This window comes from Nesoenas mayeri (assembly GCF_963082525.1).
Source record: "Nesoenas mayeri genome assembly, chromosome: 11".
Classification (NCBI taxonomy): domain Eukaryota; kingdom Metazoa; phylum Chordata; class Aves; order Columbiformes; family Columbidae; genus Nesoenas; species Nesoenas mayeri.
Window position 1 is genome coordinate 2,483,031 of NC_137563.1, and position 104,460 is coordinate 2,587,490.

General features: G+C 39.6%; 2 protein-coding genes across 5 annotated transcripts; one reads left to right on the forward strand and one right to left on the reverse strand.

Moving 5' to 3' along the window:
• Positions 1–6,051: 6,051 nt before the first annotated feature.
• COPS2 (COP9 signalosome subunit 2) lies at positions 6,052–27,455 on the reverse strand. Of its 2 annotated transcripts, none has more exons than XM_080351430.1 (13): positions 27,216–27,455; positions 17,476–17,589; positions 16,370–16,447; positions 15,640–15,765; positions 13,600–13,710; positions 13,406–13,483; positions 12,490–12,664; positions 11,279–11,457; positions 11,097–11,149; positions 10,064–10,161; positions 8,331–8,413; positions 7,558–7,616; positions 6,052–6,811 (listed from the first exon to the last, which is right to left on the reverse strand). In XM_080351430.1, the coding sequence occupies exons 1-13, from the start codon at positions 27,267–27,269 to the stop codon at positions 6,667–6,669; spliced, it is 1,353 nt and encodes a 450-aa protein (XP_080207556.1). In that variant the 5' UTR covers positions 27,270–27,455; the 3' UTR covers positions 6,052–6,666. The 2 variants fall into 2 exon arrangements, with proteins under 2 accessions (XP_080207556.1, XP_080207557.1); XM_080351431.1 differs by having other exon boundaries at positions 13,600–13,689; positions 27,216–27,453.
• Positions 27,456–27,605: 150 nt separating this feature from the next.
• On the forward strand, positions 27,606–73,671 carry GALK2 (galactokinase 2). Of its 3 annotated transcripts, none has more exons than XM_080350875.1 (10): positions 27,606–28,014; positions 31,140–31,228; positions 32,189–32,312; positions 35,211–35,301; positions 38,115–38,261; positions 50,915–51,013; positions 53,696–53,848; positions 58,802–59,012; positions 67,130–67,331; positions 73,437–73,671. In XM_080350875.1, exons 2-10 carry the CDS (start codon positions 31,159–31,161, stop codon positions 73,642–73,644), a joined length of 1,305 nt encoding a protein of 434 aa, XP_080207001.1. In that variant the 5' UTR covers positions 27,606–28,014; positions 31,140–31,158; the 3' UTR covers positions 73,645–73,671. The 3 variants fall into 3 exon arrangements, with proteins under 3 accessions (XP_080207001.1, XP_080207000.1, XP_080207002.1); XM_080350874.1 differs by lacking the exon at positions 27,606–28,014 and adding an exon at positions 28,539–29,074; XM_080350876.1 differs by lacking the exons at positions 27,606–28,014; positions 53,696–53,848 and adding an exon at positions 28,539–29,074.
• Positions 73,672–104,460: the final 30,789 nt, after the last annotated feature.

Consider the following 104,460-nt stretch of genomic DNA (forward strand, 5'->3'; position numbering starts at 1 on the left):
ACAAAAGCAGGTTTCTGCTTGATAGGGGTTCTTGTGAGAAATAAATAGCTGAGGTAAAGGAAAAAGGCTATATCTGAATTTGCCAGAGATAAAACTACTAAAAAATGTCTCTATAGAGCTATATTGCCAGAAATTGCTATATTTAACCTTTATAATTACTTAATCTTTGCAGATTCGTGTTCATTATGCTACATATTTGTTCTACTTTATATAAAAAAAAAAATTCTTGGATTAATTGACATAATCCCTTTGCATTTTCTTAAGAGTTGTTCTTCACCATTAAAACTTCATATGTAACACATGGTATTATGAAGATGGCTATTACATTGCACAGTAAGATCTCATCTTGCAGAGAGATGACACAAATTGTGCAGACTGTCACTGCCTTCTGTCCTATTCCATCCACATCAGCAGGATCACCATACAAGTGTAACTTTTGCCTAGATGACTGCAACATTACTTAAGTTCTGTGACTTGACATTTTCATGGGGCTGCAGCCAACAGAGTTATAGGTCCCATGGATCATATGGGAAAGGGAGAAGGTGAAGTTGTAATCCAAATTAAATTTAACTACAGAACTTCTGGTAACTTGTGTGAGGAGTGTTTTTACAAATAAGAAGAGGAAGGCTGCTGCAGCACCCTAATTGATACAGAACTTCATCTTAACTAGAGAAGCTACAGCAGTTGTACACTTTATATGTACTTCTGTATCTTAGCACTTTTCTTGATAAGATTAATGGTCGTCAGAACTAACCCAAGTGCTCATAACCCTAGGAAGCCATTTCAAGGTAGTAACAGATTAATTTCAAGGTATGATGTTACATTCCCAGGGTCTTTTACACAATGACATTGGTTATTTCAACACAATAAGCCATGAAAGCAAAACTGGGGATTAAGCTCATCATATCAAGAGCTTTCAGTAGCTGCAATAGAACAGTATTTCATCAGTCATTGATGAACTTAAATATGAGATGTAAATCTACAGATAAATGGTTATGAAACATAAAATAAGACACCTAAACTTAATCTCCATAAATGAAACAGCAAATCCCTACTGAGTGAAATATATTTTATTCCCCATAGTTGAATGTGTTATGCTTATTTGTGCAAAACCTAGTCACTTTGCATCTCCCAAGTAATGTGGGAGAACTTGCCTGACTGTACAGAAAACAGTGCAAAAAAAATCCCACTGAAACAGCTATAGAACAATTGTCTTCTTGTATTAGCATACCAGCATTTTAGTGTGGAATGCAGCTTAATTTGTCCAAATTGTTGCTGACCACAGAATATATATTATGACATTTGCTTAAGATAGTTGCTGTATTTTTAAAAAATAATGACTCATTATGGCAAGGCTGTTCATTATGAAATCCTTCTTTTGTTCCCAAGATACATACCAACAGAAAGGTCAATTTGAAAGGGCTGTTATGCATACTTAAACAACAATAAGAAGTTCTAAGATCTAAATTGGGCAGTGATTAAATAGACATCAGATCTACATAAATCTATACAATATACATATACAGAAAGTCGTGCTGTGTGACCTGAGAGGCCATTCAAGAGAAGAGACCTCAAATCTCCCATAAAATTTTGCTTTGTATTACCACCAAAAAGGAAAACATACCAAAGCACTCAGAACCAGTTATGTTAGATCCCCTATCCACAGCTATCACAACTATGCCAGGGGATCTGGTTACATCATCGTCATCAAGTGTTGTGTAAGAGAACTCAGTGTTACAGTCCTTAAGGAAGCCATAAAAAAACCAAACCAAACCAAACAAAAAAAAAACCTGTTCATTTTAAACACACTGGTAATTGCATTAGCTGGGTTTGAATATTCAGTGTCAGTTCTCAAACCTGGCAGTTAGTAAACAATTATTGCTACTATTTTATTGTAACACGGAGTAAATGAGTGAATAGTTGGGAAGCAAAAACTATGCTTGAACATAGCGGGTGCTGACTGCAGTTTTGCTAATAAGTTGTTTGTTTTATTGCTACATCTGCTGGATAGAGGAGATATTCTTCCTGAAGACAATGGAGGACAGCGACCAAATGAAGAAAATCTAGGTCAAACCAAAAATAAAAACCGGAGTCTAAACCAAAATATCTCAGCAGTACGGAAAGGCACTTGGTAATGACTATTCAGAATTAAAATCAAGATTACAAGCAAATCTAACAGCATACATGTGGCTACTCACGCTCTCTATTTACATAGGCTCGATTTACGTTAGCGGGTAAAAAGTCCTACAAAACACAGAAGGATGTGATTGCACGTCTCACTGAAATCAAGGCAGGTTCTTATACTGAAAGCTGAACTTGTATATAAGCTTCATTGCACTGGCATGGAACTGTGAAATAACACCCCCCTGCACCTGCGAGATCTGGGCAGAGTGAGACTGAGCCCCATGGCAGCACCACCTGAACCTGGACCACAGCAGCACTAACATGTTTGGAGGCTGCTGCAGTGAGCAAAGAGGCAGAGGCAGCAGGTATGCAGCTGACTCCCAGATGACAGCTGCACTGGGGCTAAAATCATCAGCATAACTCTAGAAAAATACAAGTACAAAAAGCAAAGTATTTCTTGGCAAATAAACATTTGCATCTGGTGTGGCGACATAAGATGTGACATCCTGCACAGACAGCTAAGGGCAGACGCAACAGGGAACTTAGTGCAACCAGAGTGGGAAGGCGACCTGGGAACTAGCTCGCAAAGCTGAGAATCACAATTCTGAGAGCAACATGCGATTGCTACCTGACAGCAGCCAGAGCCAGCCCAGCACTCCCACACACAGCAGCTGCAAAGTGCCCTCAAAGCCAACCGAGACAGGTCCTGCCTTGCAACTCTGTAATATGGCCAGGAAGGGATTAGCCTTTACTCTTGCTGTAATGCTTACAGTTATTGCATCTAAAATTTAGTGCTAAATATGCAATTAATATAACACAGAGGCAGTTTGCATTCTACCTTTCCACGGATTTAAAAGCATTTAAGGCAGAGATAATATTTTCTGTCAGTATCTTGATTAACATTTAACTATGACTATCTGTAATATAGTATTTTATCTAGTTCTCTAATCTGGTTCTAAAACATATTTTTAGCACTTTGAAAATAACAAAGTGATAGCTAAACTTTGATTTTTAAAGTCAGTATTAACATCTATATGGAGAAATTTAGTTCAAATAACTGCTGTATTTTTGGGAAACCTAGAGGTACTGTCCAGAGTGATGTCATTTTACTCTTAATCCATATACACACAGTTCCTGCTCAAGTAAATTAATTCACCACTCTTCAAAAAAAAAGTAAATGTGAGAATACAGTCTTCAAATACAGACATGTTTTACAGCTGACAACTTCTGCGTAATTACAAAAGTCACAGTGTTTATTAACAGACTACAATTCAAATACCTTCATTATGTTATTCTGCCAGGTGCATTGCAGCTGCCTTGCCCTTTGTCTTTTTTTTGGTCGTTCTTCAATGTATTTCTAAGCATACTTAAAGGAAAAATGAAATGAAAATGAAATCCTCGCTACATCATGGTTTCAGATCCAATCTACTAGAGAAGGGCTTCGATATGAGAAAAGAACGCATTCCTCCAAAGTATGTTTGATAAATAATAATAAAATCTAAAATGCATGCAGACATAGCACCCAGATCCTGCCAGATTTCATTTGCATGACGTTCAGTTTTAATGAGTAAGCTACCAGAAACTTAAAAGAGGGGTTTATATATACACAGCTTAATCATTATTGCCATCTTACATGAGATTACAATAGCTGTTAAAATGTTCTTTTGCAAACAGTGGTGTTGGTACTAGCTAAGGTGCCAGTTCTACCAGCAGCAACAAAAGGTTTATAGAAACATCCAACAAGTTGTGAAAAGCATGGCTTGACAATTAATGACAATTGCAGCAATTTAATGATTGGAACCGAGACTGGAGAATGCAGTGAGACTGCTTTGCGCTTCTTGAACAACCTGCAGTGCAATAATATTCTTTGAAAAAAAATAAATAAATTCACATTCACGCTCTTCCTTCAACTGCTTGTTCGCTTTTCCTGAGGGGGCAGAAATGACCTCAGAGCTACATCTACCAGGGAATAAGCGGGCTATAGCAACTGTTAGCAAGTTCTGATGCAGCTGTGTGACAACACAGCTCCTCTCTATTTCCCAGCAGACAATTCTCATCTTCCAGGCTAAGAATTACGAGAACTCAGAAAAAGGAGTAGAATCCCTTAGGGACTATGTAAATCTTCATTATGTGCCTAGAGCACAGATGCTAAGGCACTGTATGCATGAGTAAAAACTAAAGTATGCCAAAACACACAACAGTTTATTAGAGGTAGACTGACAAGAACTGAAGTATGCCAAAACACACAACAATTTATTGGAGGTAGACTGACATTTTTTTAATCTAAAACCACATTGCTAGCCCTCACTATTCAAACTAATAGCGCTTCACTAGTTGTGCTAGGCCTACTACAATTAGTACTTCACAACAAAAAAATAAAACAAGGGTACTAGCTGGATAGGACAAGATCTACTACAGCATTCCCATTTCCTTTTTGATAAATCCAAACACGCCTCCCAGCAGACATAGTTGGGATGGGAAGAATCAGTTACAACCAACAAAATCAAGACCTTTTTTTTTTAAGTGACACTAAGTTTACACGCGGTTCTTTTTCTCTCTCCTCTACAAGACAGTAGTTGTTCATTCTCACAGCAAGGATGGCAGGAAATGGCAGTGAAAGGAAACAACTGGAATAGCTGTCACTATCCTCTGTGCCCATGGGAAGGAGAACCTTGAAATAGTTGTCACAGTCCCCTGTCCCCATGGGAAGGAGAACCTTGCAAAATTTGCTATCCAAATTCAAGTCTCTGGATCTGTAGATAACAGTCCCAATTAGTGTGTAGTATTATTAAGTTCAGTTTCATATCATCAGATCCTAGTGGGGTTTTCAAAGTAAAACCAATGTTATGCATCACAGCACTGTCAGGAAACAAAATATGAACACTGTGCTTTAGTGAGTGTTATCTACTGATTTTATGAGGGGAAAAAACTTTGCTTAAAAACTAAGTTCAATTTATATTCATATTTTACTATCAAGTAAGTGGATAAGTTAGAAACACCCAGTGGTAAAAAAATAATGTATCACTGAAGGAGAAATGCTCACCCAACATACAGCATCATGCTACTCACGCAACACATCAAGTTTACTGTGTAAACACCAGGAAAAAAAAAAAATCACTTGCTTTGACAACTGTTGAGCAAAATAATTTTCCAAGGGACATAACTATTCTTCAGATGAAAGTTAATTTTATCCTATTTAATGACACACTGTTACCAATTTAAATCCTGTCCTCTAACAGTGAGTTTACCACGCTGCCTTGCACACATGTGATGGAGATGTGTCCTTTCCTTATTTTTGAGGTGGTGTTAATTGTTCTACATATGTATTTTTCCTTCTTCTGTAACAATGGCCGTGTGTGGCACAGCTTCATGCACCACTACACCACACCCTCAGGTTTCAAATGGAGTATTTGCAGTTACGGAAGAAGTGATTTCTACATTTTTGAGACCTGCAAGAGAATTTTTCCGTCAGCTCCCAACAAGCTGCTACAGGAAAAAAAGCTGCTGTGCTTAACATAGATCTGCTGATCCCAAAATCTTAGGACATGGAAGGCATGTGCCTACTATGTGGTAGGACTTCAGGATTTAAAGAGCAGCTATGAAGGGACTTACAGTACAATCAAGCATATTCCTGAGAAATGCCAAATACCCACCAACATCAACTAGACACGACTCATAATAGTTTGGTATCTTGCAAGATAAAAGTCAGTTAGCAAGATTGCTACATGTCAGCTTTTAAACTCTCCAGTATTTACTTTTAACTATGTCAAGGGAAAAAAAGAAAATCAACAGCACGCACACAAATGTTTAGACTTAAAATCTCCATATTGTCCTTCATAAGTGAAGTGAGGATGAAGTAATACCTATTTTCTTTTAAAAATACCAGAAGTAAAAATCAAGTATAACGAAAGCACAGCAAGAAACAAACTGTACAATTTCTGAACCGCACTGTTTATTTTGCTGCTTGAAACCTAAGTGACAGTATGCCACTATAATTATGGGGTTTCTTCTAAACCTTTACTACACTGCAGGTACAGAAATATATGGACACATTTTTTGGAGAATTGACATTTTGCAAAATGCAGCAAACATTTCAATTTATACATGAGAAAAGGAAGTGTTCAAAAGGGTATGCATTTCAAGTTATTGCAGGTTATTTTTGTGAGAGAATTTCTGCAGGTAAAACATGTTTAAATTTAACCAACAGTAACGTGTCAGTGTATTCAAAATCATGACAAAAATCTTCTCTCTGGTCATTAACTGCCCTTTGACAAATTACTAGGATGTTGTATGTTTAGGGCAAGATGTCAATACAGCATAAATCCCGTGGCATTTTGGTTTTCTTCTGGAGATTAAAGCTGTTTTTTTCTTGGGATAAATGCAGCAGCAAAACACAAACCAGCTGATCAAAAAAGCACTTCTGCCATAACTCCAATAATTTCAGGGCACACCAACCGACAGTAGTTTTGCCATTCCCAGTTCTTTTAATGTTTACATGACTCCACTGTTGCCTTAAGTATGTTTGTAAAAGCTTGTTTTCTGTTAGGCCAGCTTGCTGACTACAGCCTGGTTGAGAGAATTTAGTTGGTTGGTCCATTTATCTAACGCAGTATACCGTGCACCACCTCTCTTCTGGTGATCCAGTTCTAGCAGCTGGTTGACTTGATCAATTCGGCCGTGTATAGTGCTAGAAGTAAATAAATACATAACTATAAATTGCTAATGCACATGGAAATAAGAGCTAACAATAAATCAGAGGTAAAATAAGAGGTCCTCTTATACTAGAGACACATGAACTCTACTTCAGAATCCAGCAATTTATAATATATTGTCCTGAGCAGTACTGCCAATTTAGTTGTTGTCATGATTGGAAATAAAATCAACTAATTCATTGGGCAATATGTATATTATCTCCCTAGCTATGACCCACATACAAGTCTGCAACAATATGAGGTAAACAGTTATTGAAAAGCAAAGAATCATTTAATATGGAGATCTATGTAAAAATAAATTAAAATATAAACCTACATATGGATTATATTTCCCTAGGAGATAGAACAAGTTACCCACCAAAAAAAGATTTTACAAATTGTAGTCATGTTTTTCCAGTCAAGGAGAGCAGACTACTAGTCAACTTGAAAATGTGCTCAAAAATATACATCGGCATAAGCACCAATTACTAAGAATAAATAATTCAACTAATTTATCACATAATTAAAGTAAAAACATGCCACTCAATCTCTTTCTATAATTTTCTTGGCTCACATCTTACAAATATATCTTACTGCTCATAAGCCAAGCAAATCCAAACAAAGTCAGCACTTTCAGGTCTAGAGTCAACCAATATTGTCACAATGCACAAAAACACTGTTTTGTTACTTCTTGTATACTTTATAGTAATCAAAGATCAGTAATCAAGAATAAAGCACATACTTATCCAATATGCACTGCACAAGCAAGCTTTCCACATCAGCTACATCTATGTTTAACTCCTAAAAGAAAAAGAAAACGCATTATGCTGCTGCTCTGTTTTGCAACATCCTTCCAATCTTTATTTTCACATGAAGAATTTGGTTTCATTTCAATTTTTTACTGTTCAAAAGTATCAAGTCAATAATGGTCTATCAAATAAAAGTACTCCGCCCTCTGACAACAGCCTTATGTTCTCCCCAAGTGGCCAGCCCCTCCTTCCATGATCTATAAACTCTCCTCTTCCACTTGAGCATCCCCAGCAGTTCCCTGTTTAACCACGCAGGGCTCCTGGCTCCCTTCTAGTAGAATAGTTGGTTTGTTCTATTACCACAGTTCTTGAATTCGTATCACGCAGACATTTTAAGATATCTTTTAAAAAATAGGAATTAAAATTTGGATTTCTATGTTCATAAATTTAAATTCATAATTACAACTTGAATTATACAAATTCCACTTTTTATATTTCTCTTCAGAAAAGCGCTTTTCTACACCAAGTAGAATATGGTAACTGAGTATTTCAGAAATATATCATATTACATATTATAAAAAGCATTGGGATGACACCTGCAATTTACATTTTCACCCTGCCAAGCTGCCAGCAGTGCATCAGTACTACTTTGTGGTTTAGATCATATTTTAGATGTTCTATTTCTGGAAGCACTGTGTTTATTTAAGAGCTTTTATTCACAATTACTAATTTGCTTAAGCAAATGCAAGGCTCTGCTGACACATACCTTAGAAATAAAAGGAATATGTATTCTTGTGTAAGGCTTAATTAACTTTATAAGCACTTGTGTTCTGATGTTTCGCAAAAGCTCTGTAAGAGAAGAAAAAAAACTGTAAAAACAAAAGTACTGAAATAAAGATGCAACACAGCTCTGAAGGTGGACTTGAGTTGAAAACTGTTCAACGATGGAGCACTGTATTCTCTGGTACAAACTTAAACTATTCAAATTAACAGGATAAATCATACAGATTAGTGCACAGTATGTCTGCCCCTCTAATTTATAGCTAGAATGCTTGCCTTGTACAAAAGTAAAAAGAGGTTTTCTTAAGGCTCAGTAACTCATATGCAGGAACTTCATGTGGGATATTCACATTTTAGGTTAAAAGATCAGGGCCTAATGGTATAATTATGACGAGGAACTGAAGTCTGCATGAAGTGGCTGATTCTGCTTACATAAGATTGTGCGGCCATTGTTTTACACATTTTTACATTATTAAAGAAAAATTGGATAAAATGAAAGCAAAAATTACAGCTGTAAATTAACAGGAAAAGACCTGGATCCATCTTTACCTAACTAGTTACACAAGGAGTGTTTATATAAAGAAAAATAATACTGAAGACCAGATTAGGTATCTCAATAAAACTAAGGAGATTAAAAGAATGAGGCAAGGGATATAAACATTCTAACCATGAACATGCATTCTGTATTACTACAGAGTGGAAAAGATGAGAATCTCTTTTTTTCCCCCTGCATATCACTAGCAGACTATTATCATATAAGGGGTGAAACTTAAATACTGTTCAGTCCTTTGATTCAGCTGTTCTCCTCTTGCTTTCCAGTTCTGCCCTACTTTCTTCCTTAAGCATCCCTCTCTAACCTTGCAGAGCCTCCCTACAAGACTTTGAAGCTTACCAGTAGTCCACACAAGCAGCAGTAGAGGGGTTATATTTAGGTTCCCCTGCTGTTTGCTATGTTCTCTTTTACAAACAAATGTAAGAAAACCAGGTCTCCAGATTTAACTCTTCCCTTTCGTGTAGCTATCCAGCTGAATGATCTCGCAGTGCCACAGTAAAACCCGCTCGTTATGAAAACAGTAATTATCTGAAAAACTCCACGCTATGTTCAAGTAAAGAGACTTTAAAATTCTCAGACACATGACAAATGCAGGGGGTAACTATAATATATTAATGGAAGGTGACGGCACGTGTTAGTGCATTTCCCTGCTTTATTAAGGAGAGGTACTATAAATCCAAACTTTGGTTTCAATATGCACATTAAAATTATGTATCTTGTTACATATTTTATTATTACACATCTATTAATGCAACCTTCAGTACACTGTCTACATATTTTGTCTTCAATCTGGAGCAGAAAGTTAACTGTATAAATTAGCAAACATCTAACCCGAGAATGAGAAAAACTACCTTTACAAGTAAGGCTTGCCCTCATTTAATCCTTCCAATGGAAAAAAAAAACCCACACCACTCAAAATATTCAGTGCCTAACACCACTGTAAATATTATCTCAAAATATCCACTCTTGCTAGAACTTTCTCCATAATTCCTGCAATTCTTCACAGTCATTCTACACATCTGCATGCACGTTGACCATGACCAATTTCTAAAGAACTTAGAAACACTAAAGGAATCATCCATAAGTAATTACAAAGAACTTTCATTCTACCAAGAAGAAAAATAAACAAGTAGTGGGGGAGAAAAAATAAAAGCCTGCAAAAATACCTTCAATGTGCTCCCTTATGAAGGGATCGTCCATGATGTTGCTGTGATTTGTTTTCAGAATCTTCTCAAATTCAGTGATGTCGTTATTCTGATAGGCACTTTAGGGAAAAAAAAAAAGACCGAATTATTATTTTTAAAAGTTAAACAGACTCATAAGACTGTGTTCTACTTCTTCTAAAAAAAATCCCTGTATTTAGTTTTGGTGGCAAATAATTATATTCAGAAGGTTTATAAGGAAAAACTATTTCAAGATGAGATGCAACAAAAATTACTTTTATCCTATTCAAATTTTAGTAGCATTTACAAAAGTTTAGTAGGAACATTTAGTTACTCCACAAGTGCACTATAGTTTTAAAACCTTTGTACTTTAAGAAGCTATTATTTTAAAAAGTCTAGACCCTAAAAAGAGACAATTGTGAAGAATACCATTACTTGAATTTTGGCTTCATGAAGCCACACTTCATGGAACTAATAAGAGCTAAAGAGTCTAGAGGGCTGTTGCGGTCTCTACACTGTCTGTCTTAAGCTGAATTCTGAAAATACTGAAAGGTGGAAGAAATTCTGATTTCCAAGATTAACCATCAGTAATTCTGGCGTAATATTATTATACTGTTTAGATTATTATTTATAGCTTATTTGTAGTTCTGTATTGCTTAACTAGACAATCTTGTTATCTGAGAAAGGATTACAAAAAGAAGGTGGGTCAGTCATCTCAGTTTCTTGTATATAATACGGCAAACCCTAAAGACCAGTTGCACTGCAAGGTGGGACAACTCTAAGGAATGAAATAAGGTTTTTGCCACTGCAGAAGAAATTCCCTGTAGTAGAAGATAGAATGTTTCTGTATAGTATAGTATCGTATATAGTATAGATACTTTGGTAGAAAAACAGTCTGCAAATATTTGCCCAATATTTATGAAATAACTGTGTTAGCTGTGCAGAGAAAAGCCACCTCTAAAAATATTCCACTTCTGGTTTGGAGACTACATATTTTTATTTTTTGTTCTCTTCTCCAGAAAAATCAAAATCTTACCTTACTAAATTTGTCATTGCTAGAATCTCTGGATCATTTTTGTATGGTTTAGCCTACACAGAACAGAAAGCACAATACGCATGTTTAGATATTCAATATTTTTTTCCATTTTCATCTTATGGGTAATTTCCCTATCAATTCAAAAAAAGGTGGGGGGGGGAGGGAAGGAAAAAATAAAATACCTCCTGAGAGTCAAATGGATTTATTCCAGATTTCATGAGCATGTTTGCTAAGACCAAGTATTTTAAGCAAGTGGTTCTTCTGGGGCTCCCTGATTCATCGTAATTCTTGAATGCTTCAAAAAAATCAGTATGTGCCTTTTCAAACTCTCCTTCTCTTAAGTGCATTTTGCCTCCACATTCTGAAAAGAAAAAACACAGATGAAAAGGAACACTGTGTGCTTGTTGCCGACTACAACAATTGTGCTCAGAAGTTCCATGCTATTTCTAAATAGATTACTGAAATATTTTCAGGAGTCCTTTCATTCTCTGAGGCATTAGGCCTTTCACATACAGCATTGCCATTTGAATAAACCCATTTCAAAGAAGAAAAAACAAAACGCAGCCCACACCATAAATCTAAAAGCACACTAATCCTCACAGCCAATAATTATTTAACCTTATGTTAAAATGCTGTAAAAACTGTAATGGCATTTATCTCAGTTTCAAAGGCAACAGACTTGCTGTATTTATGGAATTTTCTCAATCTGTTGAGCAAAACCACACGGAAAAATTGAAGAATACTTTATCTTTCCTTTTATTTCTGAAGTACCCACTGCTGCCTGATTGTCTGCACAAGTGCCTACACTAGGGGAAGGAGGGCACAACAGCATTCTGGAATGGCTTTTTTCAAGATCCGTGGCACATTTCCATTATAATTCGTCATTATAGATAATAAAAAAATATTTTCAAACGCATCTTAAAGCCTTTCAGTTCCTGATGAATTTTAGCAAGGTGAGACATCAAACACAAATTTATAAAGGGAGTGCAGAAACAGCAGTTCCTGCCGCTAGCAGTCCTGTCAAGCCTTTGCATTTCTCCTTTGCAGATGCCTTTGCATTTCTCCTTTGCTGCCTGCCATGGTGTCAAACAGCTCAAGTCTTCCTCTTGTTCTGCTATTGCTTCTGTGCCACAGTACACGCGTCCTGCCCCCTCTGACCACTGCAGCTGGCACTCAGGCATCAGAACAGCAGAGCTGTTTGCAGGAGGCAACCATTAAATGATGAGACTGCAGCCACTGCATTTGTAGTTCTTTACTTTCATACAGCTGCTCTGCCTCTGAATCTACAGGATCTTCTGTCTTCTTTATAGTTGGAACCAGAAAAAACATATCAGATTTTTGTAAAAGTAATCTATGTAACAGATGTTAAATGAAAAATTCAAGATTAACTTGCCTCTGATAACTCCCATGATCAGTGGATGAGGAATGGCTGACTTGATGTGCAATGACTGTTCGTATAATGCTTTAAGTTTTTTGTTATTTTTCTGTGCTGTATACATTTGAATTTCCAAAGCATAGATTTCCAGTAGTTGAGTACCTTTTTTTAGATCATCTTCCCCATCATCAGTCTAGAATAGATTAAATAATAAATACTGTGAAATTTTTAGAGAACAGTGATTTCAGTTTTATTACCAAATAATCTCAGTAATTTCCCGTCAGCAATAAAGATATTCCTATTAAACCAAAACATAATACTCAAATAACTTATCACAGGCCAAGTTGTGAAAACCTTTATTTAAAAAGTCAGTATTTTGGTTTATTTAAATGTTTTCCTTGCAACAAATTTCAGAACTTTGCCCTTTATTATTTTCCAGTTCCGTTAAGCCACACTTTCGGTATATCAATGCAATGACTGACACACATACATATATATAAGATACTACTACAACTCTTCTGCTGTCTATAACAGAATCATTTCCCAGAAATTTGTAACCCATTTTCCATGCTGGAGGAAGAAAAGGGGACACAAACAAGCACAGCAGGCTGCATGGCCCATTCCCCCCCACACTTCCAAATGCAAAAGTAGCAACTGTACTTCCAGTTTTCAGTAAAGCTCGCTTGGCATCCTCACTGTGTTTTAAAATACATGTCTATATATTATAGGCTATTCATGTGTGCTTCTCATACCTGCACCTAACTAAAAGGAAACACAATCTACAGTTGTGAATAATTTTTTAAAAATCATCTTTAAGCAAGCACAGTATTTTTCCCTCTGTACTAAAGCCCAGCAACATGCCTCAAAGGCCAACACCAGATGTAAAAAAAATCAGTTGTTTACTAAGCTACAGTGATTTAGAATATAAAGGTACCTGGCATGACTGATGCAGCTGACGCAAAATCTTTTGTAACTTTCCGTATTCTTCTCGTTCTAAATATAATTTGCCAAGCTGTAATGAAAAAGAAGCTGAAGTGCTATTCTATCAAGATTTCAAAATTATCATTTATAGGAATTAGCTGAAGGTGTCACAAACAAAAGCAAAAAATAGTAAGTTATATATTTTACCTTTGTGTTTGTCTTAAACCACAATCTATCATTCTTAGCATCTTTCAGAGCTTCAAGTGTTGTTTCATAGAATTCCTGAAGCAAATCCATCTGACATAAAAAATCAGAATTCTATAATTGTAAACAGCAAATTTGTACCTGTTAATAAAAGTCAATCTGAACAAACTAAAAGTGCATGCTTGAACTTCAAAATAAGGTATCTGCAATCTTATCAAATGTCTGCTTTTAAATTGTAAAGAGCCCCTAAGTAACAAAACTTAAATACATTTGCTTTTATTATATAAAATAGATATAATTAAAAAGTATTCACATTTTAAGATTTGCAACCATCTATCCTGCTACTGAAAAGCGAATGCCACCTTATACAAGCCCATCTTATACAACCAGGTATTAAATTTTTTTATTGTGCAACAAAAGACAAATACTAATAGGCAACATTGCTCCTACTTAAAATAAGAAAAACAACAAAAAAAATTTACATATCAAAAAGAAAATATGATTTACAAAGAGAGAGAAATGGCAAAAGGAAAAGATGTTTTCTCACAGAATCACAGAATGTCAGGGATTGGAATTGTCTCCGTAATTGCCACTAGGTCATAATCTCCTGCCCTAAAACAGCTTTCTAACTCCTCCTGCTTATTCCCCACGCTGCAGGCATTGGTGTACAGGCATTTCAGAGAGCGAGCTGAGCACACCCATTTCACCCCAGGGGTATGGGTTGAACTCTAGAGGGATGCCCTACTGATGCAAGCCCAGCTACAACCCCATCCCCCTTCGAGTCTAGTTTAAAGCTCTCCAAATGAGCCCTGCTAATTCCTGTCCCAGCATCCTTTTGCCCCTGCGAGATAAACCTTTCCCACGTATCACTGTTTGGACTGGTGTCCTGTAAAACCAGCCGTTATCAAAGAACCCAAAGCCCTGCCTGTAGCACCAGTCCTGGAGCCAATTGTTTACAGACTGAATTTTTCTATTCCATCCCATATCATCACCCAAAACTGGAAGGAGGGAAGAGAAAAACCACTTGAGCCCCAGAGTCTTTTACCATCCGTCCCAAGGCCCTGAAATCTTTTTTCATTCCCTTCAGACTGTGGGATGCAGCTTCATCCCCATCTGTCTGGATTCTCCTTTCTATACTGTCAGTGCTGCGTGAAAGAAAGCTCTTGAGTACAAACTGTTTCCTTGCAGTAAAACCCCAAAATACAACATCCAAAATGGAAATCAGAGTACTGACTGTGACCTTTAACACAGGTGCTACAGAAACTGCATTAGTATTGTTTACAGCCGTTGTTCTTTTGGGGATAACTCGATGTGTAGCCACAGGTAAGAGCTCCAGATTGACCCTCCAACGCAGTGAGACCAAACACACCGACCTCTGCCAGGATTGTCTAAGACAATCCTTTACATCTCAAGAGCAGACCATCATTCAGCTATTAAACTTGCATTTCCTCTGAGTGGCAGGACAGGAATGATTGTGACAATGACAGAGGAGTCATCACTAAAGACCAGTGATGGTCTGCATGCAAGTGCTACTTCCAGGTAGGCAGTTAGAGGAGCTTTCTACTCTCTGTAAAGCTCCCACAGCACAGAAGCAGCTGGGCTGTGTATCTGTGAACACGTGCCTTGCTTGCACACTACGCTCAAAACCAGGCAGTGTGCAACACCAGCACTTCATTGCAAAGTTTTCAAAGGTTTCTCTCTCCCCACAAAGTAAAAAAAAAAAGTATTGTTTAATTCCAAATTATTTTTGAGAAGGCACATAGAGTGTGTAGCTACTGTGCTGAAAAAATAAAAGCATTTACTTGGCTTATTAGCATAGAAACCCCAGGGAAGTATTGCTGGAAAAAGACAAATTTATGAAAAGTCATGTGTGTTGATAAATATGGGAGATCTATTTTAAACATATAACAACAAATTAATACTGCAAATGTTCTCTTTTAAGATCAAAAAATCCCCAACCAACAGCCTACCATACACAAAAAAAGTCCACAGTTAAAAATGCAAAAAGGCAAACCATGAACACAGAAGAACTGATGATCTAACCTGCTTAGAAGTAGATATATAATCAAGAATAGAATTGATGGATTTTTCAGAGTAATTCCTTGTAACTGCACTCCGTATGTAGGTCAACAGTTGTTTATATCTGTTCATCATTTCCGGAAAATTAGTCTAAAAGAAAAACAAAACTACATTATAATTTTTGTTTTCATTATTAAAATCCAAGTTATATCTTGCAAATACACACACAGAAAAGAAAGCATAGCAGAAAGACCATGCAGTAGTGGTTGCTATGAGGAACTTTTACATCACCGCTCTACTCATAAGCAGCAAAATCAGGAATTACTTCAGCAAGACTGCATGGAATAGATATTTAAAACACTTCTATCGACAAAGAAAGCAGAGTTGGCTCTACAACTATTTGGAGCAGTTGCATATGTAGCATGTAAATTTTTCCCGGATTTGTTCTGGTGAAGTACCCATATATAGAACTGTTACCGGTTTCGGTGCTATGATCGCTCAGGATAGCAAGGCCTGAGCCTCAGCTTTCAGAAGGTGTCAGCTGACCACAGCAGCTGTTCTGTATCCATTTTGCCTTTGACTTGCAACCAACACATCATTTCCCTGCCATGTCTGCAGTGGCCATTAAAAGCCACAAAAGACAAGTTCTGGCAGATTGAGTTGTCATAGCCATAAATTAGAATAGTAACTTAAGATCCCTGGATCAAAAACATATTTATGTCTTTTACTCTCAAGTGATGGCTGTAATTCCTACCAATTTAAAGTTTATTTTAATCATCTGTTTCAGAGCTTTGAATCCCCATTCTCCTTTTTCACCTTCGAGCTCCAAAACCTGAAATAGAAGAATTTTTTCAACGTTATTTAGGAAAGCTTTATTCAAACTTAAATTGATTTGTATCTTGTTTAAAATGTACACATCCCATATGTGCCTTTCCCCCCCACTTTGATCCTTACAAAGTCATGTTTCACTCTGCCCTCTTCTTCAATTTTACTCTTTCCTGATACTATTGAGAAAGTTAATAAGGAGTATGTATCTTATTAGTTTTCCTAACTTAAATGCCATAGGGAGGGTGAACTGTTCTGTTGTCGCTGTCTAACACCAAACAGTAAACTTTAATGCCACTCCATAAATACATATACACAAAAAAGTTGTAAAACCTCCTGCAAAACTGTTTCAAGCCACCCCTTGACTAAATTAGTCAAAAATTTACACTTCTGAATTACTACGATTTCTTCATATATCAGAAAGGCTTCTAGGCTTTCATGTAACATAATTAATGTTACATTATGTTTGGGAATGTTTTGTAAGCAAAACTTTTAGAAAGTTTTTTTTAAGTCATACATAAGACTGTTAAACACTATAAACAGGCCAAGAGATGCAAAAATCTATTTCTCCTTCAAAAAGTTAAAAACTTTAAAAATTAAAACTGATATGAAGGAAAGAAACTCTGTATCATTTAGTATTTATACATTTAAAGCTTTGGAATCAGCAACCCAAATATAATACCTAAGACTGGGGAAAACACCATTTCACTTAAAAAAAAAATGAATGGATCTGGGTTCTATTGTTGACATATGAAAACACACTTAGGACTGTTTAATTAACTTAATAAATCTTGAAGATTTAAAACTCAGTTCTGCAATAAAACAGGGGTATTCCGTGTCCTATTTATGCTCCCTGGGAATGATGCTGAAAGGCAGTCAGCCAGGAGTCCAAGTTGTCCAAATATAAGCTTAGCACATTAATAAGTCTAAACATTACTCTTAAAATTCCAGAAAACAAATCAAATGCTAAGCACATTTGAAAATGTGAATTAATCTAAAAAAGCCCCAAACACATAGAATATAAAGACAGAAAACCTTCTGAAAACTGCTTAATGCTGCTTTGGGATCATCTTCCTTCAAAGCTTTGGAATTGTAGTATTGATTTTCCAGATCCACATTTGGTTCAGAATTGCTGTCTTCAGAATATTCCTACATTTTAAAGAAAAAAAGGTCAAATTAAAATGAGAGGAAAAAAATAAAGGTTCAGAACATCTAACATTCTGCTGAAAATGGATAAAATATTAAGACATACTGCTCAAACTGACCCAGAATGCTTGTGTATTAACAGAAAATCATCAGTTTTGGAGCTTGAAACAGATGCGGACTCTTCGGATGATTTCATCCCTCTCCCGTTTCTCGCCAGCCCCACCATCCACCAGCACTTGCATGTCAACAGATTTCTTTCTGGACTCATGAACTCATAGCTCTACCAACTCCGCCTTTATGACAAGTACAGACTGTATTACTAAAATTCTGCCAATTTTGGTGTTTAAGGACAGCCGCCTAATAGCAGATGCCATTTCTGTACGGGGGAGAGAACATGCTGGCCACTAGTCTTGTACGAGGCACTCTCTTATATGACTTTGGCTACCCCCAGAAAAGACTCTGGCTGAGTTGCCACACAAGTAATGATTCAGCAATGGAGGAGATAAAACGCTCCCATGAATCTCTCTCTAAACTGCCTTTTAATGCCGTAACGATTCATACTTGTCTAAGGAAATTAAAAAAAAAAAGAATAACGACAATAACACCAGCTGCTTCTGTGCTGAGAAGCGGGAGATGATTGAGAAAATGCTGAAGATACTGCCAAAAAGGGCTGGGGTGGGGCACAGGCACAATAATTTAATCAAATAATTATCATGTATACTCGTGCCAAATAAATTAAAGAATTTACTTCTACCAATTATTACTTCATCTAAGGAAAAAAAGAAGTACTCTGAGGCTTTTTCTGCTGGGAAAAAACTAAGTATTTTGTCTTCTTTTGCTAAAGGACAATGTTGTATGTCTGAATTAGAAAACACTAACAAAGCTCAAATAATTTAATTTGAGGTTTACATGAGTCAAAAATATATCACACCTCTGCATTTTCAAGCCACCTTCTCTCAAGAGAGTGCTACTAGGAGATGAACTGTTGAACGCAATCTGTTTAAATCTCCAAGTTACTGTCAGCAGAGTCACCTTCCCTTGTACCATTCTAAGCTTCTTTAAGCTGGCATTTCTTCTTTTACTGGACTTCTTCATGAGGCACATCTATTCTTTTGCTCATTCATATATTGTTAATATTAATGGACTCCTTCAAAACCATGGGAAGGAATGAAAAAAAGATGAGGCAAAAGAAGTTTTAAATTAGCTCTCTCTTCCCTACAGTGCAGGCAAATCTTTCAACATTTAAGTTTTCTGGAGTTCTAATGGAAAAATTAATTATGGAAGCTCACAGTTACCTCAAATTTTATTAAACATAGTCCTTGAGACATTTATCCTTTAGCCTGATAATGTTTCTATTTGTTACATGTAGGCAAGTTGTTTACATATGTATTTATTTATACTCACACAATGTATTTGTGTTTAGTGAGAACCAATGGACTTAAAGGCCCAGGGAACTCCATAACCCTGTTTTCTGAATTCCCAGAGAACGATAAAACTTAATACTGAAAACTGCAAAGAAAACAGGAAGCAAGTGTCTCATTTCACTGGACAGACTTTCATTCTGGTTATCTTGTTTCCGTAAATTCTCTATCCTATTGACCCAACATTAATGGAGCCACTACAAGAACACGCACACGATGTCAAGGGCTGTAAGCGTATCAGGCACCTTGCGAAGAGATCGGTTGCAAAAGCTTAAACAACACAGCATTTAAGATACGTGTCATCAGCTGACGTCTTGTTTATACTAAACTTGAACAATGGGGAATATTTTTGGCAGAAGTATCTATCTGTAAAGATAAAAGGAAAGCAAACTAAATTAATTCCTTTTAGGAAGCAGTGTGCCCTGTTAGCCTCAAGCCAGAAACATCTGAATTTTCATCTTAGCTCTGGCAGTGATTCTGGATGTGGACTCATGCAGGAAGCCTTTTATTCAGGTAATTTTTCTCAATGCTACTTAAAGGTTCCATAAAGCTATTTTCATAATAATAATAATACATAATAATATGTGTTGAGAGACAATTTTTTTCCTAATGGAAACACTTTGAAATCAATCAAAGGTAGTGCCTGATGTTCTCACAGCTCTATTCTTCCCTCACTTGATGCCTGTTTGCCTCACGTAGAATTCTGGATGTTGATATGGACTCAAAGGCCTAAGGGAGATAGGGAAAAAGTAATGTGCTTCCTTTAAAAGATATATTTAGACTTAATGGCTGCGAAGAAAAATTTAAAACCATGAACTAAGTATGACATGATGTTGTGAGTCTGTAGATAACAAACCAAAGAACAGCCATGGAGATACTGCATCTTAATTTAAGCATCAATGCTAATTATGCAAGTGCTGATCAATTCAGGAGGACCAGCACTTTAATGTTCCGAACCAGAGATGGCTTAGTGCAGTACCATGCCAATGGGAGAACATTCGGCTTTTGCCAAAAGCCAAATGAAAGGAGGAAAGGAAAAGTGTGAAGCTGTCTCCTCCAAGTTCAAACTAAGAAAAAGATGCATTTCCTTCCCACTACTGAAATCAGAAAAGTTCTTTTAACAATAAATTCAGATATTAAAGGCCTAACCTTTCGTCACCCTCATTTTAACACCCCTGCTTCCTGCCCCAACAACTTCCCCAACTCAACCCTTTTAAAAGATAGAAAGTTTGTTACATCGAACAATGCAGTACCAAAATAAAAGTAGACAAAAATTAGGTAGAATATCTGGTTTACAGAAGGGATTTCGACATAACTCGAAAAATCTCTACCATCTAGACCTAATATTTTGCATAGTGATGAAGACCTTTAATTATAACTTCAAAACAGAAAAGCACCTGTGTGATATACTGCAGCTCCAGCTGATGTAAAAAAAGGAACAGATCTTGGTGGTATTTTTTAAATGGACATCAACACTACCAAGTACAAATGAATGCAAGACAAGTCTGAGTACACAGAACTGATCGTTGAAACGTATTTAGTTCTCCCTTCCTGAGAGGATCAAGAGAAACAAGTAGGTTTTTTAATAATTACTCATGGAATCAGAAAGCCCTGATACAGCTTTAAAAAAAAAGGAGCTAAAAAACAAAAGTTAAGACATTCTTTAAGCACTGCTCCATTGAAAATCTGCATCCAATGCCGGCACTTTTTGGGGAAAGAAAAACTACCACACTACCTCAACTGTAATGGAGATAAAGCCTCTGACGTGGCTTCCTCTGCCTGGAACATAGCTCTTTCAAACCATTTTAACAGAAGTTAAATTAGCACCAAGGAACCAATTCATTTTACAAGTCTTTATTACATTACATATTAAGTTTTCATAAAATTTATTTCATCTAGTAAACAGCTTTAACACATTAAACCTCAACTTCTAAAATGAACACAGGCAGAAGACAATTCACCCCAGTTATCTTGCCTCGTCCTTTCTAGGGCATGGATCCATTTGCAGTTTCTCGGCAGCGAAGGCCAGCTAAGAGCACTCAGCACTCCCCAGCCCTCTCTGGTCACGTCTGCTCCTGGCACCCCCTTTCCTCTCCACTGCAGCAATTCACCATTTTATGCTGTACAAGTCCTTGGTGGCTGATCCTGCTCGGGCTGAGCAACCGGACCCGCCAGCGCTCACACACCGTCCTGGGGCCAGTGAGACACGGCGGAGGAGCCGGTGACCCGGGAGGTTAAAACCAGCCGCCGCTTCAGAAAACTGTAGCGGGAGCCGTAGTCCATGTGGGCTCAAGAGATTACACAGAGCTCCTGAGGCACAGCACCACTCCTCACAGACAGAATATAGATTAACTTGGAGACCATAACACCGTATCAGTGGCATTTAACGGTATATTTGTGGTATTCTGGCAGATTAGAGCGGCATATTAACCCGAAAGAGTTAAACGTGCAAACCCAAAGATATGTTTTATGAAAACTACTGTTGTTTAGTTACTAGTTTTCTTGTCTCCTCTCTTGCCTAAAACACTTCCTTAACCTCTATGGCGAAGTGGCGTGATAATGTAAACTTTTACTTCTCTGTTTATTATTCGCTGGCTGTATAGGAACCAAACTCCTATTTTGCAAACCTTTTTTATAAAAAAGGGAAAGTAGCTATTCAGAGGATAACTTTCCAGACAAAAGACACAATACAAAGAGTTCTATTTCTGCAGAAATTTATCCTTCAAGGACATTGTTAACAATACTTATTACTGTCAATTTTCAATTGCTGGTAATTTTACCAAATTTCAACCACTGGGCTGACTCAAACCATTCTTTTTTTATTAAGTGCAATTGTTTCTGAGAACAAGTCTGGTACAAATTTGATTTTACTTCAGCTAATGTTGTTTCATAACCACGGCATTGAGGTGGTCTGCTATATCTAGGATTTGGAGTGAAGACCTGATATTTTGCAAGAGAACTTGTGATGTGGGTTGGGGGGCTGTGTGTGTTTGTTTAAAACAAACAAATGCCCAAATGAGGCCAACTAAAGACAAAACAAAAACCAAACAAAAACACGCCCCAAAAAACCCACAAAAAATGCCCACAAACCTGCAAGTAACTCCTAAATATATTAATATATTAGCTTGCCAGCTAAATTTCTCAAACATTTGGTCTATAGTTAACATGCACTATTTTCACATAGCTCATATGCGCTGGCTGCAAAAGTTACCAACCGAACCCCATTTGCTCTTCCTGGACCACTGGTCCCCAGGCACCAAGGACAAAAAGCAAATAACAGTTTCTGTGTGCATTTGCCACTGGTATCCAGGCACATGAATATAAAGAAAGCAATCAGGCTGGAATGCAAAAGAGTAAGGGGAGAAAGAACAGAGACCAACCTTCAGAGTAAAACCAAGAGTGTTATTTGCGTAAGAAGAGTGCAACCACGCAGCCATGCTTTGGGAGTCCTGGTTTTCTTTTCCCCATTGCAGGTCTCTGCTCTCCCGCAGGTCACCCGGCACCTGCTGCCTCACACCGGGGCTGACACCAGGAACAAGGAGTCTGGGAAGCCAGCGCCTTGCAGTGGGGTCAGTACAACTCATACAAAGACAGCGCTCTGCCTTTGGTTTGTTTTATTTTAAGCAGAAGTTGGAAGATGCACAGAAATGAGACGGGAGACCGCGGAAAGAAAAACCTGGTATTATGAGAAGAGTATCAAAAAGAAGTGCCTTTTCTTTCTACCTCTATCACACAGCTCTCCTGTAGTTCTAGGCATCCCTTTCTAAGAGTCCAGTTTTTAGGATAACTGGGATCTAATTTACTTCTGTTTAACACCCACCTGCATATCAGATTCTGGGGAGCTCTGTTCTCAACAGTGTGTGGAATACTCTCTCAAAAAGAAATCAGAACTTGTATCAAACTTGTCAATGTTCAGACAGAAAGAATTTACTAATTACTCTTATGTTTTTGCCTCAGTTCTTCCTTTTGAGCAATTATGGTAATGGGTGAAATAAGCCACAAATATATTAGTTTTGTGTTTAAAGATGTCTGAAGAAAATGCATGGAACATCAGCACACACACTGAATCCATATAAAGTAAGAAACTAATTAATTCAGAGACCAGTATATAACCTGTCCTCTGTGAAGCTCATTGAATTTTTTTAAAATCACAAACTAATGTAATTAAACATAACAAAGAAACAGAAAAGAGTGAAGTGGATCTGCTTCATTAGATATTTCCCTAGTTCTGAATGCTTTTTTTTGCAGCAACAAAACTTCTTGTTCGAAGTATGTATGTATTATTAAAAATGATGGCAATACTGCCTCATAAAGAGGTGGGAAGAGATGACAACATCTGCATGAAATTTCAAGTGTATCTTTTAAAAAAATGCATCAATATAAGGTAGGAGAATTTCCCTGCCTACTGATGAGATTGCTTATCAAGTTTGGTAACATACAGAAATTCCTTTTGAGTATATTTCTTCCTGTTGTAAAGAAAGATCAAACCTATCTACATTTACTAAGCAACCTTTCTGATAGCTTGAAATAAAAGGAGTGCCTGTTTCCTAATTTCAACCCAGCCTGAAAAGGGAAACCCTCAGTGATGTGAGGGTGCGCTCCCCGTATTTGAGCCATGCCAACCCTCTCGAACCTGCAGCCATCTCACCAGGGTGTAAACTGCTGGAATCGTACACAGCTCTTCTGCTGAAGTCACTGAAATGACACAACTCTATAACATAAAAAGACAAGTTGCCCAGCAAACAGATTTGTCTGTCCTTCCCTCAGATTAAAGCTGAATTTCAGAACACAGTAAAATGTCTCACTAACAACACTGAAGACAAATTCCTTATTTATTTAAAACAAAACAAAAAAACCAAGATGATGTTTTACAACAACTGTCAATGTGTTGTCATTGTGCCTGGAAGAAGGGCTGAATTTAGTCTCAAAGTCAATTCTAAACATGGCTTTTTATCTGAGACTGAAACCAAACATTCACAATGGTCCTTCCCTCTTCCTCCTCATCCACCCTCACACTGAAACTACTAAAAAGAACCAGGACTGAAACCATATAAAGCACCTAACAGCACCAAACTAGAAATTAAAATTGCATGGATTTCATAATGACCAGTAGACACTATTCTGTTCACTGAAGCATAAAGTGGAATAATCCATGTTATAATCAAGGCTGTCACTGTACGTTATTAGCAAATTGTGAAGCTAGATCCATCCACCCACAAATATAAATGAAATCTTTCCTGATAGCAAGACCTCCAACATATAAAGTTAACTTCTACAGGATGGGTTGAGGTCATCTACATGCAAACCCTTGACTTTTAACCCAATGAAAAATTAAGCAGAAACAGTCAGCTATGATCTATAAAGTGGGTGGTCTTCAGTTAACAGTCTATTAATTACTCTAATTATACAGCAATCCACGATAAAGCTAGGAGAGAGCTGGGCCTTCAGAATACCTGTTCACATTTCAGTTCAAGTGCGAAACATTTGCATGGTTAAGGAAATGTAACTGACTGGTTCTACACAATCAGCGGGTCAAGAGCACTTTTAAAGAGGAACAGCCATAATCTCCTGTAATAAAAGCTGACAAAATGAAAACTTTTGGGGGAATCTTCTTTTCACTATTATTTTTATCCTAGTAGCAACCCTGGGAGACCTGAATCTAGTTTCACCGTACTGTATTTTGACATAAGAGCTATTTCGTTCACGAATGGTTTCTGTAATTTCTGCTTCTCCTCCTATTCCTTAAAAAAATATTCACCAACACTCACATGTGCTCTTCAGTTTTCAATTCTGTACTTATCTGAGTGGTTTGCCTTGTATCTTTTTGTTTGTTTGTTTGTTTCAAACCCTTCTGCAGCAGCCCTTACACTGAACTTAAGAACCATGCATTCCCTTATAGTCTTCTCTTAATTTAACTAGATTTATATCAACATGAAAGGAAGAAATCAGGCCCTGTCTTCAGGGCCTTTAACTATTTTCCAAAACAATTTTGCAGAACACCGCAATTACAGTCTCAAGCACGTTGGAAAACAGCATCCAACCATGGTTTGTTAGTCCAAGAATGCTGAAACTACTCTAGTTGGAATACCTTTATTCTTAAATTCTGGTGGTTTGGGGTTTTTTTTCTCCCATCAGTTATAAATCCAAACTAAATGTAGCTTAACTATTATTTGATGCTTTACACGGAAGTTACATACTGAAAAGAAAAAAAAAAAAATAACATTCTCCTAATTATTTCAAGCAGAACTTTTAAATTTTGCAAAGGTCTGGGGTAGTGGTAATTAATGGTGAAAACGTTCCAGGAAAAGTTAATGGTCAAGGGCTAAAATTTGCCACAAGCAAGAAGTTTCAGGAAGGTTTTTCCAATGAGGGAAAAAAGTACTTCAGGACAAAGGAAAAGCATTGGACCAGCAATTATTCTTGCTGGAAACTGACATAACACATGGTGAGCTATGAGCTACATTCTTACTCAGACCTATATGTGGACAGCTGCATTTAAACATTGAAAAATGTAATTCCAGTGGTTTCTCTACATGTCCAGTTCTCATGCTATGGATACACAACAGGAATTCTGCTGTGTTTAGTATTCCTTTGGTTGTATCATACAGAAAAATAAACATAGTGTTTTAAATCAGGACACAGGTTTCAGTGTTAGTGAAAATGAATGGAAACTGACTGTGAAACAAAGTGGGCCAATAAAATATTCGTAATAGTCTCAGTGTATTTCCTTTAGAAAGCCTGCTTCTCAAAGTTTGTGAATCCATTCATGGACTTAAGTGAAAGCCGAACAGTTCTTGGAATGCTGATACAAGCAGCTCAGAAGGTTAAGATGACAATACATGTCAAACCAGCACTCTTATGTGACTTTAAAACACTCAAAAGCAAAACCAGGTGCATGTATTCTATACGTCATTTGTTCTGAGCAGCTCATAACATAAACTGCCCAGGAATCGTTTCAAATAAAATCAGACATGTCTTTTAAGTGTCTTCATAAGAAGCAATTATTATCAAATAATTCGTTAGAAGGCAAACCATCTGGAAGCAAGTGTCTGGGGTTTTTCAGTTAAATTGCAATACTGTAAATACAGGTTTAGCTGAAATTAATGCAATACAGACTCTCAAGCCTCAATCATTCACAGCTTTTTAAAAAAGTGCTTCTGTTTTCAAAACCTACGCCAAGTTCAGAAAAGCAAAAAAACAACCAAACTAACCTCAAGCTCCAATATGATGACGGCAATAGAGTCACAACTAATCAGACATCGCAGAAAACACATTTTGTTTCAAATATAACAGCTATTGAGTTTACTAACCTCCCCCAAGGTGGTTTTAATCATTGGAAAAAGAAGTTTCTTACAATTCAAAGGAGATTTGTTACATCAAAACAACCCCAATATATAACCAATTTCCTCCAATAAATCAGTCTGTTGCTAACTGCAAGCAGCATTTTTTAACTGTAAAAGCTTAGAACAAACCCTGGTGTCAAAATGTGACTAAATAAAACATTTAAAACCCCAAACCCTGCAATTAAAAAAAAAAAACAAAAAAAACACAACAAAAAATCAAGCAAACAAAAAAGGGCAAAAATCTCACCAAGACTAAAAGCGCAAAAAGTTAAAAACCAGTACACCCTTGACGTGGTGCATCCGAGACCGGCTGCGTGGCCATTTCTCCTCACTCCCGTTCCTCTTGCCCCCACTTTTTGCTCAGTTTGGCGCTCGGGCCGGCACACGAGTGACACCTGCCCCCACGGAGCCCTTGCAGCCGCGGGTGGGGACGAGGCCTGACAACTTCAGGACTTCACTTCGTGCCTGACGCTTCGGTCAGAGGCGGGGGGGAGGCAGCGCGGAGCTCTCCCTGGCCCTGTCCCCTGGGTTAGACAAACGGGGGCCCGGGCTCCCCGGGCCCGAGGGGGCCAGCCCGGGGCCTAGCTGGGCTCCGGGCCGAAGTTGGCCTGTTCATCCGCGGAGAGGTGGCAGGGCGCCCGGCGGGGCCTGCTCCCAAAGCAGCACCCGCTGCCCACCGCCACCGGCCCTCTGCCCCGGAGGGAAACTCGTCCTGTCAGCGCTCCCTCACGGGGCAGCCCCCGGCGGGGCTGCTGCTGCGGCGGGCGGCGGACGCGCCGCGCCAGCACCGCCCGAGGCGGCACCGCTCCCGCGAGGCCCCCGGCCGCACCGCGCCGCCGACCGCGCCGCGCTCCCCGCGCCCTACCAGGTCGTAGTCCTCCTCATCATCGCACATGAAATCATCCTCCATGTCAGACATCTTGGCCGGAGGACGGGCGGGGGGAGGGGAAGGGGGCCGGGACAGGGAGGAGGCAGCAGCGACGGCCCCTTCTCCCACAACCCCGCGCGGCGCTGCCCAATGTGGCTCCGCTCCGCCCGGAACCCGCTGCCGCCCGCTCCCCGCCCGCCCCCGGTCCGGGGCACACGGAGCCCAAACCGCGCTGCACCGCCGCCGGCTTCCTCTCCCTGCTAGCAACCGGCCCCTAGCAACCGCGGCTGCGGGCGGAGCCCGCCGCCCGCCCGCCCTCCCTGCCGCCCTGCCGGCCTCCGGGGGGGCGCTGCGGCACCGCCTCGCCCCCTGACGCCGGAGGGGCCTCCGCGGCGGCGCCGCGTCTCAGCGGGGCGCAGCGCCCCGGCTCTGCCGCCGCCCGCCCGGCCCGCAGCGCGCCGGGATGGCGCCGGGGCCGCTCGGCGTGTCTCCGGTGTGAGCGCTGCGAGCCCGACTCCATCACCGGGGCTGTAAGTGCTGTGACTGCGCGTCTCCGGATGGGAACGTCCGAGAGCCCGGCCCCTGGCTCGTACGGCGGCGGCGCTTGGTCCTTGGTGCAGCTTGTTTGCCTCAGTCGGTGCTGAAGGGTTTGCATGCGCCGTGTTTACCATAAGCAAATCATACTGTATCAGCAATCTGAAAAGGCTTGAACTGCAAAAACCACGGACCTTGCAAAGCACCGGCTTCCTAAAGACTGTTACACACTAATTTCTGCCGCTGCCTTCAACCGAGTGAGGTAAAATCCCCGTCAGACAAGCGCGGCCTCTCCACATCTCCACAGAGCCCTCACAGACCCGGGTCTGTCAGCAGCATTGGGCCTCCATATTTTTCTGTTGTGGATCATTTTATATTATTACAGTTTCTGACTGTCTCTTTTATTTCTATGGCGACTTCTAAGTCTTTAAAAAATTGTCTTGCTGTTCTGCCAACCGTAATAATCAGGAGAAAGAAGTTTTACCTCAGACACATTAACCCACAATGACATCTAAATATTACTCTGCTTTTCTCCATCCAAGCACTTAAAGCTCCAGGAGTTAAATATTACTCTGCTTTTCTCAGTCCAAGCACTTAAAGCTCCAGGAGCTGAATATTAGTGTTTTTAAGATATACACCAACATAGTAACGATAAACAAGTGAGTCTGCAAACGCATTTGAAAAGCTCAGTTCCTCTCAGGAGCCGCAGCCATTAATCTTGAGGGTGAACAGGAGCTGTGGGACCGCTTGCTTGAGGGAAGCTGGCAGAGCCGCACAACAGAAAAAAAACAAGGGGAAAAAAAATAATGCCGTAGGGGATCACGCTGCCTATTTTTTATTGTTATTACTCGCGCATTTTGCCGAGGGGCGGCCCTGGGCTAGCGCGGGCACTCAGGGTGACCAACCGCACAGGCCGCGCCGGGCGCTTTTCTGTTGTCAGCGAAATTCTGACAGGAACGAAGGAAAAAGCCCATTTCCTTCAGGCCCGGCGGCAGCTTCCCTGTCACGTCGGGGCTGTGGCGGCTGAGGCGCTGAGAGCAGAGCGGCCTCCCAGCCTGCGGGGTGCCGCCGAGCCTGCGAGACGGGCCTGAGGGCCGAGCGGCGCCGCCTCAGCGCTGCCTGCCGCCGGGGCCGGGCCGGGCCGGAGGCCGGGCTGCCAGCTCAGCCGCCCGGAAGGACGGTGGCTGCCCGTCCCGCCACCGCGGTCCCGCCGGAGCCGTCACGCCGCGCCCTGCCCGCCTCAGCCAGGGGCCCGCGAGGGGAGCCGCCATGGCGACGGACGCCCCCAGCACCCTCCGGGTCCAGCTGGTGGAGCAGCCCAGGTGGGTGGGTCGCTCCCCTCGGCCCTGCACCGGGAGGCCGGGGCGGCAGCCGGGACGCGGGAGGCGCCGCCGGTAAGGCGGGAGCGGGCGGTGTGCCGGCAGACGGGAGGTGGGAGCACAGGTCGGACGGGCTGTCTCCACGGCCCCTGGCTGAGAGGCGTTGGAGTTGCGATATTTCTATTCGTCTCAACACAAGTGACACTTCCATTTGGTGCGGCCCCGGGAGCACCGTCGCCGCAGCCACATCGGCCTGGGGATACCTGGGTTTCCCCGGCAGCGAGCGGGCACGGGCTGGCAGAGGCGAGCGGCCCATTGTCCCGCCGAGCAACTCGCTGGTCACCGACCCCTCAGGCCCCATCTCCCCCAGACACAGCTCCCTGCAGCCCACACATCCCCGCTGCCTCCCGCACAGTGCCCCTGTGGCAGCAAGGGAGATCATTCATTCATCTTTCCTCCTTTTTTTTTTGTCCAGAATTTTGGGAATACTGATTATCCTCTTATTCTTCTGTCTATAAAAGAAAGGTGGAACAGCACAGGCCTGGCTGTGCGTTGGTGTGGCTGTGGCACATGGCAACACATGCTCTTTCCTCCTGGAGTTGCACTCAGCATGTGCAAGTAGAATGCACAAACAGTTCAAACGATCCTTCTACCTGTTTTAGCACTGCAAAAGCATCTTTAAAAAAACAACCAACCGACTTCTGTTACTTGTGTACGATTGCAGTGTTTCAGTGTACATTACATGGAAAGGAGGAGTCCAGCATTGCCAGATTTGGATGTGTGAGGTTGTGAGGGATGCCTTTGCTTAACACTTTTGGCAATCGTCTTCGATGTAGGTGCTTAAAATGCAGCATGCGTGTTGCAACATCACGGCCAAAGCCTGTAAATAGCCTTTCATCAGGCCTTCTTGTAAAACCCACATTTAAAAACAAACAAAAAAAAGATCAATCAGCACTTACATAAATATACCCCCATGACTGCTCTGTTTGTTCTTAGTCTCTTGGTACCAACACCACTGTAAAAATATCTGTGAAACAAAGAAGCATTTTAAGTACTGACACAAAAAGGAATAAAGTTAACACCTAGAATTCTGCCAACAGATTATCTCATAGACAACAATATTGTTATCTAGAAATGGGATTGTACAATGAAATGGCAGAAATTGCTTCTGCTAATTGGAAGGCTGATAAATTAGTCAATACTAGGGGAGATTATAAGGAAGGGAAATTACAGAGGGACCTAATACAGCTTTGTTACTGGGCACAAAGATGGAAAAGTACTGAAAGATCTGTTAAGAAAAAAAAATCACTACAAATAATATTTTGTAGCTTTCCATCTAAAGAAATCTTACAAAACATTTGAATATGTAGTTGGACAGTGACACAGATTTAACAAAGAAGTACAAACTAAATAATTGACTGTGAAATTTTGTAACATCTGTTTCTCATTGTTGTCTTCTTACACTCTGAATTAACTAGGCTTCTAGCTCTAGTTTTAGACTAAATGTAGAAACCTTAGCAGGGTTTCTGGTACTGGATTTTTGGTAGTAGACTAAAAAAAAAAACCAACAAAAAATGGCTATATGCTCTAAAGCCAATAGGGTATACTGGTAGAATATTCTTAGTCCCATTTTAAAGATTGTTTCTCTTGTGTTCTTGCCACATTTTCACCATTTAAGTCTTGCTTACATTAATGAAAATTAATGGGTTAGTGTGCCATCTAAACTGCTTTAAGGTAGTTTTGAAGCAGATCACTATCAAATTTCTTATGCTTCCCTAAAATAATGGCTTAATCTCTTATTTGTTAGCCCACTGTTCCTGCATGACACACCAAAGCATCCCAACTTTGCAAGCAGAGCAAAAGCTAGATACCTGTACAATCTTCGGAAATAAAGCATTATGCAATATTTTTAATTCGCGTTGGAACTTTGAGTGGCATGTCTGGCACCTCCAAATGGAAAACCTAAAGAACTTTATGGGAACTGCTGCTGTAAACCTTCAAGAAACATTGAAACTTCCTGCCATTTCTGCAAATATAGTCCTTCTAAATGTGTCTAACCTGCTTTCAGATTGCAGAAGCTGAAGGAGATGTTTCTGTCAAAATTTGGAACGGCTCCTGAGTTTTACGTTCGTGCACCAGGGCGAGTCAACCTAATAGGTAAAAGAGAAAAATTAATCTGCTGTTATTTTATCTGCCATCATGGAAGCCTAGCAGTTTAAAAACATAGAATCAAAGTAACATTGGTCCTAATTTTACTTCTTTTTCAGAGAAGTTGCTTGATATAAAGGGAAAAGAAGACAGTACTAGTTTTTACTACCCCTCGTTATAATCAACTGCATGCTCAAATGTCAGCTTTGGAAAAAACATTTATAGAGACTAGTGATGGTTTTAAAAACGAGAGTAACTGGCCAGCTTATGGTTGATACCATTTTTTAAAGGCTTTGGAAATCTAATAGAAATTACTTGTTGAACGGTGCATGCACAAATTAATATTTTTTTCTCTTCCATTATAATGTAAGTTACCAAATATAGCCAACCACGTAGCAATGAGTATGATAAAGCATGAAATGATGCTACAGTGATCTCTTCTTTTTTACTCTGCCATAGAGATGTGCCCACAGAACTTAGAACAGTTGGTTGTGAATCACTGGCAGACTGGAGAGACACAATTATTTTTTATTTAGGATTTACTTGCATTTCTGTGTCAGTAGAGATGCACGCACAGACAGAGATCTTGTTCAGGAAGGAGCACAGAGCCAGGCAGAGGCCTTCTTTATTAACCAGTGACAGTTTATAGGATTTACAGATACAGACCTGGACTAAGATGTTACATAAGATGTTTTTCCAATAATTGTTATTAAAAACACACCACACTGATGTTATCTTTGTTTCATTTGCAGACTAAGCCCAAGGACATTCACACGTCATACATATGGGAGGGCAGTTTTCTGACCCGAGATACCATTCTCACTGGCCTGGGCTGTCACTTCTTACTACTCATAAAAACCGTACTTCTGTATAATCTGTCCAAGGGCCTTTAGCTGGAACTTCTGTTCCCACACTGCTATGGTAGAAAGAATTATTCCTAAATATTACAAATGTCTGTTTCTTTGGTAGGAGAACATATAGACTACTGTGGTTATGCTGTGCTCCCCATGGCTATAGAACAAGATATACTAATTGCAGTCAAACCTGTAAAAAGTCAAGTCGTGCAACTGGCAAATACCAATTCCTCATACTTGTAAGTATTTATTGTGTTTATTTACTAATTTCTATGAAACTCTTTATGCAATTGTAATACAGGTTAGCTTCTCAGAATCTGACAAACTTCTGTTGAAATATAGAGTTTAATTGTGTAAAATGAATGATACAAGCAGATAGAATCCCATTGGCTCTACACTGTGCATATTAGTTTAGAGCAGTAGGTTCGCTGCTTCTGTCTCCCACCTGTTTGTTCAGATTGGCCTCTGATTTTTCAATCTTTCTAAAAGTGCAATCCTGTCTTCCCTTCTTTCAGCTCATCTTTCTTGATGTAATCCCCGCAACTGGCAGCAGTTCAGTTTCTCCTGGAGAATGAGTGAAATGTTTTGTAATCAATTACTGCATATGTAAGCTAACACTTCTGCTCTGGAGAACCTGGGGCTGTATTTTCATAACACAATGGCTTTAGAAACAATCCTGGCTCAAAGAATCTGTATTCCCTCTCTTCCACTTCCTCCACAGCTACTTGTTCACAGAATCATAGACTAATTTAGGTTGGAAGGGACCTTTGGATATCCCTTGTAACCATCTTGATGGCCTTCTGCGGGACTCCCTGCAGTTTGCCAATGTCTTTCTTGTATTGAGAAACCCCAAAACTGGGCGCAGTATTCCAGCTATGGTCTCACAAATGCTGAACATAGGGAAATAATCCTGCCCTTCTTTTCAAGTTCAGCCACATTTTTCTGCCTCCTTCCTTGTAACAGACTGATATTTGTGTGGTTAGATGGCAGTTCAGAGCAGGTCACTCATCCACATGAACTTCTGCGGGTGTTTTGGAAAAATTAGAATTGGCACAAGCTGAGCTTAAGCCATTTTTGCCAATGGTAATTCACTCCCTGGAAGCACAGTGTATGGCAGCGCGGGGACAGGAACATGTTGCCAAAAGTGGGAACTACTTAAGCACATATTAAAAGCTGCTTAAAGCTCAGTTTGTTACAAAAACATGTTCTGAGCTGCTGCTAAGGCAGTTGAAGGAATTTTTTACATCCATGGCAAGTATTTTTCACTCACTTTGTGGAATATGTTTTCATGCTATAGCTGAGATGAATTAAGAGCTTGCCGCTGCCGAAAAGGTGATGGCTTCTTTTACCCCTAGTCTCCCTGTCTCTGCTTCTACCATCAGTCTGTCCTCTGCCTTTTACCAGCTGTAGTACTGATCTGATCTTAAAGTGTACTATTCGTGCACAATCACTATATTTTCATAGCTACCCTGGTTTCAGTTTGAAATAATGTTTTAAACCATAAACCAAAAATAGGTCTCAGAATACAGCTGTAAGCATCTCTGTTTTGTTGAGACACTATTGCTTAAAAACAAAGCTAAAACATGGCCATAATTTCGTAACAAAGAAATATTTTTCAACACTTAGAATGCTATACCACATAACAAAACCGTTGACAGTATGTCTTTTTTTCTCAGCCTGTTGCATTGGTAGATTTATGCCTTTGGTGAATGCATATATATAGGCCTTTGGCGAAGAAGAACTCACCATAAGCCTCCATAGAATCATTATTTCCTATTTCATTCTTGTTTCGTGAACTGGTAAAATCTGTTCTCTAGCCCTCTTCCACTGTGATAGTTCACATTAACTTTTAGAAACAGCAGGACAGAGAACAGGCTGCAAGGAAAACCACATATGTGTTTCTCATCATAAATCATGCCAGCTGATCAGATACCTTTTATGTTATTTGAGCGAAAACCAGATTCAAAAGTTACAGTCTTTTGAAGTTCCCAACACCTCCCCTTCACATAAGGTCTTTGTAATTGAGAAGTACATGTACAGAGAAGATCTGACATGATACCTCTCAAAATGCCTTCAGAAATACCAGAGGAGGGTAATTATCAATCAGTTTCCATCTCATGCCATAACCTTGGAGAAGGGGCAAGCTTTCCTGACAGTCTTTTGAAACAAAAAGGCTGGGACAGACAATATCACAGTATTTTTAGTTTATGTTTTTCCTTTTTTTAAGTATAGAGTTCTTATATGAAACTGCCTGCCTTCTATAAGGATGATCAAAGGCGAGACTGAAGATTTAGATTTAAAATAAAGTTTGGGCATTTAGGAGTTGGTTTTTCTACAAAATTCAATGTGATAACAAAAAAAATAGACTTAAGGGTTGTGGGCATCTTGCCCATCCCACATTCTGTGTTTGTGTGAGTTACATCTATATGAAACCCGCTGAAAATCAGCACATCACTAACCGACATAGTTTACAGGTACAGACTGGACTAGCGTAAGGACAAAAAAATGCAATTCTCTTAGGAGTTGCAGACTGTCCCCTACTGTCTGATTTCCTGAAAGTGCTTTTATTTCCATTAAACCTAAATACTTCTCTGAGGCCTCTGCATGTCACTCCATGCCCATTCTGACAGCACCTATTTGTAGCATCAGTTTCTTTAGGAACATTCAGGCTTACTATTTTTATTATTTTGAAATGAGGATGGATTAGGAAAACCATTACCAGAATGATCCTGGAGGAAACAGATCAACTACTTTAAACTAAATTATTTTAATTATGTCTTGTAGCATACATAATATTCTAGGTTGGACAGATACAATTATTTAGATTTTCACTTCTCTAAAGAGATTAAGAAAACATGCACATGAGATCGAAGGCACGCTGCCTTAATTAGGGATGCCAAAGGCAGTTTAATTCCTGAATTTATTTAATAAATTCTACAACTTAAGCAAAAATTCTTATGCTCCATTCTAAAGTATCCTTATCTAATTGATTAATAAAGATCTATTAAAACAAACATTCACTGGAAAAATTGACATTGAAAGGGTTTTATTCATCAGCAGGTGGCAGTAATAAGCCACGTTATTTCAAACTAAATTTACTGACAAGTTAAAGCCTCAAGGTTTTTCTGTTTTCACAGGGATTTCAGTACTAATGTTAATAACATTCAGATTAACAAAACCAAACCTCAGTGGCATAACTACTTCCTGTGTGGACTGAAGGGTATTCAGGTAAGCCAAATCCATTTAATTTATGAAACCAATGTAGGAATACAACAAGTGTTTGTGTTCACCCTCAAAATACTTCCCTGCATTCTACAGCTGTTCTTGACATACAAGTTTTTTAATGTTAAAATTTGAAAAGCATATATGAGTGGGTTTGTTTTAAAAATGAGAATAGTGGTCTGCAGATATTCTATGACATAAATTACAATAACAAATAACTGCTTAGTAAAATCATGATCAAACTCATTATCAAAATGGCATTTCTATATTTTTGAAGTTAAAAAGAATGCTTTCCAATGGAATAATCTAATTAAAATGTGCTTTTAAGAAGGTTAGGAGGCTTGTCTGTCAGGACACAAAGACCACATTTTAGTCCTTTTCTTCCTATGAACACATTTTAAAAATCATTGATTTCCATTAGCATTGGAAAACTACAACTTGTGCACAACAACTGAGTGAAGGCAACCCATGCAGTGGGCAAAAGAATGTGTAAAAAGTGAGTAAACAGCACATAGAAAAACAATCCAGTAAGAACAATCATTCATCCCAGTTTTCAGTGTGTAGAATTTGAGAAGGATTTTCAAAATGTACCAAGTTAAAAGTGCAGCTCTGCAGGAAACAGCACACTTACGGTAAAGACAGGAACACTGAACAGACAGACATTTTCCTGTCTGCTCATTTGAGCTTTATCTTCTCCTTTGTGAGCTCATCTGTCTCCAAACTGACTCAAAGAACCAACTACTCATGAAACCAAGTACTAATTGTCAATGTTGTCCTGGGAGCCAGCCTGAACTCACATTTGAGGCTTGTTATAAATCTCACCTGCTGTTTGCAGGTGATTTGTGGCCCTTTGAGGAAAAAAAACATCTCAGCTGATGTCAATCCAGAGATATTTCTGGAAGGGCAGATGGGATGAACAGGGACGGCTGGGTCAGGAACAGGTCACCACAGCCTGCCCAATTGATGGGTAAATGTGCTTTTTAAAGGATAGGCCATGCAGGTCACCCCACAGGACAATCCGATAGATGAGGACTGCAGCCATCAAAGCCTGCCTCAAACCTGCCACCGGGGTCTTCAAAATACAGTATTTGGAACAATCAGTGCCACAAATAGCTCACAATCCACCTGCCCCTGTGTTTAGACCCCAATAAATTACTTACGTTTGCAGTAACATGAATATTTGCAGTTTTGTTTTGCTCGGTAACACAGACGTTTAAATTGCATTGACTGTAGAGATATAGATTAGGTTTCTTTACAATATATCCTTTCTTATATTAAGGCTAGCATGACCAATTGACTTTATTTATTTTGCAGTCTGCTACTGAGGTTTGTTTCCTAAGGAACAAGCTCTCATACTTTAAGGTTAATTTGCAAAGCAGGTTTGCAGACTTTAGCACTGGCAGAAAATAAGCATAAACATTACAGACTTAAAAAACAGTGAAATACAAGTACTCGGAGGGTCCAGCGGGATAATCTGTTTATATTAAGTTGAACATGCTATCCTTTTGGGACAGAACTATTGCAGAACTTGGCAAAGTCCATTTTCATTTTTTGAAACCGAAGTACGTTTTCTATTTAAACATCGCGTGATAAGCTCGCAAGCCTGATTCATGTTCAAGACAATCCAGAAACTGTGGATCAGTTTCTGGTTACTCAAGCATTTTCTGTTTTTAAACAAGCCTGTGTAGTGTTCTTCATGAAGGGGCATGGGCAGCAATAGTATTTTAGGTATGAATTCCCTTGTATTTGTAGAAAGGGAAACTTAAAATAATTTGAAGTGATGGTAGAAGACATTAAAGGAGGCTCTTTGTGTTTGCTGGTCTCTACCATTGGTATTTCTGGTTGAAGCTGTTTCAGGAAAAGTAGTAGAAATCTTCTGAAGGTGGGCATTTCTTTAGGGAAACACTGCTGTTTTTTCTGATTATTGTCGTTGTAGCATAGTTTATTGACATATAAATCTGTATCAGAATGTAGCTATTCATATATCCCCATATACATTCAGTGAAGTACTGCATGTTTATTTCAAACTACCAACAGAGAGAAATTTATGTTAAATAAAAAGACGAAGCAACTAAAGAGTACTTAAAAGACTATGCAGATTTGAGACTTCTGAATTAAATCTATTATCTGTGATATCTCTCATGTATGTAAAATTTTAAACTTTATTCTAAAAATAGCATGACAAAGGCCATCACCGCTGGTACGTCTTTGTGCCTCCTAAAGCACAGTGTCCTTCGAGTGCCATTGTGATTTTCTTGGGGTCAGTCCTGTGGCTGCTTCAGGAGATGGAAGCATCTGGCTTTGAATACAGCTGCATGGCTGCTGGTTCCCCATCAGCATGGTGTGGCTCCCTAATACCACAAGCCAGCATTAGAAGTGAAGCATAAAGTGGACCTTAAGCTCTTCAGGATGCCTGAAGTGAGGAGCTGTGGAGAAAAGGACACAAGTAGGCTATAAAATGATTGGCAGCTTCTGGTACCGTCACGGCGGCAGCTCAGAGCAGAGCCAGCGCTGCAAACCCACCCACGAAGCTCGGTAAATTCACAGGAGTTTAGCCTGTACTGAATTCTGCTTGGGGTACATTTCTGTCAGCTCATATATGTTTTGTGCACAGGAATTGCAGACATACCTTTGGCTGAAGCCCTACCACTGGCTTTGTTCTTAAGGAAAATGAAAATTCTGCTTTATTTTGGAGATACCAGAAGCAGGTCCTTGGTTCCAGCAACTCAGCAGAAAGATTCTCTTTCTAAGTATCAGATAATTGCAAGCCTGAGCCTGTCTGTACTTGAAACTGAGATTGTTTATTTTTTCATTGTTAGGAACATTTTGGTCTTAATAACCCAACTGGAATGAATTGTCTGCTAGATGGAACCATCCCTCCAAGTTCTGGTCTCTCTAGCTCCAGTGCTTTGGTGTGCTGTGCAGGACTCGTGACACTAAAAGCTAATGGAAAAACCCTCTCTAAGGTAATTTACTGTAAAACACAAGAGTGTCAGCAGTAAAATTCTACTTAAAATTAAATATTGTTAATGCCCGTAAACATTAAAAACACGATACAATTGTTTTTGCAAAGAGTTGCTGGATATAAACTGAAGATATTGCACAATTGAGCAAACATCTTTGGCCAAATTTTGGCAGGATTTGAATTTGGCAAGAAAACAGGCTTACATTAAAGCTGAAAAAAGGCACATTATTGTAAGCCTGTATTTTGGCCAACTCTCAGGTCCATGCCTGAACCAGATGTGCTATCTGGAGGCCAGGACCGAGGATATATGTGCTGAAGCATGCGGACCACACCCCCGAGGCCTTTACCCTCTCCCCGAATGACTTTTCGTGGCTTTAACAGCAGAGCATCTGTTGGAGGCCTGTGGAACAATTTCTTGATAAATTATATAATCAGCGCAAAGTAGAGGTAAAATTCTTCCATCTGACTCTCCTTATTCTCTTCGTAGGTTTTTTGGAATGAGCGTATTTACAATCCAAAATGTATTCTTCACTTTTTTAAACAAAAATTAGTCTAAAAACAACCCCCAAGTATGTGACCTGTTAGCAGTACAACTGTTAGTAGAATTTGGCTCACGTAATACAAATTTCTGGAGGAGTCATTGTCCTTGAAGGTGCCATGTGGGAATGAAGTTCTCTCCAGTAAAAATGTCTGGTTAAGTGAAACTAGGATTTTAAATTAAAACATTGTCAGGAAGAGAAAAGAACAGATCCGAGTGTGACTTTATGCGTATTTGTGCCTATTGTTTAAGGCAGACATTCCCAAATTGTGGTACAAAGCCAACTTAAAGTGGTACGTGATGATGGCAGCTGTTAACTACACTTGTATACAAGCACTTATCCGAGTCATGAGGTAAACAAATCCACACAGAAGGGTTTTGCTGATCAGTTGTGACTTGCTTCTTCACGTAGCTGCTGCAATCTGCTCCGCAGTAAGCGCTCATCCCGCACCGCACAGTTCCCAGTGCTCGCTTCAGGAAGGGATGGAGCAGAGTTAAGGCAGAAAGAAGCAGGGTTGGTGGGGCAGGGCGCCTTTTTAATGTGAGAGGATGTGGCCACAGTCGCCGTCGCACTGTGTTGGTGTAATGTGTGGTCAAAAGGTAAGTAAGGGATTGGACACTTACCAGAGGCTCTGGTTTGTGAGGTGAGATGCAGTGCAATGGTAGATAAAAACAAGGAATTGAGGATTCCACTTCAATGAATGACACTTTGCGGTAAGAGGGTTGGAGGTGACAGATGTGCTTTTTCATATATGTGTACCTGGCCTGGCAAAAAGTGTGTGGTTTTTCATAGATGGTCTTATCACATCTCTGATGGTGGTAACCAGTGACCCAAGCTTGGGAATTACTGATCAAAATCACTGGAGTGCATGGGTTCAGAAACTGGTATCTACAAAATCCATAAAACTGAGAGAGGCCAGAAAGCCCAAATTTTACTGGGTTGTAGAAATCCGTATCTGGAAAAGCAGAAGCCAGGTTTTTGTTATTCCAAGAAGCTTTCTTCAGTGAATAAATGACTGTGTGTGTATCTTGAGCTGAGTTCACACATGGCTTGGGAGTACTGGCCAGTGTTATGCCAGACCTGCTCTAAAGAAAGGTGAAAAACTCCATTTGGCATTTTCATAGAAACTTGTGGAGGAAAAGAAGGAAGACAGAGACTCCACTGAGTGTCTTTCCTTCTCATGTGTTCTGTTAAATGAACCCAAAATCTCTTCTGCTTGCTGGTTGGCAAATTTGCTGAAAGTTAATCTTGTGTCTCAAATATAGCTGGACAAACACAGAAGACACTATTGCACGTTTTTGTCAGGAAATGCTGTCTGTAGCCAATATTTTGCACTTATGATGAAAAATGAGCAATTAATGTAGAGATGAGAAATCACTATACGCAACACAGGAGTAGTTAAGAACTTACCCAAGGTTTTGTGTGCTTGCGTAGGCCAAGACACATGGCTGTGGTGGTTAAGACAGAGGATGACAGCTCTGAAGACTGATTACTTTTGTCCAGGCTTTAAGTTTTCCTAAATCTTACAGGACAGTCAAAACAAGTTCAGTGTCCTTGGTTAATTTATGATTTAGCCTTAGAAACTTCTTGTATCTAGCTAAATCCAGATTCTCTGCTGTGCTGAATTTATGCTTAGCCTTGCAGAACCGCCTTGTATAAGGCAGAGCTAGTCTGAGTATAAATTAGAGCAATCTAGGCATGTGAGCCCTCAGAAGTCTAAAACGTGTTCTGGCCACTTCTTTGCAGCTCCTTATGCCTCCGGTGCTAGTGTCAAACAGGATCTGTGCAGGATCCAGTAATGCTGGCTGCGTATCAGCTGGGAGCTCCCCCATGGCAGGGAAATTCTTAGCTGACCAGAAACAGGGGCTTTCCACATCTTTTCTACTAGAAAGCAAAGCAGGATCTTGCGTTTTTAGGGCTCTGGATATTTATGTGTTTGTTTCATTTTAAGGAAGAAATATCACTTTACCCCTTCATCTTTTTTTTTTTTTTCTCAAATGCTTAAGAGTTGCGAAAGTTGTAAATGGTATTATTTACAACTAACAATATCTGGTCATAGTGGTAATTTTATGAGAAAAGATTGACTTTTTGCCCCTCATTAGTGTGATGGACTTTTCAAAATCTTAATATGATGGTCTGTAGCAGCAGAACACAGACACTTTTGGCTTTGGAATCAGATTTGGCTGAACTGTAGGGCGTCTGTAGCCAAAGTTATGAAAAATTGACCTTTTACTGAGTGGAACATTTATCTGTTTTGTTTCTGTGAAACTATTTTTATGAGAATATTTGAGTTATATGTTTTTTCTTCCTGATAAATGTACGCTTAAAATAGTAGCTGTAGAGTAAAAGTTGTTGAAATTTAGAGCTTTTATGAGATAACACTTCCAGTATGATGTTTGGGCCTATGAGATTAAGAGCCAAAAATAACCAAAATGAAAAATATTGTAAAAACATGGCTAGAATTTCATGGTGGCTTACTATAAAAATAGCACTTTTTTGATGTTGAAAACAAGATCAGGAAAAAAAGCAAGCTCTCGCTAATGACTGTGTGTAGAAGTCTGCAACAGGGCATTGTTTCAGTGTGCATACAAGAGGTTTTTTTAAAAACCCATCACACACATACACAATAGTTTAGGGAAAAGAGACAATTCGGCCAGATGTGCAGTGCTAACCAGTTGCAGCAGTGCAATAGCATTCAAATAACAAGACGGAAAATTCAGAACGCGATCTTTAAAAAGAGTCCATTTTTCTCCTCCAAACAGGATACCAGTCAAAGGCTGTGTTGGCATCACTCAGAGAACAGCAATGCTCAGTATTAGCTTTTGATTTTAAAGTGATTTTTATTTTACTGTAACAAAATCAATCTTTTGTACAGCTTTTCATCAGGAGAAGATTCTTTTTGTAAAGGAAATAGAATAATGCTCTAAATTGTCCCAGCTTTGTATTTCATGATAGGAAGTAATGAGTAGAGCAAATCACTTAGTAACTTTTGAGTTACTAGATTGACTTGAAAGATGTGATGATAGTGGTGCTGTCCGGATGTTAATCTTGTGGTACTAAGTTCTGTTCAGCCACCCGGACATTTTTTCTGTTGCTCAAGGCTGGGCAGCTGCGCACAAACTTATTGGGAAAAATAGATCCAAAGTGAACAGGATTTATTTAATTTAATGTGAAATGTTGAGCATAGGAAGTTGAATTATATTTGGCTCTGTCTAGGCTGAGAAAAATCTCAAGTCAGACAGAATGAGAAATAAAGGACCTAAATCTAATCTGTAAAGGCACAGGGTCCGTTGGCTTCAATTTGCTGAAATGTTGGCTCAGATCAATTTGAGTGTGGGATTTCCAAAACATTCAACATTGTCCTGTATTTAAACAGTAACAATACCTGGCAATGCCATTGTTTTCAGTGGGAGGACAGGCCAACTGGAATCCTTTCTACGTTGTTTCTGAAGCCTGTATATAATAAGGAACGGGCTTTAATCAAATACCACTTCCTAACAGTTTTTCTCATGTGCAATAGGGTTTTAATATCTAGCTATCTGGCAAGAAAATCTGTCAGGGTTCATATCGATAGTGTGACTTTGAAATTAATAACATGCTGATAATACTGGTCAGGATTATTTTATAATATTGCTGCATCAAAAATATTTGCTAGATGCATGCTCAGGTTATTTATATGAGAAACTCAAATTGCACGCACACCAAATGGTAGCTAGATACAGTATTTTAAAGTAATGTTAATACTGAGAAATGTTAAAGTTCCTTTCTCCCTGTGGAGTTAAAACTCAGGGTTCTTTAATTTGTTCCGTTTGACTACGTGTGTTTGTAATCAGGGGAAACAGAGGACTTTGGAGCAGTTGGTAATCAAAGGCTGTGATCTCTCATCAACCAAATTGATAACCTTCTATTTGAGCATGTTAGAGGGCAGACGAAGTCAAGCTAAGATTGCTGTGCTTATGAGGACATCCAGATACTATCTTGACAAATATTTTCCCATTTTGGAAAAAAGTAAGCATAATTACCTTGCAAAACGTATATGAAATTTAGCTAATTGGGATTTTGCATGCAAACTGGAAGCAGATGGTAACTTCAGCAATCTATTCCTAGTCAAGACCTCCTATTAAAAAACAGGACATTCCTGCTGGTAAAAATAACCTCAAAATTTGGGCATCATTTTATACCTTAATAAATATCATGCCTTATATTTCAGAAGCTATTTTCGTACATATATACGTATGTACAAAACATGCACAGATTTAAAAAAAATCACTATGTAACTAGACTATAAGTTTGCCGTGAGTGACAGAGAATGTTTTCTTCTTACTGTAAAATACTCATCTTTATCTGTAAATGTTTTTACTCCATTTTTAGGCCTGTATGCTGTAGACGTTCATAGAAAATCTACACTGAATTTGCCATAAAATGACCAACACTATTGTAAAGGGAAGCAGCAGACTGAGTCTGACTTTTCAGATTAAACTGGCCAAAATGTTAATGAATTTGCATTGGGGAACCATAGAGAGTAAATGTACACACAGGACTTTTGGCTCAATAGATATTTAAACACTCCAGTTAGTTACATTTGCATGCTGAAGACTTTTGGAGCACTGAAAATAGGAGTCTTAAAATAACTCATATTAATGACGGTATTTTCTTCACGGAGCTTCTCGTCATGAACAATAAAACTTAAAATGGGAAGAAAATTGGGTTTTTTTATCTTGAAGATTAGCTATCTCTACTCCTGCATTGTTATATATAGAACATCTAGCACATTTAACTTTGGCCAGAATGAACTTCCATAAAACCACTGAGGCAGATACAATCCAATACTATGATTTTATAGAGAAGGTTGCTTTATTTTGGCTGCTGTCATTCTGGATTTGTATATATCAAGTTTCTGGGTAATGTAGGGTGAGCTGTTCCAAAAAACTACTAAGCAACACTAATTCTGTTTTACTAACAAATATTTGCCTGTCTCCTGCTCACTAATTGTCTTACTCTTTTAAGGGGTTTAATCTTACACAAGTTTACTTCTCTAAAAGTCTATGTGAGATTGAAAGGGATTGATCACTGCTATGGAACATATTGGCAGTGACAGTTATATAGGGACAAATTCTGTCACAGTTTACATACTGTCCAGACCCATTGCAGGAGTGAAAATCAGAGCAGCTGGCCCTTGGCCTCTTTGTGAGCAAAGGGACTATTAAAAGTGAAACTCCCTTATCTGTTCTCACTCAGTTAATTCTTTAGGTCTCTATTTTTAGGAAATTTTTTATAAGTAAGTGGTAGTGATCATCTGCTCACTTTCATTATTCCTTGGATACCTTTGTACATTTAGGCCTTTGTGTTCATTATCAATAACGTCAAACTGAGAGAAAATAAAATAAATGATGGGGCGACAGACTCAAATGAGCCGTATTGGATGGTATCAGGGTATATATAGCCAAATCTAATACAATGTTGAATTGAGCCTGGAAACAGTCAGAAAAAATAATCTTTCAGCAGTTCTTCAACATTTTTGAAAGACCAGAAATACTCAGTTGAAAATCAAACCCTGGATTTTAGGTGTTTCATATTGAAAGTAAGTAAGCAAGAAGAGAAAAATACATACCAGTGAAAAGTGTCATTTTACTGAAAGGCCACTTCTTCTATTAAAAATCCCAAACAAGGTAACATGATGCAGAGCTATTGATAAGTTCTTATTACAAAAAAATCTCTCCATCTAGAGTAACTACACATAAGGCAACTAATAATTAAAAATCACAACCCTTCTTTGTCAGGCTAAATTATATCTCCACTAATATGATTTCCCAGATTAGACTTTGTGCATGCTGGATAGGAAATCTTGTGGCTCAAAGATAAAACAGCTTTAAGTGGTAGTAATTTCTGTCTTTGTAACCCAAGATTGACTTGCTCCTTATCAGGGAGAACTTTAAATTCTTTCAAACAAAAAGCAGAGGTAGTTAGTAGAGCTCCTAGATCAAAGGCCAGCCTTGCTCTGCACATGGGGGCCAGTTGCCTGGTAGACAAGCCGGTGAGCGCTGCCTCCTGCAATAGAATACATTCTGAGCAGACTTCAGAATTAAGCTTCAGAAAAAGAACAGCCTGAAAAAATACATTTTGTACATCGTCACGTTTAGATTTTTCCAAACGCTGCAACTAAAGTTGTCTAAAACCTGAGAGTTTCGGTTTTAAATCATCAAGAGACAGCAGCTTCCTTAAATAGATTATTACTTCACATACCTTTCTGAATGCTTAATTGCTTATTAGGTGAGCGAGTGAATTGTATGCGCTGAGATTCTACTCCTAATGATGCTGCTTTGTATTGTTTTAACTATGTTTAACTATCTCATTTGATATGTTGTATCTTTTTTGTTGTTGAAAACGTTACATTTAATATTTCATGTAACTCACGGATAGCAAACATCTCCCGTGGAAGCACAGCCAGCCTGGCATGTGTACTTGCCAACAGATATAAAAGCACTGGTTGTGTTTGTATGTATCGTATCGGGTCTGGCATTCAAAAGCTGCAATATTTAATGTTTCTTGATCACCAGGGAGACTTCAAGGTTTAACTCACCTACCAGCTGCTACTACTGTCGTGTTATGCTCATCCCTCTCCCTTGCTCAGAGGCTGAACAGATCAGTTGTACAAAATAGCTCCGGGTATTGCTAGACTTTAGATATTTAAGTTTCCATCCCAACTTCCCTACTTACTATAGCTCATCCTGACAGACCTCACAACACTGAGCATAAGGGAAAGGTTTTCTGCAGCCCCGCCACCGCAAAGCTGGTTTAAACAAAGGGACTTTGCACTGGAGCAGCTGATGTGGTCACACAGACTCTCCTGTTGACTATAGCGTCAGGACAGTGACCTCAGTGAAATAGGTGGAATAGTAGTGAGATTGCATTACCATATGGTTATATCAACACTAATTAACACAAATTTTATGTGGTTTATTTGCCACATAAAAGTAGCAAAAGAAATGTTTTCTTAGGTGGTCTTAAGAAAAGCTATACTGCTGCCGCTTGCCTTGCTCACCAACCAACATAGTTAAACTAGAAAAGATTCAGGAAAGAGCCAAATGGGTGATCAAAAGGACAGAATGAGGTCCCCCAAAATAAGCTAGAACTCTTTGAAAAAATGCACTTAAAGGAGGAAGCGATAGAGGTCCATAAAATGACAAATGTAATGGATGGAGTGGATAGGAATCAATTGCTCTTTGCCCCTCACATTGTAAGAGCCACAAGGTATTAAATTAAGTTAGTCAGGTGCATGTTAATAATCAAAGAAAGGAGATAGTTCTTTACCTGCCAGGTTGTAGAAGTCCTTTTTACTGGATGTTCTACATGCTTTGAATAAGTTAAAAGGGAGTCTGAACAAGTTCATCTATAAGAAATCCATTGTTGGTTTCTAAATGTGCAGAGTTCACATTCAGCTCAGGAAGCTCTTTATCAAAAAATAATGTTTTGGGGAAATACCTGTACTTGCCCTTTGGTCCATATTAAGAGGCCACTTTCAGGTTTGGTTTGACCCACAAAGGCTGTTTTTTTGTCAATATATTCTGTATTTTTATTCCAACCCGAGTCTTTGAATGAATTTTAGCTAGCTGACAGCCCGTTACTTACTCACGGGCATTACGTGCACTTCCATTCTTGGCTAGGTTTTTTGGCTTGTTTTTTTTGGTTTGGTTTGGTTTCTTGGGGGGGGGGGGGGGGGTGTTTTTGGGGGGGTGGCAAGATCAAAAGAAACATCTAATGTTTAAGCTTTACTTTTTTAATTACTACATTAAAGATCTCACTTTACTTGTTTAATAGCATAGACGACAGCTTAGGACTTACTGTCCACAGGAGAGTTATTATTCACAACTGATGAGCTGGTCCAGCCAGCCCGGTTGGAACAACTTTCTGGAACAATAATACAGAAATTCAGAGGGCAGTAGCGTATCATATGGGGATCACAGAACAGTTGGGAGAAGGAAATCTTTGATTCATAGAATTAAGTAATTTTGTTCTAGAGTCATAATGCTACTGTTCAGACCCATTTTTACTTCAATTTTAGTATCTTCTTGTTCCACTTTTCATTACCACCATCTTAAAAAGGTGTTAAACCGACCGTGCAAAGGTTTGCCTGAGACCATATTCTTTAGAGAAATGAGCCACAATACTGGAATAGGGATGTTTTTGAATTCTCATTTCAGCTTTGTGACTGATTCACATGACTTTGAACAAATCATGCAAATATCTGTGCTGTCTCTAAGCTGAAGATAACAGCAGCCTTATAGGAATGCTTTTAAAGTAAAGTACGTAAAATTCTATGAAGACTTAAATTATGATTTATTAGTGTTTTTGAAATACTGCTTTAGGGATGGAAAAACCATGCTAATGGGTCTTGGGTGCATAGAACTAGTCATGTTTCGTGGTTGGCTTGAAGTGCTCTCTTGTACGGATCAAAATACATGAGACGGAAGCGTAGTCTGTGTGCACACGGGGTTTATCCATTCTGCGTGTTTCTCATGGTGCTTCCTGAAGAACAAATGCCCACTTTCACCTGGTTCTACAGGAACGCCTGTTGGGACTCTTGGGGAACTCAGTAGGGATGACATAGTTTATTTTAGATGTATAACATTTGTGCTTTGAGCCCTACTGAGGAGTGGCTGCCCCCTCTGACCTGCCTGCCTGGCAGGTGATGCTGTGGGAAGCCTGGGGGGTGGTCCCCCAAATGTGGCTGTGAGGATGCTCTGAGTCACTGCTCTGCAGGAACTGCAGTGCAGCCGGGAGGAGGAGGTGATGAGTGCCCAGGTATCGTTCAGATATACATTTGAGATGTGGCCAAACTGTACAGTGAAATCTGGGATCTGATCTGAGAAGCTCTGGATTTTTACAGGTGGGACATACACTACAGAGAGACTTAAATAACGGATGATTCAAACACTCCCTGCCCTAAAAAAGCTTCCGAGTGTTTCAAGTTGAATCAGAGTAAGGCATTGCCTTGAAATAGGCAAGTTATTTGATTTTATTACATAGTTCTAGCAAATATTTTCCTTAGAGATATTTTCTGTAGAAGCAAAAATGTGTTTTTTGCAGTTTATAGTAATGACATCACACATATTTATAGCATTATCATCTAAGAATCCCAAGTAGCAATAACCAGTTACAAAGAGGGGAAGATACTCCTATTTTATTGAGGAAATGGAGCTATGATGAATTAAAGGGACTTTCCCTGAATCACAAGTATCTTCATGTGGAGCTAGAAATTGAGTTCAGACCTCCTGACATTTGGTTCACTGTTTCACTCATATGACCATCCTTTTCCAGTATCACATATGTACACAAGGCTCCGCAGTTTAGTCTTCACATTAGTTTCCGATGCTACAATTTAGTTCCTCTGAACTTTGCCCTTTCACTCGTTTTAGCAAAAAAGCAAACATTTGCCCATTTGTCTCAATAGTAAGTAGAAACTGCTTTCTATACAGATGACAATTTCCTCTCCATTCACATGCTTCTCATCCTAGTATTAGAAGGCCAGCCTGTGTCAGCAAGGGCCTGTTTAAATTAGAAACCAAATAATGTTTCAGAGATGCCTTGGGCTGTCTTGTGGAGAGGGTTCTTCTCAACCCTTGCCAGTTACTACTTGGTGGTCCTGCCAATCCTCGCCGAGTTTCAAAACACAAGTTGCTCAAGCTGGAACAGCGCTGTTAGCCCAGCACACGCAGCTGGACGGCTGGTGAGCTGGGACGGAGCAAGGCCCAACGCTTAACCAGGCACAATTCACCAGACTGTGTAAAGGGACAGGGGAGTGGCACTGTCCTAATTGTTAACATTCCTCCTCGGCAAGACTTCTCCTGATATTTATTTAATAAGCACAGGCTCATAAAGTCTAAAAGATTTAAGCAATCAAGTGGCAGCTGATGTGTATGTGGAGACGACATGCAGCCAGACTAAGTGAAGGGTGAAATGCTTAATTACTGGCTCTACAAAGCTTTATCTAGCAATTGCAGATGAAATACTACCTCAGGCAGCTGTGCCCAGGAGCGGAACATACATTGTGAGTACCTCAGGAGCTGTACTTCAGGCCAGGTTTGCGCAGCACAGCTCCTATTTAAGTGTGCATGACCAGTGTGCTGGCGTGGTCTTTCCAGCCAGCACGGACAAGTTTCTGTTGCTGCCAGTGAGTCATATTAATGACCTCCAGCCTGATGTCTCCTGCCAGTGGCTACCAAAATCAGGGATGTGACATTGCTCTGCTCTCAGAGGGGTGAAAGGCAGGTTCAGCAGAACTGGCTGAAACATGCCAGCGTTTCCACATCCCAGCAACAGATGTTTGTAAATAGGCACGCCTTCACATGTAGAAAGGAGCGAGCATCTAGAGACTACTGTGTGTGGAGATCTTTCTGTTCTGTGGAGCTGTGGCTGAGTATTTTAGCATTAAATAGGGAAAAAAGTATCATTGCATTCATTAGAATTTGGAGCAGAGACACGTGGTGACTGGATGTTAAGCTTTTATTGGTGGGATGAAGAGGTTTAAAGTTCAAACTGGTAATGGGGCTGCTCGGTGGGGACGTGAGACACGGCAGGAAAAATTCATTTTGATGAACCTGATCTTCAGCAAAAGTCAGGCACTAGGAGATAGCTTTTGTTAAAAAGAAAGAACAGCAAAATGTGTGATGTTCCTATACTTCCTCAAGAAAAATGAAAGAAGCATTATCTCTACTTCAGCTCATCTTTAAAATACGCAAAGGAAAAGCAGTGCAGAAAAGCTTTTGCTTATTGCACTTTCTATGTTGTCTCATTAATGGTCTCTTTCTTCTGAGTGGTCATTTATTTGATTGAAAGAGATCCAGCCTCTGTAGTTTTAGAGTAGCTTTGTTAATGTTCTTTTGAAAACTTCTGCTTATCAGCCTAAGGCTTATTGGCTGTAACTGCGTTGTGAGCTGAGTAAATTCATGTTAGTGCATTTGCAAACTGTTCAGCCTGATTACATTGATCTAAGCACCAATTTTACAGCTTTGTCCGTGGTGCCATTACAGAAGTGGAGAGAGCAAGCCGGCAGGCACCCTGCACATACCTCTCTTAGCACCGTGATTTACTGCCTCTGTCTGCTGCCTTTTACAGCTGTGTGCTGGCTAATGTCCCTGCCCTACTGGTCAGCCTGCTTCAGTCCTGTGATGCTGCCTCTTTAGCGTGGAATCTGCGTTTGCCACTGGACTGAAAAACGGACAGCGGCTTTTAGACATTTTTTAAAGAGAACATAAGTTATTTTCCCATCTTCTGTGTGATTACCTCGTGCTTAGAAAAACAAACTGGTTGGGGTCGTGGTAGGTGGACACAGAAGGTTTCCTTTTGACCTACTTCTTTTTGACTAGTCTGTGTTCTTTGACCATTCTCCAAGGCCTCTCTTGTGTTTTGTTTTGACTTGGCCTGATGGTTGAAAGCTTTACTGTAAATTATTATTTTTGACAGTTATGATAGCGATATTCACCCTCCCACAGTATCCTCTGACCTGCTGGTATCAGAATGCACAGAGATATGCCTAAAATGTCACAAAGGAATGCCAATCACACATAGTTATCAATTAGTTCAGATAAATAATGTAAGCAGAGCACAATATCTCAAGCAGAAATGACAAGCAGCACTGATTAGAGTATTTACAATGAAAAAGGGTTTCTGAGTTAGGTTCAATGCCTGATTTCTGATTACAGAGTCAGTGTGTTAAAACAGGATAAAGTAACAACTTGCCATTTTTCCGTAAGCCACCAAGATGCCTGTATAGATGGATTCAGCTAATAAATCAACAAAATGTTGGCTATTGGGATGGAGGAGTGTGAGATGAATAGGGAAGGTGGGAGGAGAAGAGTTAAGTGTCTAAACAAGGATACCCTGAAAACCATCTGGCCATGGTGAGTCCAGCAGAGGCCAAGTAATTAGTGCTGTTTTGCTTCAGAATAAAAGGAAAAAGGGGCCATTTGGCATCTTGGTTGATACCAGCTTATACTACTTGGTGTATGAGCGACCATGGTTTCAGAGCTCTTTTCTCGCTAGTTCGTATGTAAGCAGTATAAAAGTATTATCTTTAACCTTGGCTGAAGATTCACATGTTCATGTTTTGTTTCAGGTAGAACTTGCAGAAATTTGCACAAAGAGCGAACGTTATATTGGCACAGAAGGTGGAGGAATGGACCAGTCGATCTCTTTTCTGGCAGAAGAAGGAACTGTATGTGGATCTTTGTAATCTAAACTAACAATGTGATGTTAATTTAAGCACCATTGGAATGCAAATGGAAGAGGAACTACATATATAAACTTGTGTGCAATAGAGTAGGACAAGTTTGAAGGAATACGATGATGAAAATGAGAAATGGCAAGAAGGAGGAAAGAAAAGATGTGGGGAAAGATGTACTCTAGCAAAGCACCAGGTTCCACACTATTGGGCTAATTCAGCACTGAACTTAGAATGTTTCCCATATAATGAAATCTGAATGGTCGGTATGCTTTGTATTCAGTGTAAATGGGATAATTATTACAAAAATGCTTTCTTGAAACTTCTTAGAACTAAACAGTTCTAGGAAGTTTTGCCAGGTCCAGTTACAAAGACAATGGAGATTTTTTTTTTTCCCCAGTTTTGCTAATTCCAGACAATTCTGTGGCTGGATTCTGATGCAGAAGCCATCTCGCTGTCTTAACCGTGGTGACAGAAGGTGGACTGGCAATGAGATACATGACCTGCCAAGTTGTGCATGAGTGCTTGCAGTGGAATTTACAGTGGAGTTCAGCCACTGGCCCAGAAGGTGCACAGGACTGTGACTGTTCAAACCTAAAACCTGTCAAAATACATTTATTGAAATTAACGTAGCGTTTCATGACAAACTTTACTTTCCTAATAATTGTGATATTATATCTCTACAGCTTTTGTTCCTTAATGCCATATCTTGGATAAGCTTATAAAGAAAATAAGCTATTTCCTCGAATTACACCAAATGTTTAATTCCATAATGGGATGTGTATTTTCAACATCACATCACCTGTACTTACTCTACACCTTTCCTTCACACTTTATACTGTTAGCAGTAAGCGTACAGCTACACGGATGCTGAAGGAAGCAGCATATTTTCCTGGCATACACACAGATGATCATGTAAGTGGAGGCTTTTCAGATACCACAGAGGTGGTGATCAAAATGGCAAAGGAAATGTTAGAAAATATTAGAAAGAAATGGTGAACAAACCAGAAAATCCCCATGCTTTGGTGTACTTGAGGCTGAATGCGATTCTGGCCTCCTAACTAAAAAAAGCAAAAAAGAAAAACCCAACAGAATGAGAAAAGTACAATAAAAGACACTGAGGTTCCTCAGAGCTATTTTTCATATGAGCAGTGACTGAATAATTTAAAACTTTTCATCTTGGAAAACAAGTATCTTTGAGGGTGATATTTTGAAGCTCTCGAAAGCTCTTGAATGGGTAAGAGAAGGTAAACTGAGAATTCAATGTTTTTCATAACCAAAGAACGAATAGAAACACAATGACATTAGCAAGCAGCTTGTTAAAAACAAACAAGGAAGTTTGGTGTGTTTTTCCAAAACATTCGCTGTTAAATTGAGAAATACTGAACACTGTGTAAGGCAAAAGTTGAAAAATGGTTCAAAAAAAGACCTTGTTGGATACACTGAGAGAGTATCAGCCTATTTGTAGCTATTAAACATCACAGTCTGCTGTTCCTTCCAGTGTAAGTGGAACCACCGTAATCTTTGCTTTTAGGAAGCTGGAAAAAATATAGCGGGGAAAAAAAAGATTGTTTTGTATTTGTCCTATTTTTATATTCCCCCTAAATATCCATTTATGGCTACTGTCAGAAACCGGACAGTGCTACATTCTGATCCAATGTAGCAGTTCTTAAAGGGTATACTTAAATGTAAGCAAGCTTGTCTGTCTTGATAGTGATTTTGTGAGGTGGTCCAGAATCTCAATGGCAGGGAGTAACACACATGCTGTACATAATGTACAAGCAGATTTGTCATTGTTTATTTAGCACTTTAGCTGTTCAAGGAATTCTCTGGAGGTGAACGATGCCAAAACCAGTAAGACGTCCCTGCTTGCAGAGCTACAGCCTATTCTAAGAAGCCAAAGCAGGGCACATGATTTACAGCTTATCCCAATGAAAAACCAGATGTGAATTTAATCTCTTGATTACATTTCATCCTGAATTATTTAATTAATGCATGCCTAGCTTATTCCATTAAAAGGTCACAGAATCTTGGGAACATCTTACACAGCCTGTGTAACACATCTCTGAGGCGAGGCAGTCTCTTGTGTTGGAAGGAAGGAGAGATTAACTATATTTTATATATAGTTTATGTTTCATTTTATTTCATTTCTCTGTCTGATTGCCCATATATTACATGATTGCTTTCTCCAGTCAGTCCTAAAATTTTGGTGATATTCTGTACCTCAGTAAACTAACCTTAATTTAGTGTAGAATCAGAAAACTGAGGGGGAGACGAACACTGGTGAAGGGGAAGGGAATGTGAAGCCCCTTGTTTCTAGTGGCACGCACGTTAGCTTCAGCCAGGCCTGGGACTTTTCTCCAGATCAAAGAAAAACTGTTGTCTTAAACAGGCCAGAAAAATAGGTTGGGTGGGGTTCTGTGAAATGCTGAAAAAACCCAAAGACTTAATGGAAACATTTTAAAATCCAGCTACAGGGGAAAGGTTTGAAATGTATGTGTAACTTGGCCAATGAGGTTAAACCTCGTTTCTCGCTGTTTCATGTCAGTTTTCTTTCCTTAACTGTCCCTGGATTTTCAAGAGAAAAAACATGCAAATTTGCATTTGATTTATAGAACTAAGTGCACTGTTAGCTAGTAGTAAATTAAAACTAACCATTCATTTTTCTTTCAATAGGCCAAGTTGATAGAGTTCAGTCCTCTGAGGGCAACTGATGTTAAACTTCCAAGTGGAGCAGCGTTTGTTATTGCTCACAGTTGTGTTGAAATGAATAAAGCAGCGACTTCTCATTACAATATTAGGGTAATGGAGTGTCGTCTGGCTACAAAGGTAACGTATGGCTTATGTCAAACTCTAATGAAACCTTCATCTAAATATGTGCTTTTTTCCACTTCTGACCAGTTGTGTCTTTAACACCTGGCTAGGTGCTACTTTAAGTAGCATTTTTCTTTTCAGAACCAGACACCTCCATCTCTGCAGAAACAGAACTCCCGCTGCGTTTAATGGAAGTGCAAGGGCTGTGCCCTTATATAGAAGATCATGTGATTTCGTTCTATTGAATTTATTTTGTATTATATTTCAATGGGGGAAAAAAGTCTATTTTTTCAGCAAAAAAATTTCTCAGTTAATAAGATAGACTGTTTCTAATTAAAGCTGAATAATGACAAATAATGGAAAGCAACCAGTGTGGCCACATGTTTATGTGTATATATGGCAATAGATGTGTATTTCCTAGGATTTAGAGGACATCAAAGCTACTAGTTAGAGGCCTGGAAGTAATATTGGAAATGCTGCATAGCAGCATGTATGTCAGTGTAAAGCTTAAAAACAGGCTCAAATCAAAATCCAACACTTAGGTTGTGCTGCCAGTTTACCGCTTGCAATTATCTCTAAAATGTATGGAATTTGATCATGAAAAATCCACTTTAGTTCTGGATTTCTGTAAACCATACATTTAGGAATGTGTAGATGTAGGGTTTGATTTGAATTTGTTACAGGAACACGGTGGATTTGTCTTTGATTAGATTAAGTCAGGATTAAGCATAAAGATTCACTGCAGTTACAGTGTGCCGTGTGAAAGAACAGAATTTGGGTCACAAATCTAGATGAAAGTCTGAAGAGCTGCAGCATGGAACTCCTTGCCACAAAACATGTGGCCAAAATCTGAGCAATACTCAAAAGTACTTTGAGCATCTGTTGGCATCATAACTCTATGAAAAATTACCGTAGTTAATGTGAGGGAAAACAAAAAGACATGATGAGATACTGACAAAATGTAATATAAAATGATGTGTTGAGATATTTTTCCAGGAGGGAAGCTAAATTTCAAATGACTTTTTAAGTGGGCTTTAAACTCAAGTATCAAGAACAAAGCTGCAGTTTAGGTGTATGTAAGATACGGTAAAAGCAATAGCACCAATAACCATAGTTAAAGCTGTTGTCACTGAAGTTAATAAGAAGATTCTGATGCTATTAAGAAAATCAAGATAAGGACCTCTCTGTGTGTTGATTCTGGCATAACTGATAAGCCTCTAGTTTATGATAGTTAATTGACTAAGTGTGTGTTTTAGGAAGAGCCTTTGGAAATGTTTTTGCATAAGGAACAGCCTTCACAGATGATCTGTTCTAAACACAAACTACGATGAGTGCGTTAAGGTGTAAAAGCTTTTGCCATATTGTTCCATATACCAGATTTTGTGAATTGAATCGTAGTTTTCTAAATTGCCTTAATTGATTGGTCCTGTGCAGTAAACTGAAAAGGTGGTAAGGAAAGGCTATTATTTGGGCTTTGTTTTGTTTTGTTTTGTTTTTTACATTCCTGTCATGTGTGATGCAATCTCTGAAAAGGCACCTTTAGCAGATGCTTGATTTTAAGGAGACTAACAACATACACCTGTCTGCTTTTAAACATATGCCACCCAGATGGAAAGTTGCACACACTATGAAAATACATTGAGCCAGGAAGAGACTGTCTTTAGGAACAGGTCACAGTGGGGTGAAGGAGGGCAGGTACATCAGCAGGAGCAGGGAAGTCTTTTAAGCACCATTAAGCTCATGGAAGTATGAAATAACAATACTATTTTAAAAAGAAATTCTCATTGGTAAATGCTTTAGGATAGACCTTTTTCTTTCCTTCTCTGCTTTAGGTCATTCTAGAATTTTGTGTTTGCAGAAAGTTCCATGTAAGTAAAGATACCAACGCAAGATATCCCTGCTGGTGTCAGTATAGAACATTTTGATGTCAGCTTGTCCTACAACAAAGTGAACTCTTGATCATCCTCACAAAACTAACTTTCCCAGGTTCTGCTCCTTTTGCTTCCCTTCTGGACAGTCATTCTTTCGCTATTCTTGTTGTAGCCCCCGAGCGCTTTCCTGTACTCCGTTGGACAGTACGGTTAAAGACGCTTATGTTCTGCAGAACACTCACAATTCCAAAGGAAATTAACTTGCACTTCATACTTCCGAAAACTCACACAGTAGGTGCTGCAGGATGAACGAGAGCATCAGCGCGTGCTGTGCACTTCACTGTCAGCTCCAAAGTGGTGCCAGGAACGTCTGCAACTGGAACCACATCTAGTTAATCAACTAATGTTCGTTAAATACGGAAAGATGCTCAGATGACATTACGGAAATATAAAGTGTGATAAAGCGATGTTGCTGTATAAGGGCTAAGTATTCCTATACTTACTGCTAGTCAGACTTCCTTTTATTTATATTTGTCCTGTCATTTACTAAGGATATTTTCTCTGAGTTACTTTGAGTTCCCCAGTGCGCCCGTGTTGAACACTAAAGGACAATGAAGCCTACAGATGCTGTATCCTGGCAGTTAAGAGCCAGCTGGATGACGTCCACGTCTTTAATCCATCTAGTCAGAGATCATCAAGAAAATATCCAACAGTGGGATCAGTATTCAGATTACTTTTGTACATTTAATAGATGGGATTTTTTCCCATTTCTGTTCTGTGTCCATTACAGTTTGAGTTCCTGCAGCTAGATTATTTTCAAAAACCATTTCTGTTTGCCCATAACATTTTTCCCAGTGCTGTTAGGGTTGAAACTTGGATATAAGCAGGACAGACGTTTCCAACAAAGCCCAGCCCGCTGGCCTGACTGGGTCAGGTTCCATTAGGAACATTTGACCTGTAAAACCCCAGCCCAGTTCGCTCCTCTGAAAAACACCATCTCCCTTGAAGTACAGAAACGGGAACAGATGTGACAATACACATGACCTGTTGCTACAGGGGATTATTTATTTAAAAAGGAAGTAGAAAAATTTTTGGTACCTTATAGGACATTTTTTTTGTAAATTGTTAGTTCTGTTTAATAAAAGTCTAGGGGATGCTGAACATCAGGATTAAAGTACGAGGAAAAAAATCCATTACCACCTTGAAGCAGATTTAAGAACATGTCACAAACATGCACCGACATAAGAGGTATTGAGTATTTAAGTAAAACAAATAAAGCCATAATTGTTATTCTAACTTATCATGAAGCTAAAATACGATCTCATAAAGGCCGTAGGGTTATAGGTACTTAGAGCCTTTGGAAAGCAAGCCAGAAGTGACTTAATCACTCTTTTCCAAGAAATTTCTCAGCCCGATTTCTGCATTAGCCACTAGACAGTGCTGCTTCTTTCTCTGCTTCTGAACATACAAAACTCTGGTTTAGATGGTGACAGAGTCATATGATTAGGATTTTGATTGGATTTTGTTTGTTCTGCTCTACTAAGCCTCACATAAATCTTAGCAAGTCACTAGATGGCACCAAAAGTAGTTAATTTTTATATACTGTAATAAAGCATAACTGGAAGGACCCCTACAAAAGCACTGTTGGAGGAGAGCAGGAGGGTGAGAATCTATAGCAAATAGCTGGACAGCAGATCTTCTGCCTAAATTTCACGCTCTTATTCTGCACAAAGCAACTAGTTTTCAGACATGTGTAAATCCCATCATTTTTTTAACCCAGGAAGTTAATGGCTTTGCTGAATTGAGACATAAAGGATTTCAAACCAATCTTGTACAAACCCAGTGTTTATTGGAAAGAATAACAAAAAACAGTGGGCGAAATCTTGGCCCTGTTGGTGAGAGGTTTTAACAGTGATTTGAACAGCAAAAGGATTTCATCCCCTGATCTTGCTGTGCTCCTCTCTGCAAACATCCCGCCTGATCTGGCACACTGGGAAGCTTTAATCTCCATTTAAATGGTGCAGAATTGGAGGTATGTCGTGTGCTTATGAATACAGTAAAACGACATTGGCACGTACCTGCTGCTCTGTGCCTTGCTCTGCAGTAGTCCGTTAAAATCAAAGATGGTACATCAATAGGATCCCACAATGTCCGCTTAATATTATTCTGTAATTCGTGACATTAAAAATATTCCACCCTCTGAGGAAAGCTGCTTTACTCAACCATTTTCATTAGGCACACGAGACCATCAACTCACATAGGAACCTTCCAGAAAAAAGCCTCTTTGACATGTTTCCTTTTAGGATTCTGGGGTGTTGAAGTAACTACTGGCAATTGCCAAAACATCACAAAGATCCGCAAAGCATGACATCATTGCCTGGAGCAGGAAAACCAGATGTATCTATAACTAACCCACATTATAGCAATCATAAGAATGGAGCAGATTCTGACTAACGCATCGTAACCTTCCTGCAAGGCTCAAAACTTCCATTAAATTGGGTGTGAAAAGAATGTACTTAAATTTTACTTTAAACCCTGGAGATTGAGAAGGGTTACAGTTAATTCTACCACACAAATCTTTTACCTACTTTCATATTTTTAGGCTATTAGAAGAAAGAGTTTTAATGACAACTTCAAATGTTCATCAGAAAATTCCAGGAGCATATTTGAAATATCAAACTGGGTTTTAAATGTTAGAGCAAATTCTAAGAGTACAGCAACAGACTTCTTAGGGACTTACAGGGTTACAGTATTGTAACGCTTGTATAAGCAATTGAATGCGATTGTAAAAGGCTAATATAAGGTGCTTGGAAGTAACAACATCCATGGAAAAAGATCAGTTACTGATTTAAGACCATACAAATGATACCAGTATGGCTTTTACAGACAATATCTGATTTGACGGAAGAATATCTGCCATTCACAGACCTTTTAGAAAGAAATACGATTATCTGCTGTGTACTGATAGAAAGTGCCTTCTGATGGTTCCATATTAAGAAGTAAAAGAAAGTAGATGGCTCTCAAAGGTGGTTATGGACAATGAAATAGTTTTAAACAGAAAGACATGCTATTTTCTGTTTTATTTTTTGTATTTTAGCTTCTCGCAAAGTCAAAAGGCTTGGACTGGAAAAATATGTTGAGACTCCACGATGTGCAAACGGGGCTGGGAGTCAGCCTGGCGGAAATGCTGACCGTGGTGGAGGCGGAACTGCATCCCGAGCCTTACAGCAGAGAGGAAATTTCGGAATGCCTGGGAATTAGCCTGGAGGAGCTCCGCTCACAGGTCCTCACTCAAAACACGCAAGACGGTAAGGGCATAGGAAATGCTGGGGGTTGGCGTACAGTGTGCATTACATACAAGTTTAGGTATTGGTATGTAGTGCAAGTGGAAGTCTTGCCAGAATACTTCCCCAGAATTTTAGGTAGCAAGTGAAAGAATTGCTAATAACGATTTTCTGACTTAAAAGAGAGCAAAACTCTGATTTTGATTGAACTGTTTCTAAAATGGTAGGTAGCAGATCGCTTACTATTTTAGATCAACCTGTGCTGTTTGAGAGTTCTCGCTAAATAACCCAGGTTTCATTCTAGGGAAAAATCTATTCTAGGCTTCCTTTTTAGGCAATAGCTCGTACAACCCCAAACATTTTGGATGGTTACGGCATCACTGGGATCCTGTTTGCTCTCCCTTAACTGGTGTTAAAGACCAGCATAGGTGGAGCTTGTGGTTTTGCTTCTGAATTGCTAAATGTATGATCACTTCATAATCATGCACGGGGCAGCGAGCCATCTAGGTCTGTCCTGAGAGAGAAATCTCTGTCACTATCACTATTCCTTTTTGCTTTCAGGAAATCATTAGTGGAAGTTAATAATTTACTGTTTATAGACTGCTCATGTATTATTGCTTATGATTATACCATGTAGTCATGAGCACTGGCACCCATGAAATGTATCCTGGAAGCATATAATAGGGTTGCTAATAATATCGAATAACAGAGCATTTATGAAATAATTAATTTGCATTCATAACAGGTTTCTAAGTGAGATCAGAATGTTTCTTTAAGGACTTAAAATAATCCTTACTTCGTGTTTCCATTCTGTGGCCTTAACACTTCTGGTGGTTTGCAGGTGAACTGTATCCTTGCCAGTCTTTCCCAAGGTTGCTTTCAGGGTAGGTTTTCGATGCGTATATATCGGTACATATCTATCTATACTGATGCTTATACTGAAATAATCAGTCTGTCTGGAATGACTGCAAACTTTATACATTGAGCAAGGACTACATCCTTAATCGAGAACCTGTTTTGAACCCCAGTTCAAAGAGTATGAAAATATTGTCTAATTACATTGCCGGAGGGTACCAGCATGGAATACAATATCTGAATCCGGCTCTTTATCTCCATAGAAAGAGTCATGAAAACTCTGTGCTGTCCGTGCACAGAAATACGCTGAACCACGTACCTGCACCCTGCAGCGTTCTCCTGGGAAACTACAAGGTTGTGAATCTTTTACACTGTCCCCTTGCTCTCCCCTTCAGCAGCAATACAGGACTATTAACTTACAGATGTTTGTACTCCTTATACTTGGTTTATCAAACACAGTTCTACAGTTCTGTAGATTGGAATTGTTTGTACAAGTTATTTTCATTTGTTTTCAAAAGCCAAAGTCTGGATAAAAAATTTAAACCTAAAAGCTATAAAGAAACTCAAAGGAAATTTTATGCTGTGACTCTGAATAGCATTTGCTGACCGGAATCTCTTAAACTTGCATGACCATGATTTCATTTGATAAGGGAAATTAAAATGGCTTATACTGAAAGCCTCTTTGCATGAACAATACACAATTAAATAACAGATTTCTGTACAACTGTATACAAAGGAGAAACCAGACAGTCACAGGAAGAAGGAATCTAAATCCACTGGTTGCTTTTGTTACACACTAAACAAATTACATTGTACCTTGGCTTTGGAAAACCAGGGGCTGTTTGACAAAAATATTGTTCTTATTTCCCGTCTTCTTTCTCAGTATATTTTAATGACAATAGCTGGCTGCCTCGTGTGAGAGAGAACACACTGAAAATAAGTGATCTCTGCAGAGAATTTCAGAACGCTGTTGAACTTCTTTGTTCAACATGAAGAAGGAGCCATAACATTTAGGGTATTCTTCCTTTGTGCATGTCTTAGCAACTTTTCTGATAAAATATTATAATGTTAAGGCATGAAAATTACTATGTAGATATTTATTAGATTCTGAGTGTTCTCTGTGGCTGAATATAAGTTGTCAGTCATTTTAATTCTTTTTATTATTCAAAGCCCAGTGATAGTTACAAACAGCGTTTTGTACTGGCATTGTGTCTCATGTTTAGGATCTGAAGGTGCTATGTAAATGTTATTTAGCCAGCCTTACGTCTAGCTTCTCCCCCTCTACTCCTCCAGAGATGGCACTGTATACTTACATAAAGTTTAATAAGGGTACAGTGCTTACCAGATAAAAACTCCACATCCCCACAAAACGGTACGGCCAGGCTCTGAGCAGGTCCCAGGCTGGGTCTGGAAGCCCACGGCACCGCTGCATCCCTTTTTGGGCAGGAGCTCAAGGATTTCCACGGGTCCCCACTGTACAGCCCACTTGTTCCCCACGTTTGGGTAAGTGCAGATGGTGCCTAAAGCCACCTCAAAATCCTGAGTTTCAATCTCCCTTGCAGATGCTTACACTGGGATTGCACTTGTGGCTTCTGAACATCTCTAGAAAAACCAATATTTATGACTTTCTAAGGTGCACTGTGCCATAATTCTGGCTAGGACTCAAGTGCTTCACAGAGCATTTAGTGTGCGGTGCTTGTGGGACATTAAGTATTTATAAGCTTCACCACGAAAGGATATCCTTCTTTTAACCACAAAATGTTTCTTCCTTCTTAAACGAGGTATTTTTAAACCCATTTTTCCTTTTTACATATGAAGTTGTAAGCTAATTTTGACATTTAAACCTGGGAATTAAATTGCCATGGGAGGAGCAGGCATCCATTTGCAGTGTGGATTTGCCCTCCTATTTGTCCCCTGGAAAGGGAATTCTAAATCTGTGCTGTAGCTTCAGTGAGTGGTGCTTGAGTTGCCTTTCATTCCCCCTGCCAAGTAATTTGTATTAATGGTGATCTCAGTGCAAGAACAGTTTCAACGTTATTTGCAGAGACGGGCGTACGTGAAGGTGGCGTTGCAGATGTTCTGTCAGGCTGCTCTGGGATACATAAAGCTTAGCAGAGTGCCCTTGTCTTACACAAAGAGGAGTTACCCCCAAACTGATAGACCTAAGAGCACTTCCCAGTTTGGGGGTCCAGGTGCCTACTCCAACCTCAGCCTGATGCCACAGAGAAATTTGGGAACGTACCATCCCCTTCCACAAAACATGGTTTACTTAGGATGAGCCCCAGAGAGGTGGCTGCTGCCTGGGGGACAGAGGCCTTTGGGGTGCACCTCAGGTTAGGGACAGGCCCTGAACGGCCTGGGTTGGTTGAGTTGCAAAAGCCTCGTTAATGCCACCATTCCTCTGGAGGAAGAATCACTTTAAACCAGTAGTTACCATAATCTCAAAGCAGGTGTCTGCTAAATGGGTCGCTAAATCCAGCAATGACTCGTCCCCTGGTTTATTTTCAGAAAGCCAGATTGCAAACAGTTACTTGAGTAGTCCCAGTAGAGTAACTGTTCCCCACTTCAAGTAGGGGGTTCACAATCTGGCTCAAATTAAAGCCATCTGGCAGCATTTTCTTACATAGGTTGCGAGCCAGAAACCTTCACCCTCATCATGTTCAATCAGCAGGATGCCTAACAGAGAAGGGTACTATTCCACATGAGTAATGGTGGTAGAAACTGTCCCCTACATGATTTTGCGTCAGTGAGTTTTTCCTGTTGTAAATTTCTAACAGTCCTATCAGCCATGTGTAGCTCATTAATCTACAGTGAAACGTATCTTAGGAAGCTGCCAAAGCAACTAGAAAAAAATCTATAGCTTAAAGAGGTTGTTCTTTAGCTAAAGGTCAGATTGAATTGTACAGGAAGCCACTAAAGAAAGGAATCTGCTGAAGTTGAACTTGTAATAAATAATAAGAATAGCTGAAAAGCCACAACGTTTAATTATAAAGAAAAAAAATCCCTGTAATTGGAGCGGACAGGTTTGCACATTTTTTGTAAAGCTATAATTAAAAATATGACCATACAGTTGAAAACCCACGATAAACTTCTCTGTTATATTTAATTAACCCACAATTGTTTGGGACTAATAGGCCAGGTTTTTGTTTGGTTTTACGATACTTTGTATGGATTTTGGACAAACTTCCATGAATGCCAGTCTGCTGTGTCTTAACAACCGGGAAGGTTCTTGCTGCAGTGTGAGCTGTTAGTGCACTGGAAACTGTCACTGTTTCTTACAAGGGCATTTGGTGGTTTGTAAGTGAATTGAATCTGCTTGTTCACAGATGCGGTTACAGAAATGCTGGGCAGAGGCACAGAGCCAGGGTGCGGGGAATCCACAAAGGGTTGGCAGGAGCTGCTGAAAAATAGATAAGGCCTAGTCATACAAAGCGGTTAACAGTGCAGGAGATTCCTGTACAACGTTCCGTGTGTCCTCTTTGACACTTCAGAAACACCGTTAGCGAGGCTGTGACCTGGAAGGTGGAGTAACTGCTGAGTACAGGCGAAATGTGTGAAAAACTTAGTGACAAAATGTCACTACAAGCAGACCTGGGTACAGGATTCTTTGTCCTCCTTAAAGGTTTCTTTAATTTCTTAGATCTGTATCTGTTCCAATCCATAAAAGGTATCGCTCGCCCTCACTTGAGTCCATAAGAAACGTTTTCTGTGTGCAGCTGATACCATACAAAATAAATCTCAATCTTCATAGTGTCTTTTCAGAAAGGGACAAAAGAGACCCTGAGATTCTGATTGTGCGAGCGTGCCTAGGTCTGAAATCAAACAGTTCAGTCCTGCATGGCAGGGAGCGATGCAGAACGTGGCAGAGGAAGCGTGTGGTGATTTTCACAGAACAGTTTTTGAGAGCTCGATTCTGGTCAGAGACCAGATCCTTCGAATAGAAACCTCTGTCAGCATGAATGGCACGACGTCGTTTCAAAGAGCAGAGCACCCGCACTGCCTGCGGCGCAGATCCCTTGGGGAAGAACCGCGACTTCAGACGTGTCCTGGACGATCGCTCTGACACCAGGGAGCAGCCAGCTTGTTGCACTGCACCAAAAGTTTTAGCTTCCCCTCCAGTCACCAGATACCTACGTTTTCAGTCAGATTAGGTACCTAATTTCCATACGCTATAACAGATCCACATGCTTTTCATAATCTGGCATTAGTTCCCTAAACCCTGCTGTTTTGCTCGCCTTGGAGCACCACAGAGGGTGAGACCGTGTAACAGTCCTGTGCAACACCACAAGGTTCACTTTGAGGGCTTCAGTTTTTCCTCTTCGGACAAGTCCAGCCCTAGCTCCAATATAAACTAATTGGCCCTGTGCACTTCGGTTTTGTTTCCTTTAAGCATGACAGAGCATGGCTTAGGAAATCAGTTCTTTTTAATTGTAAAAAAGTGCGGCTGCATGAAGCACGCGGATTCCGATCGGTTCCTGCGCTCTTCTGAAATCACAGCTCCCAATGCTCTTTGGCATGTCCTAGTAATTCCGATTTTATGAATGCATAGCTAATATACAGGCAGTGGTGTGGCAAGGAGATTCTAATCCGGATGTAATTTTTGGAAATACCACATGTGCTTTGCTATCTTTTATTAAATAGAAACGGTTAGTTGGACTAACCAGCCAAACAGAAGAGATACAGGAGGGTTTCTCCATTATCAGAAGCATTTGGTGTTGAAAGCCAAAAATATGTGAATTGTTTCATTATTTTATAATAGGACTTATAGAACACAGAGGTGTTTGCTGTTCTGAAGACAATTTTACCTGAGCAGTACGCTATCAGAGATGAAAAGCAAAGTATAAAAAGAAATTCAAACACAAACGTAATATACTGCAATGAAATGCTGCTCATAACCAACCAATAGTTAACATAATGATACCAGCCTTTAATCGATACTGATTTGATAAACGTCCACAAAGGAGCTTGAAAATAAGGTCCAGCTGCCTGACAGGATTGCTTTGGCCTGGACAGCAAGCCGGTGTCAAGGTAGCAAACGCTCCCCTGCACCGCGACTCTCCCGGGAGCCCGTGCTGCCCAGGACACAGCTCAGATCTCCTGGCCGGTGGCCAGTGCGCCCATTCTGGTTGCCAATTCATAACATGATGAGCACAACACAACCCCAGAGATTTTTAAGGTAATCTGGCCAGTAGAGCATTGCTCTACCAAAGGGTGGTCTCTGAATCAATCACAGCCTTTGGCAAGTCTGTTGCCTTACAATTGAAACCAGACATGTTTTCAGTTCATTCTTTGGGTTACTACTGTTCAATGGTGATTTACAAGAGAGTGTGAGCTATGGCAATCTCTCACGCAACTTCAGATATTCCCTAAACGAATGCACATTTAGAAATCTCCTTGCTTTAAAACAATGGCTTCTAAGAAAAGAATATTTAAAGAGAAACCATCCTTAAAAATAGGCCAAGTTCCCTTTCTTCAGCGTTCAGAAATACTGAGGCATTGCTCTGCAAAACACAGTACAAGTAACTCCAGCAGCAACAAAACCCAGTGGGGTAGAACACACCTCTAAATGGGAGACCACAATGTGCTGTTTCTGTGCGATACTCTCAAGATGTTTCTGGGCACACGCAGTTTCCCATTGCTGTCCTAGTCTGAGACACGTTCAGAGGGCTGTTCAAAAGACAGCAACACAGGGTTCCTCAGTAGCAGGCGGTATTGAATTACAAAATAAATATCACCAGAAGCAATATCACCAGTAGCAGAACACTGATGTTCGATGTATCTCTATCATTTGAGACTACTCGTGTCTCTCTCAGCACTGTATTTTCAGTACTTCCACTAGCGATTTACACTTACTCTGGAGAAATAAAAAGGAATTATACAGGTGCTGATGAAGTTTTAGTCTGTAAGGATTGTGACAGACTTAGTGAGTGTAATTTTATTTCCAGTCTTTCAAGGAGATTTCTACATATACTTGCAAATGCAGCTTGTTGAAATCATCAGAAGTGGTTCCAGGACTTGGCTGTCTCCGTGCAACAGCCAAGCGGGAACTCCATGTGTCTGGGTCAGATAGCAAGTTCTGTTTTGAATACAGGGCTTGTCTCTCTTCTCCTTTTACTTCTATTGGAGTGTTTCATCAGCCATTTTAGAAAGCAAGAGAGACCAGAAGCTCAGAGACCTTACTCTAAAAGAGAATTCACATGTAGAAAGAAAATGAGGGATGTTCTGAGGTGCTCTAACAAGAGCGTGCTTAAGTTGTGATGAAATCAGGAAACTTACTGCAGTAGGTGCTCCACATAGAGAATAAAGTCCACTTAAAGTCCACCCAAGCAGCTCAAGTAAGCCAATTTATTCATAAATTAAACTATGTCATGTATGCTTCTGGTGAACAATACTCCTCAATAGCAGCCATGACATTAAATCAAACAGAACTATATTAGGAGTGAAAAACAATGAACTACAACACAAGCAGGAAAGGCAGATCAATTCTCAGATATTAGTTGCAAGCCAAACCCTTCTGTAAATAGGAGTAGGAGCTTAAGGAGCCTTTAACCACAGCCACTCCCTTCCTTTTTCAGCCTTGGTGGAGGTCTCTACCCCAATGGCCACACAGGTTTGGGCATCCCCCCCTTCCCAGGGAACTGCTGCTTCACAGCACAATAGAAAAGCTTTGGTGAAAATCCTTGCACGAGTCTTTAATCTTACTAGGTCAGTTCTAAGCAGTACCTGGCCGGGCTTGACACCTCTTGGCATCCACACTGACATGCTGGTAACACCGCTGGGTTTTGTGTAGTTTGGTGGTTGTTTTTTTTCAAGAAAAGGTCCATCTGCACAGTTACACGATGGATGCAGCCCTGTCCTGGGGCAGCCACACACGCCACCCTGGGGCAGTAGCTCCCTGCAGGGCACCAGGAGCCTTCCTGCGTTCTCATCACTCGGTTTTGCTGGTATTTGAAAATCTGAAAGCTTTAGATTAATGCTCTAATGCAAGTGGCTGCCAACTCTTGAACTTGTGGCTTGCCTCTGCAAAGTAAAAGGACAGTGGCTTTGTTCAGTGACACAAAGAACTAGAGCACATGCATGAAGTTATCAATGTGAACTCTAAATGTGATTTTACTCGGGCTTTTGAAGAAGAGGTAGGTGAGCTTTTGCAGAGGACTTTTAGTCTAGGGGGTTCTAATATCAAATATTAATTACTAAAAAGATCTAATTCAACTATGTTTTTGTATGGTTCTTTTGTAGCAAATATTAATGGTAACTGTAGTACTTCATGTTTTCATTTTGTTTAGTTTCCACCTTTAAGTTATACCAGCGTGCGAAGCATGTGTATAGTGAAGCTGCCAGAGTGCTGCAATTCAAGAAGATCTGCAACGAAGCACCTGCCGATGCAATCCAGCTGCTGGGAGAATTAATGAACCAGAGCCATATCAGCTGCAGGGAGATGTATGAGTGCAGCTGTCCTGAACTGGATCGCCTGGTAGACATCTGCCTGTAAGTTTTGACTGCAAGGAAGAGTAATCGCCTGTTGAGAATATTGTTTGAATTGATGAGAAAATATGACATGGTTGGCTATTGCAATTTTAAAATGAAAGTATTCTTGTCTCTTATTACAAAATTAATCTCCTGCAGGGACATTACATGGTCAATTGTTTCCCCGCTGCCATCTGTGTAATACTTTCAGATGAAAGCTGCAGTTTATGGCTTTATTACAGACTTTGCTTTTGGAGTGACTCATCATCACAAGTGTTACGTTAGACTGTTGGCTATTCTTTTGTTAAGTTGTAGAAGTCATAACTGGTTTTCTTAAAACATCATCTTATTCTATTTGAACACTGTTACTTTTTGTGTATTTCTTAACCATGTCAGTACTGCCGCCCTGGGAACTCCAGGGCATAAGCAAGCTCTTGTACATTCTCAGACCGCCTTAAAATCATAATGGTATATTGTGAAATGCTGTTGCATTTTTTTCCAATTCAAAAAACATATGTTGTCCAGGGTATCAGAGAGGTTGGACAGCTTTTCACCGTTTAAAAGATGAGTGTGTTAGCTGTTCCAATGGCTGACACTCTGGTTCTCCGCTCTGCACCGTGTGTCTGATCTTTCCCTACGTTATTCAGTCTCCATCTCTGCTCCGGCCTCATTCTCTTAGCTGGGTTCCTTGACTCAGTTGGGCCAGGATAAAACAAGCCCTCTCAGCTCCAAAATACATTCCCCGAGTGTCATTTTGTCCCTTCTCCCTCTATTCCTCCCTCGTTTCGTATCCTCTATCCAGAATAAACCAAGTCTGAGAAATGGCATGAAGTGAGCTGGGAATCCCAGAATGGTAAGGATTGGAAGGGACCTCAAAAGATCACCTAGTCCAGTCCCCCAGGCTGTTGTGTGTAGCAGGCCCTTGTTTTCATAACTCTGCTACAGTGGATGATGAGATCTGGTATAACCATGTGTTAATACAGAAAGTCCAGTCAAATACTTAGTACTCAAATTCTATGCAGTATTTCATCCATACCACAGGACAGCATGAAAGGTACACGTTTCAGTGCCTCTTAATTTCCATTTTTCTGGTACGTTTAGTCACAGGACCGATACCTTATGCTAACCTTGATCTAAAGTCCGTGGTCATAGAAGGAATTCAGCGGCCGTTATCATTTTAACAGTGGCTCGGGGAACACACAGCTGCCACCTGAGCTTGCCCAGCACTGCTGCGTCCCAGCCTCTGCCACCGTCACCTCCCTCATTCCCTCCTGGTGATGCCACCTTCGTGCTTCCGCTCATCTGTTGAGGTTCCTGCTTCTCCTCGGAGATGGTTGTGCTTAGTTTGGGAAACTGCCCTAAGCCAGGGCGTTACCTGCCAGAAGGGCAATGCCGGGGGGGCCATAGTGTTAGCAGGCCTGAAGTCAAGAAATGTTGTTTCACTGTCTTTTAGAAGCAAATGCTCCCTCAAAATATCCCATCCTCTCCATATCTTTCAGTCTTGAAGCAAACAGAAACTGTTTCAATTTGACGCTATAAGAAACGCATACCTTACCATCTAAAAATGAAAGTTACATAAATACTTTAAAGTTACAAAAACATTCCCTTAGCAGCAGCAGGCCTTTTTTATTACTATTATATTTTTAGGCCTATGAATTAGTCTGGCTTATAATGAAAATCTGAATTTCACAGACACATGTTTTCTTACTCCGCGCTCATGCGGATTTTGTACATTGTAATACCCATTTACCAGGTTTGTAAATTGGTAGAGTATGGTACTGATGATTATTTGGGATAGTCTGATTTCTTTTGCAGACAAGATGGAATGGCCTCTGAGCCAGAAAACTACTAAGTTAAAAACTGAACAGAAGACTTTTGGACATTCATAGATTATTTTGCATATGGGGTACACATGCTGTTTTGTGATAAAACACAGAGAAGCCCTGATAGCCATTGGACAGTCTGACAGTAGTTTAGCAATACAAGTTTTGTTCCTTCTCTTGGGAGCCAATCCCACACGTAACTCACAGGCTGTGTTCAGTTTATTGGATCACGTAATGACCACATAACAGAATCAGCTGCGACACTCACTCACGGGGCAGTTCCACCATGGTCATCCCGCTACTCAAAGGGAACTGCTGATCCACATGTGAGAAGGGAGACCTGTCTCCAGAGTCAGCTGAAGACAGAAACTGTGCTCAACCAAATTATCAAAGATCTTGGGTTACAAAGTCTCGATGTAGGGCAGGGGATCAGCGCTGCCTGTTCTGTGACACCGCTCACAGAGGAAAAGCCTTAAAACTTCACACTGCATTACTGTCAGGTAGAGTAACTGCCCAGTGTTGGCACCTCAGTCAGTAGCATCTGTCAACTGACCTTTGCCAACATGACTACAGAGTGGAGCTACCTGTGCTACGTTTAAACAAACTAGCATGGGTGCTACCGCAAGGCTGTTGCAGCACGAAGCTCAGCATGGCTACGAAACTTCGGTCTGTCGTTTTTGCTGAGCTCTGTTCTTTCACAGCTGCTGCTCTGAGCTGCCTTGGTGCCGCAACGCTGGATTTTACTAAATTCGGTTAAAACTAATCACAGCATTTCAGTTCCGAGGACCAAAATATAAACAGTGAAGGAAAAAAAGTGATACTTGTGCCCATGTTACATCAGGTTTCTAACTTAGCAGCAGAAGAGCCCACAGCGAGTATGGTGAGTGGAGCTCAGCACCACCGCAGAGTGCCATTCGCGTGAAAAGACTTCTAATAGGTATATTAAAGTGATTTAATCTGGGGTGGTTTTACTACATTCATTGCACAGAAACAGGTAAATTATTTGTTCTTTATTCTTTACAGTCTTGCCCTATCAAGAGTATTTCCTAAGAAATGTACCTTTCTTCTAAAGAAGGTTGATATTCTTCCATGTTTTTCTGATCCTGTGATTAGATTTCTGTAGTGTATAGCTGTCTATAGCCGTTCTAGACAAATGCAGCTTAAGCCAGCTTCTAATTTTTGGAAACTATTGGGGAAAAAAAAAAAGTCTTAAATTTTCTCATGTTGTACATTAAAAAACTCTGAGACATAAGATCACTAGTCACTCTAGGAAAACTTGGCTGATGTGATTATAGAAATGGCCAGGAACTACATAAATTACGTTCTTTACTTACAACGATCTACAGCTGCCCTGTAACTTTAAAAAGCCTTTCCAAAAATACATTCCAGAGAATTGCCCGAGTCTACTGCTGCTCTCTCCTTACAAGGTTAAACTGTGAAGAATAATCTGCATATCCAGATGTTTTCTGTTTTGCCTAGATCTTTATGTTTTACTGTATAACCTCTGCCAAGAAAGAAAGGGATCCATACTTCTGTGGTTTGTAGTGCTGAAAACTGTAACCACCACTTGGTCAGTTGTTTTTTTAATATTTGCAAAGACAGAAGGCTTGTACTTTCTCTAACCTATCTGTGCTCTTAATGGCTGGTTTACTGTTAGTCTTTTCAAGTAAGTAGCACAGAAGATTTACTAAATACTCAAGGAACAAAAAACTGGATCTGAGCTCCTGAATTTGTCAGGTACTTTTGAAAATCTCTCAGAATCCTTGAGTGTTGCAAATAACTTTATTTCACTCCCTTATTCTCCATCTTTTGGTAAGAAAGAGACTGGAAGATCCCGACTCTCGTTAAATATGACGTTAATGGGGTGGAACACTCGTGCTGCTCAGTCTGGCTGTGGAGCTGCGCCCCAGCCCTGCCCGCGCTGCCTCACACCTGCGGGCAGAGCTCACAGCGGCCTTGGCGCTCAACCAGAGCAATTCAAACATGAACCCTGTGCTGGGCCGTTCTCTCTTGTTCTCAGACTATGTCCAAATAATGACTGCGCTAGCTATGAAAAAGAAAGGTTGCTAGCTTCACCAAGAAAATTAACTCATTTTTAGTCAAACCAGCACATCATATTATCTCTATGTTTTCTGATTAGCTGGTTCTAAGTTGTTAACATTTAGAATTAACAATATTTCTCTGATTTTTTTGTGTCTTGAAGCACAATGATCTTTAAAATGAGGTACTGCAGTGTCTTACCTATCACTTCCACATACCAAACTGTGGGACAATTCAAAAGAGACGAGTTCAGAGCAGTTCCAAAGGCAACTCTCCTGTTTGATCTGGGTGTCTCCCGTGCACCACAGCTCCAGGAGATGCACAAGTAGGTGCTCGCTTCTAACGCCGTGTCACCTCAGGTACCTAATTTTTAGGTGTTACAGCACTGCCCATCAAAATGCTGAGTTCTCCAGCATGAAGCCCAAAGTGTCTAATCACATCACCACATTTGAAACCGTTAGCCACAGTGTTTTGAAACACAGTGACTTCAGCTCTGAAACAGGCATGTTTTCTGTCTACATTATGCTTTATTTCAACTATTTTAAAATGACTCAGTAAAAATGAGGCATGAGCATGACCACAGAGAATTATGAAATCAATAAAAGGGTCAGAACAATTCTGAAGGGATTTCAGTTGCCTACCAAAATAAAAGCAAGACACCATCTGAAATACAAAGTTCTGATTGAGGTAACAGACCAGATGAGTGCAGTTGATTTAGCAGACTTTGAAAAGTGGATTGGACCTTATTAATTGTAATATTGCCTATTAATTGCAATAGAGACTGGATTGGATCCTGGTCATTTTAGGAGGTGGTTCTATGGACCAGAAACAACAAAAATTGCATCAGAGGATGAGTGGCTTACAGGAATAATAATAAAAATAAGTAAAATAAAACAGCAACAGGAAATAAAGAATGAACACAAAATTGAGTCAATACGAAGGGTGGCACCACACAGACACACTGAAGAAAGTGTTTCTGTTCAAGGAGTTTTGTAAGCATGTTTAGAATCAAACACATATGTAAGTACTTGCTTGCAATTTGACCTAAACCTCTGCTAACCCAGCAGTAGACCAGACTCATTTAACATAAAATGCACATACGAAGTATTAGCACAGCCTCCTCGGAGTGAGCTGTCATTCTCCAATGGTATTCACATGGTGCTGTATCTCCCTCAAACACGTTCTAGGACTGGCAAACCTCTCCATGCATAGGTACTGGAAACGTGTCAAAAGTATTTGCAAATCGGATTAGATCTCTCATAAGGTTTCAAATGAGTTTTCTAAATCATCCTGTTCTGACCGGGCTGGAAAAGCCCCAGAGAAATGTATTGTATGCTATTTTCTTATTTTTTTCTGCATCTAAGTAAAGATCAGGAACACAGGTACGTGAATTCATGAAAATAATTCCACTAAATCCTACCATGACGGTGTCTGAATCTTGCAGAGCAATGGCATGGGATTTGCTGTAGGACATTTCTAGCAGGCCAGTATCTTGAGGCTGGGAATGGTTTCTATTTTGGATGCCATTTATTTGTCATTGTTCCTTCTATTCATCCTCCTTAGCGAGAGCATTTGTTTTGTCTTTTGGGACTGAATTGTTACTTTACCTCTACTGCTGTCAATCTGTGAAGTTCCTGCAGTTCCTCTAAAGAGAGACACCCAACCCTGGCCGTTCAGCACCAACGGACGTTGAGTGCAGCGACCCTCTGGCTTTTGAAGCGTTTCCGACTCTGCTTTTCTTGGCCGGCACGCTCAGCAGTCCTGCAGAAGCTGTAAATCTTCAGCATGTTTGAGATGTGTCCTGGAAGAATAGAGCTATTTGTCTTTGCCACATTAGAAAATGGCTTGCATGCCTACATCCTGTGCAATTCGTTTCTGAACCCTCCTTTGTTATTTTTGTCTATATCTGTTTTCACTTCTGATGTCTTATGAATGTTGCTAACACAATTCCTTTCTTCTCCCATTTTCTTCTTCTCAGTTGTACTGTGATACTTAAAACAGCGGATGCTGAAGCGTTATAAAAGAGGGTGACTTTCGGAATGGACAGAAAAGACTATATTGCGGTTTAAACTAACAGCATTTTTTGTTGTCCAAAGTTGTAACTGCAAATTGCATTAAGGTCAAGTGAACTTCAGAACAATCAGGTGACACAGATGCATTTTGGAGCAAAGTATTCACTGGTTTTCTATAGGAATTTTATATATGACAAATGACTCCTTTTTGGTTTATTTTACACAATTTTTTCTCTGTTATTTTGTTCTAGGCAATTTGGGGCCATCGGGTCACGTCTGACTGGAGCTGGCTGGGGCGGCTGCACTGTGTCAATGGTGCCTACTGACAAGCTGAACACGTTCATGAAAAATGTTAAAAAAGCTTATTACCAAAGCGATGTCCAAAGGTTAGCACCGGAGAATAACAGTCTGTTTGCTACCAAACCTGGAAGTGGAGCTTTGGTTTTTGTTGAGGCCTAAAGAACGTAAGAATTTTAAAGAAACTATGTAGGGCATTTAGAACTGGCAGTACTTCCCATGCCGCAGTAAATGAATGCCTTTTCTGGTTTTTATTGTAATGAGCAGTTGCTATTATCAAAACATATTTCTGAAGAAGTGATTAAAAGAAAACTCTTTGATTATGAAGTCTTTTTTCATACTAAAAATCTCTTTTGGAGTAAACATTGATTTGCAAAATCCTATTGACTAGAAAACTGAAATTGAAATAAAGGTGACATTTCATTACAGTGGATCTCTCTTCTTTTCAGTTTAGTGTCATGAAAGTAAGAGGAGGTGGAGCAATGAGCTGTGGCATTGCAGGGTAGGAACCTTGCAATGTCTGCAGGGCTGCTCAGTGCTTATTCTCTTTGGGTGCTGGATATTCTTTTGTTGAGAGTGTCCTGGAAATATATGAGATTAAACTGAAGTATTCAAAAAATTGGAAGGAACTTGCTAAGCATTACAAGTTTTGTACTATCCTCAAATGGGATTATTACTGTTGCAATTAATGATCATATTGGAGAAGCACCTGCAGGCCAAGTAAAACATTAGGAATACATTATGTTAAGCAGGAAAACTTTCTTTCTAGGTATGTTTCTCACGTATCCCTTTGCAAGGGTGACTTGTTAGGAAAGCTTCAACAACAAGGAATGGCATCTGTGAGCTGTGCAGTATGATGACATACTCCCCGAAGTGAATGAACAAATCATGAAGTCAGGTTTGGTTTTGAGTTATCCAAGCACCATACTCTAATTGCTGAATCCTAGCTGTGCCTTTACAAGATAGAGCATTTGCATTTTATGCAAAACTGTTACAAAGGATTATATATAATCCATTGACCATGCAAATAAGCAAATAAAGTCTATGAGGAATAAGTAAGGAGAGAATTCACTCCGCTGTACTGCGCAAAAGTAAATAGGCAAGACCAAGAGTGAATGGCGTTGACGTATTATTGACAAACTTCCACTCCTGACAACCTTGCGGGTTGTGCCTGTGGTGTGTTGAAGTGCAGCATCTGCAGCCCACACCCACCTCCTCCGCAGCAGCAATGATTGTGCCTGCAGAAGGAGGTGGCCGTACATCCTACCCAGAGACACCCCCGCCCTGCTGCCCAGGGGTCGGGGCTCCTGTGCCCCCTCTCCCAGCGCACAAACTTCCACTTCTCTGATATCGACAGTGAAAACTCAAGAGAAGTTCTCTTGGTGTCACAACCCTTGAAGCCATAAAGGACATCGCAGGAGTTGTCCCTGTGCACATTTTTGTGATACTAAGCACAAGTTAACGGCCAGAAGTCTGTATCAAATTAGAGATCTCTCGGAAGAGATCCTCTGTACATTACCCATGCTAATTCAGGCCAAAACCAAATTCTTAGAGGCTACTAATTGTGCGAGAGGACTGCCAAATTTGAACACAGCAGACGAACAACAGCCAACACAAACTGCCAGATCTTTTCAGGAACCTCAGAGGGAACATACAATGGTGATATTATCACTAGAGAAGATCTCTGCTTTCTGCCCTGCAGCAAAAGTGGAACGGAGAGTGCTGCACATCAAGCAAATCAAGTACTCAAGAGAGGAAAAGGATGGGGTCTGGGTATGATGGGGAGAGAGGAAAAGAGGATTTGGAGGCAGGACAGTTGAAAGGATGCGTTTGAGGAAGGGAAAGCGAGGGATACGGGAGGCAGTTCAGAAAAAGAGGCAGAATCACAGAAAGGTTTCATCTCAAAACACTGTTACTCTCTAAGGAAACAGATTGCCTTGTAAGCTATTTGTAATGCACAGCTGATAGGCTTTACATTCAACTAACGTAAACATAGAACTCCAAAAATCAAACAGCCATAGGTAAGTATCTTCACTAATCTCCAAGGTAACCTTGGAGATTTCACAAAAACAATGTCGTGGCTTTGTTACCAACTGCCTTATTAAAGAAAATTCTCCGTTTAACTCAGTGAGTCCTGTTTCTTATCCAGTCAGAAGAACGGAGCACAAGGCAGTACATACCAATCCTTTCACTGACAGATTCACATCAAAATGTAGTTCAGCTGGATTCATGGAAGCGCTGATCAGGGTATGGGCAGAATACAGATATATTTGGGGGCAGGGGGTTGATAAGTTGGGCAGGATACACAAAGTCATGGAATCTCACCAAAAACACGCAGGCAAGTTGTTAGACTGCAGTACATTTCAAAAGTTTTCTGTCAATAAAGCTTAAAGAAGATATTCTCATAAACAAAGAAAGGGAAAACGGAAAACTGGCAAAGCATAAAAAGAAAACTCAATGTTCTAAAGCTCTGACTAATTTCTCTCCTCTTTTATTGCTTCAATGTCTTTCCCATACTTCTGAAATCTGCAAATAAAACCGGGACATGACTTCCATTGAAAGGCCCACAGTATTCAAGCTATACACATTAAAGTGGCACTCGGGCATTTCTATTTACTGACTACGGAGAGGAAGTCAAAGTTTAACTAAGGAAAAAAAAAAAAATTGAATTAATCTGCATTTGGGTTTTGGTTTTTTTGTTTGCATTTTAATCCTTTGAAGATTTATTCTACATAATGGTAAAACCCCCTGATAATCAGAGCATGAGAACGATACACCAAGGCGTAAGGTAAGCAGAAAGGGCATTAGTAGCATTTCTACCAATAAAGCAAGAAGATTTTTGTTCGGATGAAGAGTTCTGTATACAAAGCAGCAACTCCTAAGCAAGTCTTTCCAGATCTGTATTTTTAATGGCTTTTTCCAGTTGAATTTTCAAAATCTCTTTTGTAGTTAAAACAGCGCTAATTGGTACACACACACACATCTGTTCAGAAAAGTACGAAAACGAAATATCAGCAGGCACTCAGAGGTGATGCATCCTGTTCGCATGAGCTATGATTATCAGTGGAGCGTGATGTTATCTTGTTATAATGCCTGACCATAATTCATTTAATCGTGAGTTTAATCTTTCCGTGCGGTAAACAGGTTCTAAACCTTTCCAAAAAGGATTTGGAATGGAGACGCTGTTAGACATCTAAGTGCAGCAACGCTGCCTGGTGCCATATTAATGCTCTGTATTATCTTGATCCCATCGACATGTCCTCCTTCACCGCTGTGTGTGCTGACTGTGGATCTCGTCTATAGGAACATCCTCGGGCTCCGAAATAGAGGAGTAATTTTACCATTCGCGTGATGGGGGGATCACGACTGTGTATTTGTCATTTGCTGCCTTGGACACAGCACACAGACGCACATCGGGAATATTGGTTTCTAGTTAATATGATCTGAATGCCAACTTTTATTTTAGTAACTGCTGTGTACTTAGTATAATCCTTCTGAAATTCCTCTTTCAGTCCATGTGGCTTTTTAACAACATCTTGATACGTTGGAGCAACTGCTGTGCTACAGTTTCAGTCAAGTGAAAGATTGACCAAGTTTGTTTGTGTGCTAAACCCCTATCAGATACAGTTAATGAACAACATCCACAAGAGCTGTCTTGTTCTAAAAAAAGACACTTTGCCAATCATAGCTTTTGTGGGCAGGACGAAGCAATGCTTTCTGATTCTTCATTATATGCTTCGTCAAGGAAAATGAACCCTATGAAAGGACTTCAGATTGCAAAGTAATGACAGAATGAAAACCAGACTGATAAGGCTTAACATCGTGAAGCCTCTGAATCATGCAGCATATTAAATTAGATTTTAAATGCTAGTTTTGAGATGGAAAGCTAGGTATTGATGAGAAGCTAGTTCACGATGCAGAAAGGAGTACAATGGGGAACATAGAACTGAAACTGAAAATTGCTCCCTGTGACAGAGCCTCGTTCAACAGGGTCTCCCAGTGTATAGAACTGGCAGAGAAAGCACTGCCATGCAATATTGCTGTCACATCTGCCCTACCTCAGCTCTTCTAGGTTAACCAGCTTTGTCATTGAACACTCCTCTTCTTCCCATAAAACAGAGACAAAAGATTAATTCTGTTCTTGACCTTATCTCTGCGAGACACCACATCACAGCCTCCAATACCAGCGCCGTGTTTATAAGGAGACAGAAGCTGCCAGGTGCTGCTGGTGGACAGTCCCCAACCTCCTCCGAAATGTCGCACACGTGGGTGGGACTGCAGTACTGTAACGCAGTAGGAACAAGCTGCAGCTGGTACATTGGGAACTGCTGTTTTCTGGGCAGACTTTCTCCTCAGGTCAGCTATGATGGTTTTACCAGTAAAACCTGGAGATGAATGTTTTCTGGAGCCGCAGAAGACTCTGCAGAACCTGGGTTTGGCCCAGCCTACGCTCCCCAGCAAACAGCTCGCGTGGGGGGATAACACGGACTGAGAGTTTGCACACCAGTGTGCCCCCAATCTCACATGTAGTTAAGGCACTCAGGCCAAATTCATGATACGTGTAAGACTTTTACAAATGGAAAATCTGCAGAGGCGTAAAAAAATGTCGAAGCTAATCAGAGGAGAAGACACTAAGGAGCTTTCAGAATTAATTGACCAGTAAAATGTTTGAGATTGGTTTCCAGTAGCAGCGGTTCCCGCAGAAGCAACAAACTGGATGAGTATTTATACAAAAGCATTTGGTGTATTTATTGGATTTTAAGCCTAATCCATTTAGAGAATTGCTATTGTCTCCTAAGCTCTACTTTGTAAGCCAAAATTACACATTAATATTAAAAGGAAAAAGAAAAAGCTCCTCTCCCCACCAGAGCATGCCTTTGTGCACTTGGCACACGAGGCTCGAATAACTCAATAAAGATTAGATGTACTTCAAACCGAAACACTGCAGTGCCCAGGCAGCTGTCTGCTTTCCAGACAAGCTGTGTGTGATTTGGGGTGGGAATAAAAGCATGTTCTCTTCGCCAACGAGCAAGGCGAGATGTGTGGCTTTTAAAAACATCCAGATTAATTTCTCAAGGACACTGAAGCAGGTTGGTTTGAAACTCTCACAGCACTTCTTGAGGATAGTTACTGAAGGCCTTCTTTTTTGCCAGATTGCATATCATGTTTTGGGATTTTTTTCATTTTCTGGTTTCTTATCTGTCCCTCATGACAAACACAAATCTTTATTTTTGTTGGTTAAGCTGTTGTGACTTCAGGAGGGGTTTTTCAGTCGTGTTACTATTGATCAATTATCAACAGAATTAAATTGTTCTGATTAAACGCTGAGGAGTTTCCTACCGGCTTTCTCCCAGGGAGCATCCTTTCTTGTAACTGTCTCCTTTCTGTCCAGGCTTCTGTCTAAAGAAGAATTAAGACAAGAAATTCTTCCTTGAGGAAAAATTCAGCGAGCCACTTCTAAGCAGCAATAGCAGCCGCAGGAATAATAGTTTTTTATGAAGGTCTGAACCTAATTTTATGTTAGAAACATAAAGCTCCAACTTTCATAGCTGGATTAAAAAGTCTAACAGAAAACAGGAGCTAAAATGAGAAGCAAATAGGCTGGCAAGGATTTGCAGAACTGCCGTCAGATAAGGTTAGAGCTCCACAATTAAACTTAATCAGAGTCAAACACTATCAATGGAAAGATTTGGGGACAAAGGGTTAAAGATCAAGGGAAAAGTACCTATTGTCCTGGTTTTAAAGTTAGTTATGATCAGGCCTTGGCCTGAAGAATATATATCCAGTTAAATTCCTGTGCAATTCTTCTTACAGCAAACCCAGCTCTATCAGCAGCACAACAGATCATGAGCTTTCAAAAGCCTTGATTTATTTTCAGAAGAGCATTTGGGAGTGAGAGAGAAGGCCTGGGCAGCTTTTCTTCCTGAAGATCTATAGCCTGCTGATGGTCAATGGGGAGAGAGTGGAGCACTGCTCCAAAGGCCTTTCAGTGCTTCCTCTAGAGGGAATAGGATGGTCAGTGGAAGCTGCTTCACGAGATGAACTTACAGGCCTCTCCCTATCGCTGTTGAAAAGCTCTCAAATGGATTGTCTTGTCTCAGAATCAAGAAAGTAAAATATTTTAGGAATTTGAGATTTCGGAGTTTTTCCTTTACAAAGCTGATTTTTGGTAAAAAAAATATAAATGGTTAAAGGAATACAATTTTATTGACAGAAAACATGTAATGTTTGCACTGAGCAAATGGCTCCGTGAGCTCCTCCAAGCGAGCCCACGGGGATGGCTTAACAGAGTCTGCATCTCAACTTGAGCTCAGTCGCAGCTTTAGCTCCGCTAATGAGATTTACTTTATTTCTGTGTAGGTGGTCTCTTATTTCTTAAATGCAATTAGCATAAAGTTGTTGCCTGATGGTTTTATTTATTTTTGAAAGCGCCGACCACTGGACTGACTTGGATAGTTCTGGAGTTTCCAGAATTGACTTTTGTGCTCCACAAGCCTATTTTCAGGAAATATTTTGTAAGAGGGATGGTATTTTGAGCTCTACTTTTATGGCTGCAAAGGCTTCTCCTTTTTTACTTCCTTTGTCTGTTCATTAGGGGCCATCTTTATTTCCTAGATGTGTTTTTTGGAGACAAGTTCCTTTCCGTTGAAATACGTACCACTAAACCAAATCGTTACAAATACTTTAAGCCGTTACACAAAGCTACGTGTTTATTTTATGAGATTCTATGCTGCGTAACGTTCCGAGTGGTGCGCTCAAATTTACTTACTTTTCCATTTTTAGGTTCTCTGACACGTTCATCAGCTGCTCTTTGGTCATTACAGAAATGCATGAAAAACCATCCATCTCGCTCTGTTGTAGCTGTAAAACTAATAGAAGGTTTTAGGCTTTTAATCCAACTACAAAACACTTCACCATCCCATTTTTGTGAAGATGACACAGATGAGTGCCATGCAGTGTTTCCAACTTTTAAGTCTTATTCCAGTCTTGCTTCCTTTGATTCATTTATAATTCATACTCTCAAAAAAGAAAATGGAACATTTTTGAAAAGCAACATCATGCATATTGCAAATTACAATAAACATGTCAGCAAAAGGGGATATACTAACAGTTTATTGTGGCTAATTTGCTAATTTATTCTTTTTACATAAATGGACAAGTTACGACTGCCCATTGTGGTCATATTAAAGGGAGAATGGTGTGGAAGTTTCTGTTCTCAATAAATCCATAAAAGAAGTGGACGGAACCTATTTTTAGACCATATTCTGCTCCTAATGTGAATACCTAAAATCTGCCGAGAAAAACATCATTTTTATGAACTTTACAAGGAGAAATTGTCAAATCTGTTATTAGGCTGACTAATGGGATGAAAAGAAAATCTTAGTCTTGTAAAACCAATCTGACACGTATAAAAATACCACACTGCAAGCTGAGAAACAAAGGAGTTTTCCACCCTCCTATATGATGTTGCGAAATTTGCTGGAGCAAGTTAAACCACTGTAACACAGAATCTGACACCGAAACACACTCAATAAGGGTTGTCCTGCTGTACCAAAAGCTGCTGAGATTTGACCACGTTCTTTATAAGCTGTGACTTCTCTGTATACTCCACACTAAAAGCAATGGCAAACTACTTTTTCTTTAGTGTGTTTTGTGCCAACACTTCAATATGCAGGAGATCAAAATTCTAAGAGTTCCCATCAGAAAATGTTTCACGGGAACTCAAGTAAGTCCTCACTAAATCCTCCAAAACGGCTCTAATTGGAACAATTTCATATACATCAGGAAAAGTACAGGATTAATTAGGAAATCTATGCTTCTGAGACCCCTTTGTTTAAGAAATAAATACAAAGGGCTCTGAATATCTGTACTAAACAACAGATAAACCCTCTCTGCATTCAGAAAGATACACGCCAGGCAGAAGTGTGCCCAAGTTCAGACCACGCTCTAAACCTCAAGATGTATAGATGTTGGGATCTGAAGAGTATAGCTCAGGGCCACAATGGAACCAAGTCAATATTTAAAGCCAGAATCCAGATATGACATGAGTTCCATTACAGTTTGTGAGGTTTGACTTATACTTCGCACTCAGCCTTACTCCCCCAAAATCGAAGAGAAATAAAGCAAGCAAGCTGAAGTGCAGTCTTACTTAAGCCATTCTGAATCATACATTAGGTTAAAGGATAACGAGGCAAAGGACCAATCGAATCTTTTTTCTGTATTTCTAAGTTTCTCTCTTTCAGGCAAACCACTTGCTGAGATTGTCTGCATGACTGTGGTCTGTCTCAGTCTAGAAAAGAGAAAACCGTCCCAGCTATTGTGGATCCCAGCAGAAAAAGGAAACAAAATAAATGGGTGAGACTTCAGTAACGCATTCTTCTCTTCCCCGTCCCAGCTGGTTTAAACCATCTTGGGAAAAAGCTTTGAAAAAGGGTTTTTAAACACAAGACAGACTGGGAGTCAAAAAGCATATAGTTGTTAGTAAACTTCAGTACAATTAGTCCTGTAAGTCAAGGAATATGAGACAGCATTATCTGTTTTCATGTGTCTTAAGTCAGTCGGGGTCCAAAGAACTCTGGCCGTCAAAGTCTGCAGAGCACGTGCTCACATTCTGGATCGGAACTGATATAGGAGTGTAAAAATGGGACAGTGTCAATAAAGGATATTATCAAACTGGCTGAAAACAGAACAGACTAGGATGGTTTTTTAACTAAGTTGTTGTTTTTTTCACCCAAACAAAATAACATACCCCCAAATTATAATATCGGTATTAAAAGGGATCAGAATTCCTGATAAAGACTGATGGCAATGATCTAATATTATAGGAGACCATTCTCCATTTCAAGCAGGAAAACTGTAGACTACAATAGGCTTAAGACCAGTCCTTGGCATGGAATATAAACATCTGCAAGTAAGCTTGAGTTATTTTAAAATCAATGCAGTATTTTATGCAGGGTAATTAAAAAAAGAAAATCAAAGCGTGTGATAAATTAAAGTTTTATCAAAAGAGAACCCAGTGAATCCCATTTTAAACTGTAGTTTATTACAATCACATTGTTACCTTAATCTGACTAATTCTTATATAAGGCTGCTCCTTTTGGGAACACTGGAAGCACTAAAATATGGTAGAAAGAAGAGCTGAAAAAAATCACCTAAAACATGTAAAGCCAACCTCGCACAAATTCAGGTTATGAAAGAAAAAGCCCAACAGAAACGCAGCACTATTCAAAACCACTGAGAGTATCATCTCTGCAACAAACTTCAAGCTTACAGTTCTGTCTGAGTTTTTTGTCTATTTTTAAAGCACACCTAAAATTACTGTAGCTGCACATCAGAGAAAAATCCCCTTGTTTTTCATTTTGTTATCTCCAATTACATGTATTGTTGTTTTCTCTCCATAATGCTCTATGTTCTGATATTGTCACTATGTAGATAACTTTGCTCTGCAGAGTATTTTAGTAGCTTAGTTGGTAACTATTGACAGAAAGGTGGCTTTTGTTAGTAAGCTACCCACACTATGATTCTTTTAATTTCAGAAATATGTAAAGCGAACCTCTGTTATGGTTTTAGATTCCTTTGGCATATCGCTTACATGTTCACAGTCTTCACTTATTTCTTCATCTGCCATATATTTCCTATCTTCAAGCAGATCTTTGCAAATTTCACCCTCTGCTAACAAAAATATAAAGATCATAGAGTTCCACTTACTGGCAATACATCAATATTGCTGTCTCCCTGTTTTTCTGCCATTCCTTTTCATCACGGAGCATTTTCTTGGTACAGTAGGAAACACTTCACGCTTCCAGTGAAGCGCTAATAAAATAAACCTCTCTTTAGTGTATTTCCCACTTTTTTTTCCAGACAAAATGCTACGCAAAGAGATTTCACTACAGATAACAAATCACTTAATGAAAAATGGTGCTAAAAAGGTTATTTAATCCAATTCTGTGCTGTAAAAGATTAAACTACATTATTGAGAACATACTGAGCTGTTGATTCATTGGAAACTAGACAACATCTTCCTAATACTAGCTATAAAACATCGAAAGAAAGTTGTTCACTTCTTGAAGGTCTTGAAGCAAACAGGCAAGTTGTCAGCCATCTGTCAAGACAAAGCCAGATCTCAAGTGGGCAAGTACATCTTGGCCACAGGTTACAAAGCAGACACAGATGTACAAACTATCAAGACAGCAAAACAAAAGTTTGGAAGAACAGTGAGAAAAGCTTTACATTTTTGCATAACAGGAAATCCACTGAACAAAAAAAAAAGAGTTACAAATAACCACTAACATGCCTCATTTGTCTTAAAGAAATTGAATCATTGAATAAGAACCACAAAGTGAAGAATTTTATTTCCAAAAAATGTCTTTGAACAGAGCGGCTCAGTGCACAGAGTAGATGATGGAATTGAAGACAAAGAACTGCCAAAATAGAACTGCAATGAAAGCCAAGATGAAATAGCCTCCTCAAGTTCCGATGCCTGCAGACAAACACCATTCAAAAAAGTTTTCCTGCAAGGAAAATTATCCCATAGGGCTTCAAAACAATTTATGTACTCGCAAGAGTATGTGGAAGAATAAAGGTTTCGAGGCCACTGAAAATGAGCAAAAGGGGGAAGGAGGTACCAAGCACCTTTAGTTCAGGTAATGTGAATTCTTGGGAAGGTGTTAGAATACAAAGGGGAAGAAAGGGTACTTAATACTGAGATATGCTCGTTCATGGGCAAACATCTACCCAGGAGCCTGCACCTCCACTTTTCTTTTTGCCTGAGCAGTACACACAGATTATGTAGAGTCATCCACATTTTTCAAGCCCTGCTATGTGCGCAGTCATAGGGACACTCAGTTCTCCACAGTTCCAGAAGAATTTAAGAAAGACTCGTAGAAAAAGAGAGAAAGACCAGTGGCAGTGAACATATATGGAAATCTGTAGTTGCTGGCAGGTACTCCTCCCTTTCCTTACTTGTCCATTGTAAGTGAGGAGGCAGTACCAGAAGTTCAACATTAATTTCAAAGTTTTCTTAGCAAACTAATGATTCTACAAGTGCAACTGAGGCATTCAAGCACAGAGCTTCAGAGAAGCATGGCTGCAGCTCTATGGAGCAGCACTAAAGAGATGTGGTTGGAACAACTCTTTGGCTGCATCCTTGTTGCAGTAAACCCTTCCTGGAGCGGGTCTGATCACCAATGAAGAAAATCACTTTTATTCCTCACAGCAATTATTTCCCATCATTTAAGTGGTCGTTCTCTCTGCAGAGATGCGTGTAGTCATGTCTCAGTACTAAAACCGAATTAAGAGATCACTGAAAAGGCTTTGTTTTTCAGACATAATGCAGGACTTACTGAAACCAATGAGCATAGAAAGATGTGAATTTTAGAAAGAAAGTGGTCAAAGTAATGTCCTGACTCCAACTGAATTAGAATCTAATCTTGTTCCCAATATGATCAGAGATGTGCTATCTGGGAATAACACCTGTGTGCTATACAAAAATCTCCCACTGCGTGCAGAAGCTCACGGGCACGAAAAAACACTTGCATGGAAAGGTGCAGCAGCCAGCAAGTGGACAAGGGTCTGAAAGGCTGATCAACAGAAGTAACAAATGTAGACATCACTGCTGCAGGGGACCTCTGAGGAGAAACACCCTCACACCAGAACAAAGATGATGAAGAGCTCCTGTGACGCAGTGCTGAGGGCAGAAGTTACATTGCTTATTAAAACCAGGAGCGATCTCAAACCCTTGCGGTGCCCTCCTGCCGTGCAGTAACGTTCTCGTGGTTAAGAATAAAGTGGACAGCGTGGAACAGGATTGGTAACCAAGATGAGGAGAAAGCAAAGCTACTGTCATCAAGACAGTGCCAGATGGTCAGAGAGGAAAAAAAGAAGAAAAGCGTGCAAAGAGCATGAACACTTTCTCTTCCTACCTTGATCCGCAAAGGATCCCAGTGTCCCCAGCTGAGCGGGTGAGGGGAAGGCACTACCCAGCCCAGTTTGCCAGCCTAGTGAGAACAGCAGTGCGAAAGTCCCATCCTGGAACACGGCTGAGCCCTGCAGCCTGACAAGCCAGCAACGGTGTCCTTGTTGGCAAGATTTGAGTACGATTTGAACCAGGAAGGAGTGCAGGATTACCACTGATAGCCCTTTTTCCTCTACTGTAACCACCAAGCTCAGTGGCACTGACATAAAAGCACCAGAGGCCACACTTAAAATGCATCTCCACATTTCCTGAATTGTTGGCTCTGTCTCTGATAACACCATGATTACCACTGGACCTAAAGAAGAACCTGAATGTCTGAAAGCTGACGTTTTCCAAATTACATCATTTGGTTAGTGCTTCTTCCCACAAACTTTTCTCATTTGTACGACACATGCACACTAGATACTCAAATCCTTGAGAAATTTAAACTTAACGAGACGGTCAGTATATCAACAGGATTCTTTTATATCTCCTATGACCTCACCCATCAATCCTTCTGAGCAATGCAAAAATAATAGCTCTGAGGTTTATTTCTCTTCCTTTTACATTTTTCCACGCTAGAGAAGTCCAGAAAAAAATTAAACAGACCTAAGAGTTTAAAAAGAGTTAATAAGACTTAATTAAAGACGACTTAATCAACAATAACCAGGACTAGACAAATCCTGATTTTGACAGGGTTTTCATCAACAGAATTAACATTCATTTACAGTTCACTGGTGGACAGTTTAACTAAAGGCACAATATAGCCCAAAGAACCTTTTTATTGCTGACAGCAATATTTGGATTAAAATAAACACAGCATGATTTTTAAATCCCAAATTGAGTCTGCAGAGAAGGCAGTTAAAAAGGGGTGGTGTTCTTTGGTGGTTTTTTTTTTACTTGCAAACTGAGCAAACTTGATCTGGAAGTCATTAACAGATAATAAACATAACCTTCCCCCACTCACTCCCAAGATGCCATCTCTACAGTCACTCTTCAGACTACAGTTGTATTGTTACAGTGTGTCATCCTACAGAGAAGAGCCTCACAGGCTTTAACTTTATCTCTTTTCTCCCTTTTTGCTAAGGAATTAGTGCCTTCTCTTCAGCAGGACTCAGTTCCTAACAAGGAGAAAAAGTGGAGTGAAAGGAGAAGAAAAAGTTGGTTTGCTTAGTGAAATATGTCACTACATTTTATTTAGGATGACAAAAGCCATCCTGAAAAGAAAGAAAAATCACAGCAGGTCAACTTTAAAGCGTGCTGCAACAATCTGTGTCAGACAGAAACCTAACATACCTCGGCCATTATCTACCAGACTCAAGGATAAGCAGAGACCAGCCGCTACTTCTCACGAGACCATTTCTTAAAGAGATCTTTCAAAGTAGCTTTGGAGATTTTAAACTCTTCTTGTCACATGAAGCATCTGCATCCTTTTGGTGGTCAAAAGCAACTGGCTTGTTCTGCGTGACAGCCTTATCAACTAAGTTGTAATCTGTGTCGCTGCATCCTGACTGGCCGTAGTCTGTTTGCAGTAGACTAGGTGCTCCTTGCTTTCTAAATATAAACAATTTGAAAACAGTAGCATTAGTGGGCTAATTGAATATATTACATAAATATAATTTACATTTTAAAGAATCATTAAAAATAATTATTCCATTAACTGCCACAAGAAAACTGCTTTAGTCTCTGAAATTTGTGCAAGTTCTTTATAGCCATGGCAATGTGGGAAAAACTAGATCAACCTTAGTCATTAAGAAGAGAAACACTGCCTCTGATTATCTGAACAGAGAACAGCATTGCTGTATAAACTGCTCTAAGTTCTAATTTTTGAAGCTTTTCAGATAAGAGCTATGAAAATGCTTTTCAAAATACGACCTCAATTTAAAAAGAAAGGAACGGGAGATCTTTATAGGAGCAGTGCTAGGCCAGCCTGATCCAGAGACGCGAAGTAAGGTTTCTATGGAGGAATATCTGGTTTAACACATTAAGTTCCATGAGCTTTTATTTTGTCATCAAAGAGAGATGAACAGCTTCTCCTCTTTCCTCCCCGTGTAAGAAACTCAAAATTAGGCATGGCGCAAACATTGTGTCACCTGCTTCTTCAATTTGAAATTATCTACATCCCTGGTCCTATGAGCCTCGGAAAGAGATGGATTTGTTGAAAGAAGTGAGGACTGGTGGCCCAAAGAAGATGAAGGGAAGGACATTCAGTACTGAAGGGGCTAAGTGCAGGATAAGTAAACCACAAACCAAGATGTTAGAGGCTGGAGATTCAAAATTGTATGTTCAAGAAGAGGTCGGTGATAAAAGGACATTTCAAAATGTGACCAACACATCAGTCTAACACCAATGCAAAAGAACAACTTTGACAACCATAAGACACCACTTAATTGCTCTGAATCTCCTCAAAATCTTGAGGGGGAGAAAAGAAAAAAGACAGAAAGATGTCTTTGTAAGCAAGCCTGTAGAGCTGAGGAGTGCAGGCTCTGAGAAAGGGTGTCATTAGGTCATTTAAAAATCAATAAGATTTACTATCTGTTCCTTCTTATTTAAATATAGGATCTATAGATCAGGTTTTGTGCTCATCACCGGATGAGAAAACTTTAAAATAAAAATGAACACATGGAGAGCTTTTATCGCTGAAAGTCAGAGAGCGAAATGCTGCATCTGCTTTACTAGACTTGAAAATCTGACTTCTCTCAGTAGGAAGAAATAAGAGCTAACTGAATTGTTTCCTGTTATAACAGACGAGTAGCTGTACTCGGGCAAACCACAGGTACACAGAGCGCAGGATCTCATTTCCAGCTCTGACCAACATCAGATGCCTAAGGAAGACTAAGAACATCGGAAGCACATAGCGCTATTTCCACAGACATCTCTCTTGGCCACAAGCATTCTGTGGCTCAGGAACCAGAGGTACTCACTCGGTTTAACAGCTTCGTACAAGTTTTTTGTAACTAGTTGAGTAATCTTTAAAACTTTTCAAAATTCAGTAGCCACCATGTCCTTTGGTACTTAACAATACTGTATGAAGAGCCATTTCTATTTTATTTTAGTTTAATCCACTATTCTGCTAGTCTCCTTTGCTTTAAAATTAGGAAATAATCCAAGAAGTTCTAGTAACATAGAAAATGTTGCAACAGACGGCTGAAGACTTTTGGATATTAAGATATCACGCAAACAGAGAGCTCTTCTCCCAGAACGCCCTCCGGCAGAAGGAACTGAGCTCCCCTTTCCTGATCCTGCTCATTTAATATTCCCAAATTACTGGATAAGAATGCATATTTTCTGGAATCAATATTTTCAAGTTGTTCTACTAAAACAAAACCTTTCAAAAGCAGTTTTGTCAAATAACTTTAATGTTAGACTATATATTTCAGAAAGATTATTTTACAACACTGTTTAGCTAGATGAAGATCAGCTGTTCTCTCTGCCTTTTTATAAATCAATGTAAAAATGAGCCAACCTGCAGATCAGGAAACCAAGGTGCACAATTGTTAAAGTGCACCTCACTTATGCCAGTCCTTAAATAAAGCAATCACACCTCACCAAACACAGTCCTTAAGCATAACAAATAGCTCAGAGGTTAAAGCAAACAGCTTTTCTCAGCAGCAATTCACTCTGAGGCACTGTCAGTATACAGAAATTCAAATTCTACTCTTCTCAGTAGCTCTACTGGGAGGAAAAGAGGCAGAACAAGCAAATAAACTGGATCCAAGAGCAGAGCAGGTCTGATCCACAACCATTTTTCAGGATTCACCTAGATCTGTTCCTAGCAGAACTATTCCTTTATTGGGATTGTTAACTTTATGTAGATGTAACTTCAGCAAAACGTTGGATATTCACAATTCTGCCTAGGAAAACTAGAGAATAAATAATATAGAAATGCATCATGCTGAAAACAAAGGCCACTTAATGGAGCGACAAACTAGTTTGATGCCCAGGGTGTACAGACATGGTCAATGTGTTACTTGGCACGCAGGCAGGACCAATGAACTAGTAATCAAGTAACATCAGAATGTTCTGGCGCAAGCCAATTACCACAATATAATATTTGTGCTGCTAGCACTGCTGCCCAGACTTCTGCTTCTACTGAACAAATACTGCTATCAGTAGGATTTATTCCTTTTGCCTTTCTATTTTTCCCCCCTTGATCACTTTGTTTCTTAGAAGCAAAATTTTACTGTACAAGACGCAATGAATTAATAAAAATCACTCGGACTTAAGTGACCACCTTGATCCTTGAAAAGAATTCTGCCTCCCAGCAAGCGTGGGAAGCCTTTCACACCAGGTTAGTTTAGATATGTCCCATCACAGTGGCACAGCTACTGCACTGCTCCCAAGTGGACAGCGGTTTCAGGAACAAGGTACTACAAGTCTAAAGTCTTCAGAGACCACTGCAAATTCTATCACATAAGCAATATGTACTCCTTACCTCATCAATTAATGTCTAAGTAGCTACATATTAGTGGCTGATCATCCTTTCATCACACTTGAAATATCAGCAATGACTAGAAGTGCATATAAAGTTTGTAGCAAGCATCCAGTACTTGCAATCAGCTGCTTCTGATGAACAAGCAATTAGGAGTTCACGTGCTTTCAATATTATTACTTTTATACCATCTTTAGTGTTATCTCCCACAATACACAATTAGGAAACAGTATGCCAAACACCTTTATTATGTTCTAACAAAATACACCAGTAATAGTAAGAACTTAACACCAATGTGATTGTATTAGCTCAGATACCATCTTTCTCAATATCTTACCCACATCTTATCACACCAATATCTTAATGTGTGGTGGGAAGGAATGAAATGTGTTGCTAGCTGAATGACCTGAAAGCGTCCTCAGTAATATTCAGAATAGATGAGTTGAAGAGAAGACAAGCAGGCCACCCAGAAACACCAAACATCATGAATGGCCTCCAGAGTATTTTTATTCTTCTGTAGTGCCAGGTAATAAGTGGATCAGAGTTTGGCTTTAACACCTGCTGCCTGTTGAGATCTTTGACTGGCTTTTCCAGCTTCAATCTGAAATACATTTTAAACATTATTCATTCCCATGACCTAGTGTCAACGTCTGATAGAGAAAGCGATCTGGTTGCGTTATCTTCCAGTATTTAATATCAGTTCTGGGTAGAAACAGCTGGAAACAATATCACATTTGCTACAACAAATTTTCAGAGGAATTTGTTGAAAATAACTCGTATCTACAAAGAGTTGATTTAGAAAATAGACTTATAAATTGAAGGTGTGTAGAGGAAAGGCCACATGAGCAAACTGCTCAAAATGAGTACCCGATTGGGTTATATGGGACATATTCAGAAATGATACCTTGCAAACTCAGCTGGAAGTCTAGGTACAATTTGATCCCAAACTCTGAATCCAAATTTTCTCAATTAAGATGAGGTAGAGTCAGATTATCTTGCATTTACTATTCAGTAATCATTAAGCTGTTAATGGGTTCTGCAATACCTCTTCATGTGCAGCTGCCATTGATTGCAGCAGATGCTTGGCATGCAGAAACTTAAAACGAACTCCGAGACTGCACAAATTGTACTAAGCTTTTACTCTGCTGGGTTTTTTCCAGCTTAAATGAAAGCATTTGACTCTTTAAAAATGTTGTTTATTATTTTGATTTAAAACCCAGAATATCTAGACTGCCACTAGTTATTGTAGCATGTCATAAGATACCCGCAAATGAAAGCAAGAAATGAAGAATGAAGGCTATTTGGGGCTTAGAAAGAGGAAGGAGCAAAGATTCTGGTTCTAATTATTACAGTAATTTTAAATGAACAACTATCAGGTGATGAGGACCTTGTAGCACATTAATATGTTCCCTGATTTTCAAAGATGGAAGCAGAAAAGAACAATTTATTCACATTATTTTTAGGGTCTGACACTTAAGTTCATATGTAATTAGTTTTTTAATACAGATATCAACAGTTGAGCAAAGATAACATGTACTTCTCTACCTATATTACTGGGTCTCATGCTCGAAAACAGCGTTAGGCATTAAATAGAATATTGATCAGTGTCAAAGTAAAAGAAAAGCATTGTGATAAAGTTAATCAGCAAATATTTCTATTCCTGCAAATGACAGCATCTCCAGCTGTGACAATTAGCAGCTTCATTAGTGCAGTTACTGCTGCTTCTATAGTGAGTGGAAAGTTAGAACTGCAGCTCTTCCAAAGATGAAAAATAAACCACAGATCACCCTTCTTCTCATGTAAAACTGCATCTTGCTTTTAATCACTGACAATACAGAAAGCTAGTTAATTTTGGTTAATAAAAATTAATGTCTAAAATGGGGCTATGATTGAGAAATTATTTGCTCTTTGCTCCTTATCTCTAGTACCGCTCACTAAACTGTACCATCAGATTATAGATTAGGACATTATGGACTATAGATTAGAACATCTGAATTCCCAAAACCTTTTAGTCTAAACTTTCAGTAACAAGAGCAGCAAAGGAAAGAATTATTAACATTTTTTAAATTTAATCATGCATGGGAAAGCGCCATGCGATCCCAGCCTCGCAATACACTTGGTACTGGTGCCCGGAAGGCGCTGGGAGCGCATCCCCATTTAAAAAGCAGAGTAATTGCCACCCACACAAATGTCTTCTCAGAATAGCACAGAGTTTGAACAGGTGCAGGGCAAGGAATCGCACGCGTACGCAGGCATGTGCAGGGAACGAGCAGGACTGCAGCTCTGCCACATCAGGCACTCCTGCAATTTGAAACTTTATCTCCAAATATTTAATTTACACATTTAATGGAGTGCAATTTAAAAAATAAAGAGCCTAAGGCAAACTCCTGAACTGACTCATCTCTTCAAGAAGGTGCCAGAAGAATTTATCCTGGCAAGCAATACAACTGACTGAATCCATTTGTCACTCTTGTGAATAGATTAAAACAACCAGAAAAAAATAAATAGAAAAGCTGCATTACATAGTCTTTAAACTGTGAGCAAAGACAAGAGTAACGTTTTAGCTTAGGTTGCAAAAGATTCCCCATATTATGAAATATGGAATGAAATACACAATGAACTCTGAATTAATCTTAATTTCCTTGGACTAAGCATGAAACCAATACATTGATTTTAGAAACTCATTCTGTGATGGTGTGTAATTTTAAACAAATCTGGCCTATTCCAAGAGTACTTAATCAAAAGGAATTGATTTCTGACAGCTGTTATTATTTGAAAAGTTAATATCTAGGAATTTTGTATTGGTTTGAAAAGGCATCTGTTTCTAGAAAGTGTAAAGCTTTGCTAAAGCAAAGATAATTTATCTGCTTTCATTTTGAACAATAAAGCTGCTCTAAATATTCTTATCTTATAATATTGAACGTTAAATAGAGTGAGTTTATCATGCCATCAGTTTTTAAGCAAAATCATTGAAGTCAGGTGGGTTTTCAGTTCCAGAACAAAGATATGATCCGCTATCATCTTACTTGTAGCGAGAAAGTGAAATAGAACTAATGATGTATAACTGTATAAAATGAAACAGAAAAGGATGGATTATGCCACAGATTGATAAAGAGTTCGCCCATTAAAAAAAAAATACCTTGAGCCTTATTAACTGAAATTTATATTTCATTCTACCAGAGATTAAAATGTATTAACTTGTTTGACTGGCTACTTGGAGAACATGAGTTCATGACACAGCTCATGTATCTTATTTACTCATTTATTCAGCAAAATTCCAAATTGGCACTATGCGTACAGAAAGGAGAATTTTAGCAAACCAGCTGTTTCTTGAGCCAAAGGAAAAACTGAACCACCTTCCATAAAAGAGACAGTAGCACGTCCCCAAATAGAAGGCAGAGTGAATGATTCTTAGTGGGGAGAGAGGGAGGGGAAGTGTTCTGATAAAATTTGGCAAAAAAGAGCATCTGCTCTGAAATCCATCCACATCTCCCAGGAATGCAGCATCAGTTCAATGAGAGTAATAAATAGCACTTGACAATCTTGTGAAGATTCTCTCTTGTAAACGGGTAGTTGAAAATACAACATTTCACCAGTTTAACTAACTCCACGTTTCAAGATGATGTAACAAAGCTATTAAAGACACTTTCTCATCCAACACAGGGTTGTGATGCTCTGTATACCCTGCACTTGTTCCTGGTTTATTTAAAAATATAAACTCAAAACTCCAGTGATGAGAGCTAGTGTGGCTCCTCCGCTTTAATGTGCACTCATTGGATATCTATTAACTTCTATACGTCCTTTATGCTCTCCTGTCAAGAACAGAGACCTTTAGTTGGATTCCACTAATGGGGACTGCAGTTACAGCACTCCAAACATATCCATTCCTGTCTAAAAACTGAATTTGCAACATTTTATTTTTGCTTTTTATTTGGGGCTTTAGCTTTTCCTAACACCAGGTTAGAGCAGAGAGAGGTAGAGGTCATGAACCCCAACCTTCATTTGGAAGTTTAGTCTCTAATTAATGTACAATACTGTCATCCTGCCAAAAACACCACTCCTGATTTGATCATACTGGTATTAAATTCGACTTCTAACTGAAAATATGCTACATAGAGCTTCAGTGAGAAACTTGGCCTAACCAGACTCAAGGGAGAAGCGAGTATAGATTAAAGTGACAGTTCCAAGAAATAAACTGAATGCTGAGTGAAAGGTTTAGATAGAGTAATCTGTTATCAGAGTTTTCTCAATAAATAAGGGTATATTCTCACCACCTCCTAAAGCTATTTCTAAGGGACAGTTTCTTCAGATTATTCTGCAATATTGTGGAAGCCTAGCCTGGAGATGGTATCAGAATGGATATACTTTAAAGTAAGTGACACCACAAATATGAATGTAACTGAGATAGGCCCACACTTCAACAAAGCTCTGCCTTGTCATAGAAGGTATTGGAGTCGGCTGCTTTGCTGGACTATTGCAAACTCCCTTGCTAAAGTATGTATGTATGTGTTAGCCAGAGAAATGACAGAAGTCTCTCCTCTTTGTTGCTGGCTCAAACCAAGACAAGAAATATAGAAAACAAGTCCTACCACTTGAAGGTCGTTTGGTGATCTATTTGAAACGGCAGGTGTCAGTTTAGCTGGTAGCAAAGTGTTTTCTAATAAAATAACTGCTGTTGCTTTCTGGCGGTCTTACCTTATAGGCCAAACACTGGGTCAACTAAGAAAAACAGGACTAAGACCTCCAACCCTCTCACCTCTAGATGCAGAACTGCATCAAACAAAAGGCAGAACAAGTTTAGGTGTATGATACCACTGGAGCTGCTTTGCCCAAACTCTTCATCAACCAATTGCTTTAGTTTCCACAACTGTTGGTTTGGCACTTTCCATAAGTACTAAAATGCTCAGACACCCAGAAAAAACAGGAATTCCTGACGGTTCGAAGGGTTCACCTATGTGAATGTCAGATATTTCTCTGTTATTAGGACCCAGGGTGAGCTTAATCTAAAAAGAGATCAGTTGGCCTACATCATTAACACACTTCTACAAACAGAGGATAAAACAGTTTTAAATTACCAGAAGTTGCATCATTATGGATTATTATTTTAGCATTGTTAGCCTTCTATAATATGATGTTGGTCCCACTGGAATACTGATTAAAATAGGAACCAGATGTGCTTTTCATGATGAGATTGAAAAAGATAAACAACCAGAAAATCAATTCAAACAAAAAGGATGCCCTGGGGGTGCTTCTCAAAACTAAAGAGGGAGAGCATATGTATCGTTTAAAAGGGTGGGGCAGGAACTGAAACACACTCAAAACCAGAACTCTCCTCTTCCACAAAAATCCCTAAGAAACATGAAACAATCTAGTCCTTCAGACACCTATTTTGATTATACTCAAATGCACCATTATCTTTAAATTGGGTGTGCCGGCCAACGCTAAAACAAAGAAAATACAGTATTTTCAGTTTTGCTCATAAATCCACAAGAAATAAAGCTTACGGGGGAAAAAAAAAAAAAAGAGTCTAATTTACATTTAGACCTCAGCGTTTTACAGGAATACCACTTTGGTTTATTGGCCTGTAAGTATGATACGAAGGTTCCAAAACAATTACCTATTTTCAACTCCAGAGAGCCTTATCTTCATGCCAATTCTGATGGGAGCTCTTTCTGTGATAAATGCAGGCCAGTATCTGCAATCTTGAAGAGCGAGTATGACTTAATGGTACTGTTGCGCAGAACAGACCAGCTGTTTCTTCACATGCATTACAACAGATCAACTTTTCCATTCACAGAGGAACGGGGATCAGAAATCACAAAGGGAATTACAGAACCAATCCTCAGTGCAGCAGCTTCTACTACAGATATCAGCGTGGCCCTGCTGAAGCCACAGTGGCTTTTTCCTGTACCTTGCCATGGAGGTCAGAAGCAGAGAGCACTGAGGAGGCTGACAAGCACAGAAAAGAAAGGCAGAATTTCACTTTGGCAGAATTTCTTATTTTTAAAGGATGTCTCAGTTACGTACCTTAATTTCTGAAGAGCTAGAACAGAGATGAGGTTGGCTCTGCTCAGAACCAACTCCAGCGACTACTGTCCCAGTTGTACCAGGTCATTTCCAGTGGGAAAAGCACAGGCAACACAATGAGGCCTGCAAACCTCAGTTTGAACTAGCACACCATATAAAGGCAGAATGGACAACTTATTTCTAGTCTTCACAAATAAACGTTTTTGGGTATCAGTATCTTATTTTTTGTGTGAACAAAAAGCTTCGTTGCCGTGTAGTACAGTAATTACTCCATCCCTAGATATCCTTCATTGCAAACTACCAAAGCCAAAATACATTGACTATTAAACATATTTATATAAAACTTAGATTCCATGCAGTACAGCCTAATGCACATTTGATTTGCCAAATTATGTTCTTTCTCCTACATATGTTTTGAAAAAATATCAGGCAGAAGAAGAGAGGATTTATAGGAGAAATTCCTTGACCTCTCCCTGTACCTTCTTAAAATGGCCCCAGGATACTAGAGTTTACCTCCAGGGTCCTCTATTTTCTATCTCCTATTCCTTCTGACATCCTGCTTACTTTAGGATCTCATTGCTTTGCTCTGTTCCTCCACAGCCCTCACATCTCTCTCCCACTTTCTGGGAGCTCCCCACATTTTTTCCATGATTTCTTCTCCTCCATTGTTTAATGCTCTTCCCACAGCTGCTTCTCTGTTCTCTTCCATGTGCCAGCACCTGCTTGTACATTAACAGGCCCCTTGGGATACCTGAGACACCCTTCACTGCCCTCACCCAAAAGTTCACTGACCTTGCATCCTCAGACAACCACCTGCATTTAAAGCTCTATTTGTGGATGTTGAATTCAAGTTGGATCAAAGTTCCATTCTTTGAGACATCTTCTGCAATGTTGCAGATACTGGTGCCTCTTGTAACTATCTCTGTAATAGTCAGAGTATTCAGTAAAATTCTTTGCCCCTTGCATTGGAGAAATACCTTGACTTGACATTGCAAACACCCCTCTGCAGGCATAACAAACAATATTTCCACAGAACGAAATATTTGTAATAGAATAAATGGGGTTTGGTAAAAGTTCTGTGATCCTACGCTTCCTCCTCCTCACACCACAAACTGTGTAAATCAACAATTCTAATTATCAACTACTCCAATATCAGAATCAAAGTAAGATTGCAAAATCAAGCACTCTGAATTTGAGAAGTACCAGAATTAACATTGTTCATGTGACATTACTTCCACTTCCATGTGATCATTCTTTGCATTATCACGTATTTTTTCCACAGCTGTAGAACTAGACACACCTAGAAAATAATACCATCTTCTTGCTGTTGAAGTAATGGCTATCAAAATCATGTCGGTATTGGGGATTACTGATAAAACCTCACAATCCTTATAGAAAAGTCTAAGAATTTTAACAACCCTCCAGATTTTAGGATACTTTAAGAGTCTTTTCTTCCACAGGCTTCTCAGTCAAGAAACGATATGCAAAGTCTGAGTCACCAACAGGAACAATCAGCAAGGGCACGGCTCAGTTACTCAAGCAGAAAAACTCATCTGTAACTCAAGATTATAGTATGCATGTTCAATTTGATAAACTATTCACCAGGGACTTTTTAGAGACCAAGAATTCATACCAGGCACTGCCAATGTATTGTTCATGTCTAACAATGCTACGAAACAAACAAACAAACAACGGCGTGATCTTCGAGAGGAATTCTATTGAAATGTGGTTAACTAGCAAAAAACTGCTTGTCAAAATTCTTTAAAAAGCCCCAACTTTTCAGTAACTTTTCTTAAATATTTATATCTTCTTATTCTGCGGTTTTCAGTCAACTAGATTAAAAAAAACTACTTGTTCGGTTCACTGCCATGCCAAGGGACTGCCACGTTCTGTGCCCCAGCACAGTAACTACAGCACTGGAGCTGATATACCTACTCACTGCCTCCAAAATTGGCCTCCAAAATCGCATTATTTCTACTGCCTAAGTGAATTACTAGCATTCTTAGGAACAGTTATTCCTCAAGCTGCTTTTTCACACAAATACCACAGTTTTTCACCTGTGATGTACTTTCCCTGTGCCATTTAAGCCCTTGAAGCACAAGGGTTGTATTCATACAGTCTGCTGACCAAAAAAAGGTTTCTAGTACAGTAAAGGTCTGTTGAAGTAAGACACTGTCAAGTATGACGGAGCCAACAGAGATGGAAGAGGTATAAACTAGACAGATGCTGCAGATGCACTCAACCCAATATCATACAAAGCTGATAAGAAGTTACGACTTCACTAGACAAGTTCCTATCACAAGGAATCAAGTTCTCCCTCCTCTTTTATAGGATTAAAAAGTTGTCTGCCATGGGGGAAAAGGGAACATACAGATGCCTCAGTCCAAGCTTCCTCCCCTCACCCCTCTTTCTCCATTGCCTCCCAAATGTTCTGCATTCCAGTTTCACATAACAGCAACATTCAGGTTTGGGTGGAGAATATTTTAGTTGCAATAGACAGTCTTTGTCAAGTGTGAAAACCTAGCAACTGGAATTAATGTTAAAAGGACAAATTATTTTAGTAATGTGATGGTTATGATAAGCAGAGTAAACAAGGAGTAAAGAGGCAGATCAGAATAACATCAGTTCTGGTTCGGATCTGTTTCAAAGCCTGACTTTCATCAGTTGCTGACAAAATTCAATCCTTGCTGATACCACAAGCCAGGCAAACACCCATCTAACAGTGCAACAGCTGCATCAGAAGACATTTAAACTCTGGGAAGTACAGCTGTTCAAAGATAGAAGGGATCGCTCCTGCCATTTGGACAAAGTCCCCGTTTTCCCTGCTACTTTGAAAACAAGGGTATTTTGATTTTTTTCTCTCTATAATTACGAAAACCATCTCACAAGTCCATGCCCACATTAGATGCCTCAGGAACGATGCTGACATGCTCACTCCAACCCTGCACTTGAAATGGTGAACGGTGCTCAGATCCCTAGCACTTTACATCCTCATTTCACACCCTCACTACATTATCAAATGACGATTCTGGCCTGAATTTATATAGATTGAGTAGTATATCATGGACTTCATTATCAGCAAGTGAGGGAATGGAAAAACTGAGGAAGTCTGGTGGAGCTCACTCTCTAAACCAAATACTAACACAAATTCTCTAGTAGAGACACCCTTTTATTAGATTCCCTCAGTTCAGAACACGCTTATCTACCATTCAAATGGTAAACAGCTGGACAACGTATGCTTCTGTGACTAAGTGGTATCCTTGCCTCTGACAGATGGGTAATAAATAATGAAATCATTACAGAGAATTGCTCTCGTTCTGAACCTGCTGGTGAGCTTTCAGCTGTCTGCAAAGGGCACAGCTTTGCAGGGGAACAGGGTGCTTTCTCCCTACACTATTTTTCTTTTAGAATACATGTAGTAATAGGCCATATAATTAGCTGAAGGTCAGGAAAAGCCTTACTCCAGCTGTTTCCTAAAATAAAATATTAAATACATAGTAGCGATCCAGTTGCATTTCCACGATATACACTCTGATGTTTTGCAATTTTGCATGTAGGGCTGCTGCTGAATGAGGTGGGTGCCCTGGTGATGGAGGATACAGAGAAGGCACTTAATGAATGTCTTTTTCGCTTCTGTCTTTACCGCTAAAGCCAGCCCTCAGGAGTCCCAGATCCTGGAAGTAAGAGAGAAAATCTGGAGAAAGGAAAACTTCCCCTTGGTTGAGGAAGATCAGATCAGAGATCATTTAGGAAAACTGGACATCCACAGATCCATGGGCCCCGATGGGATGCACCCATGAGCACTGAGAGAGCTGGCAGATGTTATTGCAAAGGTCATGGAGGACAGAAGAGCTGCCTGAAGACTGGAAGAAAGCCAACATCAGTATTCAAGAAACTACAGGCCAGCCAGCCCTGCCTCCATTCCTGGAAAGGTGATGGAACAGCTCATTCTGGACATCATCTCCAGGCTTGTGGAGGAAAAGAAGGTTATCAGGAGTGGTCAGCATGGATTCACCAAGAGGAAATCATGTTTGACCAACCCAACAGCCATCTATGATGGTGTGACTGGCCAGGTAGACAAGGGGAGAGCAGGTGGGTTGGACTAGATGACATCCAGAGGTCCCTTTCAACCCCAACCATTCTGCAGTTCTGGGATCCTGTTAATACAGGTGCCATTATGCTTGCTGCACATTTTTACTAGTCCTTTTAACAGTCTTTATGACTTTAACTGGTAGCATATCTACATCAGAAAACACAGTGCTTAGTGCATCACCATCTAACTAGATGCCAACAAGTAGCTAGTGGAAGTCTACTAATAATTTCAGATGTATTATGGTTTAATCAAAGAACGCAGATAGTGGTGCAAATCAAAGAGAGGATCATGTAACTTGCACAATGTAGTTCTTTTCCATGACTAGATTTTACTTAGAGATATAAAGAAATATCTGAAAAAGAGGATAATTTTCCATTCTTGTTGTCAACCAATCTTTGTTCAATGAGACATACAGGCAGTATTAGCAGATCAATGAAGCCATAGTTTCAAAACTATAAAAAAAAAGGCTGAAAACTGTCCTCCAAAATCTGCCTTCAGGGGTGCAAATTAGAAGGAGCTAAAATGGTTTGTTAAGATTAAAAGAGCATAAGATGGAGTAATAACAAATATATATTATCACAGCAACAAAGCTTTATTCTTGCTTTATATGTTATTAATAAATTATTTTAAAAATGATCCATAAAGAACATTTGCTGTAGCTAATTAACTAAAAAGGAAGTTGTTATATAGTTGTCAACTATTTGATAGTGTGGGTTTGGTTTTTTTTAGTATTTACTGCATCCCGTTCCCATTTCCCTGTAGATTTAAATAAGCTCAATACGATCTGGATGAATAGCTGGAAACAACAAAATGAATTATGTTTAAGGGACCTGTTTTGAAAACTGCCAGGAAAAAGTTGTTGTCTTTTCAATACAATTTTCATAACCCATACCAGGTACGAAAACCAAAAAGGCATTTGTACAGTCAGGCAAACAAAGGATTCATAATTATGGTTTTTAATCTTAAGTTATACTTATGTTGACAACCTGAAAGAGAGAAATCCAAACTGAACTCTCCTTTGCTTTTACTGCCTTGTCAAATGAGTTTATTTTGCACGCATGTTGTGCTATTTTTCTGATGTCAATGTTAACAGAAGACTTGCACAAACTGTAGCACTGTATCTTGTATCTTGTATCTTTTGCACGTAGCAAAAGACAACCTTGATCTAATCCTGATTTCCAAGATCAGGGAACTAAGGATAAGGAATTAACCATGAGAACATTTGCACCTTCACAGCTGCAGATTTTTTCCATACAATCTTCCAATCCCTTTTAAACTATTGCCACAGGGCATTAAAATCCAGCATCTTAGATTTATAAGTTTAAAGTCCAATACAGAGATTATTTTTTTCTTCCTACTGTCTTAAATTCTGAAAGTTCTGGAAGACGTTCTAAAGCAAATTTGAAATGGATCAGGGAACAAGGAGCAGCAGAATGATAGTTTCCTAGCAGGTATGTGCTGCCCGGAGGGCAAACTGGACAAAATAGAGTCGTTGTCTGGGTTGTTTTTTTGCTTTGTTTTGTTTTTAAAGTTGCATTCATGACCCAAGGCCAAAGCAGGGCAGTACATACTACAACAGGCCAGCCTGGAGATGAGGAAAGCACGGATCCCTGTAGTTGTGATTTCATCCAAAAGGACATAAAATAGTTTCCTATGTGACACAGTCTCTCACAGCATCCTTATAGCTAAACTGAGGGAGTGCGGTCTGGATGAGCGGGTAGTGAGGTGGACTGCGAACTGGCTGAAGGGAAGAAGCAAGAAGATAGAGTAAGTAGTGCCAGTCAAGCTAAATCTTCCATAAAACTAAACCAGTTCCATTTGAGAGAGCTATTAGTGATGCTTGGTTTGAACAGAAGTGGGTTGAATCATACAAGGCATCAAAGATTTATGCAAAGAATCCTGACTTGCATATGCAGATCACAATGGCATCATTAAAAAATATGCCAGTAGTACTTGAATATCAATACATAAAACTGTGATTAAATAAAACTGCAGTTAAAGCACTGTAGAAAGCACTGTATTGCATATGAAAGACGCAGAATATTTACAAAAACATCTCTACTTGCATCCTTCTTTGCTAAGTAAAACACAGATCACCTTTTATCCTTGATTGCTTTCTTTATAATACTCAACAGATAAGCCTTTTGAATACCACAAATTTTTTTCATTGCTATCATTCTGATTTCAGCCTGTGGAACGGATCATGGTACACACTGATATAAATCCAGCAACTGTACTGGCAACAGCCACGACCGGGATAAATCACCCGAGTCTCTACTTCTTGTCAGATTGGTGGTCATGGGTTCATAAGATACAAGTCAAACTGAAAGTAGCTGTAATCACAGTTTACAAGGGTTAATTTAATGAGAGTCGCTTTGTGTATCTACATCCAGCCTTTGAAAGACCTTAGCGTCACACCTTCCTATCCTAAAGGTGCATATATGGAGCCTTTTGCTGAGCTAGGAAAATCATGCTGAGCCGTGGAATATGGAGAACAGCCCAACATGCTGAAATAGAGACAATGTCAAGAAAAGTTAATCAGCTTTGGACTTTGAGTGAAAATGGTTAAAAAAAGAATGCAAAGCGGGTGACAAATGGGATTAATCCAAGCGAGTGCTGAGAGGGAAGTTGAGGATTTTAAGGAAGGAAATGACTCAGTATGTGTGCTTGTGTATAGGAAAGGTTGAGTAACACAAGGTTGCCTGCTCTCATACACCTCTGTGCTCATTTGGGATCATTCCATGGAAAAATCCCTATTTACTTCTGTCACCCTCACCACAAGGTGGCACATCTGTACTCCCTATGCTTTTTAACTGCCTCTACACTTCATTTTTAAGAAGTAACTGTTATCCATATCTACAGAGAGAAATATTAAACTGCATTATATTTTCAAGTAAACACAATGAAATGTAAGTAAACTATTCTTAATATATAGATTAATTCAAAACTTTCCTTGTCACTATTATCTACTAAAGGTCTGAGGTGTATTTGCCTCAAAAGTGTGGAAATTAAACAGGATAAGGAGCTATTGAAAACTTAGCTTCAGCGTGTTTTACAAATACATTCACCAGAAGCTCAACAGAATTTCAGGGTGAAATAGAACATGGGCTTTGGATAGCAGAAAACTCACCATATCTCCCCATTATTTTGATATTTTAAGCCTGCTGGTAACCCATTGGTTGCTATGCAGCGTAAGGTTTTTGCTTGCATTGCTGTCACTTTTCATTCTCGTGTTGTGAGCTTCAACAACTAGTAGCTGTGTACGCTAACGAAGGCTCTTCCCTATAATTGTTCCTTCATGCTGATAAAAGCTTGTGTTTGAATGCCAGACTTTGAAACATCCAAATATACATCCTCATTTTCACCTAGTGGATGATTAAATAAAAACCTCAATGATCTCCTGTGCAGTTCTTCTTTTTAGGTAAATGATATATAAATACACTGCATGATCTGTAATGGCCACAACACACACTTCTCCGCAGTACATAACGGACCCACATGTTTCATATATCCATCAGAAGCGCACTAAGCAGACTACGAATCCACCAAATCGCAAACTGAGATAAGCGTGCGAGTACAAAAGAGAGGAGGAGGAATTTTTTAGGGACAGAAAAATACTGACCTAAATCAAAGCACAGAAACACTAGCTAGCATGCAAAGCAATTCTATCCACACTCCACCGAATATATGTTTTTAGAAAGTAGATTCTTGGAGATTTAAACTATAAACTATGTACATAGCTCCCTCTGATGACCATTGGACACGATACAATGCAAGTCTCCTTTTATTTTCGTTCGTGCACTCAACTGACAGCTGACTGGTTAAATTCTAATTGCTTCCAAGTGAGGTCAGCAAAGGTATTTATCGAAAAGGACTGAACAACAGGCTCAACACACACATGCACGCGCAAGCACATACACACCATCTCTCCAGTGTGGTGATTTATGGAAACAATTATAATTCTGGTGGAGTCTTTCTGAGCTGAGAAAGTTTTGTAGCTACAGTAGAGTGTCTCATGTTGCAAAAAGCAGACAACAGAAATGGAATACTTGGCTATCCAGCTCTTATCAACAGGAACAAGTAAGTGATCTGTCCTTTACAAGAATATTTAACAGTTTCTAATTGCTAATAACTTTTATCTTCATTTGTATATGTTAGATGTAAAAACAACAACAAAAAAAAGACATTAAGAAAACTATTTCTATTCATAAAGTTAAACGGGTGGGAATAAAAAAACAGAGCTAAGACTATGAGTTCTGGTTTGAAATATGAAGTAAAGTTATCTGATAGATTGTGCTAAGAGTGAATATATAGTTGTGAAGTAATCATTAAAATTTTACCCAGCATGAGAAAGTAGCTCAACAGAATCAATAGGGGATTTTGGAAGGACTTAATACTGAAGGCAGAACTATGTTTACAATCAGTTTAAATGTCTGTTTATGTAAAAGTTGTGAGAGATATCTATTGTATATA

What these genes read in the sequence shown, in the direction of transcription:
- COPS2 (XM_080351430.1), bottom strand. Translation starts at nt 27,269, where the DNA reads ATGTCTGACATGGAGGATGATTTCATGTGCGATGATGAGGAGGACTAC. An exon ending in TTAAAATAAACTTTAAATTG is followed by an intron (nt 15,766 to 16,369) that starts GTAGGAATTACA and finishes TTTTTCTTTTAG; the next exon opens with ACTAATTTTCCGGAAATGAT. An exon ending in GGTTTAAGACAAACACAAAG is followed by an intron (nt 13,484 to 13,599) that starts GTAAAATATATA and finishes TTTTCATTACAG; the next exon opens with CTTGGCAAATTATATTTAGA.
- GALK2 (XM_080350874.1), top strand. Translation starts at nt 29,022, where the DNA reads ATGGCGACGGACGCCCCCAGCACCCTCCGGGTCCAGCTGGTGGAGCAG. An exon ending in TTCTGGCAGAAGAAGGAACT is followed by an intron (nt 51,014 to 53,695) that starts GTATGTGGATCT and finishes TTCTTTCAATAG; the next exon opens with GCCAAGTTGATAGAGTTCAG. An exon ending in AGTGTCGTCTGGCTACAAAG is followed by an intron (nt 53,849 to 58,801) that starts GTAACGTATGGC and finishes TTTGTATTTTAG; the next exon opens with CTTCTCGCAAAGTCAAAAGG.